General features: G+C 37.1%; 3 pseudogenes; 2 read left to right on the top strand and 1 right to left on the bottom strand.

Moving 5' to 3' along the window:
- Nucleotides 1–28,390: 28,390 nt before the first annotated feature.
- Nucleotides 28,391–29,182, bottom strand: LOC141417220 (melanoma inhibitory activity protein 2-like; annotated as a pseudogene).
- Nucleotides 29,183–34,596: 5,414 nt separating this feature from the next.
- Nucleotides 34,597–35,627, top strand: LOC109679214 (solute carrier family 35 member E1-like; annotated as a pseudogene).
- A 30,526-nt stretch (nt 35,628–66,153) lies between these two features.
- Nucleotides 66,154–122,451, top strand: LOC109675402 (olfactory receptor 14C36-like; annotated as a pseudogene).
- Nucleotides 122,452–144,179: the final 21,728 nt, after the last annotated feature.

Genomic DNA, 144,179 nt, shown 5'->3' with positions numbered 1-144,179 from the left:
GCAATATGTAAATCCCATTCTCTAACCAACTTACTGTGAATGTTCAATGTCTTCAAATCAGAGTATCCCACTGATATCAGTAGATAGGTCATCTAGACAAATAATCAACACAGCAACTTCATAGTATTCTCCACACATTTGACATTATATATATGGTTGATATCTACAGTGTTTCACCCAACAAACTAAGCAATACACATTATGTTCTGTAACTCATGGAACATTTTCCAAAACAGATCATATTTTAAGAAACAAAGCAAATCTCAACAAATCCAAGAAAGGCAAAATAACCCACTGCATCATATCAGATAACTTCAGAATAAAATTAGACCACAACAACAAAAGAAACCCCAGAAAATATTCCAGCACATGGAGACTGAACAACACACTGCTGAAAACCCAGGAGGTGACCACTGTGATAAAGGAAGTTCCCAGAATCCAATGAAAATTAATATAAAACCTACCAGAATCTGTGGAACCCAATAAATGCTGTGCTAAGAGGAAGGTTTATAGCTATAACTGCCTGCATTAATAAAAACAGAGACATCTCTAATAAACAATCTAATAATACACCTTAAGGTCCTAGATAAATAAGAACAAATCAATCCCAAAATAAGCAGATGGAGAGAAATAATAAAAATCAGGGATTAGATAAATGAGATAAAAAACAAACTATACAAAGAATCAATGAAATGAAAAGTTGGTTCTTTGAAAAGATTAAAAAGATTAACAAACCCGTAGCCAACATGACAAAACATAAGAGGAGAAGATCCAAATTAATAAAATCAGAGATGAAAAAGGGGAACTAACCACAAATACCAACAAAATCAAGAGAATGACGAGAAAGTACTTGGAACACTTATGTTCAAGTGAACTGGAAAATCTAGATGAATGGATAAATTCCTAGATACAAATTACCAATCAAAAATGAAATAAGAACATATTAAAAAACTAAATAGTCCTATTAATTAAAATTATACTGAGGTAATAAAAAGTCTTTCAACCTTAAGAGCCTAGTACTTGATGGATTCACAGCTGAATTTAACCAAATTTTTAAAGAAGAGCTACATCAACACTTCTCATTCTTTTCAAGGAAATAGAAAGGGAAGGAACACTACCAAATTCATTCTATGAAGCCTGTATTATTCTCATTCCAAAACCAAAATTAAACATAACAAGAAAAGAGAAATATAGATCAATATGTTTAATGAATATAGATGAAAAGATTCTCAAGAAAACACTGGCAAAAAGAATTCAACAACACATCAAAAGATCATACACCATGACCAAGTTGGTTTCATTCCAAGGCTGCAAGGATGGCTCAACATACATAAATCCATAAACGTAATACATCATATAAAAGAAGCAAGGACAAAAACCGTATGAGCTTCTCAATAGATGCAGGAAAATCCTTTGACAAAATCCAACAAACTTTCATAATGAAAACACTGAAGAAATTAGGAATAGAAGGAATGTGCCTTAAAAAATAAAGGCTATATATATGTCAAGCCTAGAGGCAACATCATACCAAATGGAGAACAACTGAAACCATTCCCCATTAAGTCAGGAATAAGACAGGGCTGTCCATTTTATCCACTTCTATTGAATAAAGTTTTGGAATTCCTACCCAGAGCAATAGGACAAGAGCAAGAAATAAAAGAGATTCAGGTAAGGAAGAAAGAAGTCAAATTATCCCTACTTACAGGTTATTTGATCCTATACCTAAAGACCCCCAAAAATTCTGCCAAAAAACTACAAGAACTAAATCCCATTTACCATAGCCTCAAAAACAATAAATTACCTTCAAATAAATTTAACAGAAGAAACAAAGAACTTTTTAATGAAAACTATTCACCACTGAAGAGAGAAATTGAAGACATAAGAAGAGGGAAAGATCTTCCATGCTCATGGATTAGTAGAATCAACTCTGTAAAAATGACCATATTACCAAAAGCAATCTACATGTTCAACACAATTCCTTTCGAAATTCCAATGATATTCTGTACAGAAATAAGGAAAACAATCATGAAATGCAAATGGAAACACAAAAAACCTCAAATAGCCAAAGCAGTTCTGAGCAAATTCCAATGCAAAAATTCCAAACACAATATACCACTTCAAATTTTGCTTAATTTTATGGAAAGATGTAATATCCATTCTAAAACCAAGTTAGTGAGAAGGTTGAATGTCTAGCACGAAGATCTCCTCTGGACTTTTGTCTGTATTTCACAAAATTACTCCCCATTATTGACTCTTTTTAAATGGGATAAATATTCATTTTAGCTCACAATGCTGAATTATGCTGAGTTTCATAATAACATGTAACCCCCCCTTCTACTTCTAAAGTAGATAGAAGTTTTTCTGTGTGTGTGTGTGTGTGTGTGTGTCAATGCAAAATGTTCAATGCTAGAGGCATCACAATACCTGACTTCATACTATACTACAAAGCCATAACAATAAAAACAGAATGGTATTGGCACAAAAACAGACAGGAAGACCAATGGATCAATAGTAATGCAGACATAAACTCATACATCTATAGCCAAATGATCTTTGACAAAGGAGCCCAAAAAACATGATGGAGGAAAGGTAGCCTTTTGAACAAATGCTGGCGGAAAATTGATATCCACATGTAGAAAACTGAAACTAGATCCTTGTCTTTCACCTGTATCAAAATCAACTCAAAGTGGATCAAATCCTTTAATATAAGCCCTGAAACCAAAAACAACTACAAGAAGCAGTAGGAAATACACTGGAACAGATCTAGATATAAGGAATGACTTCCTAAAAAGAACTCAAATGGCTCAGCATCTAACAGAAACAGTGAACAAATGGGACTACATCAAACTAAAGAATTTTTGCACAGCAATGGAAACAGTCACCAGATTCAAGAGAGAGTCCAATGAATAGGAGAAAATCTTTGCCAGCTACTCATCTGAAAAGGGACTAATATCCAGTTCTATAGGGAACCCAAAAACTCAGCACCCAAAGAATCAAAACCCCAATGAAGAAATGGGCACATGAATTAAACAGGGAATTCTCAAAAGAAGAGGTAAAAATGGCTAATAATACATGAAGAAGTGTTCAACTTCCCTCATTATAAAAGATATGCAAATCAAATCAACACGAATATTTTTCTCACTCCCATCAAAATGGACATAATCAAGGGTGATAACGACAACAAATTGTCATGAGGATGTGGTAAAACAGGAACCCTTTTACACTGCTGGTGGGAACACACATTAGTTCCCACTATGGACAGCAGTCTGGAGATTCCACAAAAAAATAACGTTTTTTTTGTATAACGTTCATTTGATCCAGTGATAAGACTCCTGGCATCTACCTAACAGAATTTTAGACACAATACAATAGAGACACCTGTGCTTTGGTGGTCATTGCAGCACTATTCACAGTAGCTAACCTTTGGAAACAACCTGATGCCCTACAACTGATGAATGGTTTACGGAATTGTGATACATATATGCAAGGCTGTATTATTCAGAGACAAGGAATGGTGACAATGGGTTTGAAGGTAAATGGATGCAATTGGAGGACATCATGCAAAGTAAAGTTAGCCAAGAACAGAAACACAAAATATGTATGTTTTCCCTCATAAAGGAAAGATAGATCCAAAGATAAAACTCATATACAAAAACAAGCATGATCATATAAAAACTCAAATGTAGAACAAGTTTGTAATAGTGGAATAACTCTATGGAACTAGGAGAAAGAGGGAAAGGAAAAGAGAATGACAGAACATCAGTAATATTGCATGTCATAAGATATAAATGTAGAGGACATAAGGATATGTATTGAAAACTGTTGACAAAGGGGGGAAGGAGGTGAAAGGGAAAAGGAGAGTATTCAAAGGGACTGAACAGACCAAAGTAAAACACACCTACCAAGGGCATACATTGAGACATCTCTTTGAATGTCAACTTGAATATTAATAATGAAAATCAGGACTGAAAAATAGCTACGGGGGGGTAATTGTGGGAGGGTGGAGAATGAAGGAAGTAAATTAAGGTGACAGTATGTGGTTGATGGATTTCAAATATCTATATGAAGCAAAACTATATAACCTCTTGCAATTGCTTTCAGTAGGTGGAAAGGGAGCTGAGAAAGAGAGAAAATGAGGACAATGCAAATAATGTACATTATAAGTCTAATTAGTATTGTTGCTAAGAATTTCCCCTGCATAATGAGTCTCCAAGGCACATTGTCTGTAAGGAAATCTTGTGCCACAGTCAAATGGTTCAGTCAGAGCATCCCAGGTTGGAAAATAGCAAAAATACCCAGATGTTTGCTTTTCTACAGAATCTTTCCACAAAATCCCAAAGAATAAAGTCAATTTAGAAAAATCAAAAAGCTCCCACAGAGAGATCTCCAGTAAGAACAGCTATTTAATTACAAATAACAACATGCAACTAAGCTTCTAAATGAGCAAATCTGGTATTTAAAAGTGTAGTCTCTGGCATTCCAGGTCTCTGAACTACAGTGTTGATTTAAGAATCTGTCAATAGAAACACCATCAGTCATATTTAGGGGACGTTTTGACTAGGACAATTTGCAAAGAAGTAAAATGAACAGAGGTCAGTGACCCTACCCTCACAAACTTTTTGTGACAACTCAAATTTCAGCTGACCTTCCAGAAGGCCACTGCAACACCATAACCTAGAGGTGCAACTTGACCTTTCTTAAGCTATTCCCATAACAACCAGGACAAGAAGGACTAACATGGAGAAATACACTTCTTTCCAACAAGAATTGCATGATTTTTTTATATGTGTGGTGGTTTTGTTTGTTTCTTTGTTCTATTTGTTTTTTATTTTGTTTTCTTTGTTTGATTCTCTATTTTTTCCCTTCACCCAATTTCTTCTTATTTGGAAGTTTCTCTCCTTTGTTTCTTCATTTTTTAGAAAAAGCAATACTTCAAAAAATCAATTCAAGAATTCAAATAGTCCTTATTTGCATATACCTGAAAGCACATAAAACTCAACCAAGGACACTTAGACATCATAAACACATTCAGCAAAGTAGGAGGACACAAAAATCATAGCAGAAAATTCAGTAGCAATTTCATAGACAGATATTAAACAGTCTGAGAAACAAATCAGGAAAGCAATACCATTCACAATCACTTCTAAAAATTACAATAACAAGAAAAAATTTAATGATGATGTGACCAACCTGTACAATGAAAATTACTAATCACTAAATGAAGATGTCAGAAGGCTATTCCATGCTCATGGATGAGCAGAACCAATATTGTGAAATTGACTATATATCAAAAGCAATCAAGGCTTAATGCAATCCTTATCAAAATTCCAATGACATTCATTACCAAAATAGAAAAGTCAATCTTAAAGTACATGTGTAAACTCAAAAGACATTGAATAACCAAAGCAATCCTGAGTTATAAGAGCAATGCTGAAGGCATCACAATACCTGACTCCAAAGTATATTATAGAGCCATGATAATAAAAAAGTATGTTATTGGCACAAAAACAAACATAAAGACTTATGGAATAGAATAGATGACAATGACACATGCTCATGCAACTGCAACCATCTCATTTTGCACAAAGGAACTCAAGATCTGTACTTGGGGAACAATAGTCTCTTTAACAAATAATGCTGGTAAAACTGGATTTCCACCTGGTGAAGACTGAAGCTAGAACCCAGTCTCCCACATTGTACTAGTATTGATTCAGTGTATTTAAGATATCCAAGTATGATCTGAAATGGAAAGAATAGGGAATAGACTGGAAATTACAGGCATAGACCATAACTTACCAAATAGAACACCAATGGATCATCAATTAAGAAAAACAAATGACAAATGGAGCTACATGGAGCTAAAATTTTTCTACACAGAAAAAAATTGTCACCAGACTGTAGAGGTAGGCCAAAGAATGGGAGAAAAACATCGCCAACCAATGTTGGCATATATATATATAACCAGATCTCAGTCTGTCACCTTGCACTAGTATTAATTCAAAGTGGATTAAAGATCTTAATGTAAAATCTGAAATTGTGAAATAAATCCTGAAAAAATTAGGAAACACACTGGACCACATAGGCCTAGTAAATAACTTTAGGAATAGAACTCCAATATTGACAAATGGGATTACATGAAATTTATAAGCTTCTGTACAGCAAAGGAAACACTCACTTGATTGAAGACACAGCTTAGAGAATGGGAGAAAACCTTTGCTAGTTCTATAGCTGAAATATATAGGGAGATGAAAAAAAACAAAAACTAACATCTCACAGAATCAACAGCACAGGCAGTAGAATGGCAAGTGAACTGACAAGAAAATTCTCAAAAGAAGAAATACAAATGGCCAATAAATGTATAAAGAACTGTTCAACATCTTTTGCTATATACAGGAAATGCAAATGAAAAAAATTGAGGTTCTACCTCACCCCAGTCAAATTGGCTATCATGAATAACACAAACAACAACAAATTCTGGCAAAGATGTGTGAAAAAGGAACACTTCTACACTGTTGGTGGGAGTATAAGTTAGTGCAAACACTGCAGAAATTAGTATGGAGGTCCCACAGAAAGCTGAAACTAGAGTTGTCATATGATCCACTGATACCTCGTGAGCGTATCTCCAAAAGAATGTGCTCCAGAATATGTTAGAGTCACTTGCATACCCATGCTTATTGCAGAAATATTTATAATAACCAAGCTTTAAACATAGCTCAGATGCTGCACAAATTAATTGATTTTTAAAATGTGATATATATACACAATTGGGTTTTTTCAAGCTTGAAGAATAAAATTGTGTTGTTTGCTGGTATATAGATGGAACTGAGTACATCATTTTAAGTGAAGCAAATTATGCTCAAAAAGTCAAAGGTTACATGTTTTCTCTTATATGTGGAAGTTAGAGCTATAAGTTAAATGTAAATATAGATATATAGATGATCATTAATATATATAAGTGCATATAAAGAGAGAAAGAACAAATGGTACTAGTGAGTCTGTCTGAGGGCACTACAGGAAAGAGAAAGTAAATGTTAAGGAATAAAACATATTGATACAGCTAACCTATGATTTAATATAATGTACTGTACTTAAGATGTTGAATATTTGGGGAGCATGGAGATAGAGAAACAGTAACTAATGGGGGAGTCAATTTGATTAAAACATGATATTTACAAGCCAAAAATACACAGACAACCCCTAGATCATTAATATACAATTATAAAAATGAAGGGCAGAAGGGTAAAAATAGGACTTTTCCAGGAGTGGGTACCAAAAGGAGGGTGGTGTGCATAAAGAAAGGGTGAATTAGGGAGAATATGGTAGATATATTTTGTGTTAACATATGAAAATAGAGGAATAAAACCTGCTGAAACTATTCTGGGATAGGGAAGGGGTTAACAAGGAGAACTTGGATGGGGTAAATCTAAGATCTATTGTACGTACATATGAAAATTTTATAATGTATCTCCTGTACAACTAATATATATTAATAAAAGTTTAAAAACAAGTTCCAAATGAAAACCAAAATAAACCAAATACAAACCACAAAAGATAGTAGTTTTGGTAAAAAAGATCAAGCAGAAGATAAAGTATCAGAGATTACAGACAAGATTGATTTGTTCTTTCACACAAAAAATAACAAAGAAAAAATTAATATATGGGAATAAAACATTAAAAATTTCTGTGACATGATCAAATGGCCAAACTTAAGAATTCATGGGGTGAAAGAAGGAACTGAAATAGAAACTAAAGGAAGTGAAACTCAATCTCAATAGAGAACAAAGTACCCTCCAATCCAAAGACAAACTAAAGCAGTTCCTGTCCTTCAGGTTTGCAATCAATCAATCACAAATATGAGATTCTAAGAAATAATGAGTCTCAAAAAAAAAGGAATTGATATACCAACAAGAGAAAGCAAGGTTATCTCAGAAAACCAGAAAAACCTAAAGTTGAACAAATCCGAAACTAAAGCACAATAAATATGAGGCTCAATCTTAAATAAAAAGCAATAGTAGTACAGGGATCAATGAATATCTTTCAATAATAACCCTAAATGTAAATGGACTTAACTTGCCAATCAAAAGACAGATTGTCATATTGAATCAAAAATGTGCTGACTGTATAGTTAAGATAAAATAATCTTAAACTGGAAGAGGCCACTATGGGAAGGTGACTGGGAAGTAGTGAAGAGGTCTGGTAGATGTGAACCAATGCAGGGTGCAATAAACATATGTATGGAAGCAATGCTAAGAATGTCTCTATATAGCTATCTTTATCCCAAACTATCAAAAATGCTTTGTCTTTCTTATTATCTCTTATGCTTTTTCTTCAACAAAATTGGAAAAAAGGGCAGAACAGTTTCTGCCTGGTAATGAGAGGGTAGGGTGGGGTGGAAGGGGTACAGAGGGCAAGGAGGAGACATGGCCCAAACAATGTATACACATATGAATAAATGTATAAGAAAGAAAAAAATTAAGATCAAACAATCTGTTTTCTACAAGAAAGACACAAAATAAAAGTAAAAGTTTGTAAAAAAAGATATATCAGGCACATGAATAATGAAAGCTAGTAGGAGCTGCTAATCTCATATTGGACAAAGCAAATTTTATGCAAAAAATCCTACAAAAGAGATAATGAAGTTCACTACACATTTAAAAAGGAATAATCCAGAAGTAACAATTCTAAATATGTGTGTATTGAATATTGTTGCCAGAAGTTTTGTTTTAAAAAAAACACTTCTGAGCTTAAAGGAACAGATCAAACTAGATACTGAAGGAAGGAACTGCTAAAACCATCCTAAAGATGGTGACTGAGGCAGTGCAAAAAGTTGTCTTCTGCTCAGAACGCCTTGCACAAATGGCTACACAACTCCCAAGCTGTGCAGCTTAGGGACTTTACAATGGAACCATCATTGGCTGGCAGTTGTGGCAGTTGAGAGACCACCCAGGGCCTCATGGGGAGAGAGGATAGGAACAGGAGACGTTTTTCATCATTTCTAGGAAAAGGAAATCTCTGAGACACCACAGTAGATTACTGGTTTCAGGTCCCATCTCTCTGCTTCTCTGCCAAAAGGACTTTACTGTCACTTTTCAATAAAACACTTGCTCATTATCACTTTCATTCTGATCTTTAATTCTTTAAAGCAATAGATAACAAGAATGCACTTCAGTTGAACAAGACTACAGCTGTAGCCTTGTGCAAGATTGACATCAAAATGTCAGTATCAGTCATGCCAAAGTGGGGAAGAGGACCAGGGAAGTGACAGTGATCACCCAGTAATCCTGTGGACTCTCCTACCAGGGGATACCCCTGACCACGCATAGCATGGTCGAACTCCCTTGCTGACTCATATCACTCGCTTTCTCTTGATAAGGAGGATTTCCCCTCAGGAACCTGGGAACAATATCCCTATCTCTCTATAGCTAACAGGCAGGCAACCCAAGAAATTGAGGGCCAGCCAACAATTTGTTCCAGACTTCCATATACTATAGGGTGGGTTTGAAACCCCAGTGTACCAGGGTGTTCGCTTCTCATATCCTTTCTATCACTCTTCTCTTTCACTTCTGTTCTCCTTTCCTCTCTCTTTCCATGAGTCAGAATAAGTGGCTGTCCTCTCTGTCCAAGACAACAATGGGCTTCCTTTTTCTTTCTGGCCTGGGAAAAGTCCCTACACATTGCTATCCAAGGACTAGTCACTAGACTGTGCCCCTGTGAACTCCCCTACCCTTTTTGCAGTTCCCTGTTCAATTGGGCACATAAGGAGAAATATTATCTGACCTGGAATTGCCTTGTATGTCAGGCATTTAACTGAGCATGCCCCTATAGTCTGCCCTCAGAGAAAGTGGGGGATATAGCCTGATTGCCCAATGGAAATAACCCCAATACAGTTTTCTCACATTTTGTCTGGTACTTCAGATGACTCAAGGATCACTTGGAGTGACCCCCATTTTTTTAGACTATCTGAGAGGGAAACTCTACAGAGAGACCCACTGAGGATCCTCCATCTATCTGTACAGGATTTTTGGCTGTCCTGAAACCCTTTATAAATAGGATTATGTTTGAATTAGAGACCTTCCACACTTAGAAGAGAGCCATATGCCTGGGTCATAAGGCAAACAGACAAAAGAATGTTTCAAGTCACACTGGTAAAGGCAACTTCAATTCAGGCAGACCCAAATGTCTCCCCAGACCATAGTCACTGGTGAGCAGTGAAAGAATCAGATGGAGAGTGAGATGCTCTCTCCTAAATAGGGGGTTTTCATTACCCAGGGATGCCTGAATGAAGGAAATACCCTAAGTGACCAATTTCCTTGTCCCTCTTTTAGATGGGAGCTCAAGCTTCCTGAGTGACTGAAAGAGCCCTCTTGCCTGTGTGTTGAAACACTGGAAAGGTCTTGATCCAGAAAGTCTGTGAAAGAAAATCCTCATCTTCTATTGCACTCAGGTCTGGCCCCCATACTCTCTGGGGGATCAGGAAAAATGACCAGAAGGGGGAAACATTAATTATAATACCATCTTACAACTTGACTTATTTCGTAGAAAGGAGGGTTAATAGGAAGAAGTTCCATATGTCCAGCTTTTTTATCTTTTTTACCCAAGAGACCATCCAGAATGGCTGAAGGAATGTAAACAAGACTTTCAGACCTTGGCTGTTCTCTGCAAAGGACCCTCCTCTAACTTTCCTGGTCTTACTGAACAAGATCTGGGGGCTCCTCTGGACCCTCCCCCGCTTGCCAAGACCCACAAGACACTGACTCCTGAAAAGGGAATTTCTCCCTTAACATTTATGCTGAACTTGTTGGACTCAATAGATCACCTCTGCCCATTGCCCTTTTGTCTCCTTATCCAGGTGGAACTCATCCCAAGACACTAGAGCAGACTAAACCATGAACAAGGACGTTACCCTTTAAGTTCTTCCAGGTGGGGAATTTAGATGTGAGCAAGTCCATGTCCCCTTCAGATTAAGTGAGCTGAACTTAATTAAACAAGATTTAGGAAGGTTAATGATGATCCCAACCAATGTATCCAAAAATTCTAGGAGGTAAATCAAATTTTGATCTGTCCTGGAAGGATGTGATGCTGAGGTTGGGTGAGACCCTAACTTCATCAGAAAAATAACAGGAGTTAGATCAGGCCACAACTGTGGGAAATGACTATTACATATCTCACACTCCTTCCCTACCTCATGTTCCTACCAGATACTAGGCCATACCTAGGAGAGACCTTTATTGGGGCCCTGAGGACAGGGAAGACGATTGGCATCAAAGCCACTTCATTTAATCATCATAGAGGGCTTGAGAAGAGATAAGGTGAAGCCCATTAATTATTCCCAAGTCACTGCTGTACAGCAGGGAAACTCAGAACCTCTTGTGGCTTTCCTACAGCAATTTAAGAATGCCCTAGAAAGCATACTTATGTTATACCAGGGTCACAGGAGAAGGAGAGCATCCTAAAAGACAAAATTCTTTCATAGTAAGCCCCAGATGTTCATAGAAGGCTTCAAAAACTGGCAGCAAAGGGGAGCAAGGATTTGGACCAATTTCTATGGACAGCTATATTTTTGTTCTATAATAGGGATCTGGAAAAAGGGAGAAGGAAGTATAGGTAGCAGGAAGCACTGCACTACAGTGGCTTCCTGTGGACCATGTCAAAGCTTGTGGACTTGTTTCCAATGTGTACAAGAAGGGGTATTTCACAAAGTAGTGCCCCCAGAGACATAGGCAACCTCTGGGATCCTGCTGCATTTATAAGGGGAACAATTGGAAGGAACACTGTCCCTGGCTCTTGATGGGTTTGTGTACACAGTCATCCAAGCAGTGATGTATTTTGGGGTCTCCCATCCATGCTCCTGTGACCACACTACAAACTTAGGAACCCTAGGTCATCATTAAAAGTGAAAAGCAAAAATTCAGCTTCCTTTTAATCACAGGAGCATCATTTTTGGCTATCACTTTCTCTCCCTGACCCAGGTCACTAAATAAAGTTCCTGTATGAAGAACATTGGACTAGCCTCTAGAGCATTATTTTACCCAACCACTTGCCTGTTCCTGGGGGAGGTCTCCACTTCTGTCACTGTTTTTAATAGTCTGTGAGACTCCAACACCCCTGTTGGGACAAGACCTTCTCTTGCAGTTAAAAGTCCAACTTCTTTTACTCCAAGGAGAATATTTTTGCTTACCACTGACAGCATCATAGGTAGAACCTGCAGTATGGACTGATGGACACTCAATAGGGAGAGCTTGAATGGATACTCAGGTTTTGATCTACCTTAAAATGCCTTTCACTTCCCTCACCAAAAACAATATCCATGGAGACCAGAAACTAGGGAGGGACTAATTCTGTTTGTAATTATATTAGGAATGGGATGAGCCACTAATTCTCTTTTTGATTAGATTAGATTTCAAAAGGCAGCATTGACTTGTTCTTTTTATGTGCTAGCTATATTGTTAAGAGGATTTGTCTATTGGCTAAACTGATCTCCCTAACAGAGGATGATAGTACCAGCTATAACTCTGGGATAAAAATACTTTCTTATTTCTCCAGAGCATTTGCCTTCCCTCAGTCTCTGCTTAAAGATTATTGGATTTATTTTGAAAAACCAGTAGCTGCTCATTTACCATGTTCTGTCCAGCTTAACTTTTCTGATCAGCACTGGACCCATAAGGATAGGCCCCCCAGCCCTTGGTGTACCTGAGGAAGGCGAATTACTCCTATGCACTGGGTCCCCTAAAGGAGAGGTCATGGAATAAAGTCCTACAACTATCATTTGGATGGGATTTTTTCACCTGTCACACGATGATATTGTCTTATACCAATCAGTACTATGACACAGGTTTCTCTACTCCCCAGGCCTGAATAGATACAGGTCTCCTGCCTAAGGAGGACCCTGGCTATGACCAGTGCTATGTCAACTTTACTAGTTGTGATTCCCTCAAAAGACCTGTTCTGGGACCTTATATAATATCACCACTCTAATGAAGGTCCCTGCTGACTGGGACCCATTTAAAACTACTTGCCTCATAATCTATTTCACTTCTTCCTGAAATTATATGTCCACCCAGAGGGCATACATACCATGGTCAAAGTGGAAAAACAATGACACCAACCCCACAAATGTTTCCTGCCCACAAGAGCCTTATTTTATTTCTTGTTTTATTACTTTTACTCATATGTGCACACAATTTTTGGGTCATTTATTCCCCCTTCCCCCTCTCTTCTCTTTACCCTCATCCCCTCTCTCTCCCCCTCACCCCCTCACTACCGGGCAGAAACTATTTTCCCCTTATCGCTAATTTTGTTGAAGAGAGACTATAAGCAATAATAGGAAGGAACAAGAGTTTTTGCTAGTTGAGATAAGGATAGCTATACAGGGAGTTTACTTGTATTACTTTCCTGTACATATTTGTTAAATTCTAAGTTGATTCTTCTCTAACTAACCTTTTCTCTAGTTCCAGGTCCCCTTCTCTTATTGGCCTCTGTTGCTTTAAAGTTTCTGTATTAGTTCCTTTGCATTGAGGACATCAAATGCTATCTTGGATTTTTTTTTTTGGATTTCTTGCCTATCCTCATACCTCCCTTGTGTGCTCTAGCCTCATCAGGCGATCAAAGTCCAATCCCATTGTTGTGTTTGTCCTTGATCTAAAGTCCGCATATGAGGTAGAACATATGATTTTTGTCTTCTGGGCCTGGCTAACCACGCTCAGGATTATGTTCTCCAGTTCCATCCATTTATCTGCAAATGATAAGATTTCATTCTTCTTCATGGCCGAGTAGTATTCCATTGTGTATAAATACCACATTTTCTTGATCCATTCATCAATAGTGGGGCATCTTTGCAGTTTATGTAACTTGGCTATTGTGAATAGTGCTGCAATAAACATGGGTGTGCATGTGCCTTTGGAGTAACTTGTTTCTCATTCATTTGGGTATATGCCCAGTGGTGGCATTGCTCGATCAAATGGCAGACCTATGTTTAGATTTTTAAGAAGCATCAAAATTCTTTTTCCAGAATGATTTTGAGCACTAATAATGAACAAACTGAGAAAGAATATATGAAAACAATCCAAGCAACTCAGCAACTAAGAGATAACATAGACAAATGGGACTTCATAAAATTAAAAAGCTTCTGCTCAACAAAAGAAATGGTCTCTAAACTGAAGAGAACACCCACAGAGTGGGAGAAAATATTTGCCAGCTACACATCAGACAAAGAATTTATAACCAGAATATACAGTGAACTCAAAAAACTAAACTCTCCCAAATTAATTAACCAAGAAAGAAATGTGAAGTGAACTAAACAGAACTTTCTCAAAAGAAGAAATTCAAATGGCCAAAAAACACATAAAAATTGCTTACCATCTCTAGCCATTAACACAGGTCTGTTGAGGGAATCACAACTAGTAAAGTTGACATAGCACTGGCCATAGCCAGGGTCCTCCTCATGTAGGAGACCTGTATCTATTCAGGCCTGGGGAGTAGAGAAGCCTGTGTCATAGTAGTGATTGGTATAAGACAATATCATTGTGTGACCACAAAACCACCACTACAAAAATTCTTCAAGCGATCTGCACATGAAAAAATGCTCACCATCTCTACTCATTAAGGAAATGCAAATCAAAACCACACTAAGATTCCACCTTATCCCCGTTAGAATAGCCGTAATTAGAAACACCAACAACAACAAGTGTTGGGGAGGATGTGGGGAAAAAGGAACACTTTTACACTGCTGGTGGGAATGCAAACTAGTACAACCACTCTGGAAAAAAATTTGGAGGCTTCTTAAAAATCTAAATATAGATCTACCATATGATCCGTCAATACCACTCTGGGGATATATCCAAAAGACTGTGACACAGGTTACTCCAGAGGCACCTGCTCACCCATGTTTATTGCTGCACTATTCCCATTAGCCAAGTTATGGAAACAACCAAGATGCCCCACTACTGATAAATGGGTTAAGAAAATGTGGTATTTACACACAATGGAATTTTATGCAGCCATGGCTGTGTTGACTGCAACATTGGCTAGTCTTTAAAGTTTCAGAGAAAGGGATTTTTATTTCATTTCAAACTGATATTAAAATTTATTAAAGAATGAAAGCTAGAGATTGAAAAAAAAATTTTTTAAATAAGGATAGAGTGTTTCTGAGGGATGCAGTGTCTTACTGGTTCCTTGTTGGGGTTGCTTTAAATATCAGCCTACAAGTCAATCCTATGATGGGTCAGTCCTATTCCTTGGCATGATCTTCCTGTTTGAGAACTCTTGGTGGCAAGTTACCATTAGAACCTGCCAAGGCTTATGGGAGAAAGAATAAATTGAAAAGCTTATGATCTTAAGACACTGCAAGGACAGTGCTGTAGGTGGGTTCCAGGAGAACCTTGGTTACCATGGACTGGTTCCACTGCCTCTATGCTGGTCTGTGATGGGCAACTTCATTTTCTTCACAGGAACATTCCTGTGGCCTTTGCCAACAGGTGTCCTTGGGAGATATTGACAGGCTCAATATGGCTCCCATACCCATTAGGCATGTGGCAGCCTCTGTCTGGCCTCATGGATGGAATACAAATGAAGTTCATCTCAAAGTATGGAGGGTATTTCATGGATGAGGTGGGCAGGTAAAATTATATTCACCATTACTCATCTACTTTTACCTTTTATTTCTTTCAAATGTGAGCCTTTCTTGCATTACTTTCTTCTTGGTGTCCCCATCTACTAACTAACCCTCTGCCTGCTTAGTTTTCTTTACACTGGTTTCTAGGGACAAGTATCTTCTCTTGGTATGTTCATCCTCATTTTGCCCATAATCCACCCATTAAAGTGTCAAGTTGAATCTCTTTTCCTCAAACTTATAGCGGTAAATTGTCTTGAGTTCTATTAATTTTTTGCTGAAAGAATACACTGTATTTTTTTCTTTATTGTTGTGGTGTGGCATTTACAAAGGTTCTTACAATGTTGTAAATATATTATGCTTAAATTTGCCCTCTCCACAACTATCCTTTATCCCTCCATCCTTAATTTCTGGAATAGATTCAACAGGTATTGTTTTCATTTACATACATGTGTACACAATTTTCTTGAAGCTACCTTAGTCCATTTCTTATTGTTGTTTCAGCTGGTTTAAGATTTTTTATATTCATTCTTGTGTATAGAGTATATTAATGATATAGATTTTCTTAGTTTCTTTCTTTTATCCTACTTCTCCCCATAGTGTGACCAGTGTTTCATAATATTGCTGCATTTGTACTATGTCCATATTCCAAATATGAGAGCAAACATGAAGTTTTTGGGCTTCTAAACCTAACTTCATTTAAGGTGATGTTCAACAGTTTCATACATTTACCTGTGAATGACAAAATTTCATTATTTTTGAGTGCGTAAAATTCCATTGTATATATATACCACATTTTCTTAATCTATTCGTAAGCAGTGGGGCATCTTGGTCTTTTTCATAGCTTAGCTAATATGAATAGAACTCGAATAAACATTGGTGTGCATTTGGCTTTGTTGTAAGCTGACTCACATTCCTTCAGCTATATCCCTAGGATTGGTATTGCTGGATCACATTGCAGATGTATTTTTAGATTTTTAAGGAGCATACATAATGTTTTTCATAGTGATTGTACTAGCTTACATTCCCCCAAGCAGAATATGAGTGTTCCTTTTTCCATGCATCCTTGCCAACATTTGTTATTGTTTATGTTTTGTTGGTATCTATTGTAACAAGAATGAGTTGAAATCTTTTTTGTGTGTGTGTGTGTGTGTTTCCAGCCAAGCAATTTATTTTTTTTTCATTTTTCTTTTATTATTCATATGTGCATACAAGGCTTGGTTCATTTCTCCCCCACCCCCTCCCTTACCACCCACTCCACCCCCTCCTGCTCCCCCCCCAATACCCAGCAGAAACTATTTTGCCCTTATCTCTAATTTTGTTGTAGAGAGAGTATAAGCAATAATAGGAAGGAACAAGGGGTTTTGCTGGTTGAGATAAGGATAGCTATACAGGGCATTGACTCACATTGATTTCCTGTGCGTGGGTGTTACCTTCTAGGTTAATTCTTTTTGATCTAACCTTTTCTCTAGTTCCTGGTCCCCTTTTCCTATTGGCCTCAGTTGCTTTAAGGTATCTGCTTTAGTTTCTCTGCATTAAGGGCAACAAATGCTAGCTAGTTTTTTAGGTGTCTTACCTTCCTCACCCCTCCCTTGTGTGCTCTCGCTTTTATCATGTGCTCAAAGTCCAATCCCCTTGTTGTGTTGAGTTGAAATCTTAACTTGGTTTTCATTTGCATTTCCTTTATGGCCAGTGATGGTGAGCATTTTTGCATGTGCTTTTAGCCATTAAGACTTCTTCCTTTGAAAAGGCTCTATTCAATTTATTTGTCCATTTTTTCATTGAGACATTGGCATTTTTTGAGTTTAGTTTTTTGAGCTCTCTGTATATTGTAGTTATCAGTCCTTTGTTAGAAGTATAACTGACAAAGATTTTCTCCCATGATGTGGGTATCTTCTTCAATTTAGAAACCATTTGTTTTGTCATCCAGAAGCTTTTCAGTTTCATATAGTACTATTGTAGATTCTTTATCTTAGCTGATGAACCAATTGAGTTCTACTGAGGAGTGTTCTTTGTGCTCAGAATTGCCTTTGTCATTCACAGTCTTTTGTGCACTCAAATGACCTTTAGGGTAGATTATTCAATCTGTGTGATGAATATCATTGGAATTTTGAGGGGAATTGTATTGAACATGTAGATTGCTTTTAGAAGCATAGCCGTTTTGCTATGTTGATTTTACCAATTTATGAAAATGGGAAATCTTTCCATCTTCTATAGCTTTTTATATTTCTTTCTTCAATTGTATTTAGTATTCCTTGAAGAGATCATTTACATCCTTTTTTAAGCTTATTACTAGTTATTTTACTTTTTAAGGCTATTGTAAATGGAATTGTTTTCCTATATTCTTTCTCAATCTGTTCAATGTTGGTGTACAGAAAGGTTACTGATTTTTGTAAATTGATTTTGTATACTGCTACTTTTTTGAAGCTGCTTATGTTGTCTAGAATTTTTTGATGGAGTGTTTCAGGTCTTTTAGGTGTAACATCATGTTACCTGCTCATAGGGATAGTTTGTCTTCTTGCTTATATATTCTTTTTTTTTATTTCTTATTTCTGCCTTATTGTTCTGGCTAGGAATTGCAACTATATTGAGTAGGACTGGAGAGAGTAGGCACCCTTGTATCATTCCTGACTTTAGGGGAAATGGTTTTAGTTTTTTCCTATTAAGTATGATGTTGCCTGTAGTTTTGCCATATATATTTTTTTTTCAAAGAATGAACATTTTATATGATTTTTGGTATAAATTTATGCCCTTATTTTCAGTATTTCTCTGTTGCTTTTGTTTCAAGCTTGTTCTTTTTATTTTAGAAGTTCAAGATGTAACATTAGTTAGTATATTTGAGATCTTTCTGTGTTTTTAGTATATGTGTTTTTGTCTATAAAATTTCCTCTTAGGCCTGCCTTTTTTGTTTCCCATAGTTTCTGATAGGCTGTGTTTTCATATCCAATAAATTCTAGGGAATTTTTTATTTCATCTATGACCCAATGATCATTGAGCAATGTGTTGTTCAGCCTCCAATTATTTAAGTATTTGCTGCTGCTTCTTTCCTTGGGTTGTAGTTTCATTGAGTAGTAATCAGGCAGTATGCAGAGGGTAATTTCACAGTTCTTAAATTTGCTGAGATTTTCATTGTACCATAACTTATGATCTATTTTTTCACAAAGTTCCATGGGCTGCTGAGAAGTTTGCATTTTGTGCTGTTGCAGTATAAAATACTCTGTAGACATCTGTCAGATCCATTAGATCTATGGTGTCATTCATTCTAGATTTTCTTTGTTGCTTTTTCTCATCTGGATGAACAGTCAATAGTGATACAGTAGTATTAAATTCTCCCATTACCACTATGTAGGGGTTTATTTGTGATGTTAAATCCATTAATTTATATTAAATAAAGTTGGGTGCATGTAAGTTGATAATTCCTATTTTCTCTTGAGGTATTTCTTCTTTTGTTAGTATAAAGTGAACTTCTTTGTCTTTTCTGAGTAATTTAAATTGGAAGTCCACTTTATGTGATATACATTTTGCTGTTCCTGCCTGTTTTCAGTGGCCATTAGCTTGGTAAATCTTCTTCCATCCTTTTACTCTAACACAGTGTTTGTTTCCATCAATAAGGTCAGTTTGTTATAATCAACATCTTTTTGGGTTTTCCTTTTTAATCCAGGTTGCCAAACATTTTCTTTTGATTAGGGAGATTAGCCCATTAACATTCAGTATTAATACTGAGAAGTATGTGGTGAATCTTTCCATTTAATTATTTTTCTTTATTAAGGATTTCCAGGTAAGCAGCCAATACTATGCTACTCTCTGAGTATTTGTCTCTTCTTCTCTTGAGGTTTAATATTTCCTGTTCTTTATTGATTATGTTGGATTTGTATCCTGTGTATATGATTCCTTTCAGGATCTTCTCTAGTGCTTGTTTGTTCATCATTTTTCTGTTTTTCAGGAAAGACTTTTATTGCACCATTAATTATGAAAGATAGCTTTGCCAGATAGAGTATCCTATGATTGAAATTGTTTCCTTTCAGTGATCAAAATGCCTTGCTGCCTGCACTTTTTGCTTTTTAAAGATTTCTGTTGAGAAATCTGCTTTTATTTATTTGATGGGTGTGGCTTTATATGTTATTTGATTTTTCTCTCTATAGCTTTCAATATCCTTTCTTTGCTCTCTAGGCTAGTTGTTTTAGTGATAAAATTCCTTGGAGAGGTATATTTTGGTCACATCTCTTTGGTGTCCTAGAGACTTCCTGTACATGAATGGGCATCTTTTTCTGGATATTTGAAAACGTTTTTGCTTTTTGGTTGAATAGATTATGTGTACCTTTGGCTTGCACCTCTACTCCTTCTTCATTGCACATAATTCACAGGTTTGGTCTTTTATTGGAATTGCTGGGTCTTGTGTATTATTTTTGCAGCTTTTGAGTCTTCTGTCTAAGAATTCTTCTGTTTTTTTTCTTTAATATGTATTATTTCTTCAAGACCTGAAGTTCTGCCTTCTACTTCATCCAGTCTGCTAGAATGGTTTTCATATGTATTTTTAATTTGAATTAAGGAAATTTGTATTTTCATGATTTCTGTTTGACTCTTTTCCTAAAGTTTTCCATATTTTTGCTAAACTCGTCTTTCATACCTTGTGCTGTCTTCTTTATTTCATAAATCTCTTTCTTTGATCTCCTTAGTTTCACTTTGGATTTTGTGGAAGTCTTCTCTGTATAAGTTTCATTTCTGTCTTCACAAGTTTTTCATTTGTGTTGACTTGATATCTTTGAGTTGCTTTTGTATTTTCTCTTTAAGATTCTATTGAAGCTCCTCCATGAGTATTTCTATGAAGGAGGAGATGGGGTGAGGCAGAAGGGGTTTGTCATATGGGAGTTATAGGAAACTAGGAATAATGTGTGTGCAGGTGTTGTACAGTTGTTGGTGGTAAAGGACCTTGTGTCAGAGATTGAAGAGGAATAGGAAAGATGTGAGTGTTGTCTAAATGTGGCATAGTACACTAATCACTGAGTAGTGAGTGTGGAGGAAGTAGGGTCAGTAGAGTTGAGAAGGGAAAGATGAAGGCAGGTGGTGTGAATGGGAGAAAAGGGCAGAAAAAATAATTGAGGGAAAGTGGGACAGGAGAAGGTTAAGCAGGTTGATATTTGGACAGAGAGGAAGAGAGAGGTATGTTGCTATGGATTATGACACCAAAACAGAGAAAAAGTGCAGAGAGAAAGTTTAAAGATAAGAAAATAGTGGTAATAAAATTAAAATTACTACATACAAAGGGGAATAAAAAGGAAGATCAGTTCACTGAAAGCTCTGGACTTATTGCTTTGGCATCAAATCTAGGTACTGGTACTTTTCACTGGGGCTTTCTCAGTGTCCCTGTTCCTTCAACATTGGTATGCTAGGCTATATGGCACTGTATGTTGCCCCTCTTTGTTAGAAAGGTTGGGGGGAGTAGAATTAAAGTTTTTGAGCCCAGTGTTTTTGTGATGTGATGGGCTACTTACTGTTGATGGAATCTCTGAAGCGGTCTTGCCAAAAGGATGGTTTGTGAATATTTGCTGGTATCTTCTGCCTTTAGGGCAAGTTGCAATTGAGCTCTATGTCCACTCACTTTTCATATCACTACCTGATTGTCCATGGTGGTCAGACATGTTTGTGTTTGCCAGGCAATAGTTGAGTTGTTCCATAGGTACTTTGGCTCTGGAAGGACAGCTTGTCTGCCAACAAGGTAGGGGAACTCAACAGTGTGCCCTGCCCACAATCTCAAGTGATAAGCTCAGAGATTTGCCTTCTACTGCTCTTTGAAGTAGGCTCCTTACCCAGCCTGCACTCTCAGAAGTTGGTTCTGCATTCTGCCCCACCCATGCCAGGTAGAAGTGAAGTAACTTCTCCTTCCGTGGTGTTCAGTACTGTTCAGGGGGTTTGCAATTATTCTGTGAGCTATGCTAGACTATGTGGTTCCCTGGAGGGTGGGTGGTTTGTGGCACTCAACTGTTGGGGTTGAAGATTCACTCTAGTGAAGTTTGGTTCAGGTCAGTGGGTTGTATGTAGGCTGCATCTGCAATGATGCAGGTTCAGTACATCACAGAAAACAGTTCACTTTGATCTAAAGTCTGCTTTTTCCAAGAAAAAAAGACGTAAAATAAAAATGGTTAAACAGCTTGTGGTTTTCCCCAAGGCAGGTCAATAGCTGTAGCAGTCTCATTGCTTGCCAGCAGTTGTGATTATCCCATGCTGGGTCTTACCCCCACTCTTATGTGCAATTAAAAGCTGTTTTTAAAGTCAGTGGTTGAAATACATGTGCATCTTGTGTGTTAGTGGTACTTTAGTTAGCTAAAAAGAATCAGAAATACCCAAATGGACCAATCACAACTCTAAAGTGTTTCCTGAAATCATGGAGCTTAGCGTTTCTGCTTCTCTGTGACATCTGCTGTCTTGGATCTCCCTCTTCTATTCTCTTTCCTGAGTTATTTCTTGTTTCTACATCTCTCTCTTTTTCCTTTCTTGGAGACTTGATTATCCATTCTGTGTAAAACCATTCATTTCACACGGAATCCTTAACCCATATCACTCTGCTTTAGTAGATTCACAAAGACTTCTATGCACCTAATGTCCACTTCTTAATTTTAATCTCACTTTACCTTCCAGAAGTATTCAATGCCATTGAGCACTTTTTCAACTTTAAACCTTGCCTTCACATGAGACTTCATGATGCCAGACCTGTCTTTTTTCACCACTCTTTAGATGATCCTACTCAGTCTTTGCTAAAGTGTAGATTCCTTCTATTCTGCTTGAGCAGTATTCCTGCCTCTTTCTGCCCAAAGATTCTCCTTGGGTAAGTTTACCATGGTTGTGCATGCCAATTATATTCCTTTGATGCCCACATATATCTTCACCCAGCTCTTTTGAACTCCAGACTTGCATGTCTCTACTTGAATGATTCTTTCACACCACATATTCAGCATGTTCAAAAATGAACTAACTTCACCCAGAAATTTGGTTATTTCCCTATCTGAGTAAATGACAATTCCATATACTCAGTTTCTTTTGCCAGAGTTGACCTTGACATGTTCTTCTTTCTCACTATCCATGTTCACCATAAAGCATTTCTTTTGGTCATTCTCTTCTCTCTATGTCCATTGTCACCTGGTTATTCTACACTATCCTTCCTTCTTCCTCCCTCTACCTAGACAAACTCACCAGTCCCTTTCCATAATTACCATTTTCTAATTCCTTCTCCAACCAGAAGCTAGGGATCTTTTCACATAATCTCTATCTTATGATATCTAAATTTTTTCTTAATGCACTTAGAAGAAAATCCAAAATCAAATCCTGTCATATTAAGATATGATTTGATACAATCTCTCAAGCTGTCATTCCCAGACAATCTAGCAATCTTTCCATTCCTTTCACCTGCTAAGCTTGTTTGGTCTCAGGCTTCCCACAGACTTGTCCATAGCTTTTTTCTGGAACTTTTTTCTCTACACTCTTTGGGTGATAGATTCTGAGAGGCCTCCCTTGGTTTCGCCAGATTAAATTGACTTTGAGTGATACACTAGAGCAGCAGTTTTACCTTTATATGTAAAATACACTATACATTTTATTATATGTTATATATATGCTTGATTTTTTATTTTGTGGTACTGGATGGAACTCAGATCCTTGCACACACAAGGTATGCCCACAGATACGCTAGGTAAGCACAATAATTTATCTATACCCACAGCCTGTGATTTATTTATTATTCTATTTCCTTCTAAATGGTGTGCTACATCAGAACAGTAATTGTGTATTGTTCATCAATGTTTCCCCAGGAACATAGTGTGTGCTCAATGAAAAGTTAGTGACCAAGGGAATGAATAAATAAATATAACTACATTTTAACATCCCCAAAAGTTAGAGTTTCTCATTGCTTTTATAAAAGAATTTAATATCTTTATGTTGACCTTATTTGTCAAATGGTAATAACACAGGGAAGAGGATTATAGCCTCATAAATCTGTGTGATATAATGAAATTTATGTATTCTAAATGCATAATTTATGTGTTCTAACTATTGAATCTTATCAAATAAGAGACAGAATTATACTCAAAAGAACCCTGAATTAGTGAAAGAGCAATGTGCTTAATAATGTGAGTTTATTATATTTTGAAACAGGAGATGAACACACACATCTAGATATTTGGCACCATGTAGACAAAAATATCTGGATTATTGGCCAAACATTTCAATTCAACTAATGTGTTTTGGTGCTGTTTAAATTATATTTCTTAGGAATTAGGAACATGTATAAATAGAGAAAGATATTTTTACTTCATAATGATGATGGAGTAAGAAACTTAAAGTTACTCCTGCCACAATGACAGAAATTATGGACATATATTATCATTTAAAAAGTTCCATAACTGAGATCATGAGTTTTGAGAAATGATGATATTGATCATCCGAGCACTATGTACATTGATGACCTGGGAGTTTATTTTTGAATCTTGAGAAGTATAAATCAGGAATTTTGGAAGTATTTAACTAGAGTGGAAAAGGGAAAAGAAGAAATGTATTTACTGGCACAGGGAGAAAACAAGGAACATGTCTGAACTTTAGGGGAAAAGCTCTCTTAGAGAAAACGAAGTCCCAACTGTGATTTGTGGGCTTTAAGTCTAAAACATGCCTTTAATCTGTTCATAAAACATGAAAATATCTGCATGGATTAGGAAATTCTTTCAATAAACATGAGAATCAGTCCCAAAGTAGATATCCTTAAAATGCCTAAAATCCCATATCACCCCATAGTGACAAACCAACAGCACAGACTTATTATTTTCTAAGAAAATAAGCTCCATTACAGATGAACTTATGATTTAAAAAATTAAGAATATACAACGAAATAATTTACTATGACTATAAGTGGGCAGACACAACAACAGAAAGATTTTAGTCCCACGAATTTAACTGGAGAAGGAAAAATATGCTAAAACTCTAACATATACAGACACACACACACACACACACACACACACACACACATATATATATATATATATATATATATATATATATCCTGCAGAGAAGATCAAAATGCTATATATAAAGCAAACAAGATTTTTAAGAATTACTATGACATTCTACATATGATAAATATACTTAGTGGATGCAGAATTCAATGGCTGGATTATGCATGGTAGTACTACACTTGAAGAAAGAATTATTGACTGAAGGTTAGAGGATATTGCCTAGAATGTGACAGAGCAAACAGATGGAAAATATGAGTCTAATCTATTGAGAACATAACACAAAGGAAATCTACAATATTTTACAAATACAGTGAGATAGAAAAACAAAAGAGAAAAATGATTAGAAAACTATTTCAAAGATGGTAGAGGCTAACTCTGAAGTTATTAAAGCCATGAACCCTTTTTTTTTTATCTCTTGCATTATACAAATTTTTTTCTTTTTTTTTTCATATATTCCATTTATTTATTTGATTATGAAAAGTTTTAAACAGTGCATACTAAAAAAAAAGAAAGGAAAGAAGGAAGGGAGGGAGGCAATAAAAGAACATAATTGCAAAACATATAGCATATACAATATTGTTATCTTCTAATGGAATGTACTCATACAAATAATTTTAAGAGTACTAAATAAATGGAAGAATAAACAAATTAAAATGTCAACAGCAATTTTTTCTGAATCATAGCTGAGTTACTTTTCTTTTGCCATATTTCTTTTTTTTTATTCATATGTGCATACAAGGCTTGGTTCATTTCTCCCCCCTGCCACCACCCCCTCCCTTACCACCCACTCTGCACCCTCCCTCTCCCCCCACTCAATACCCAACAGAAACTATTTTGCCCTTATTTCTAATTTTGTTGTAGAGAGAGTGTAAGCAATAATAGGAAGGCACAAGGGTTTTTGCTGTTTGAGATAAGGATAGCTATACAAGGCATTGACTCACCTTCTAGGTTAATTCTTTTTGATCTAACCTGTTCTCTAGTACCTGTTCCCCTTTTCCTATTGGCCTCAGTTGCTTTAAGGTATCTGCTTTAGTTTCTCTGCGTTAAGGGCAACAAATGCTAGCTAGTTTTTTAGGTGTCTTACCTATCCTCACGCCTTCCTTGTGTGCTCTCGCTTTTATCATGTGCTCATAGTCCAATCCCCTTGTGTGTTTGCCCTTGATCTAATGTCCACATATGAGGGAGAACATACGATTTTTGGTCTTTTGGGCCAGGCTAACCTCACTCAGAATGATGTTCTCCAATTCCATCCATTTACCACCGAATGATAACATTTCGTTCTTTTTCATGGCTGCATAAAATTCCATTGTGTATAGATACCACATTTTCTTAATCCATTCGTCAGTGGTGGGGCATCTTGGCTGTTTCCATAACTTGGCTGTTGTGAAAAGTGCCGCAATAAACATGGGTGTGCAGGTGCCTCTGGAGTAACCTGTGTCACAGTCTTTGGGTATATTCCCAAGAGTGGTGTTGCTGGATCAAATGGTAGATCAATGTCCAGCTTTTTAAGTAGCTTCCAAATTTTTTTCCAGAGTGGTTGTACTAGTCTACATTCCCACCAACAGTGTAAGAGGGTTCCTTTTTCCCCGCATCCTCACCAACACCTGTTGGTGGTGTTGCTGATGATGGCTATTCTAACAGGGGTGAGGTGGAATCTTAGCGTGGTTTTAATTTGCATTTCCTTTATTGCTAGAGATGGTGAGCATTTTTTCATGTGTTTTCTGGACATTTGAATTTCTTCTTTTGAGAAAATTCTGTTTAGTTCACTTGCCCATTTCTTTATTGGTTCATTAGTTTTGGGAGAATTTAGTTTTTTAAGTTCCCTATACATTCTGGTTATCAGTCCTTTGTCTGATGTATAGTTGGCAAATATTTTCTCCCACTCTGTGGGTGTTCTCTTCAGTTTAGAGACCATTTCTTTGGATGAACAGAAGCTTTTCAGTTTTATGAGGTCCCATTTATCTATGCTATCTCTTAGTTGCTGTGCTGCTGGGGTTTCATTGAGAAAGTTCTTACCTATACCTACTAACTCCAGAGTATTTCCTACTCTTTCTTGTATCAACTTAAGAGTTTGGGGTCTGATATTAAGATCCTTGATCCATTTTGAGTTAATCTTGGTATAGGGTGATATACATGGATCTAGTTTCAGTTTTTTGCAGACTGCTAACCACTTTTCCCAGCAGTTTTTGTTGAAGAGGCTGCTATTTCTCCATCATATATTTTTAGCTCCTTTGTCAAAGATAAGTTGCTTATAGTTGTGTGGCTTCATATCTGGGTCCTCTATTCTGTTCCACTTGTCTTCATGTCTGTTTTTGTGCCAGTACCATGCTGTTTTTATTGTTATTGCTTTGTAATATAGTTTGAAGTCAGGTATTGTGATACCTCCTGCATTGTTCTTTTGACTGAGTATTGCCTTGGTTATTCATGGCCTCTTGTGTTTCCATATAAATTTAACAGTAGATTTTTCAATCTCCTTAATGAATGTCATTGGAATTTTGATGGGAATTGCATTAAATATGTAGATTACTTTTGGGAGTATCGACATTTTTACTATGTTGATTCTACCAATCCATGAGCATGGGAGATCTCTCCACTTTCTATAGTCTTCCTCAATCTCTTTCTTCAGAAGTGTATAGTTTTCCTTGTAGAGGTCTTTCACTTCTTTTGTTAGGTTTACACCTAGGTATTTGATTTTTTTTGAGGCTATTGTAAATGGAATTGTTTCCATACATTCTTTTTCCTTTTGCTCATTGTTAGTGTATAGAAATGCTAATGATTTTTCTATGTTGATTTTATATCCTGCTACCTTGCTGTAGCTATTGATGATGTCTAGAAGCTTCTGAGTAGAGTTTTTTGGATCTTTAAAGTATAGGATCATGTCATCTGCAAATAGGGATATTTTGACAGTTTCTTTACCTATTTCTATTCCTTTTATTCCTTCTTCTTGCCTAATTGCTCTGGCTAGGAATTCCAGTACTATGTTGAATAGGAGTGGAGATAGTGGCCATCCTTGTCTGGTTCCTGATTTTAGAGGGAATGGTTTCAGTTTTTCTCTGTTAAGTATAATGCTGGCTGTAGGCTTGTCATAGATAGCTTTTATAATGTTGAGGAACTTTCCTTCTATTCCTAGTTTTCTTAGAGCTTTTATCATGAAATGATTGGATCTTATCAAAGGCTTTTTCTGCATCTATTGAGATGATCAAGTGGTTTTTGTCTTTGCTTCTGTTAATGTGGATTATTATGTTTATTGATTTTCGTATGTTGAATCACCCCTGCATCCCTGGGATGAAGCCTACTTGGTTGTGGTGAATAATCTTTTTGATGTGTTGCTGAATTCGGTTTGCCATTATTTTGTTGAGGATAAGCCATGAACCATTAAATAGAAGAATCCCAAAGAATTTGAAGCTACATAGGTGTTGAGAAAACAAAACATAGATAACTCTTAGAGAAGTTTCCATATAATAACACACATGCACAGGAAATTAATGTGAGTTAGCTCCCTGTATAGCTATCATTATCTCAACTAGCAAAAACCCTTGTTCCTTCCTATTATTGCTTATGCTCTCTCTTCAACAAAATTAAAGATAATGGAAAAAATAGTTTCTGCTGGGTATTGAGGGGGTGGGGGGGGAGAGGGAGGGGGTAGGGTGGGTAGTAAGGGAAGAGGTGGGGGCAGGGGGAAGAAATGACACAAACATTGTATGCACATATGAATAATAAAAAAATAATAAAAATAAATAAAATAGAAACCTATCATGTTTATGTACTCTCCAAGAACAACATTTCAGACTTTCATCTTTAGGATGCCTTCAGTTGGAGATCTGATGTGGTTTCCTTTATCATTTAGAATTTGTCTTGCCTGAGTCAGGGAGTCTTCACCTGTTATTTTCTGTTTACTAAGCTCACTCACTTTTCTTTCCACACTTCAGCTTCTTGTAAAAGCTGTTTGAAGCTTTCCTGAAGCTGAGAATTTTCATTCAAGGTCTCTGTTGTTAAGTTCTTAATATGTGCTTCACTGACTTGAAATATTCTTAAGGTTGTTTCTGCTGTAGCTACTTTTGATTTGAGAAATTTTGATTCATCCTCTAGAGACTGTATCATTTTTGACATTTCCACATTCAATTCAACTAGTTTAGAATGTTTAGATTTCTCTTCTATTACCTCTATTCCTAGAACAAGTACTTCCTCTAGTTTAGACTTGTATATTTCTAGCTTTTCATTGGTTGTCTCCGTGGTCTGTGCATCTTGCATCCTTTAATGATGACACTAAGCCATCATGCTATTTTGGAACAAAGCTAGCTTTTTCAGGCAGCCAAAATTTTTCTTCAATCAGTGCAGAAAGCTTTAGAACAAGTGTTTTTTTTTTTCTCACATAAACTCAGCTTCTAACCAATTGAAAACTTCACAAAAAACAATAAAAGAGAAAAAAGTTCAAAAATAGTTACACATATCACTAGTTCTCATGGAAAATCATAGGGCTTTTGTCTTAGTTCTTTAGGGTCTGTTTTCATAACCCTGCAAAATTCACTTAGGACAAATCCCAAGTAGGGGTACAGACAGCTTTGGGCCCATCCATGAATTCAAGGATGCTATGGTTTTTCCCTAGGCCAGGCTGAGACTCAAAAGAAAACAAACACTAAAAGTTCTGCCTGGAACCATGACACCAGAATAGACCACTACAGAAATGGCTGGGCGTGATGGTTAATGTGCACTTCAGCACACCCACAGGGGAAGGAGGAGATTAACAAAGTATTGGCAAGACTTTGGCCAGGAAGTCTCATTGTCATATATAAAATGGATAGAGACTTCCCAGATGTCCTAAAGTTTATCTAGTTAGAGTCTAAATATAATACTATTTTTTCTTTTTTTTTTTAAGGGTGAGTTCCCATTTTTTATGACTGAATATGGTCATGGATTTCATTGTAGACAAGCCACAGTTTATTCACACCTAATACACTATTTCTTAATTTCCCTTGTATTACAATATAATTCTTCTGTTTCAGACAGAGGGGTTGCATTGGTACTTTCTGAAAATACTAAACATTATTTTCATTATTTTACCTATTATATTTCCTTTTTTTTTTCTTTTTTAATTAGGATATATTTGTTGTACAAGAGGGATTCATTATGCTAATTCCTGGTAGCCTTACATTGCTACATTGGTTACATAATTCCCACCATCTCCTCCCACAATGTCCTCCCTACCCCACTTAAAGAGGTTGCATTATTCTATTTCATGTCTGTGCATGAAACTCATCAAGCATATTCTCTAACCTTCTTCTCCCTCATTGATTCTCACCCTCTTACAAGTACCCTCCCACATACTTTATCTATTTTACAATCCTGTCTTCCATTTTTAATTCCAAAGCCAATTTCAAAGAGGTTTCCCAGTGTACCCAACTGTGAGTATACTTCACTTTGTTCAGGTCAATTCCCCCCTCTATGTAGCTTCTTTCCTTTTAAATTCATTGTGACTTCTTTTATGAACCAGAATTTGACTCTGGATTAATGATCATTATGAATGATCTCTGTGCACTATAAAAGAAATATCAATGCCACTATTCGGTGGACTGTTCTCTAAGTTGATTAAACAGTGTTGTCAAGTTCTCTAGATGATTACAATTTATATTAATTTTAACAATAACTGAAAAAGAAATATTACAATATCCTACCCTAATTGTGAATTTGTCTATATTTCCTTTCACTTCTACCAGTTTTGTGTGTGTGTCTTGAAGCTCTTCTAATGGGTTAATTTGCACTTAGTTTGATGCAGTCACATGACTAGTTAATCTCTTTATTGTTATAAAGTGTCCCTCTTTATAATTGGGCAGATTTTTTTCCCTGCAATTTACTTTATGTGATAATAATAAATCCATCCCATGTTACCTTTGCATGGAATATCTTTACTATCCTTTTACATTTACCCTATTGGTTTCTTTATATGTGAAACTGATTTCTTATACAGAGGCTGTAGTTGTCTCACCTGTTTTTCAATATGAAAATATCTGCTTTTGTTAAAAAAGGTTTATATCACACATAATTTTGTATTTAACTTTGTCATTGGATTTAAATATTACATTTTAGCATCTATTTTTGTCTTATCCATTTGTTCTAACATCTCTTTTTATTTGCCTTTTTGAGGAATGAATATTTTTTAATACATGCATTTTATCTCTATTATTGGTTTACTATGTATGCTCCTCTGCTTTTTTGTGGTTGATCTGTGGTTTACAGTGTACACCAGGAATTCATCATTATATATCTTCAAGTAATGATAAAAATGTCACATACATTTTAGGAATGCTCCAACTGTACATTTCCATTTCCCTTTCCAATTCTTTATGCTAAGATTGCCATATATTCGATAAACTACACAATAAATCATTGTTGTTTTCCTTTATTTGATCATCAATTAAATAAGTTTAAAACATGTAGGAAAAGTCTTCCATAGTTTTTCTCCTGCTTTGTTCCACTACATATCTAAATTGCCATCTGTTGTCATTTTCCTTCTGCCTGATGATGCTCCTTTAATACTTCTCATAGTGCAGATGTGCTGGCAAAGAATTCTTTCAGTTTTGTTTTTATCAAATGAAAATGATTCTGATGAAAAGTGGGAGGGATGAAAGTAAATTCTAAAAATCATTAGCCTTTCTATACACTAACAATGAACAAACTGAGAAATAATATATGAAAACAATTCCATTTACAATAGCCTCAAAAAAAATCAAATACCTAGGAGTAAACTTAACAGAGTATGTGAATGACTCTACATGGAAAACTATATAATCCTAAAGAAAGAGATTGAGGAAGACTATAGAAAGTGGAGAGATCTCCCATGCTCATGGATTGGTAGAATCAACATAATGAAAATGACTATACTCCCAAAAGCAATCTATATGTTTAATGCAATTACCATCAAAATCCCAATGACATTCATCACAGAGATTGAGAAATCTACCATTAAATTTATTTGGGAACACCAGAGACCATGAATAGCCAAGGCAATATTCAGTAAAAAGAACAGCACTGCAGGTATCACAATACCCGACTTCAAATTGTATTACAAATCAATAGCAATAAGAACAGCATGATACTGACAAAAAAACAGACATGAAGACCAGTGGAACAGAATAGAAGACCTGGATATGAACCCACACTACTATAACCAACTTATCTTTGACAAAAGCACTAAAAATATACTATGGAGAAAAGACAGCCTCTTCAACAAAAACTGCTAGGAAAACTGGTTAGCAGTGTACAAAAAACTGAAACTAGATCCATGTTTATCACCATATACCAGTATTAACCCAAAATGGATCAAGGATCTTAATATCAATCCCGAAACTCCAATGTCAGTACAGGAAAGAGTAGGAAAACTTTGGAACTAATAGGTATAGGCAAGGACTTTCTAAATGGCAAACCTTTGAGATAGCATAGACAAATGGGACTTCATAAAACTAAAAAGCTTCTGCTCAACAAAAGAAATGGTCTCTAAACTAAAGAGATCAACCCCAGAGAGGGAGAAAATATTTGGCAGCTACATATCAAAGGACTGATAACCACAAAATATATAAGGAACTCAAAAAACTAAACTCTCCTAAAATTAACGAACCAATAAGGAAATGGGCAAGTGAACTAAACAGAACTTTCTCAAAAGAAGGAATTCAAATGGCAAAAAAACACATGAAAGATGCTCACCATCTCTAGCCATTAAGGAAATGCAAATCAAAACCACACTAAGAGTCTACCTCACCCTGCTAGAATAGCCATCATTAGCAATACCACTAAAAACAGGTGTTGGCAAGGATGTGGGGAAAAGAGAACTCTTAAACACTGCTGGTGGGAATGCAAACTGGTACAACCACTCTGGAAAAAAATTTAAAGGCTTCTTAAAAATCTAAACAAAAATCTGCCATGTGATCCAGCAATATCACTCTTTGGGATTTACCCAAAGGAATGTGACACAGGTTACTCCAAAGGCACTTACACACCCAAGTTTATTGCAGCACTAGTCACAATAGTCAAGTTATGGAAACAGCCAAGATGCCCCACTACTGATGAATGGATCAAGAAAATGTATTTATACACAATGGAATACTACTCAGCCATGAAGAAGAATGAAATCTTATCATTTACAGGTAAATGGATGGAACTGGAGAACATCATCCTGGGGGAGGTTAACCAGGCACAGAAGACCAAAAATCATATTTTCTCCCTCATATTCGGACTTTAGATCAAGGGCAAACACAACAAGGGGATTGGACTTTGATCACATGAGGAGGTGAGAGCACACATGGGATGTATGAGGATAGGCAAGAAACCCCCACCAAAAAAATTTAAAAAAACAAGATAGCACTTGATATCCTCAATACAAAGGAATTAATGCTGAAAATTTAAAGTGACAAAGGCCAATAGGAGAAGTAGACCAGGAACTAGAGAAAAGGTTAGTTTGAGAAGAATTAATTTAGAATGTAACATATATGTACAGGAAAGCAATGTGTGTAAACTCCCTGTATACCTATCCTTATCTCAACTAGCATAAACCCTTGGTTCTTCCTATTATTGCTTATAGTCTATCTACAACAAAATTAGAGATAAGGGCAAAATGGTTTCTGCCTGGTATTGAGAAGATGGGGGAAAGGGAGGGAGCTGGGTGAATGGGGAGAAATGACCCAAACATTGTGTGCACATATGAATAAAAGAAAAAAATTTTAAACATTTTAAAAAAAGAAAAGTAAATTATAATAATTTACTAGTTGTTATAAATTTTGATATACACTGCCACTAGTTTAGATTAGATTCATAAATATTCGTTGCACACTGTTTACAAGAAATATACATAGATTATAATGATGTAGAAATATTCACAAAAGGCAACATATTAATTAAACTGCTAAAGCTATATTAGTAGCAAATAAAATGCACTGGAAAACACTCTAAAAATACAGTTTTGTTACATAATGATCAAAGGAAAAGCCAACAGAAGACATAAGAATTCTGAAGTTTTATTTTATTATTTTTATTTAAATATTGTATCATATTATTATTGCAATGGATGTACACTGTGACGTTTACAAAGTTCTTACTATATCATAAATTTACTACCTCCACTATTCTCTTTTTTCTCCCTACTCCCATTCTCCTATCCAAGTACTAACCAGGCCCAATCCTGCTTAGCTTCAGAGATCAGATGAGGTCGGGCACATTCAGGGTAGTATGGCTGTAGACCCCATTCCCATTCTTAGAATAGTTTTGGCAGATCTTATTTTTTCATTTTCCTATGAGTATATATTATTTTTACCATATTCATATTCCTACACATTTTTCTTATATGTCACCCTCCATTGGTAGAAATATCACAAGAAAATAAAAATCCACATTGGTAAATTATAAAATTAATTTCTAAATAATGGCCACTGAAATAATTAAAATAAAATCTAGAAATTTCAATTAATATAAATTGTGGGATAGTGTTCAATTTAAAAAAATAAATCTGTAACTGTGATTTATATATTGAAAGATAAAATATTATTATTAAGATACAACAGATTAAATTGAAAGTGTAAGAAAGGACGCAGTCCATATAGAAAGTAACAAAATGGAAAGCAAGGATAGAACTCAAAAGACTAATGAATTCAATATCTCATTCTTTGAAAAGATTAATAGAATAACAAAATCTCTAGAAAGCTTTAACTAGAAAAAGAAGAAACAATTAAAATAGGATGGACATTTTAGAAATCTTAAAGAAATCCTATCAATCAAAATATGATTGAGATTACGCAGATACTAGAAACATAAATTGAAACAATAATAGGAAACCTACTGCATCTATAGCCCATAAATATATTGAGCATCTCTTCTTATCATTGGGGGCTCAGTGGGGAGAGAAGGAGCAGGATGGGACACAGACATGGGGTCCACCCTTTGTGGGGTGACCCAAGCAGGGTGGGTGTTGGTGGTCTTTTGTTAGAGGGCACATGGGTAGCAGTCATGTGCCTGTTTTGGTATAGGCTGAGCAAAGGTGGCAATGTGGTCAACAAGGTGATCCTGCATGCCTTCTTGTTCCATGTGACCAAATCACTATGAAATATTCCAGTGCTATGTGCCAGGCTCCATCTGCTGCTGCAAGCCTGGTACGCCTGGTGTGTGCCCAACTCCTTGCAAAAATCACGAGGCCAGAAACACAACCATCAACTGGCCTGGTGCTGCCATGGCAATTCTACCCAGTCTACATTCTTCCACTGGCCTTCAACATATACCTGTGTCCCTGTGGGCACTGGTCAGCATCTGAAAGGTGCGCATGTCCTATGCCCACACATTCAAAGCCACAATGCCCATTTAGGTGGTCCTGCTGCCCTGCATCTCCATGAAAGACAAGCAAAACATCAAGGTGTAATTTCCTGCATTCCCATCATCAGCAGTGTCCTTTTGGTCACCATACCTGAGCTGACATTTGATATGTGGGGGCTCATCAACACCTTCATAGCCATGCTCTGTCTCTCACTGCAGAATGTATTTTCTAAGAAGGTGTTGAGTGACTCTCAGATGCACCACCTCCAACTGCTGAACATCTTGGGTTGTCACAGTCTTCTTCATAATCCCCAAGTGAGTTCTCTTCTACCTCTTGACTTTTGTGGTCAGCAGTGATTTGACCTATGTTGCCATGTGGCCCTAGATGCTCCTGCTTGTGATCATCAGTGGCTTCTGTAAATTGTCCAGAACGTCATTACTTTCAGCATCCTCAAACTCATAAGCCCCCTAAGCTACTCCATCCCAAATGCTACCAATGGAATCATGGTCATCATGGTGTCTCTGATTATACTGCATTACCTGGTCACCAGCACCAATGCCCTCAACATGAAGATGGCCATCCTGAGGGTCTTCCTGTACCACAAGACCAAAATGATGCAAACTAGCAAGCCTGGAGGCTCCTCCTTTCCACTTTCACAGCTGACCTGAGAAGCAAAGAACATCCCCAGAGCCTGCTACAAAAGCCCCAGAGTGGTGCCCTCTTCCCCTAGCACAGTGACAATCAGGATGGCTCCAGTAGTGACCTGACAGATCAAATTCAGAATAGCTTCCAGAGCCATTCAAACTAGTATACTTTGAACTGTTATGACATGTAGAGGCCATGGGTTCTGTACTGCTTTCCTAGTATCTGGCAGTATCAGTACATCTAGCCACTAGTGAATAACAAGGTAGCTGAGGACAGGCTGTGACTGACCAGCACAGGACCCTGGGAATCTCATTCCCCTAGGTCACCAGGACATAACAGCAGAACTGTGGATGGCCACAGACTCTGGTCAGATTGTGGGCAGAACAGACATCAATGTCCTTTTTCCTTCCTCCTAAAGTCTGTCAGCACAGGGTTAGACCCTGGGGGGCAATTAGTCAAGCTTTATGTTTGTGTTTGTCAGAGTTTATGGTCAGCTTTCTGGGAGACATTGAGGACCCTCTCTGAGGAAGTAGAGGACCCTCTCTGAGGAAGTAGAATCATTGTTGCCACAGACCTGGGAGATGACAAGAGGCATCATCTAGGGAAATCAAGGACATGATGACAGGGTGAGGATGAAACTAGCCATTTGAATTCCACTGCTCAGACTTCCACAGGTCTGACATGCTGTTATGTGGGTGAGAGGCATGAGAGACCTGTACCAAACATCCCTGGCAAAAAGGAAAGACTTATGACCACTGGCAACTCCAGGCAGCCATGGCCAAGTATGAAGTTCAGCAGTAAGCCTTTACCTACAGAGCCTGAGTCTGCAGCTTCTGCCCAAGTCAAGAGGGAAGGGAAATTACTGTCTCTGTCCTCTGCCCTGCTCCTTCCACTAGAGCAGGCAACATCCCTTCTTGGATGTGGGAACTCAGGAATCATGGTCAGTTTCGCCAGCTGTATTTCTGTCCTGCTTGTTTGCAGGTGATGAGGCGCTCCACAATCACTAGAAAAATGGTGTGGAAGGCTGTCTTGAGGGGAACGACTTCATTTGAAAAGGATCTTGCATTTTTCTAAGGAATATTTTGTAGCTATGCATGTTTTTATGCCTTGATATCCATGAATTGACACAGCATAAAACATTTTGTTTCTAAATGTTTAAAGAAATTGTTACTACTTGTGGTGGCTGTCTGCTATATTTTAACAATAAACAGGAAGCAATGAAGTATCAGCAAAGCTTGTCCTCAGTGACCAAAGTCACTGAAAATGGAGTGCACCGTGAGCACTAGTGCCCTGTGTAATTAACCAGGCCACAGTATTCCACATTCCTGACCGTGTTCTGTGTTGTGTTTATTTTGGGATTTGAACTTGTACTAGGTAATGGAGAAAGGGTGAGCCTCAAACTGAGATTTTGTTTGCCAAATCAGACTATTAGGTTAAGAAGAAGTTGGGGAGCCCAGAACAATGGCACATGCCTATAGTCCCACTTGATTGGGTGGCTGAGACAGATGGATTTCTTGAGCCCCAGAGTTCCAGTCCAGAATGGGCTACAAAGCAGGACCCTTTTCCTAAAAATAAAATGAGAAGTTTTTGTTTTGGGAAAATCACACCAGGAAAATTATAGGACTCAGTGTGCTGAGGGCTGGGTTGTGATTCATTATCCCTGGCACCATGAGGGGACTGTGCCCTCTTGGAGGGACCACTGGCTTTGACTTATAGGGACTTTGGTGGACCTTCTTTCTGTCCCCAGCCATTGATTGAACTGAGACTAAAGTGAATTATAGAAGAAACAGCCATTAGCCTCTCATCTCCTGGTGATCTTGACATTCTCCTATTCAGAGAGGAAGCAATGCAGCTTACATTGCACTCTTGGTGTGGATGGGCTCTTTGTGGATTTGATAATTGGAATTTTGTATTGTAGGAGGCTAGGTTTGGTCAGGTTATTTTCCTTTTTGCCTTAGAGCTGTCATATACCCAGCCTCAGGAGAACTTGTTTGTCTATCTCTTGTTTGCTGGCTTTATAAATATTTTCATCAAGGTTTTGAGACAATTGCTGTTTGCAGAGGACAAAGCAATCTGCCAGGCCTTCACCTAAGGACTCGTGTCTGCCAAGTGGCAAGAACAGACTGACCAGCACTATGATGATATTAACTTTGGTAGTCTATGTGAGAATGGTGAACCTCTCACCAGCTCCAAGTGGCACTGGGCCTCTTCTTGGGCTCCATGAAGTTTCTGCTGTTGCAGAATTCTGTATATTGATGTGCTTTCCTTTTCCAGTGTAAGACCTGCTGGTGAGAGGAAATGGCTGGCTTGGGGTTCTTATGGTTTATTAATTAAAAAGTGGGATATTTAATTCTGTATGTAGAAGAAAGAAAGAATGAATGAAAAAAAGAAAGAAAAAAGAAGGAAGGAAAGAAGGAAGAAAAGGAAGGATGTAAAAAAGAAAGAAAAGAAAGAAAGAATAAAATAAATAGATATAAAAATTAAGTATCTGCTTCCTTCCCATTCTTTTACATGTATAAAATTCATTGAATTCTACCAACACGTTAAGGGACACATAGTTTCTAGTTTATTTCAATTATTCCCATGGTAGAGGTGAGTAAAAGGAAAAGCCCACTTCAATTCATTTCATGAGATTACTAAAACCTTGATGCCAAAACTCAGAAAAGAATTAGATAAAGTCATTGACCAGTCTCACAAATTCTAATTCAAAATACTAAAGAAAATATTGGCAAAATATTTCAAGCAATACACATAGTAATTTATTGCCGAATTTTGACATTTTTTCCCAGTAAAAGCAGGAACTGCCACATTGATAGATTAAAGGAAAAAAACAGTGTAATCAATTCAGTAGCAAGTAAGTTTATGTTTCTCAAAATTTTTTTTCTTAGTACTGGAGTTTAAACTCAGGGCTTTAACATCTTAGGCAGGCATTGTACCACTTGTGCCATGTCTCCAGCCCTTATGCTTTAGTTTTCAATTAGGATCTCACATGTTTTCCAAGGAAAACATGCCCATTCCCATGTATTCGTGATGCCAAGCCACTATGCCCACCTTAATGAAATGACCTTTTTGCTGGTACTGTAGTTTGAATTAAAGGCCTTTTGCTAGCTACACCAACACTCTACTACTTGAGTACTTAAAACCTTCCACACTACCTCCAGCACTTCAAAACCCGTTTTTAGTGAAAATTATTAATAAACTACACATAAGAGAATTTTCTTGATCTAGTTATCTACCAAACACTTGTAATAAATCTTATACTTACTGGTAAATATTGACAGCATTCTTCTTTAAGTCACTATGAAGATAAAGATACTTACTTGTGCAACTTAAATTTAATATTAACCTTGATTTTCTGCATAAGACAAGAAAAAGAACTACAATGAGTGGAAAAGAAAATAATTTTGGCTTGTGGAGTGGCTCAAGAACTAGAGCACCTGCCCAGCAAGTGTGAGGCCCTGAGTTCAAACCCCAGTACTGCAAAAAGAAAATATAAGAATAATTTTAACTAGTCATATCGCAAGATAATGTTCATCTGTTTCTAATCTATCAGATAAGCTAATTAAACTTCAAATAAACTGAGTGGTGGATTCAGCAAGGTTGCTAGATATAAGACCAATATATAAAACATAACAGTTCATTTATAGATCAGCAATCAATTCTTATGAAATGGAATTATAAACAGCATTTTCTATAGCAACAAAATGACACAAGGGTAGAATATCACCAGAAATGTGATAGGACTTGTACAAGTCTTATAGTTTTTATAAATGATATAAAAAAAGACCTAAATAAAGAAATATGGCCATGATGGAATGGCTCAATTTTATAAATTTAACAGTTGTATTAGATTAATTTATAAAGGCAATGTAATTACTGACTGAGAATTGTACAAATTGATCTTAAAATTATTTTTGGGAATAAAGAATGTCCAAAATACTAAGGCAATAGATTGTGTCCAAAATACTAAGGCAATAGATTGTTGATATCAGGTTACAACCAGATATCAAGATTTATTAAAAAGTCCTGCAGACAAAAACCTAAGTGAGAGGTAGACACAGGCCAATGGGACAGATCACTGATTTAGAAAATGCCCATTCTGCAAGAGAACTAAACAACAGTTTCTCAAAAGATGAAATTCAAATGGCCAAAAACCACATGAAAAAATGCTCACCATCTCTAGCCATTAAGGAAATGCAAATTAAAACCACACTAAGATTCCACCCCACCACTGTTAGAATAGCCATCATTAAAAACACCACAAACAGCAGGTGTTGGTGAGCATGTGGGGAAAAAGGAACCCTATACACTGAGGTGGGAATGCAAACTAGAACAACCACTCTGGAAGAAAATTTGGAGGCTTCTTAAAAATCTAAGCATAGATCTGCTATATTATCCAGGAATACCCCTCTTGTGTATATACCCAAAGGAATGCAACACAGCTTACTCCAAAGACACCTGCACACCCATGTTTATTGTAGCACTATTCACAATAGCCAAGTTATGGAAACAGCCAAGATGCCCCACTACTGATGAATGGATCAAGAATATGTGGTATTTATACCCAATGGAATACTACTCAGCCACAAAGAAGAATGAAATCTCATCATTTGCAGGTGAATGGATGGAAGTGGAGAACATCGTCCTGAGCAAGGTTAGTCAGGCCCAGAAAACCAAAAATCATATGTTCTCCCTCATATGTGGACTTTAGGTCAAGGGCAAACACAACAAGGGGATTGGACTTTGATCACATGATGAGGTGAGAGCACACAGGGAGGTATGAGGATAGGCAAGATACCCCTACAAAAAAATCAAGATAGCATTTGATGTCCTCAATACAAAGGAAGTAATGCAGAAACTTTAAAGCAACTGAGGCCAATAAGAGAAAGGGACCAGGAACTAGAGAAAAGGTTAGTTTGAGAAGAATTAATTTAGAATATAACACATATGTACAGGAAAGCAAGGCGAATATACTCCCTGTATAGCCATCTTTATCTCAACTAGCAAAAACACTTGGTCCTTCCTATTATTTCTTATACTCTCTCTTCAACAAAATTAGAGATAAGGGCAAAGTAGTTTCTGCCTGGTAGTGAGGGGTTGTGGAGGAAAGGGAGGGGGTAGGAGGAAGGGGGAGAAATGACCCAAACATTGTATGCACATATGAATAAAAGAAAGAAAAAAAAGAAAATGCCCACTCTGAAAACTTGCCATTGGACAGAAGCCTCAATACACTAACAAGAAACACATGGGTGGTCACGACACAAGGCTAAGGATTGACTACCCATAACTTTAAAAAGGAGTTATGTATCTTCATTCACAGACAGTGAATTCTGGAAAAGTACAGATTTGCATGAAATGCTGCAAATCTTTTAGAAGAAAACTCAACAAAATATTTTTATAATGTAGGAAGGCAGTTCTTAAAAAATTACAGGGGTGAATATAATCAAAGTACAGTACATACATTACCTAAATGTATGATAATATTAGACTGATACAGTTTTATTAAGATGTACTAATAAAAACAAACAAAAAGAAACAAAATACCAATAACAAAGAGACATTTATGTGAATTTATGTGAATCCTGATTCACCAAGCTACCACACAGGAAGTAAAAAGATAATCTACAAAGAAATATAATATATCGGCAATTCCTATAAGTGAAAAAGGACTGACCCACAGTATAGACAGTAATTATGTTCATGAATAAAATTAAGAAAAACTACCCCATAGAAAAAAATGAGCAAAGATGTGAACAGACAATTCCCGAAGTATCGTCAGTAGCGCATAAGGAGATGTTCAGCCATACTAATAATCAAGTAACCAAGAATTAAAATAGCAATGAGTTACACAAATAGCTCCAGGAAAGCATAATTTGGAAGTCTTATAAGAACTGGCAAGTGTGTGGGGAAATGCATATCTCAGGACTTTGCTTAGTGAAGGTAGGTTAAAAGATATACACAGGGGCCTGGTTCTGTTGGCTCATGTCTGTAATTCTAGCTACTTAGGAGACAGAGGTCAGCAGGATAAAGTTTCAAAGCCAGCCCAGGAAATAATTAGAGAGACCTTCACAAAAATGGGCTGATGGAGAGGCTCAAGTTGAAGGCCCTGAATTCAAACCCCAGTACTGTTGTAAAATAAAATTAAAAAAAAGAAATAAAGTTACACATAAGGATAACTCAGCAATTCCCAGAAGACTGGTGAGTGAGGAGGTACATCACAGCCAGCCCTCTGTTTAACAGCTGACATTTTACCAGGAACAACACAACACAGCAGAGAGCTGAAATGATGTCAAAAGGGCCAACTCCACTTGTACACATTTCTTTGTTTCTTCCTTCAGTGCTCTCCTTGCCACTTAAACACTGGCACAGTATGCTTTTCCTATACACTATGTCTTATATATCATAGTATATATTTCATTAATCTTTTTTATTGTCTATCCCACTAGGGGTTCTTTTTTTGTTTTTTGATTCCAATGCCACCTCTTCAGTACCTAAAATACTGCTAAAGTAATGTAGGTGTTCTGCACCTTTTGTGGCAAAAGAGAGAAAATTTCAAAAACATAATATTGATATTGAAAACAAAAGGCAAAAGGATATGAATACCATTAATGTGACTGGTCTTCATGACTATCTTCAATTAATCAAATTAACCATATTTTATTGGAATTCATTAAAAATTCATGGGGATTTCATTTTTGTAATTCAATAGATACAAGCAATATACTTTGAGCAGATTCACCTCCTTTATTATATTCCCCCTTTTCAAACATTATTTGGTGGGTTTCATTATGCTAAGCTTCATACTTATGAATATATGCATATATATACATATATAAATACATATATTTATACATATGGATATTTATATATACTACATATAATATACTTTTATTTTCTTCACCATTTTCTTCCCCTCCTGCTGATTCTGGAAGTGTGTACCTCTTTTACACTCATGTCCCATTATCATCACAATCATCATTTTAGGTCTAGATTCTGCATATGAGAGAGAGAACATGCTGTATTTGGCTTTTTGAGCTTGGCTTATTTCACTCAACTTGATGTCCTTCAGTTCCACATTTATGCAAGTTTTAAAGCATATAATAGTACATACCTGATGGGTACCTAAAAGATATGTAGTAAAGTAACACATGTATGTTGATTTCAAAAGAGCAGCTATATCAGGGGAGAGAGAGGGAAATGTTTGGATTTAAAAATGGTGGATTTTTAAATGTTTTTTAAAGCTAGCATTTTATATTTTTAGACAGGCCAAGGGACCTCATGCAAATTTGACAAAATATTGGCATTAATGTTCTTCAGTTTTTGAAATATTTTACAATTTTTGAAAAATTATAGATGAGCAAGTAAACAGTAGATATGGCTGGTTATTTCCATATGTAAGTCTGCCTCTTTGGTTTCAATGGCGAGGCCACTTTGGGATTATGGAATTCTCCACCTTAATTCTCTACTTAAGGTTATCTCTCACTGCCCTAGGCAACTGTACACAGGTGTTTCTGGCTCTGTTTATATTGGGAAATCTAATTCTGTTGTGTTTTATTTGATTAGGGTCTCTATTTTCCTTTGGGAGTGGGATATCAACTACTAGAAATGAGCTTTTCCCCACAGTCAGCCACAATGTCCTGTCTACTCACCGTGGTAGGGAGAACAGACAGAAGCATCTCATTTATCAAATGATGAGTGTACACCAAGCAAAACAAACACCAAGGCTGTAGCAGACCTAAGCTTTTATTAACACAAATAACTTTATTGACTTAAGAGGGAGCAATTAGAAGGAACAACCTGGAGAGTAAAAGGATTACGTCATTTTGGCACATTTTTATTCTGTCAAGTCAGCAAATGAAACATCAGCGTGGCCACCTGATTCCAAGTTACTGGAACTGCATGGAGTGACAGGTTCCAGAAAAGAGGAAAACACTCACCTGTAGTTCCCAAGCAGAGCCTCTGCTAATAGGTATCAGAGGTGAACTGTCTAAATGGCATTATAACAACCCAAGATCCAGGGAATGTACTACTTTGAAAAGGAAAGAGGTGATGTGTCAGGTGTACCAATGGTACTATTTTTTATAAGAAGTATTCATGTGCTTTCCTTCCATGAGAAATAGAAGTTAGAAAGAATAAATAGGGTACTTTCTGAAAAATGTCCACCATCTTCATGACAACCCAGTGTTGGCCATTATTATTCTTGTGAATAAATAAGCCTGTGAAGCTCAGAAAATTTCAGTAAAACTGGTTGTGAGCTCATGGGAGGCAGGAAAGGTACCACACCCTCGATGTCACCACTTTTCAGATCCCATACCTCTTTCCAGTGTCTCTACTTCTACTTTCTCTTTTCCTCTTTAGGTTTTTCTGCCATCCTTCTTTTGTCCCCTACCCCATTCTCTCCCTGTTATGGTTTTGATCTTAAACGTCTCAAAAGGTTCACATATTGCCAGACTGTGCTGTATTGGAAGGCAGTAAAACCATTTGGAGATGAAGCCTAGTAGAAGGATGTTTGGTCATTGGGGTTGTGCCTTGGAAGGGAATATTGGAGAGCTAGTAGCCTTTTCTCCTTCTCTTTGCTTCCTGGCTGCCATGAAGTGAGCAGCCTTACTTCACTATGTGCTCCCTGCTGAGATGTGCTGCCTTATTACAGGTCCAGAAGCAATGGAGCTAAGCTACCACGGACTGAAACCTCTGAAACTGTGAGAAAAATAAATATTTCCTCCTTTAAGTTGGTTTTCTCTGGTATTTTGTCACAGCAACAGAAAGCTAACAAATGCTCTTCCTCTCTCTGTGTCTCCCTCTCTGTCTTACTTTATCCATTTTTCTTCCTCTCCCTTTCTACCTCTCCCTCTCTCATTCTTATACACAAACAACCACACAGGGGATTTTCTTTGACAACAAAGCATCTTTTTCTGATGTTCTGTCTGTGAAATTTCCCACATCCTGTGGATATCTCAGAAAGTCTGCTGAATATTTACTGAACTGAGGAGATAATCTGCAAACTGCTGTTTCAATGAATGTCTTTTCCCAAGGTTTCTATTGATTCTTTTTCAGGTCTATCTTAGTTCTTCACCTCCTAGTTTTGTTTCACAACATTTCATGACTACTTATAGTAAACCCTTCCTTGGCATAACCACTTCAATTCATTCTATTATAGCTTCTGCTAGATGCCCTGACAGGCTATTTCTGCTTCCTGTTTCCTTTAGCACTTGATTTTAAGGATAGGGAATTTGTTCTAATCACTGAATTGCTCTCTTATTTTGCCTTTCCTGTCTTGTGGTTGCTTCCCCTACCCCATATATTTCTAACTTAGGTCTCCTGTTCCTTGGTAATGGTTTGAACTCCACTCCCACAGCCTGCAGCCCCACAAACTGTCAGCATCAACACTTGCCATTGTGTGTTTGTCCAGTTTCTTGTCTTTGGCCATGTTATTTTGGTTCAAATTATGGCCCTGTCTTTTTTATGTAAACACACACACACACACACACACACACACTTAACTGCAAGTTTTGGAAAGTGAAGGAGCAAAAAAAGGTAAATTCACAACAGCATTTTAACTCAATAACAGAAGCTGCTGTTAATATAATTTTTAATTCTGTGAATAGGAGTTAATGTCTTATTTAACTATTTTTCCTGCCTCTCTTATTATTATTATTTTTCACCTGAAAGTAGAACACAGAACATTCTCTACTCTCTGTGGAAATTATTAATGTCTGGGGGTGTTGGCATGATGGCTTGGATTATCCTATACCAAGAGGACTAAAATTGGAAGAAGGGAAGGAGGGGATATGTGCTGTGTTCCATGCTTTAACTTTAGCATTTACAAGAATTATATAAATGTGTCCAGAATCCTAAAAGCAGGAAGGGAGTAGTGAAACCCATGTGTTCATAGGAAGTTCCAGATCTGTTTGCTTTTCATGTGATCTGGGAAGAGTATACCTCTGGGGAGAGGTAATTGGTGAGAAGGGATGTGGTCTAAGGATCAGAGAAAAGATTGCAAAGGTCACTGAACACCTGACAGTACAGCACTCTTTATCACTCCTCTAATGCTTCTCCCAGAAGCCTATGTATGATGACAGTGAGAAGGCTTGGGAGCCAGGATCAATTGGTAGTCTGCTCCTGGCCTCAGTACTGCATTGCTGGATCAGGGAGAAAGATCTTGGTGATGAACACCTAGGAGTCTGCATTCCCATTCAACTTCTTTTCAATTTTGGCAATAAAATGGAACAAAACATCTGAGCTGTCCTATCAAGGGTAGCACTAATTATGATGCAAAGAAAAAGAGCCAGGATTTAGTTAGCAGAAGAGCCCTCAACTTCCTGTCATGTGGCTTATGCAACTCATTCTCTCTAAAGCTCAGGTCAAATGTGTCCAGAAGCACGTGGCTCATGGGCAGGATTTGTGAAGACTAAAGGAAAGAAACACAGCAAGCACTTGGTGTAAGGAAAGTATTCAATAAAGTGTTACTCCTATTTGCATGATTTTATCACCTGGAATGTAAAGAACAATGGGCCTCAAGTAGTAGGCAAATCTGTAAGCCAACATTTTTGCACCTGGGCCAAGTTCCAAGAACCTATCCTCCCGTTTTCTCCACTCTGACTCCCACTGGGACACTCTTTCAAATTAATCTTGAAAGTCTCATTGCATGACTATGTCTTCTAAGGTCTTGGGGGTCTTGATTTCTGCTCCCAGTCTATCTGAAATGCCACTGTTTTCACAAAAATCAATTAAGGAATATATTTCTCCAGGGACTGAAATGCCTGGTTGGGAGGCAGTGGTGAGGAATCTGAGGACCTGAGAAAGCCAGCCTCTTTCTTCCTCCCACAATGCTATTGCCAAAATGACAACTCCCAATGAACCACTAGAAACAGCTTAGAGGAGTTTTGTAGAAAGTAGGAAATTGTTTTCTCTTCACAAATTACAGCATTCAGTGTGCCATTGTTTTTCATGTGAACCATGTTCGTTGAGGAAAATAGCTAAAGCATGGGCTTAGAGGATGTGTGCATATTTTTGCACAAATTTAATCCATACTTTTTGTATTCCAGTAATGCAAATACGGTTAATTTCAAAATACAATTAATCTTAATTGATTTATTGCACTTCCCACATTACCTAAATATTGTTTCTCATTCTTTCCTCCTTGAATCAAAATAGTCATGACCCTTCATCAAACATAATGGTTTAGAATCAATTTTTACTCAGTTTATTCAAATTTGCTAATGTTCTGTAACTTGTGCTGTGAGGGCCCAAGGCTTCTTTTCTAATGGCACCTAAGTTCTGCACTCAGCTGATGGGATTAAGCATGGAGCCTCCTCATAAAGGCTCATTTATCAGCTAAACCTTCTTCCAGATAAGCCAGATCCATGGCAATGCCAGGAGATAATAATACCTGTCTGAGCTTCCCCTGTTTTCCTCTTCACTCATAAATGCCCAAGGCCACTACTGTAGCCTACTTGTAACCTGAGACACTGCTCTGAACTTTCAGTGGTGTTTTTCCATCAAAGTTTAACTGTTTGTACCTTTTAGCTTGTGCACTTTGCTACCTGGCCACAGAAATGTTTAGTTGATATCCTTTATCTATTGCATGGCTCATGTAACTTTGCCAGGGTGATGTCTGTCTCAGCTTAGTGAAATGCATACGCATAGCTGATGCTGATTGGCTTGCCCCTGTCTCTCAGCTCCCATGAGTTCTACTCTGTACTGACAGCACCAACACCAAGACAACAAACACTGTACCTCTGCCTTAGGGCTTGCTCTCAGATGCCTTGGGGACACACAAAAGATACCATATGAGTGAAGTGAGAGCTGGAGGTAAAATGCTCTAGCCTCCTCACTCCTGAGGCATGTTTGACACCATCTTCTAGAAATTCCAACACAATGGTGACCAAGGTGTCCAAAGTGGTAATTGCTGTGAGCCCACCTTTAGTACCTTCTTGCATCAATTTAATGATGTAGCCATGGAACTTAGGCATCATCACTTCTGCCACATTCTATTTGTCATGATCAAGCTATGATACCCAGATCACATTTAAAAAGTAGAAAATTAATTTTATCTTTTGAAGGGAAGAATGTCATAGAACATATGAGCAGATTTGAAAATCATCCGACAATGGACCCCAAATGTTTTCATAGACCTCCTGTCTGAATGTGTGAATATAGAAGCCAGAGATGAGAAACCTGGTACAATGACATCTGTCTGTGATTCAGATGGATCCATGGACCCTGTACTCAATTGACCTTGTTGTTATTTTGAAACTAAATTACTGATCACTGAGTGAGTCATTGGAATACATTTATCTCTGGGACTCTAATCATGCTTCTCTAGCCACTAAAGATAGAGCCATTATGATGATGTAAAGCAGAAGCAATACTACTGAAATTAGTATACAGGTACAATGGTCCTCATTATATAACGATTTAATTATGCTACATGTTGCCACATTGACAGAACACTGAGATGTCCTCTTAAAACAACATCCTTTCTCTCAGGACATGGCATTGGGTCCCCAAGAGAGAGAATCAAAAGGTAGAAGTAGGCTGTTGCTCCTCCTGCCATCACTCTCCCAGAAAGTAATGTACTCAAGGAATTGCTCAAGGACTCTATTTCATCTTCTGGGGAAGGTTTCAGGGAATTTTTGGTTGTATGCAGGATAGGTGTATCATGTTAGGTGAAATTATTGTCTTTACTTTGAGATTAAGTAGGAATGAATTTCTAAGATGGGTACTCTTATGTATCAACTTGCCCAGGCCACTGGATGCCTGGTTATCTGATGTTTAATCTGTCTATGAGGGTGTTTCTAGAAGAGATTAGTATTTGAAGTGGTGGACACAAACCAGACAGCCCAAACCAAAGTGGGTGGGTAGGCATCATCCAGCCCATTGAGAGTTTGAATACAATAGAAAGGCAGGGGAGGGGATCATTCAGTCTCCTTCCCCAGATGATAAGACATGTATCTTCTCATGCCCTCAGATTCTTGGTTCTCAGACCTTCAGAACTGGGCAAGAATCTGCAGCACACAACTAATACTGTGGCTCTTAGAACTTTTAACTACACCAACAATTTTCCTGGGTCTCCAGCTTACACATAGCAGATGGCAGAACTTTTCAATTTCCATAATTGCATGAACTAATGCCTTACAATAAATATCTTTATTTATATATCCTATATTTATAAATCTATACAAACTATATGTATATCTATCTGCTATTTGTTCTGTTTCTCTAAAGACCCCTGACTAACAGTAGGCTATCCTGCAAACTCCCAAGACTCCTTGATTTAGGGCTTCCTCGAGGCCTATGTTCAATGAAGGCCCAAAATGCTAAGGGAATAGGATAACACCTGTAGAGAAGCTCTTACTCATGGATGAAGGGGAGTTGATCCAACTAATAATCTATATGCTCGTGAACAAACTGTGCATTGGTTTGGCTCCCTCCACTGACTTACCTCTCATTTCCTCATTGATGTTTCCTGGGATCTTGTCTCAAATAAATCTATCACAGTAAATCCTTGTTTTAGGGATGGTTTATGGGGAAGCCAACCCAGGTTGCAGCCTTTCCAGAACAGGAACAGTGCTGTAATCAAACTGGCTTTTGGAGAAAAAAGCATTTTCTGGATTAACTATAAAGGAAGGTAGTTTGCACCAATGTTCACCTGGGCCATTGCTATATCGTGGGTTATTCATATTAAGAGACACCATTGCTGCCACCCTCAGCAAAGGTGACAGACCTTGGATTGTTGTTTGAGTCAAAGATGGTCATGTCATGCACTGCTCATTACAGAAGCAGAGGTGCAAAACTGTCATATTAGAGTCCTCCAGACTGAATGAAGACAAACCCATGTAGTTAGATCTACTATTGTTTTAGCCAGCTTTGTGCTAGTATAACAAATACAGAAGAAAATTAACTTATAAAAATAAAAGGTTTATTTTGGCTCACAGTTTTAGAGGCTTTAGGTCATTATCAGTTGCCTCTGCTGCCATGGATGGAACAGCACATCATGGTGGGAGTGTATGGCAGGACATAGCAGCTCACTTCATGACCAGGAAGCAAAAGAAAAGAACAAGGGCATGACTGCAATCATATAAGGACCTCCTACTAGGCCCCACCCCTTAAAGTTTTCTTCATTTCCCAATAGCACCACCATGGGGATGAAGGCATTTGGGAGACATTACAGACATTCCAGATCCAAACTACAGCAGTTATTAAGGAAGATAAGTCAAGATCATGTATCCTGAATACAGAGATATGTTATAGCACCAATTATGCATCACGTTTGCACATCCCAGGTGGGAAATTATGTAATTCAGGTTATGCCTGAAGATAACACCTAAGTCTGTGTGTTCCATTACCTAAGATTTGTCAAGTATGTGTTGGTCTTGCAACTTAAATCCCTCAAATGGCACCATGTCTCGTCCCTGTCAATAATCACCTTTCTAGCCAAGGTGAAACTAATGACTCAACAGGAGTCCCAGGCAGCCTTTGGCTCCTGGAACAGCTGGATGTTACACAGCTGGCCCTCTTACTCCCTTGTCATATTACTACTGTGTTGGCTCTTGCATCGTGGCTTGGATGGGGGCAAGCTGTGCAGTGGGTAAGTCCACAAATGGCTGTTTCCAAGGGCCACTTCAGATGAAGAAGTCATGAGGTTTTGAAGGCACATTACTATCAACCGTTACTTTCCTGACACTCACACAGTAGTTCTCAACTCTGGCCTCCAGCATTTTTACTGAGGAGTTTAAAAAATATTTGTCTGGGTACCATAACCTGAAATTCTAATTCAAGTGTTCTGACTAGAGACACTGGCATTGTTGGCATGGTTTAAAAGCTATCAAAAGCAGCTTTGCTTTCAAAGGAAAGATTGTTGGAGATTATCATTTCTCAACTGCAAAGGGCACAGGTCACCAGGAAGATATAACACTTTGAGAGACAGACACCTATGTTCACCTACCAGCTTTAGACATCCAAAGCAAAAATAATGAATCACAAGGAAAAGTCAAAGGCACACACACAGTGGGAAATTTTAAAGTATTTCAATAACAAATTGGCAGCTCCAAACAATAATGAAAAATTAGTGACAATATAAGATTTGAACAACACCATGAATAGATATATTGAGAGATTGTTTTATCAACAATTAAAGAAAAACTTGGGTTATGGATGTAACTCTGGTATAACACAGGCCCTTGGTTGAATGCTGAACACACACAGAAACACACATGTACACACACACATATACACATACAGAGAAACATAGAGAGGGAGAGAGAGAGAATATATTGAATATTTTCAAAAAGACATTACATACCAGACGACCAACATACCTTGAGAAATATTGAAGCTCAAGTATCATCCAGTCTGTGTTTTCTGAGAACAGTGTAATAAAATGAGAAATCAAAAAGGGGGAGGGAATCTCCAAGATTTCCATATATTTATAAATTTAAAAATACCTCCAGCTAAATAGTTTTTTGGCAGCACTGGGGATTGAATTCATGGCTTAGTACATGCTAAGCAAAGACTCTACAACTTCAGTCATACCCCAATTCATTTACTTTTAGATTGTTTTTCAGATAGGGTCTACGACTTTTTGCATGGAGCTACCCTCAAACCATGATCATCCTTACTCTCCCCTAAGCTGCTAAATTACCATACCTGGCCACTTTTAATTCTTGACCTGGGAAGAAATAGTTTGCAGAAGGGATTCAAGGAGTTTGAGTAGAGACTGGGAGATTTGTGAGAAAGCAACTGGACAAGTCAAGGAGAGGGATAATGGTGAGCTGGGTTTAAATGACCATGAACAGAAGAAAGATAAGGATATACATTTGTGGTAGAGTGAAGAAGACAAATTGGTAGAAAGAAAATGCATCACACATCTCTCTTTCCTTCCTTAATGAATGAGATATAAAATGTTTTTAGTCCTGCCACCACTGCCAACTGTCTATGCCAGTTCTCGGTGACACTGAAGTCCTGCTGAGGGAGATATGGTTCTCTGGTGTGGTGGGCAGCAGTGCCTTGTATCTCTGGAGGGTAAACTTCATCTTCAGCCTCTGAGGCATTAAGCAGAGGTGGAGTTCTCCCTCCCTTGCTGCCAAATGTGATGCATTGCAGAGACCTACATTTCTCCTACAGTTCTGAGTACAGAAGAAACAAGTATGTGAAGCTAAGTGCCAAGATCCACATAATTCTCTAGTGCATCCTGGAAATCAATACAAAACTAGTCACCCAAAGATAATCTTTTCCCTTGCTGAAATAACGTTGTAGTTAAGGATTGTATCCAACAAATGACTCATACACATAATTCCACCCCCATGTAAATATTATGTGAGTTCTAGACTTGAGTGCAACTTCATCATTTTACAAGTAGATTAAGTGTTCCACAATGAATACCATACTTCTTTACTCACCACTATATTTTCAGGACTTGACACAAAGAATAAGATGTTCTGTGTTTTCCTAGATTCTGAATTTGACTATTTGGCATCCATTCATTCCAGCATCAGTGATAATAACTCTATTTTCATATTTTCTCTGTTCCTGCTGTTCTATGCCAAGAATATAGCCAGTACCAAACTGTGGACTTCTGCCCTGCCTTGAATTTCTTGTGGAAATACAAGAAAAATCTTTGACCTATACAATCCTCTTGACTCTGCTTCTGCCTCTTGACCATCCTGATACTTCCCCTGTGGCCCTGTATGGTGTGGTATGTCTCTCCTCCTGGGACAAGTAAGTAATATGCTCTTTCAATAGCATTGGCCTTTCTGTGTTACCACTTAGTTATATCCATAAATTAAAATCCCTTGCATATATTTCACAGATGAATATAATCAATAAGTACTGGACTGTATGAATGAACAAAAGATTACATGAATTATCAATTAGGAAACAATGTCCAGTGACCTTAAGTGGCTTTCCCAAATTCACCCAGGTAGGCAAAAATCACAACCTAAAACCCTAGTTTTTAAACTTTTATTTATTTTGCCTTCCTCTGGAGTTCAATGCACTTGTCACATTGGTGTTGAAGGAGTCATGGTATAATCTAAAGAGTCGATAGTTAACAGGAGTACATCTCTGCTAAATTATGAAGTTTACCTTTCAAAGTCATTCTTTGAGGCTATTGAAAGTATAAAATATATGTTTCATACTTACTGGATTTACTTGTTAGAATTGAACAGGTACAGGTGTTTATCTTGTAGAGTCTTCTTTTTTTGTTTGGTTTGTTGTTGGGAACTGAACCCAGTGCCTTGTGTGCAGAATGCATTTTACCACTGAGCTATATACCTATCCATTACATTACTTTTAAAAAGCTGTTTCAAGGTGAGTTGAATAGAGTTTCCTTTACTTGTAGTAAAATGCCCTGCAGAGGCCTCTATGACCACCTGGCAGTTAGTGTTCTCAAAGGTAACTCTTATATCTTCCAAGGTTTTAAAGTCGTTGATAAGGGACATCAGCTGGGAAGGCTTGGGAGCAGGGTCTTGTGAATCGTTTTCATTTATTTATCTTCTTTCTTCACCACTTGCCACCACTATGTGAAGCTTCAGGGGTGAGGCAAAGAAGAGGCACAAGTGGTGGGTGGTGGTGGCAGTGACTACAGACTAAAGACCTGGCTTCCACACCTTCATTACTATTGAATGAAGGAGGCCCTGAACCTAAACCTTGGAATGACTGGTGGCTTTTGGAAATGATCTCATATGATGTGATCTGAAGGCATTGGATCATGAAAGATGGAAATCAGGGCCTGCTGATATAAACCCATGCATTACTTAATGAGAGGGATGCTTTCTGAGAGATGTGTTATTAGGTGATTTTGTTGTGCAAACATGACAGAAGGTACTCACACAGATCTAGATGGTGTAGGTCAGTCACTTAATGTGGACTCTTGATGTAATCAAGAGTTGTAGTAAACACAAGATGTATGAGGCTGCTCATACATCTATTTATATTATTTTTATAAGCTGCAGGAGCATACTCTAACATAGTGATAAAATCCATGCTACAGTAAATATACAAGTGAGTACATAGTCATTTATTGAGATTATCAGGTATTATCCCAAGTACATAATTGTAGCTGCTCTTCTTTTATCACTATCAGTGCAGTATATTAGACTCCACCAGCATCACCACTAACATCTGAGTGAGGCATTATTCTAAGACATTCAGACAGCTACAGTGTCACAAGGCAATAGGAATTTTTCAGCTCCATTACAATGTTATGAGATCATTGTTGGCTAGGTAGTCCTTTGTTCACCCAAATAGCCTTATGTGGTGCATAACTGTACTGTGATGGTTCAGAAGAAGGTCTTGAGGCCAGCCAGACTTGTCTGTGAATTCTAACTATACAACCTTAAATATAACAATTAATCCTCAGTATGCTCATCTGAAAGTGGGACTAAAAACAGCCATTTTACCAGCCATTATTATAATTGGACAACACAGAGTCTATTAAGTACTCACAGAAAGGCAAACTATTATTGCACTTCATAGTTCAGGTCATTATAGTCCCAAGAGCCTCATAGAAGAGTCCTCGTGCACATGATCCTGGTACATTTTCAGTGCTCTCGAAATAACATCTAAATGCACAGGCATGGAGATGTCAAGTAGGAGTTGAGAGTCCCTCATCTCTGAGCTGGAAGTGTGACTAGGGGAGACACAACAGAGGCTGGCCTTATCTTTGTATCCTTATGTGCATCCTGGCACATTGGTTAGCTGGTCAACAGCTAGTATCACAGTGAATGGAATGTGCTTAGTTCCAGAATTTTGATAGTCAATAAACTAATCAGACCAATACAAAACAAATTTTACTCACCACCTACTGTACTTAGCACACTAGGCTTAAAAAACCTGTCTTTGTTCCTCCTCACAGACCAAGAAAGAAGTTAACTTTCCTGGTAACAAACAGGTCAGATCTGCTTTTGTCTAGGATTGAGGTTTTCCAAAGCATTATAGAAATACAGGCTAGTGACACTCACAGGAAAGCATCCTAAATGGTCTGCCTCAGGTGCAGCGGTGAGGGACAAAATTCTGACTCTGAGCTACCTAACAGCCTGAACAGTGATGGGAATCATAGCAAAAACCAGGCTGTTGACAAAAATAAATAATTAAATAAGTAGCAGAACTACCACTTCTCTGTTGCTGGAATCTTGGTATTCCTTTCTTGGACAACTATAAACTTACAATCAGCATATTTCATATCACTGTCAATGGAATCTATGCTGGACATTTGAGGCCTGAAGTGATATCCATGGCTAAATCTTGTGAGGGCAAGAAGCACAAAGACATCACTGAGGGCCTTTATTGCTGCTCCTGTTACTGTCACTTCCTCAGACCCAAACTAAGAATTAGAGCAAGTATTCATCAGGTATGACCACTGTTAAAGGTCTTGTTCTTAATTAGGCAGCTTCAGCTGCCCCTTGACATGAGATGGCTCAAAAGAGCCCTTAATAGGCAGGATCCAGTCACTGGGGAACATGCAATGCTGAACCAGAGAAAGGCCCAGTGAGGGAACAGGTATAAATATCAAAAGAACCCCCCCCCCAAAATGCCCCTGACATATTAGAATACAGAAAAGAAAGGAAAGCAATAACCATGGGCCAAAAGCAAAGCAAAGTTATGAAATTAAAGCATCCAAGACCCAACAGCTCCCTTCTGGAGGAAGCTGGGTATATTTGGCTCTGCTGATGCTTTAGGGTTAGGAGCAGGGCTCAAATGATTGAGCTCCTTCCTAGCAAGTGCTAGTTCCTGAGTTCAAACACCAGACTGTCAAAAACAAAGAAGAAATAAAAAACAGAATAGAGAAGAGAAGGGAAGTGAACTGAAGGGAAGGGAAGAGGGAAGGGAAAGAAAAGGAAGGGAAGGAAAGGAAAGTAAAAGAAAAAGATAACAGGAAAGGAAAGAAAACAGAAAAAGAAATGAAAAAGCACAAGAAAGAAAAAGGAAGGAAGGAAGGAAGAAACAAAAGAAGAAATGCAGTCCACCAGCCATGGGCTAGATGGTTACTTGAAGACCAGTTTTCCACAGCTGCTGGCAGAGTCCTAAAGATGTCTGAGATCAGACTTTGACATTGATTCAGTTTTGACTTTGAGTCATTTACATGTGCCCAGGGGACTGGGCTGGGTAAGCCTTATGACCTGGTTCAATCCATTCTCACCGACAATCCCCAGTGTGGTAGGAAACTGAGGCTCACAGAGGCAGGACCTTGTGGAAGACAACTTCCTTGACCATCACACCACAGCAAGTCCTGCTGCTTTGACATAACTGCTGCTTGTCTATCTTGACATTCAGAAGCATCAAATGTCTCCATTTTTTAGGTCACTGAGGACAAATAAGTCTGTTGAAAAGGAAATAAGACTTTGCAAGGCATAAACAGACTCTAAAACCAAACTCCAAGCTGGGCCTGGTATCTCACATCTTTAATCCCAGCTACAGATGAGGGAGAGATACAGAGACTGCAGTTGAAGACCAGGGAAAGCAAAAGGTTAGGAAGACATCATCTCAACAAACAAGTCAGTAGTGGTATTTCATCCCTGTAATTCCAGGTACACGGGAGGTGTAGGTAGTAGGCCTATAATGGAAAGCATGAGAAAGTGTCTGAAAAATAACTAAAGCAGAAAAAGGATGGGGGCAGGACTCAAGTGGGAGAGCATCTGCCAAGCCAAGTGCAAGACCCTGAGTTCAAACCCCATCACTCAAGCAAGCAAGCAGAAACACCTAGTACCAGATTATGAAGATGTCCTTCAATTACTGCACCTGAGAAAGTACATTTTCAATCAGCCTCTTCTGTCTTTCATTTGTTCATCACCTCTACTGGGACTTTGAAAATTATTGCCCCAAATATGCTACTTTGGACTTTGTGAAAAATATGCTCACCTGCCCAAACTCAAAGAATGAACTCAAAGATATGGGGAGTAGAATGAAAGCAAGACTTTCATGGTGATCTTGCAAGATAGGGTGTCTGGTGAGCAAACACACCCAAAGTGGTTACAACAACCACTATATTCTCTAGTGTGCAAGTCCCTCCCCTGTTTCCTCATTGGCTGAGGACTATGGGGTGTACGTTTTTCCCACAGGTCACCTAAATTTCCTCTTGGGTTACTATAAAATATGCCTCTTATGAGATTGATGAAGTTTTAGAAGCTGGCTTTAGTGGTATTTGCCTCCATTTGTGGGAAGAAGGTAGCCCTGCTGAATGGGTAAAAAATGCCTGTGTGTCAGAAAACCTGTATTGCAAAAATGCAATATGTAGAACTGACAAAAATTGCAAATTATATGCCTGTGGATATTAATGAATTGATATCCACAATACATAAAGACTTTCAATAATGCAACACCATAAAATGGACCAAGGAGATGGGTGGAGAGGTTCAAGTGGCAACACACCTACCTAGCAATCGTGAGGCTCTAAGTTCAAGCTCCAGTACTACCAAATAAATGGACAAAAGTCTTAAACAGACATTTTTCCAAAGAAGATGTACAACTAGTCAATAAGCACATGAAAAAACTGTTAACAGCACTAGTTATTAAGGAAATGCAAATCAAAATCACAGTGCAATAGGTTGCCTATTATTTTAAGAAAGAAACAACAACCAGAGAACAGAAAGTATTGTCAAAAATAGGGAAAAATTGGAGTTTCTGTGGATTGCTAGTGGGAATATGAAATGGTGCAACTACTGTGGAAAACAATTTGGTGGCTCCTAAAGCAGCTAAATGTAGAATTAACATCTGATCCATTCTTACATATGTACCCAAAAGAACTGAAAGCAGTGGCTTGAACAGATACTGCATAAGTTTCATTGAAGCATTATTCAACCCAAATGTCTTTCCACCGATGGCTGGGTAAAGAAAATATGATCTATAAATATAATTCAGCCTTAAAAGGAATTTTAAAGCTGCAACATTGGTGAATCCAATAAACATTATGTTAAGTGAAATATGACCTACAAAGATAAATATTGTGCAATTCTACTAATATGAGGTAACAAGAGTGGTCAAATTCATAAAGACAGAGAATAGAATTATGACACCAGGGAATGGAAGCAGACAAAAATGGGGAGTTATGAACCAAGCATCATGGCTCATACACGTAATTCCAGCTGCTTGGGAGGTAGAGATCAGAAGGATGGTGGTTCAAGGCATCTTGGGCATAAAAGTTAAAGAGTCCCCCAACTCAACCAACAAGGTATGCATGGTGGTACATGCCTGTGGGCTGAGCTATGTGGAAGGTCATAGGTAGGAAAATCGCCATCTGAGGCCAGCACCAGGGAAAAGAAATGTAAGAACATACCTGAAAAATAAATAAAGTTACTTTAGCAATTTTGGAGGAAGGGCATGGCTCAAGTGGTAGAGTGCCTGTCTACCAAGCACAGGGTTCTGAGTTTTGAAATCCCGTACCATCAAAAATTGGGAGTTATTGTTTGACAGATGCTGAGTTTCTGTTTGGGAAGATGAAACAGTTCTGGAGATGGAAGGTGGTTGTGGATGGTGATTGCAGAAATAGGTAAGCATGATTAATGCCAAGGAACTATACACTTAAAATTTTGTAAATGGTAAGTTTTATTGCAAAAAGGAATGAAGTTCTGACTGACACATGCTACTACATGGATGAACCAGGAAAACCAAGAAAACGAAACCAGGCACAAAAGGTCAAACACTGTAAGATTCTATTTATATGAAGTACCTAAAAGTGAGAAATATATAGAGGCAGAAGGAAGAATAGATAATGACAGGAACTGAGGATTGGGGAGAGGAGGGGTGGTTTAGTGGGCTTTTGCTGGAGATGATGACAAAGGTTTGTAAATGGATAGTAGAGACAGTGAACAATGTTGTGAATGTACTTACTACCACAGATGTATGCACTTGAAGTGGCTAAAATGGTAAGTTTATGGTAGGTATGCATATCTTACCACAATAAAAAATATTGTGTGCAAAAGTTAAATGCATCACACACCATGAAATAGTATGAAATGAGGAGTATTTATGTTCCATTCCTTCTCCCTATCTCCTCAGAAACCACCCTGAAGTGCTTCTAATTGTTATATTCTAATCGTGATTTATCTATGTGTATTTCTATGCCTTCGTTTTCACACTGTAGGCAGTGTCTGGAACCTCATCACTTGAAGAACAAGAGTTTAAGTGCACTTTCACTTGCTCCCAACAACCTTATGTATCTCCTTCTGTGTGTGTGTGTGTGTGTGTGTGTGTGTGTGTGTGTGTGTGTGTGTCTGTTTGCATGTGTCTGTGTGCATGTGTGTGTTACTGGGGATTGACTCAAAGTCCCTGTGTACTTAGCACTGTGCTTCTATTATGAATCCATAACCAATCTCATGTTATCCCTTTCTCTACTGATTATTTTGAGACAAATCTTAGTTTTTATTGTAAAAAAATAAGAATTCTTGCAAGCAAAAACCCATAATGTCATTGTCATTAACAATAACCTTAACAATAATTCCTCAATAGCCAGGTGCTGCTTAAATTTTACAGTTTTCCTTTTTTTCTGTTTGTCCAAATCAAAATCTAAGTAAAGTCCATGTATTGTAAGTGATTGATATGTCTCCTTAGTCTCCCCACCTTCCCTCCTCTGGTGTTACTGGGCCAGGTGAATCCCTAGGAAAATGGAGACAGTATTCTGGAATGTTTAGTACTGTGTAAAGTGTTTGGGTCCTGAGGGTGCTTTTGAGTGAAGAAGACCTCTTCTCACAATCCCAAGAAAGATCATCTGTGGCCCCAGAGAAAAGGGAAAGGAAGACAGCCATTCAGAAAGGTGGAGAGCCATGTCTGATCTCCAGAGAGGTGAGAGGTACAGTCACCCTACCATCCCGGCCCATGGCCTGACCCTTAAGGTCTGCAGGCTCCTGATTCTGGTGGTGGAGCGAACATGACCTGCCTTCAGGGAAGGAACCCATGCCCATGTCTGTCAATAAATCTCAGTCTGACCGGTAGGGGACTCTGGACTCGACTTGTCAGAGAAAGTCCCTGGGTTCTCCTTCCTATCTTCCCTTTTCATTGGCAACCAAGCTTTAAAAAAATCTCCTACTTCCAAAGATGGGGAACACCATAGAAAATGGGCTCTTGGTGCTGACCAAGTCTGGAGTGGATGTTCTAGCAAGCTGGGAGGCTCTGACTTGGTGTTTTCCTGCTGTGGGCCCTGTGAAAGCTTCCACCTGCAATATGGAGACAATTATGACATCCACACTGGAAATCAGTTGTGACGATCAGAGTTGATATCCCCACAAAATTTAAAGCATAGCTGGTGTGTCCCCATCATTATTTGCTTTATTCCAGGTGGCCTGAGCTCTCAGGCAGAAAGCCTGACCAGGAAGTCAGCCCACCCATACTCTCCATGGCCCAAGCTTCTTTCTTCCCTCCTCCAAGTTGGGCAGCTGCTGCACTAAGGTGTCCCCCATTGTTTCCAATACTTCCTTTCAAGGAAAAATCCAATGCCAAGACTCAGCCATGAGAGGGTTTGGTATGCAGTACTGTGCAGCCTTGACATGCCAGTACACCAGTCTGGAGACCCTGGATGTCCAGCACTACCTGGACCCCACCCTTGCCAGATCACCCCTTGCCTAGAACTTCAAAGTTGTTTTATTTAATTCCTTTTTCTTTTGGATTCCAGTAATATTTATTGGGGCATGACAGAGGACAATAGCTGTAACTTGCAGCCTTGCTCTCCAGAGGAAGCAGGTGCATAATCTTCCTCTTGCCAATCTTGTCAGCTACAGCAGCTGGATGTTCTGTCTCTGTAGGCCTCTGGCTCTGCCCCTTCCACCTGCCTTTGGGGTTCCTAAATACTCCTCTGTCCATGACCTTCCCAACAACCCCAGTAGTCCTAGCTCTGAGCAGAGCTCTGTCTTTCCTCACCACACTGAGCAAAGTCATCTTAGCCTTGAGAGTCTGAATTAAAAGTGAAAATTATTTCCTTGTCAGCAGGATCTGTGGCTGAATTCATATGATTTCTGAGGGAGAATATGTTAGATCCATGGGAACCACATGGTGACAGGTGTGAGGAGCAATGAAGGTGAGCCCTCCACTTCTTCCTGTCCCTGCCACATGGCTCCTGGGTTGGGGATGGTCCTTGCATCTACTTAGGTGCTGCCAGACAGGGAACTAGCCTTTACCCAGGAAGAACAAGGCTTTGGAATCTTTCCGCTCCTGTGTAAGTAAGGCTCTTGTAGAAGCCCAGTGAATACATATTTTTTAACCACTTCTCTTTTTTTCTGGAAGTTTCACAATCATGTTCCAATGTAAACAACCTTGCCTGCCAGGGACTCCAGTGGCCCTTTAGGATTTTTGCTGAGCTATGATGGATGAGCTGAAGACAGAGTGGCAGACCCACATCAGTCATACCTCTCACTGGCTCCAAAACTGACCGTTAGCAACAGTCTGATGTGGATCATTTGTCTACAAGTATCAGAGAATTTTCAAACATCTGTGAAGCCAACTGTTTCAAAAGGTGGCATAGTTCTGGTTTGTGGTAAAAAAAAAAATAAAGACACACATTGAGTGTGTTCCAAAGTCCAGGCACTGGCACTGCATTCTGGGGCACAAGGCAGGGCTGCCTTTCTTGCTTGGCCTGCTTTATCACCTCAGCAGCCTGGGTCTCAGTCCACAGTACACCAGGTCAGTCTTGAGTGGATGCTGGATTCCCAGTTTTGTCCCTGGAGGGGATGGTGAGAATCTGAGAGGGTAAAAAGAGCACAGGGAGAGAGGGAGAGATAGAGACTGGCAGATACAAAGACACTTAGGAGGGAGAGAGAGATCTAGTGTGAACCCTCACTGCCCAAGGCAACACAATGGCTTAAAGGAAAGTAGAATCCTCTGCACCCTAGAGCCAACTTTGTGCTGCTTAATGGTGTCAGGCTCTGACCCGGGGCCAGGAGGACAGGAACCTCCTTGTTCCCTTCCAGAGCAGCCAACAAAAGTTGAAGCAAAGAAAAGAAGGCTTTGTCCATGTAACCCACCAAAAACTGCAGGCCTCACCTCTAGAATTAGGGCCACCTCCTGGATCTCCCACTCAGGTGTGACCAAGTGAGCAGGAAAATTTTGGAGGCCAGTAGAGTCAGCCAAGCGCTCAGCCAGCATGCAGACCACAGGCTTCAGAAGATGCCCTTTCTTTCCTGCCTGGTCCCAGGCCATGTGTTTGGGGCCACAGGAGCCTGTGGGTCAACAGGTAACCTTAGAAAATCAAGACTTGCCCCATGTCCTCTCAGTCATGTCTGAGAAATTAGAGTGTGTGTCACAGAGCTCTGTCAGTGATAAAGTTCCTTTTCATCTCAGAACTATCTCTACAGGAGAAAATTCCAGATTTAGGGGTGTCATCCTAGGCCTGATTTCCAAGGATGGCATGAAAGCAGAATATTGGAGACACATTGCCCCTGGGTGTGATTACCCTGATCACCACAATAGAGTAACTAGCTTTGCTGTCTATCTGCTCCCTTCCCACTACCCTGGTCCACCTGAACCCCAGCAATGTGCAAAGAAAGGACCTAAAGCTCCTCACACACACACATACTCACACTTTCACTACAGACATTGGTTACTATGGATGTCATGGTACCCACATCATAAAACATTAAGAAAATAAAAGAGCATCCCTTGGTTATCCTACCCGAGAGCACCCCTGCAATATATTCACTGTAAACACCGTTGTAGTTTTCCTTTCTAAGCAATTCCCTCACTTAACATTACGTCCAAAGAATTTTAGGTGTCATTATTTGGCTTTCACAGTTATTTAAAATAGTTTGGTAGGACTGTTGATAATAGCTCCAACTTTTCTTTTGGACAGTCAGGTGATATCTGGGGTTTTGCTGCTCCAAATAGTATTGAATTGTGGATTTTACCACATTGAACTTGTCTTGTGAGTCACAAGATTCATAGTGACTTATATGAGTCCATCCCCAGACCAGAGTTGCCAACTTCCATCCCAGAGATATCCATCAGGAGGTAAAGTAGGCCAGTGAGTGTGGGTGAGGCAGTGTGAACTCACCCTTCTGGGTAAACCCATCACTTCCTGGTGAAGGCTGCCTCACTCTGTCATGTAGTCACAGAAACATTTTTTTGGCAAGACATGCTATTTGTTATACATATTTGTGGAAAAAGCACGATTCCATTTTCATTTGGTGCTTTTTTTGGTAAGTGTCAGGATCTCACTATGTTGCCCAGACTGAACTTCAGCTCCTGGGCTTAAGTGATCTTCATGCCTCAGCCTCTCGAGAAGTGGTGTGTGTATGTGCATAACACTGGGTCTGGTTATATGATCCATTCCACCTTTTATTTGTAAGACAGGGTATTGCCATGTAGACTAGGTTGGCCTAGAGCTTGCAGTCCTCTGGTCTCAGCCTCCCAAGTGCTGGGATTATAGGCATGTGCTACTATGTGTGGCAATCTCACTTTTACATGAAAAATCACACACAGACACACACATGACAAACTACAGACACATGCCTAACTGTTAAGTGTTATTACTTCTTAGTGAAATGATGGGTAAGTTTTATTTCCCTAGCTGTATTTTCCACTTTACCATAACTATCACATAGTAGTTGTATCTAGGCTAAACAGATGCTCTTCTTAGTACAATAAAAGACTTCACCTATATATTTTTTTCACCTCACCAAGCTCTTTCATAGATTTGCTTATATTTGGTCAACACAGTGCACAGGCAAAAAGCTCTATTTTATAGATGAGGAAGGGGTGGATTGGGAAGTTGTCTGCCTGCCCAAGGCCTCTCCTGTCACTGGAAGAGATGAGGCTATGCTGATGCCTGGCATAGACTATCATGGTGTCAAAGTTGTTCAGGTGGAGTGATCACCTTTCTTCAGGGTCTGCAGGTACCTGTTTCCAGCAGGCATGCCATAGCTGAATTTCACTTGAATGAAAGGGCAGTTTCTCAACCTCTGCAACATTGACAAATGTGTCATCACCTTCCCATCACTGTGACAAAATGCTTGAGATGAAGAACTCTTAAGGAGGAAAAGTTATTTTTTACTCACCATTTTAGCGGTTTCATTTGATGGCCAGATGACTCCATGGCTTTTGAGTATATGACAATGTGGCACATTATGATAAGAGTGTCTGGCAGAGGAAACTGCTTCCTTCATTGCAGCCAGAAACCAGGTTAGGGCCAGGATCCCAATATCTCCTTTAAGGATGACCTAACTTCCTCCCATTTGGCCCCACAGATTAAAGGTTCTACTACCTCCCAAAAGCACCACAGGCTACAGACCAAGCCTTCAACACATGGGATTACAAGGGACACTTCTCCAAAACACGTCAGAAGCAAACTAAAATACATATATTTCCTAGCGACTCCCTGGTTCTAAATGATTCCAGGTCATGTGTCCTTGATCTTGGACTCCAAAATGGATCATTCTACAATGTGAGGCAGATCCTGTGCATTGTTGGATAGTTAGTGCCATCTCTGGCATTTCACTACATGCCAGTAGCACACTCCCACTCTGACCCAGTTACATCAACCCCAAAATGTCTCTAGACAAAATGACCCACTTCTGGGAACCTGTCCCAGCTATGGCTCCTCCCCAGGAGCTCTGTTTGAAGTATTAAAAACAAAGCCAGTTTTGCTCTGTTTTCAAGGCAAGGCGTTTAACCCTGCCCTGTTGTTCGCATATCAGTTTGGGGAAGGCCAACTGACAAAGAACTTAAAAAGTGGGTGGGGGATAAAATGAGGAAATGGGTGAAAACTATGTGTGTCAGAAAGCACATATCACAAGGAGACCTTTCCCCACAAATGGATATGGAAACCACTAATGTCTCCTTCTAAACTTTGACCAAACCCAAGAGGGGCATGTGTTAAAATGACCCAACAGGAAATATACCTGATGTAAGGGAAAAATGTAAACCCCATGGTCCTCAGCCAACAAGGAAACAGGGGAAGGACGCTAGAGAACCCAGTGTTTGTTGTAACTGATTTGGGTGTTTGACCCCCAGGCTCCCTATCTTGCAAAACCACCGTGAAAATCTTGCTTTCACTGTACTCTACATGTCTCTGAGCTCATTCTTTGACTTTGGACACATGAGCATATTTTTCACAAAGTCCAAAAAAGTAGCATATTTTGTGCAATAACTTTCAGAGCCCCAGTAGGAAGAAAGGAAAGACTGGAGATCGTGGGTTGTAAATCCACTTTCTCAGGTGCAGTAATGGAGGATATTTTCATGATCTGGTATTCTGAGTTTTTCTTTCATATTTTTCAGTACTGACGTTTGAAATCAGGGCCTTGTGCTTGCTTGGCAGATGCTCTACCACTTGAGCCCTCCCCCTAGCCCTTTTTTGGTGTACTTACTTTTAGACAGTGTCTCATGATTTTGTTAGGGTCCTACCATCTTCATTTCCCTCCTGCGAAGCTGGGATTACAGGGATGAACCACCACTCATAGCCTGTTTGTTGAGGTGAGGTCTGGGTAACCTTTTGGACACCCTGGTCTTCAACTGCAATACTCTGGATCTCTGCCTCTTAATGTGCTGGGATTAAAGCTGTAAGCCATCATGCCTAGCTTAGGTTTTGTTTTGAAAAATCCTTTTATGTCTTTCAAAGTCTTTTTCCTTTTCAAGTGGAGGCAGGCTGCAAAATGGAGCCAGAGTCATATTTGTCCTCAGCTACTTGAAAAATGAAGAAATTTGATGATATTGAATGTCATTTAGGCAAGCAGCAGTTATGCCAAAGCAGCAGGAGTTGCTGCAGTGTGATGGTCAAGGAAGCTGTCTTCCACAACCTCCTCTCTCTATGAGTCTCAGTTTTCCACACCCTAGATGTTGTCAGTGAGGAAGGATTGAGCCAGGACATAAGGCTCACCCAGCCCAGGCCCCTGGGCACATGAAAATGGCTTATATCAAAGTCAAAATCTGATCTTAGACATCTGTAGGACCCTGCAAGCAACTGTGGAAAACAGGTCTTCAACTAACCATCTAGCCAGCAGCTGGTGGATTCCATTTCTTCTTCTTCCTTCCTTTCTTCCTTCCTTCCTTCCTTCCTTCCTTCCTTCCTTCCTTCCTTCCTTCCTTCCTTTCTCTCTTTCTTTCTTTCCTGTCCCTTTCCTTCTTTCCTCTCTTCCTTTCTCTTTTTTCTTTTCATTTCGCTTCCCTTCTCCCTTCCCTTGCCTACCCATCCCTTCCCACCCTTCCCTTCCCTTCCCTTCTTTTTTCATTTACTTGTTTTTGATGGTGTTGGTTTTGAAATCAGGACCTACACCTGCTAGGTAGGAGATCATCCTCTTGAGCCTCTCTTCCAGCCCTGAATTGCATTTCCTGACCCTAAGGCATGAGCAGGGCCAGTACACCGAGCATCGTCCTGTAGGGACCTGTTGGGTCTTGACTACTTTGCTTCTGTCATTTTCTTTTCCTACTAGTCCTTGGTGAATGCTTTCCTTTCTTTTCTGTTTTCTAATATCTCAAGCGTGTTCTTTTGACCTTTATACCTGTTCCCTCTTTGGGCCTTTCTCTTGATTCAGCAGGGTGCTTTCCCACATGACTGGCTCTGGTCTGTTTAGGGCTCTGTTGAATCATATCAGGTCAAAGGGTAGCTGAATCTTCGCAATTGAAAACAAGACCTCCAACAGTGGTAACACCTGGTTACTACTGCTTTAATTCTTGGCTTGGTTCTGAGGAAAATTATGGTAGCAGATATAAAGGCCCTCAGTGATGTCTTTATGTTTCTTGCCCTCAGAAGAATTAGCCATTGCTGCCACTATGGTTCTGAAATTTCCAGCATAGATTCCAATGGCATCGATATGAAGTGTAATTTTACAATTGTCCGAAGAAAGAATATCAAGTTTCCAGCAACAGAAAAGGTTGTGGTTTCTCTAAACAATGTGTTTATTTTCTTCTGTCAACAGCCTGTTTCTTGCAATGATTTCTCTCATTGCTTGGGCTGCTAGGTAGCTCAGAGTAAATACCATGCCTTGCTTCTCTGCAACTGAGGCAAACCATTTAGGATGTATCCATGTGAAGTCCATTCACCTTTATTTTCCCATTCATGTTTCTCTTTAGTCACTTAGTAGTTTTGGCTATTATTCTTGAGTGAAATATGCATGTCTGTGCTTCACAAAATCATTTCTGACCCTTAGCATCCTAGAAAGCTTGATATGGATGATTCAGAACAACATACTGTCAGATCTTCACTGTCCCAAGCACAGTGTGACAACACATCATGGCAAAGAAGTATCCCATAAATGTAGAGGCATGAAAAACTGTGTAAACAGAATCAACAATATATTTATCCAAAAAACAACTAAAGTAAAAATGGGCTCAAGTAGAAGTGCACATGTCTAACAAGCTCAAGGCCCTAAGTTCAAATCCCCAGTAAGTAGAGAGGCCAATTTAAATTTAAGTTAAAAACAGAGAAGGAAAGAGTATGACTAGGGGTCACCAGCCCATCCAGGACAACTATTCCTCTCTGTTTCATTCTCAGATTCTCTCCACAGAGAGACCCTTCACAGACTCTGCATGTCCTCAGCTTTTTTAGTCTGCCATTAACTCTCAGTGGTAACATCTTCACAGTTGCAGCCAAAGGAGAGAATCTGGGCTGATTCTCTGCCCCAAAACAAAATTCTGCAGAATGTTTCTCACTGATCAATCATGAGATTTTAATTGCCAAATCATGGTCAATAAATTATGAAGAGGCTTTGGGCAGGAAGTCCTTCATAAGAACATATCATATCTATTGGGACATACAGATGGAGTGGAAGGAGGTGTTCTTGCTTGTATGTGAGATGATCCCCAAAAGGCTCCTGTATTAAAAGGTCTGGTTGTCACCTGATGGGACTTTTGGAAATGATTGTATCCTGAGGTCTTTGACCTCATCTATGGATTAAACTCTTGGTGGATCATAATAAGATGACATTATTGTGTGGTTGCACCTATGTGAATAATGTAGGTTACTGAAAAGACATATCTTGTCCCTGGCCCCTTCCTGCCTCTTTCTGCTTCCTGGCTGCTAGAAAGTAAGCAACTCTGCTTCTCCACTCCCTTTCTCCCATAATGTTCTGTCTCCACACAGGTCCAGAAATTATGGAGTCAATCTACTATTTGCTGATGCCTCGGTAACAATGAACCAAAATAAATCTTTGCTGCAGTCCAGCTGCAGCAGGGGGCTCCAGCTCTGGCCTTGGGTGCTTGAGCATTGAATAATGACCTGAACTCAGGGTTATGCCAGCAGCAATGGCGTAGTTGGTTTTCTCAAGAGGGTATTTAAGCAGTGCAGAAAAGCAGGAATGAGTATATGGCAGTCCCCAAGTTTCCCTTGACCTCTGTACTAGTATTGGCTATCACGTTGCTATGGCTACAAGCCCAAGTGTAGAACATCATGTTCTTGGGACTGGTCTTCCTGGTCCCATGCAGAGAGAGAACAGGGGAGTTCAGCAACTGTCCTCTTTGACTGTTGCAATCTCTCTTAGGGCTGTTGCACAAAATCTACAGTGACTCTGCTCTTTTCCAAGAGGCTTTGGGGTTCCTGAGGGTTTCCCACATCCCCACCTTTTTTATTTCTTTTATTTTGTATGACAAATACATTTAGAAATGTTTCTTTTTTTTTGGTGGTCAATTTTTTTGAGTCATTAGTTTTTTTAGCCATATAATACTAAGTAGGCCCAAAAGCATAAGTCCAAAGTCTAAAATTAAATCAATGACTAGGATTAAGTTTGTCTAGCTGAAGTCTCTTCATGGGTCCCGTCAATGGCTGTGACTGGTTTGATTTATCGGAGAGGCAGCCATCTTGGTCGTCTTTCATGTTGTGGAAAGACATAAACATACCTTTCACCTGTAGTTAGTAAAGGGTCAGGTCCCTGCCATGTGTTTGTCTCTAAATTCTTCCTAAGACCACACATAGTTGGGCAGGTGTTTCATGCACAGAAGTGGCTTTCCACTTCTGTACATGAAAGTCAATAGGATGAAATGTAATTGAGTATGTGGAGACTTGAGGGTGAACTCCCCCTTTTTTATTTTAAAAAGTTGGATTTTCATCCTTTGATGTTGGTGTTCTACAATTGCTTGGCCTTGAGGATTGTAAGAAATTCCAATATTGTGAGTAATGTCCCATAATTTACAGAATTCTTAAAATTTTTTTCTTATATAGGCAGTACCACTCTCCATCTTTATGTACTTTGGAATTCCAAAGTTTGCAAAAGCACCAAGCAGGTGACCAAGGGCCTGTTTGGTAGTTTCCCCTGTGTGGGCTGAGGTAAAGAAGACACCAGAGTATGTGTCAACTGTCACATGAACATATTTTAAGGTGCCAAACTGGAGAATATGAGTAACATCAGTTTGCCAGATATGATTTGTTTTCAGACCACAAGGGTTGATGCCAGTATTAAGGCCCAAAGGTAGAAGAGTACTGCAGGTGAGGCAGGCCCTAATAACATGTTTGCATTGGTATTGAGTCAAGTTTCAGAATTACTTGTGTAACTTGTTAGCACTCTGGTGTAATAAAGAGTGGCTTTGTAAGGCCTGTTGAAAAATAGAAAAAGAATTTTGAGAGTTCTTACAGTAGTGAAAGACATCAGCTGATCTACTGCTTGATTTCTCTTGGCCATAGGGCCAGGCAGGCCTATATGTGAATGGATATGAGTAATAAAAAATGGAGAAGTACGAGCCTGAATGACCAATTGAGCCCATGTGAATAACTGAAAAATGGTAAAATTAGGATCTCCTTTTAGTCTCACTGTTTCAGTAGAGCTAATGGCTTTAACTACATACTGGGAGTCTGAAACTATATTGACTGGACCAGTGAGAGCTTGCAGAGCTGTAAGAACTGCTAAGATTTCAATATGTTGTGCAGTTGCTCCTGGAGTTGCAATGTTTATTTGTTCTGTACATGTCTCTGAAGGGGAGTAAATTATATAACCGGCTTTCCCATTATTGGTGCCATCAGTAAGTATATACTATGATTGTATCGGCTAAGGGTTTGGTGGCTGTGATGCAAGGTAGAATCCAGGCCCGAGAAGTTAAAAATTTTATGGTAGGGTTTTTGGGATAGTGATTGTCAAATTGTCCTGAGTAATTACTAATTACAATTTGCCATAAATAGTTTTGTTGATAAAGATAATCTATGTAAATATTGGTGAAGGGAGTGACTATGTGTGATGGATCATTGCTGGACAATTGTTTGCATCTTTGTCTTGCCTTCATTATTAGATATATTACCTCTTGTATATAGGGAGTAATAGTCCTAAGGGGTGTGTTAGGGTAAAGAGCATTTCTATCATTTTATTTGGCCATTGTGTAATAGCCCCTGTTGAAGTAGTTGGAGTAGCTGGAGGGGCTGACTGGGGTCTATCCTGTTAATGAAACTATGTTGGAGAGTGGTTTCAATAAGTTGTATAGCCTGTTGTGCTTCTGGAGTTAATTTTCTTAATGAGTTTAATTGTGAGTCACCTTTTAATAGTTCAAATACATGTTTTAAAGTGTTCAAGGGAATCTTAAGAAAAGGCCGAATCCAATTAATGTTTCCTAATAATGTCTGTAATTCATTTAATGTAATAACCTCTTTTATGTTTAATTTTAGGTTAGGAGGTTTGACTATATTATCAACTTTGGTGTGTCCCAAATATTTGAATGGTGGGCAGACCTGTGTTTTGACAGGAATTATACTTAAATCTTCTTTGGCTAGGCATCTTTCTAAGTCTCTGAGTGCCTGTTGTAAATGAATGGGAATATTTCCCATCTTTGGTGAGCTCTTTTTACATTTTCTCCTATCTGCTTCCAGCTATCAGGATCCAAAGTTCCATGCTCAGGAAACCAAGGATTGAATTGGATAACTGTCTCTATAAAATCTTAAATTTGTCCCTCAGTATAAGATATACCTTTACTTTTTAGCAAAGAGTGCAGTAGTTGTAAGAAGTGGCTATGTTCTGAACTCAGTGAGTTCCCCATTCTGTCCCCCACCTTGATTTGGGGCTCCACAGCAAGCCTGTCCCTCCTTGAATTATACTGCCAAGATGTTTAGAGCAGAGCCGACTCATGGCACCACTTGCCACAGTCCAGCTGCAGTGGAGGCACCAGCTCTGGCCTTGGGTGTTTGAGCAGTGAATAATGACATGAACTTGGAATTGTGCAAGGCAGCAATGGCATAGTTTGTTTTCTCAAGAGAATATTTAAGCAGTGCAGAAAAGCAGGGAGGAGTATGTGGCAGTCCCCAGGTTTCCCTTGATCTCCATACTAGGATTGGCTATCATGTTGCTATGGCTATGAGCCTAAGTGCAGATATCATGTTCTCAGGACTGGGTCTTCCTGGTCCTACACAGAGAGAGAACAAGGGAGTTCAGTAACTGTCCTCTTTGACTGTTGCAATCTTTCTTAGGGCTTTTGCACAAAAGCTACAGTGAGTCTGCTCTTTTCTAAGAGGCTTTGAGGTTCCTGGGGGTATCCCAGAAATCTTTCCTTCTTTATGTTGTTTATGTCAAATATTTTGTCATAGAGATCAGAAGCTGTCTAAGACAGATGATAATTTTCATCGGAGAGAGGGTCTGGTAAACCAAATGTCAGGTGTCTAGTGACAGGCTAGAAGTGAAGAAAAGTTTAGATACCTTGAGAGTTTCTTATTTCAAAATTTGTGTTGGTTTCTTCCTGGTGAACTGAAGGCCTCTTTTAAGAATTGAGAGTAGATGGGGATTCAGGTGATATAAGGGAAGTTTAGAACTCTTCCACAAGAAATGAGAAGACCAACAAAAGGAATGAGCAACATTGAGGCTATAATTTAATTCTCCCACGAGAATTATCATTATATTACCATCATATTATCAAAAGATAATATTAGTAATTAGAATGGAATCACACTAGACAAAGTTTAGATTTATTACAATGAACTCTATCAGTTTAACTGTTTTCTGAGTTAATAATTCTGTCACATGACTATTTGGATATTGTTAAATTCTGCACATACTGCAGATGGAATTAGGATAAAATAACTTCTAAATATTAGTGGAGCTTATTTAAGGTTTAAAGTTAGATATGCACTTAAAATGCAAACCTCAATGTCTTTGTAAGAGAGTTTCTAATTTCCAATTATTTGAATCATCACACCAAAAGCTACTCATGTGTCCTAAGTAGATAAGAAAGTTATTCATTAATACCAGCAATATTTGATCTCAATGCAGATAATTAAATAATACCTCTGTTACAAGATCCCAGCAGTGGGACCTTGCCTGTGTGAGTTGGTATCTGGCCTTGTGAGAAAGCTCCGAGGAACTAAGACAAAAGTCTCAGGATCAGACATCCATAAAAACAACAGTACTGAAGCTTCCCCAGATGGCTTCATGTCCTTCAGATGTAAATAAGAAGGTTATGCTGACCGTGTGCTTCTCTTTCTTCTCTGTTTCTATTTTCAAAAAGGCATAACAAAGAGCTAATTTTAACTGTGCTGCCTTCTACTAATGTAACCTTGACACATAATACTTGACATGCTTTTTCTGACCAAATGCTCTTGTCTGTAAAAAGCAGAAGTGATCTTCATTAAAGTGGCTATTGAGCAAGACTCAGTATTCCCCTCATCTTTTATGGCTCCAGTCAACCAGGTCCAGCTGATAAATAGCAACAATTCTGGAAATGTGATACATTAATAAGATGAGGGAATTTAATTGTGATAATCCCATAGATGTGTACAGTGTACTTTGAAAAGATAAATCCTTGAAATAATATTTCCATTCCCACTTTTCCTCCACGTTTCAAACAATTTTTGGTTGGTTTCATTATGCTGCCTTCATAAGCATATATGTAATGTACTTCCATCCTCTTCACCCAAGAACATCCTGCCTTTTCCTCTTTCCTCTGCTAACTGACTCACCTCATAGTCTTCCACATACATTCAGGTCTTCTTCTTATAATTACTATAATAATTATCACTTTAGATCTAGGTTCCACAAACAAGTGAGAACATGTGGTATTTGTTCTTTGGAGCTTGGATTACCTTGCTCACCATGATGATCTATATTTCTATCCATTATCCTGCAAATGACATAATGTCAGTTTTCTCTACTGCTGATTAGTACTCCACAGTATATGTACACACACCATGTTTCTTTCTCTGCTTATTCATTATTAGGCACCACGGATATTTCCTGTTTTGCTATTGTGATGGAAGATGCATTAAACATAGGTATGAAGGTATGTCTCTTGTATATTGATTTACATCCCTTTGGATATACGACGAAGAGTGGTATTAATAGGTTAAAAGGTAGGTCTACTTTTATTATTAAGAAAGACCCACAGACCAATTTCCATAGCTTCACTACTTCTTAATCACCTTCCCATAGTGTCCTCAGTCAGTTTAAGATTACCATATTGATCCCTATACAGTGACCACATCAACCACAGTGAACATTTTGGTTTCCTTCCCTTTCCATATCCCTCCAAGGCATGGTCTGCCTTAGTGTGTAAAACATGTGCAATAGTAATATTACTGCATTTGTTTAAGGTCTATAATCTGCATATGAGGGAGAACATGCAATTTTGGTAGTCCAAACCTGGCTAACTTCACTTAAGATGATGTTCTCCAGTTCCATCCATTTACCTGAAAATGACAAAATTTCATTTTTGTTGTGGCTTAATAAAATCCCACTGTGTATATGTGCCACATTTTCTTAATCCATTTGTCAGTAGTGGGGCATCTTAGATGCTTCCATTGGTTGTCTATTGTGAATAGTGCTGCAGTATACGTGGGTGTGCAGGTGCCTTTGTAGTAACCTGAGTCACATTCCTTTGGGTATATCCCTGGAGTGGTATTGCTTTATAGGTTTTTAAGAGGCCTCCACATTGTGTTCCATAATGACTGAACTAGTTTAATTCCTACCAGCAGGGTATGAGAGTTCCTTTTCTCCTGCATCCTGACCAACATTTGTTGTTGGTGGTGTTCTTGATATTTGCTATTCAAACAAGTCTTAAATGGAATTTCAGTGTGGTTATGATTTGCAATTTCTTCATGGCCAGAGATGGTGAGCATATTTTTCAGGTGTGTTTTAGTTATTTGAACTTCTTCCCACAAAAAATTTCCATTTAGTTCAGTTGCCTATTTCTTTTTTGAGTCATTGATTATTTTGGGGAATTTAGTTATTTGATCTTCCTATGTATTCTGGTTATCAGTCCTTTGTCTGATGTATTGCTAGCAAAGATTTTCTCCCATTATGTAAGTGCCCTCATCAATTAGAAACCATATCTTTTGTTGTGCAGAAGATTTTTAATTTCATGTAGTCCCATTTGTCAATTCTTTCTCTTAGTTGCTGAGCTGTTTGACTTCTACAGAGGAAGAGTTTGCCTATACCTATTGCTTCCAGTGTTTTCCATGCTCTTTCCTCTATTAGCTTCAAGGTTTCAGGTCTGATATCAAGGTCCTTAATACATTTTTAATGGATACTAGTACAATGTGATAGGCTTGGATCTAATTTCAGTTTCTGCAGGCAGAAATAGCCACTTTTCCCAGCACTGTTTGTTGAAGAGGCTATCTTTTCTCCATAGTATGTTTTTAGCACCTTTGTTAAAGATTACTTAATCATAGTTGCATGGATTCTTATTCAGGTCCTCTATTCTGTTCCACTGGTCTTCAGGTCTATTTTTGTGCAGTACTATGCTGTTTTTATAGCTACAGCCCTGTAGTATAGATTGCTGAAGCTGTTTACGGTGTCAAAGAGCTTTTGTGTGGAATTTTTTGGGACTTTAAGGCATAAGATTATGTCATCTGCAAACAGGAATAGTTTTACTACTTCTTTACTTACTAGTATTCTTTATTTCTTCTTCTTGCCTTATTGCTCTGACTAGGAATTCCAGGACTACACTGAATAGGAGTGGAGAGAGTGGGCACCCTTGAATTGTTCCTGACTTTAGAGGAAATGGTTTCAGTGTTTCCCCATTAAGTATGAGGTTAGCTATCTATTTGTCATATATAACCTATATAATGTTGATGTATGAGGAAGATCCAAGATGGGAACTAGAGTGCAAAAGCAAACAATGTGAGCTCCACAAAGGAAAAATCTTTGTGAGACACTGGAGCCACCCTTGGCAAAAAAAAAAGAAAAAACAAGAAAAATCAAAACTTTGACACCATGAGCCCCCAGGCCATACAAAGCTTCTCCATGCCACATTACACTGAGAAAACAGGAGGGCTCACTGCCAAACGCCAGCTCCAACCTGCAAGGGAGACATTCAGCAGACCAACAAGTGAGCCAATAAGCATCATGTGGTATTCTCACAGCCACCCCTGGGATAAATCAGCATAGTCCCCAGACAGACTAATACCTCCCAGCCAAAAAAAAACCCAAATTGAATAATATATACAAGGAACTGAAAAGGAACATGCAGCAGAAGGGGCAGAGTGCTGTAAGTGCACTGGAGAAGAGGGGAAGTTTAAAGTGCTGATATCTGCAGGAATTTTCAGTAAACAAAGCCTGGAAAGGCAGAAGGGCTGATAGCTGGTGGGTGATAAGCTGCTGCCTGAAATAGGGCAGATAGAGGTCCACAAAAGTCATCTCCTGAGACAGTGAGCAACACCAAAAGTCAAATGATGCTGCAAAATTGAAAAACAATCACCAAGCCATCAAAACATGTTGACAGCAGAGAGTTGGCTGACCAATCTCTGACCTTGCCCCAGAGAAAGGGGGCAAGGCAAAGAAACAAGCTGCCAATAAACCAACACAGCAAAAACCCAACTCCAAAGCAGGACAGCTGGTGGGCTGCAGAGCTGTTTTCCAGAACCTGAGGACAATATACAAACTCAAACTGGCAAACCTCACTGAGGGAGGAGTGATTAAGCAGTTGTCACTGAAAGGTAGGAACCAAAAACTAGTGAATCTCCCCAACAACCTCACAAATCTAAGATGGAACCTCTGTTTAAATATGAACAACAGGACTTGATGCTGAAGGAGTAACACCAGAACTACTAAGATTGAAATTCTATTGCTTCCGAACCTGGAATTTCTTTATGTGTTTGTTTGCTTGTTTTGTTTCCTGTTTATTTGTCTGTGTCTGTTTGTCCACCTCTCCCTGTTGATTTCTTTGATTGTCTATTTTTGTTTCGTTTTTTTTTTAAATTGTTTTCTTAGTTTTACTATTGTGAGTCAGCTAATACTAAATCACACACAGACCAGGGACAGAAATAGCATACATACACTGCTAAAACCCAACACACAGAAAACAAAATTAAACCAAGGGAAAAAAAACAGGTGACTGAAACCACAAATACCTATGAACAACTTAGTTACACAGTACCAAGTGGAGCAATGGGAAGATGAAAAAGGGATTGAAATCATTCTCCCCCCAAAATAACTTAATACACGTTTCAGAGGGAAATGAAGAAAATGGATACCCAGTTCCAGACTCCTACAAAGATAGACTACAGAACAAAGATAAACTACAACAAGGAACCCCAAGAAACCCACAAGAACACTGTGAAAGAAGAAATCCTGTAGTAGTCACTGAGAATTTAATGGATATGTTACTAGACACAGTCAACCAAAATGTAAAAGAGGCACTCAAGAAATTCCAAGACACCAAAAATAAAAAATATGAGAAAACACAGAAACAAATAAATGAACTCATTGGAACCCTAAATAAACACCAAAGTAAAACAAAGAACATGATAAATACAGAGATAAATGAAATAAAGATGAAAATTGACAATATTAAAGAGGAAGTGACCCATGATATGGGAAACCTCAGAAAATAGAGTGAAGCAGATACATGGAAGGCCACTCCAGCAGACTAGAACAAACAGAAGACATAATCTCAGAACTTGAAGATGAAATGGAAATTAAAGGAAAAACTGAAGAACTATTAGTTAAACAATATAAGACTTGTAAAAGGAAAATTCAGGAACTCACAAACTCCATCAAAAGACCAAACTTGAGAATCATGGGCATTGAAGGAGAAGTGCAAGCAAAAAGAATTCATAATATACTCAACAATATAATAACAGAAAATTCCCCAAACCTAGAGAAAGCCAGGCCCATTCGGATACAGGAAGCCTCCATGACAGCAAACAGACTTAACCAAAACAGAACTACCCCATGACATATTGTCATTAAAACAACAAGCACAGAGAATAGAGAAAGAATATTGAAGGCTGTAAGACAGAAAAAGCAAATAACATACAAAGATAAACTCATCAAAATCTCAGCAACTTTCTCAAGAGAACCCTTAAAAGCAAGAAGAGTGTGGAGTGAGTTATTCCAGGCACTGAATGAAAATAACTTCAACCTAAGGATACTCTACCCAGCAAAACTATCATTCAAAATAGTTGGAGCAATAAAAGTCTTCCATGGTAAGCAGAAACTAAAAATATATGACCACCAAGTCACCACTACAAAAGATTCTTCAAGGAATTCTGCACACAGAAAATGAAAGCAAACAAAACCATTAAAGGACAGGCAGTACCAAACCACAGGAGAAGAAAAGACAAGGAATCAGAGAGTAACATTGATTCAGCTGCACACAATCAAACCCTTAAACAACTAAAACAACTAAATGACAGGAGTCACCACATACCTATCAATATTAATACTGAATGTTAAGAGACTTAACTCCCCCATCAAAGACACTGTTTGGCAAACTGGATTAAAACGGAAGATCCAATAATATGTTGTTTACAGGAGACCCAACTCATCAAAAGAAAGAAGTACAGGCTTAGGGTGAAAGGCTGGAAGGAGATTTACCAAGGCAATGTCCCCCAAAAATAGGCAGGAATAGCAATACTTATCTCAGATAAAGTAGACTTCACACTTACATTCATCAGGTGAGATAAAGGACACTCCATAAAAATAAAAGGTGAAATACACCAAAAGAAAATAACAATTATCAACCTATATGCACCCAATGTCAATGCACCCAATTTCATCAAACATATTCTGAAGGACCTCAAAGAATATTTAGACTCCAACACAATAGTAGAAGGAGACTTTAATACCCCCCTATCACCAGTATATAGGTCATCCAAGCAAAAAAAAATAAAGAAATTTGAGAATGAAATCACACCACAGAGCATATGGATCTAGCTGATGTCTATATAATATTTCATCCAACTTCTGCACAATCTTCTTCTCAGCAGCCCATGGAAACTTCTCCAAAATTAATTGTATCATAAGGCACAAAGCAAGTCTTAGCAAATACAAGAAAATAGAAATAATCCCATGCATTCTATCTGATCACAAAGCTTTAAAACTAGAACTCAAAAACAAAAACACCAGTAGAAAACAAGCGAACAATTGGAAACTGAGCAATACTTTGTTCAAAGATAAATGGGTTATTGGTGAAATAAAAGACGAAATTAAAGGTTCCCAAAAGTTAATGAAAATGAAATCATGACCTACCAGAACCTATGGGACACAACAAAGGCAGTGCTAAGAGGAAAATTTACAGCCATGAGTTCATGTATTAAAAGGACAGAAAGATCTCAAATCAATGACCTAATGCTATATCTCCGACTCCTAGAAAAGCAAGAACAAGCAAATCCCAAAACAAACAGAAGGAGAGACATAATAAAAATAAGAGCCAAAACTAATGAAATAGAAACAAAACAAAAACATACAAAGAATCAATAAAATAAAACTGGTTCTTTGAAAAAATAAACAAGATTGACAGCCCCCTGGCTAACTTGATTAAAATGAGGTGTGAAAAAACCCATCTCAGTAAAATCAGAAATACAAATGGGAAGATAACAATAAACACCATAGAAATCCAGGAAATCAACAGAAATTACATGAAGTTCTTATATTTTAATAAATTAGAAAATCTTGAAGAAAGGGACAAATTTCTAGATACTTATATCCATCCAAAATTGAACCAAGATGATATTAATTACCTGAATAGATCTACAACACAAAGTGAAATTGAAGCAGCAATGAAGAATGTCCCAAAAAAGAAAAGTCCAAGACCTGATGGATTGTCTGCTTAATTCTATCAGACCTATAAAGCAGAACTAATACCAACCATCCTTAAACTGTTCCACAAAATAGAAAGGGAAGGAAAACTGCCTAACTCATTTTATGAAGCAAGTATTACACTTATACCCAAACCAGACAAAGACACGACCAAAATGAAGAATGATAGGCCAATCTCCTTAATGAACATTGATGCAAAAATCCTCAATAAAATAATAGAAAACCGAATTCAACAACACATCAAAAACATCATCCACCACAACCAAGTTGGCTTCATCCCAGGAATGCATGGGTGGTTTAACATGTAAATCTACAAAAGTAATACAGCATATTAATAGAAGAAAAGACAAAAATCACTGGATCATCTCAATACAAACAGAAAAGGCTTTCCATACAATCCAACACCACTTCATGATAAAAGCTCTGAAAAAACTAGGAGCAGAAGGAAGCTACATTAACATTGTAAAGGCTATATACAACAAACTTATAACCAACATCATACTTAATGGAGAAAAACTGAAATCATTTTCCCTAAAATCAAGAACAAGAGAAGGGTGTCCACTATCCCCACTCTTATTCAACATAGTCCTAGACTTCCTAGCCAGAGGAATTAGGGAAGAACAAGAAATAAAAGTAATTCAAACTGGTAAAAGAAACTACACATATCCCTATTTTCAGATGACATGATCTTATATCTTAAAGACCCAAAAAAGTCTACTCAAGGACTCCTAGACACCATAAACAGATACAGCAACGTGGCAGGTTGCAAAATTAAGTTACAAAAATCATTTGCTTTTCTATACACCAATAATGAACAAACTGAGAAAGAACATATGGAAACAATGCCATTTAAAATAGCCTCAAAGAAAATCAAATACCTAAAAGTAAACTTAACAAAGGATGTGAATGACCTCTACAAGGAGAACTACAAACCCTTGAAGAAAGAGATTGAAGAAGACTATAGAAGGTGGAGAGATCATCTATGCTAATGGATTGGTAGAATCAACATAGTAAAAATGACTATACTACCAAAAGCAATGTCCATGCATAATGCAATTCCCATCAAAATCCCAATGACATCCATCACAGAGATTGAGAAATCTACCCTAAAGTTCATTTGAAAACACAAGAGACCATGAATATACAAGACAATACTCTGCAAAATTAGCAATGCTGGAGGTACCACAATACCCAACTTCAAACTATATTACAAAGCAATAGCAATAAAAACAGCATGATACTAGCACAAAAACAGACATGAAGACCAGTGGAACAGAATAGAAGACCCAGATATGAAACCATACACAGCTATTCCCATCTTATTTTTAACAAAGGCACCAGAAACATGGTGGAGAAAAGAGAGCCTCTTCAACAAATGTTGCTGAGAAAAGTGGTTATCCATCTGCAAAAAAACTGAAATTTGATCCATGTTTATTACCCTATACTAGTATCAACTCAAAATGGATCAAGGACCTTAATATCAGACCCAAAACTCTGAAGTTAGTACAGGAAAGAGCAGGAAACACTCTGGAAGTAATAAGGATAGGCAAGGAATTCCTCGATAGAACCCTAGCAACTCAGCAACTAAGAGAAAGTATGTACAAATGGGAGTTCATAAAATTAAAAACTTTCTTCACAGCAAAAGAAATGGTCTCTAAACTGAAGAGACCACCCACATAGTGGGAGAAAATATTTATCAGCTATACATCAGACAAAGGACTGATAACCAGATGATACAAGGAACTTAAAAAATTAAGCTCTTCCAAAACCAATGAACCAATAAAGAAATGAGTAACTGAACTAAACAGAACTTTCTCAAAAGAAGAAATTCAGTTGGACAAAAAACACATGAAAAAATGCTCACCAACTTTAGCCATAACAGAAATGCAAATCAAAACCACACTGATTCCACCTAATCCCTGTTAGAATAGCTATCATCAAAAATACCAAAAACAATAGGAGTTGGCATAGATGTGGGGAAGAAAGGAACCCTCATACACTTCTGGTGGGATTGCAAGCTAGTACAACTACTCTGGAATAAAATATGGAGACGTCTTAAACATCTAAATGTAGATCTTCCATATGATCCAGTAATCCCACTACTGGGGTTATATCCAAAGAAATGCAACACAGGTTACTCCAGAGGCACCTGCACACCCATGTTTATTGCAGCGCTATTTACAATAGCCAAGTATGGAAACAGCCAAGATGCCCCACTACTGACAATTGGATTAAGAAAATGTGGTATTTATACACAATGGAATTTTACTCATCCATGAAAAATAATAAAATCTTATCATTCTCAAGTAAATGGATGGAACTGGAGAACAGCATTCTGAGTGAGGTTAGCTCGACTCAGAAGACAAAAAATCATATGTTCTCCTTCATATGTGGACTTTAGATATAGGGCAAATGCCGCAATGTTGTTGGACTTGGGTCACATGCTATGGGGAGAGCACATACGGGATTTATGGTGATAGGTAGGAAACCCAAAAGTTGAAAGTGTTTGATGTCTCCACTGCAGAGGAGCTAATACAGTAACCTTAAAGCCACAGAGGTCAATATGAGAAGGTGATCAGGAACTAATGAAAAGTTCAGGTAGAGATGAATCAATTTGGGTTGTAACACACTTGTGCATGGAAGCAATGCTATGAATCTTTCTGTATAGCTATCCTTATCTCAACGAGCAAAAATGCTTTGTCTTTCTTATTATTGCTTATGTCTTCTCTTCAACAAAATTGGAGAAAATGGCAAAACAGATTCTGCCTGGAAGCAAGGGAGTTTGGGGGAAGAAGGAGGGGTGGGGGACAGGAGGGAGAAATGGCCTAAACAATGTATGCACATATGAATAAATGAATAAAAAATGCAAATCAAAACCAGAAAAAAATAATGTTGAGGTACATCCATTGTATTTTTTGTTACCTCAGAGCTTTTATCATGAAATTATGTTGAATCATCTTGTAGGCTTTTGCTGTGTCTGTTGAGGTGACCAAGTAGTTTTTGTTATTGCTTCTGTTAATGTGCTGTATTACATTTAATGATTTGTATATGTTGAACTATCCCTGCATCCCTAAAATAAAGCAAATTTGGCCCTGGTGAATGATCTTTCTGATATGTTATTGGATTTGGTTTGCCATTTTTATTGAGACTTTTTACTTAAATGCTCATTAAGGAGATTGGCATGTAGTTCTCATTTTTGGATGTGCCCTTGTCTGGTTTTAGGATGAATATAATACTGGCTTCATAAAATTAGGCAGTGTTCCTTCCCTTTCTATTTAGTGGAAAAATTTAGGAGTGTTGGTGTTAGTTCTTTAAAAGTCTGATTGAATTCACTGGAGGTTCCTTCAGATCCTGGCTCTTCTTTTTTGGGAGAATCTTTATTGCTGCTTCAATTTCATTACTGTTGCAGATCTGTTTAAGTGGTTAATATCCTATTGGTTCAGTTTTAGATGGTCATAAGTATCTAGAAATTTGTTCATTTCTTCAAAATTTTCCAATTTATTTGAATATAGATTCTCAAAGTCATCCTTAATGATTCTCTGGATTTATTTGGTTTTTGTTTTCTTCCCTTTTTTGTTTCTGGTTTTATTAACTTGGGACTTTTCCCTCCTCATTTTAATAATATTTGCCAGGTGATTGTCAATCTTGCTCATTTTTTCAATGTACCAGCTTTTGTTTCATTGATTCTCTATTTCTTCAATTATGGGCTTTATTTTTTCTTATTTCTTTTCTTCTGCCTGTTTTGGGTTTAGCTTGTTCTTGTTTTCCTAGGAGTTTAAAATGTAGCATTAGGTGTTTATTTGAGATTATTTTGTTCCTTATATATGCACTAATGTCTATAAACTGTCCTCTTAGAACTGCCTTTGCTGCACCAATAAGTTCTGATAGGTTGTGTTTTCATTTTCATTAAATTCCAGAAACTTTTTCATTTTCTCTCCTATTTCTTCTTTGACCATTGAGCAATGTTTGCATGTTTTTGTTTGTGGTTTTTGTTGGTGAGTTGCAGTTGTATTGCACAGTGATCAGATAGTATGCAGTGGGTTATTTCAATTTTCTAATATATGTTGAGGTTTTCTTTATGCTCTATGATATGGTATACTTTGGATGAAGGTCCATGGGCTGGTGAGAAGAATATGTATTGTGCTGTTGCAGGGAGAAATATTCTGTAGACATCAGTTACTACATTTGATTTATGGTGTCATTTCGTTCTTGAATTTCTTTGTTATTTTTTTGTCTGGATGACTTATCTTTTGGAGATAGATTGCATAAAATCTCCCAATACCACTGTGTTGGAGTCTCTATGCACTTTTAAGTCCTTTAGTATATATTTGATGAACTTGGATGCACTGTCATTGGATGAATATGGGTTGATAATTGTTATTTCCTTTTGATTTATTGCCCCTTTTATTAGTATGAAGTGACCTTCTCTGTCTCATTTGACTAATTAAGTTTGAAGTCCACTTGGTATATTGCTACTCCCACCTGTATTGGGGGCCATTAGATTGTTAAATCTTCTTCCGGGCTTTTACCTTAAACCAGTGTTTATTTCTGTCAATAAGGTGGGTTTCTTGCAAACAAAAAATTTTTGGATCTTTCTTTATAATCTAGTTTTCAAAATGGTGTTTTCGATTTGGAAGTTTAGTCCATTGTCATTCAGTGTTAATATTGATAGGTATGTCATGATTCCTGCCATTTAGTTGTTTTGTTGTTTGAAGATTTGTGTGTGTGTAGCCAAATGAATGCTACTGTCTGATTACTTGTCTTTCCTTCTCCTTTGTTTTAATATTTCCCATCCTCTCATCATTTTGTTGGCTTTCATTTTCTGTGCATAGAATTCCTTGTAGAATCTTCTGTAGTGTTGGCTTGATGGTCATATATTGTTTTAGTTTTTGTTTATAGTGGAAGACATTTATTCCTTCATCAATTTTGAATGATAGTTTTGCTGTGTGGAGTATTGTAGAGCTGAAATTATTTTCTTTCAGAGTTCAAAATTTCTCACTCCATGTCCTTCTTGCTTTTAAGTTTTCTGTTGAAAAATCTGCTGTTATTTTGATGGATTTGCCTTTGTAAGTTATTAATTTTTTTCTTTTTCAGCCTTCAATATTCTTTCTCTTTTCTCTGTTCTTGTTGTTTTAATGTTTATGTTCCATGGATAGTTTCTATTTTGGTCAAGTCTGATCCATGTCCTGGAGGCTTCCTGTAAATGAATGGGCAATTTTTTTCTTGAGATTTGGGAAATTCGTCTTATTGTTTTGTTGAATATGTTATGCATTCCTTTGGCTTGCAATTTTTCTCCTTCTTCAAGGCTCATGATACTCAGGTTTGACACTTTGATGGAATCTCTGAGTTCTTGCATATTACTTTCACAGCTCTTGAGTTGTTTGACCAAGAATTCTTCTATTTCTTCTTTAATATCTGCTTTTCTTCAGGCTCTGAGATTATGTCTTCCACTTGCTCCAGTCTGTTGAAATAACCTAACACTGAGCTTCTATTTTTCTTTTTTGAGTAAAGGAAATTTTATTTCCAGGATTTCTGACTGATTCTTTTTTCTGAGGTTTTCCATCTTTTTTCAAATACTCTTGCATATCTTGTGTTGTCTTCTTTGTTTCATATATGTCTTTTTGTGCAGTCTCCTTTGTTTTATATTGGTGTTTGTTGAAGTCCTCTTTGATTTAATTTAGTTCTGGGTCTTCTCAAGATTTTTTTTATGTGGTGTCTTGTTATTTCTTGGCGCATCTGGTACTTTCTGGTTGAACATGTCTTGTGTCTTCTCCATGAGTATCTCAGTTATCTCTTCTATGATTTCCTCTTTGAGAGATTTTTTGCAGGTGCTACCATGCTCTTTAGTGACATTTTTCACTGTTTTGTTGGCCAGGATCTGGAAATTCATTTTCTTCATTTCCCATTGAATCATCTATTGAACTGTTTTTTCAATAGTGTAGTTTGCTTGCCTTCTTCTACTCCTGATTGTTCTAATTGATAATGTGCAACAATGTTCTTAATTGGATTCCTGGCTGTTTTAATTGCCTGTTTTCTTTCTCTTGATTTAAGTTTTGTGTTGTGATTGGCTTTAGTTGTTAGCTAGGGTGATGTGCTATTTTTGTCCTTGTCCAGGAGATGTAAATAAGCAGTAGCTAATTCACAGGTCAATGCCAGACCAGTGTTTATATATTATATAGAAATCCCTTGATGATAATATCTATATTGGGAGTTGGGGTAGAGGGTAATAGTTGTTTGGCTAGAGAAAGAAACTTGAGTAATTGGTAAAGGTGCTACTAATGAGGGGGAGCAGAAAAGGGATGGGTTGGGTGGAGGAAGAGGTAAGGCTCTGTGTTTTGTGTCCCTTTTATATGTTTGGGTGTATTTTTTCTGTTATAGTGGAGGGTCCTGGTGTCAGGTATTGCAGGGGGTGGAGGTGTGAATTGTTGGTATAATAAACTAGTCAATGGGTGGTAAATGTGTTAGAGGGAAGGGTAATATGCTTACAGGTTGGGGAAGGATAGAAGGAGGAGGCAAAGACATAGGAGAGTGTAGATGGGAACAGGGAGAAACAGTATTTAGGAGGTAGAACAATGGGTTGTAGCACAAGAAGAAGTAGTGAAAGGGGTATGAATAGGTATAAGAAGATAGGAATGTTAAAGTTAATAATACAACAAAAAAATCCTGGTCCAAAGACAAAATATTCAGTCTGCTTGGCAAAACTTCTGTACATCTTCCTTTGGTAACCAAGCCCAGTATTGGTGCTTGGTGTTCTGGGCTTTGTGGGGAAGCATGCTGCCCTCTTGTCTGACAACTAGGGAGGATATGGGTTATTTTCTTTTCTTTTCTGCTTTCCTTGGTCTAATGGGTCATCTGCTACAATTAGGAACTCTGAAGTGGTCTCACTAAATGACTGGCTCCCCCAATGAAGATGGAACTGAAGCTGCAAGTGGTTTCTTACTTTATTCTGGCACCTTTCTGTTTCACTGTTTTTCATTTGTCATGTCCCTCTTTTATGATTCTTGGCACTCTTCCATTCCTTTGCTGTTCTTAATTTACTTTCTTAGTTGTTATTCATAGTCTTCTCATTTACAGAATCAGAAGGAAAAGCTTCTAATCCTTCAATGTTTCCTGAAAAGTGAAAATATTCTTTCTTGCTATTTTCATGAATGTGGAATATGGAAATGGTGTTCTCAAAATTTTAAATTAGAATAGTTACCTGGAAATAATTTACGTTGTGCATCATATTGTTAAATTTTTTCATTTACCAAAAACTAATAGGTAAGAGGACTCAGGATATCAATAAATTCAAATTTTCTTTAAAATACTATATGTAAATTGGATAGTCAAACTCAAAGGATCCTATGTAAGTTACAGGGCCTATCCTTAACCTACAACACAACTATATTAGCTTCAGTACACACATGCCAAGGAATAACCACTTTTCTAGAAAAATAACAACTGGTCTGGAAATGAGGCTCTGAGTACAACATGTTAGAACAGTAAGGAAAAACTAAAAATGAGTGTAGAGACACATTAATCTATACAAGAATTTGTTATGAGCAAATGGAGAGTTGGAGATTCCATAGTTTGAAAATCAGAAATCTAAATTCCAAAGCTTTTTGACTATTATGTAGGCTTTTGCTCTTGGAACAACTTAAATTATAGCTTTTCAGTATAAGGTTTGGGAAAAATTTGAAATATATCCTGTTAGAAACTCTTCTTGTTCCAAGGATTTTTGAAAAGGGATGCCTGAATCATATGACTCACAATCATCATCACAGAAAATTAAGTGCATTTTCACACAAAAATCTATACACAAGTTTACAGCTTCTCTATTTGAAATGGGTCCTAACTATAAAGAACTCAGATGCCTTTCCTGACATTACTGGCTGCACAAACGTTGGTAAATCCATACCAGAACATACTGGTCAGCAATGGGAAGGGAACAAACAATACAACAACCTGGATGAATCTCCAGGAAAATATGCTGAATGACCAAAAACCAATTCCTAAAAGTCTAGAAAATTGTTTAATTCTCCTTGTACTGACTAAATTGTTGAAATGGAGCGCTGAAAGTGTTTGCCAGGGGCAAAGGAGGGATCATTCATTGGTGAAGCAGTTGGAATCATTGAAGTGTGAGAGGTGAAGAAGTGGTTCTTGTGGAGACAAAATTACCCTGCATTTTATGTCTGTGAATGCCAGAATCTTGGTTGCAACACTGCACGTTAGTGATGTTACTTTATACTTTATACTTAGTAAAGTATAAAGTGTATAGGGATCTCTCTGAATTAGTTCTTTTGCATCCGTGTGTGTGTGTGTGTGTGTGTGTGTGTGTGGTGCTGGGAATTACGCTCAGGATCTCAAACATGCTGAGCAGATGCTCTACTATGGAGACACATCACCAGATATATATATAATATATATATGAAAAAAATTAAATATAGATATATTACACTATGAAATATGTTTGCACAGGAGAAATTAGTCCCAGGGGAAATAAGACACCAAATTCCTACAGTAAGATGCCTCAATGCAAATGCAAAACATCTTAAGGACTAAAGCTTCTGTGATATCAAAAGAAAAATGAAACAAAGAGAAAACATTCATTATGTGACATGGAAAAGAAGTCCAACACAAATTCAGACAACATACCATTTAGTAAAATGAATACTGTAATAGAAAATGAGGCCCAGACATGGTGTTTCATGCCTCTAATTTCAGCTACTTAGGAGGTAATGATCAGGAGGGTTACAATTTGAGACCAGACCCAGCAAATAAATAGTAAGACCTCATCTCAACCAACATCTTGGAATTATTTCAGCTATGCAAGAAGTTTAAATAGTAGGAGGTTGGCAGTACAGGTTTGCCTGGGCAAAATCATAAGACCCTATCCCCAAAATAACCAAAGCAAGAAGGGGTGGAAGTATAGCCAAATGGGTAGAGCACCTACCTAACACACATTAGTACCACCAGAGTTCAACTCCCATTACCAACAAAAAGAAAAAGAACCAAAATGTGCAAAGGTTATAAAAAATTTACAAGTGACTAGAAGCAGCCAATATATGTTCAACATCACTACCTACAGAAAAGTTAAAGAAATTCAATATAATGTACACCCCGTATGGCTGTATCCCATTCAACCCATTTGTTTTCTTTCTTGAGCCATGTGTGGTTGTGTGTGTGTGTGTGTGTGTGTGTGTGTGTGTTTGTGTGTGTACATAATTTCTTTTATGAACTATTGACAATGATTTTTCTCCATCCATAAAAGACTCTTTATTCTCACATATATATGCACTTATCTTCTATGTACAAAGAAATGTTTCCAATCCAATACATTTATCATTACGGGAAAGCTAGCATTGACACAATACTATTGTATATTACAGTCATGTACTGGTGTCACCTGTCCCTATGTAATCCTTGACAAAAATATTTTATATCAGGTACCATGGGTTGTATCTGACTATCCAGTGGAAAACCCAACTTTAATCTGGAACAGCTTCCACTTTTTTCACTACTGAAGTTTTAACCCAGGGCCTTCCTACTTGTAAGGCAAGTGCAATACCACTCAATACTTGCCACTAGTCCACACCAACATCTGTGTAAGATGAATACTTACTTGTTATCATATGAGTATCTCACATTTCTAGCAGAAGTGATGCATATGTGCTAGAGTGCCTTCCCATTATGTAACATAAGGAAGGACCTGAATGTTTCTCCCATTACTAATATTCTGTAGTTATGGAAGAAACCAATATTAACTAGACTTTTCTTTTTTTAAATTTTTTTTCTTTTATTCATGCATACAATGTTTGGGTCATTTCTCCCCCCTTCCCCCACCTCCTCCCTTCCCCTGACATCCTCCCTCTCCCCTCACCCCCTCACTACCAAGCAGAAACTATTTTGCCCTTATTTCTAATTTTGTTGAAGACAGAGTATAAGCAATAATAGGAAGGACCAAGGGTTTTTGCTAGTTGAGATAAGGATAACTATACAGGGAGTTGACTCCCATTGCTTTCCTGTACATGTGTGTTACCTTCTAAATTAATTTTTCTCAAACTAACCTTTCTCTAGCTCGTTGTCCCCTTCTCCTGTTGGCCTCTGTCACTTTAAAGTATCTCCATTAGTTTCTCTGCCCTGCCTTCTCACAGGTGTGCCAGGGCTACTTTACAAAAATTGGTTTTTCCCTTACATGTTTTTGCCACCCTGGCTTTTGAAAACCTAAGCATTTGCAGTTTCTGGGGTGACTGTTCTCAAGGGGCCCCTCATATTTGAGCCCCACTTGGCTGGAAGGGCTAATTACAGAAGTGGCATTGGAAGAAACAGAATGACCCAGTGCCACCACTTCCTAGGGGTTTTGACCAACATGTTATGAGGTAGGGCAGGGTGCTACTAAAACCATGGCATTATAGGATTCCATCTTGGTGTGGTCTTGGAAATACTTGTCATCACTTCCACCCACACTCCCAGCACATGGTTTCTGACTCTCACCTGAACATACAGACCACAATTACAAACATGTGTAAATGTATGCTTTGAATTTGGTCTTGTTTGCAGCCTGCTGCCATTCTCCTTCCTTGCAGCAAGTTGACTCCAGTGTCCAAACAGTCAATGAAAATGAAAGGGCAATTTTCCTCTGATTTCACTTCAGTGGACTAAGCATGCATTCTGACCATGTTTCTGCTGAGCTGGGGATGGGAGTTGGGCAAATACAAACAAAACCTCTGGAAAGTCTGTAATCCAGTCTGTCATACCCTTGCTGAACTATGCACTTAGGCAAGTTAATCACTCATTAGTACTGTCTGCAAGCCAGTGATACCCACCCTATCTCATTCCCTTTCAAGGCTAAAGGAACAAAGATGAGAGTGACTGAGGCATCTCAATGTCAGCTTTTATAATATACTGTTCCAGACCTCAAAAGGTAGCTGAAAGTCTCTAATCATTGTCCCAAACCTTTAGTCACCTTGGAATGTAGGTATAGCAGAGCCTTTCCAACAGCTCACCCAATGATGAGATCACCCTTCCTAGGCAGAAGTAATTATCCCATGAGAAACACATTATCCCTGCAAGTGATACTGACTTGTCCAGGGCAACCTTGCAGTACCAGAACTGTAATAATGATCAAGGAGACCAAGGTTTCAGCAGGTCTGATTTATTATGCATACCTCTTTTCTCTAACCCCAATCCTCCCTAGGGGAAGAGAAAACTAATTAAATGTTCTGGTATCTATTGAAATAGAATATGGGATGCCATGGTGAAGGAAGTTCTGTAAGCTGCCACCTCTGTAGGACCTTCTCGCCTTTATACCTTCTTCACTTCTTTCAGTTGGAGAATTCTAATACCAGCAACCTATTAGGACTCCCACTGTGCAAGACCTATGTTTCTTGTTGCCAGTTGGCTAGTGTGCTTTGCCCTTCTGACAACCTTGAAAATGTCACATGGTTGTTTTCCCATTTCATAGGCAAGAAAACAGTCTCCTTCAACCTATGGACACTGGAGACCTTGGAAAACAGTGGTGGATGGACTCTGTCACCCCTGGTTTCCTCTTCTTTTCATCAACCTCTTCTCTTGGCTGTTGGAGCTGTATATGAGGGACATGGCTGAGAAGGGAACCTGGGAGTGAAATGTAGTCTTGGATCTCCCACCAACTAGTTAGGTACCCATCTCAGTGCTGCACATGCTGATGACAACTGGCCCAGATTTCTGAGTGACATGCAGCTTTGTCCTCAGAAACCTGAGGCAGGAATCCCTCTGCAACCCAGCAGTTTTACCTAATGTCAGTGAGTTCCATGGGCTGGTCTGGGTAAGGGGCTTGTATGCTGTCACCATGCAGGAATTTGGTTTTGTGTTGGCATGCTACAGCTTTGTAGCCTGGACATCAAAAATGTGGCTCCTGCACCCATTGTCTGCTTGTGCACTGGGTGTGTGACAGAGCTATGTTGAACTGGTGGGAGATAGGGTGTCAAAGCTGGGGCATAGGTGAAAATTTTATCCATATTCAGACAGGGTCCTCCTCATAGTAACCCCTATTTCAAGAACTGAATGGAAGAAAGTGCTCACTAGACAGACAGTAGGATAGGTAGCAGCATCCCTGTTACCTAGCACTATCTTCCATCTTGAGGAAGTAGCTATATGCCCACTGGCTGTTATTTGACTGAGTATCCAGAGAGGAGGATACTTCCTGAAATTTGGGGCACACTTGTCATCAGACCTGGTTCTGCAGCTCTGTATTCCAAGCTATGAGCTTGGTGTTGTTGGAGCTTTGTACTGGCTGTCATTGTCAATCACATTTTTTCCCTCATCTTCCCTTTTCCTCCCACTTATGCTTATTTCTCTGTGAGTGGATTAATAGCAAACATAACTGGAACAACAATCAGTCTACAAACTTTACTGTGTGAACAAAGAAGATCAAGTACTATGCTGCTCAAGGGAAAATAATTCTTCTGTGGAGATAGCATAAGAGTCCTGTGGCCTTACCAGGTGTTGCTTTAGGCAGAGACAAACAGTAACAAACACTAAGTAGGTGAATGTACTGCAGACTCAAGTGTGGGAGCTAGCACATGGACATTGTTTTAGCTAATGTCAGTTGGTTCTATGGGCTGGGAAACAGTACTATGCATGGCCATGGCCTTGTCAGTGCATAGTTCTGTTTCCCAGAACTATGGGGAAGGGGAAGGGGCTTTTATGCTGGTGGCCTACAAACAAAAGGTGAGAATCAGGTGGGAAAGAGCAGTGGGCAGCCAGGCAGGGAGGTTTCCATGGCTGTGGGACACAGGAGACTGGAGAGGAGGTTCTTAGAGATCACATCCTCTATGCTTCAAGAAAGTTGTTGTGAAGCCAGTGGATGCCTGGTCTGTCCCCTGTGAGAACACCTTCTCAAGATAAGGATGATGTGGGAGAAGGCAGCAAGGCATGGCCCTTTCCTAAAAGACACAGACTACACCACTAAAAATCTCATAGACCTCTCCATAAACTAGAACACAAAAATCAATTTATAAAAAAATCAATAGTCTTTCCATATACCGACAATGAACAGACAGTGAAAGAATACAGGAAAACAATGTCACTTAAAATAGCCTGATAAGAACAAAATGATTAGCAATAAAATTATGAAAGGACATGAAAGACACCTACAATGAAAACTATAAATCATTGAAGAATTACATCAAAGAACACTGAGGAAGATAGAAAGAACTTCCATGTTCATGGACAGGAGAATCTATATTGAGAAGATGGATATATTATCAATATCAATCTACATGTTCAATTAAATCACCAATCAAGATTCAAGTGACATTAAAGATGGAAAAATCAACCCTAAACTTCATTTGGAAGCACAAAAAACCACAAATACTAGGCACAAAGATCAATACTAGAGATATCACAATAACCAACTTCAAGTTGTTGTAATGAAAACAGCATGGCACTGGCAAAAACCAAAACCAGATATGAAAACCAATGGAAGTGAATAGAAGTCCCAGATATGATCACCCACCTTATTTTTGTTGAAGGCACCCACAGCATAAGATGAAGAAAAAGCAGCCACTTAAATAAATATTGCTGGGGAAACTGTATATCTGCATGCAGAAAACTAATCTAGAACCATGTCTTTCACGTTGTGCAAGTATCAACTCAAAGTAGATTTAGAACCTAAATACAAGATATGGAGTTTGAAGCTAGTGAGAGAAATAGCAAGAAATACAATGGAACTTATAGGTAGAGAAAATAAATTGTTAAATAGAAATAAAAAGTCTCAGCAAGTGAGAAAAAGAATTGTCAAATAGAATTACATGGAATTAAAATTTTCTGCACAACTAAATAAGTAGTCACCAGATTGAAGTGGGAGCCACAGAATGAGAGAAAATCTTTGAGAGCTATATATCTGATAAGAATTTAAAGATCAGAATGTATAGGGAGTTCAAAAAACTAAACTAAAAATATCACTGACCCAAGGAAGAAATGGGTAAATGAAGTGAAAAGAACTTTTTCAAAGAAAAAAGTTGTAATGTCTCAAAAACCCATGAAGAATTTCTCAGCATCCCTGGCTGTAAAGGAAATGCAAATCAAAATCTCATTAGATTCCACATTGGTCCTGTTACAATGGCTGTCATTAAGAAAACAAACAAATTTCTTTTTTTTATAGCATATAAACATTTTTATTGTTTTATTATTCATATGTGCATACAAGGCTTGGGTCATTTCTCTCCCCTGCCCCCACACCCTCCCTTATGACCCACTCCACCCCCTCCCTCTCCCTTCACCCCCTCAATACCCAGCAGAAACTATTTTGCCCTTATCTCTAATTTTGTTGAAGAGAGAGTATAAGCAATAATAGGAAGGATCAAGTGTTTTTGCTGGTTGAGATAAGGATAGCTATACAGGGAGTTGACTCACATTAATTTCCTGTACATGTGTGTTACCTTCTAGGTTAATTCTTTTTGATCTAACCTTTTCTCTAGTTCCTGGTCCCCTTTGCCTATTGGCCTCAGTTGCTTTTAAGGTATCTGCTTTAGTTTCTCTGCACTAAGGGCAACAAATGCTAACTAATTTTTTAGGTGTCTTACTTATCCTCACCCCTCCCTTGTGTGCTCTCGCTTTTATCATGTGCTCAAAGTCCAATCCCCTTGTGTTTGCCCTTGATCTAATGTCCACATATAAGGGAGAACATATGAGTTTTGGTCTTTTGGACCAGGCTAACCTCACTCAGAATGGTGTTCTCCAATTCCATCCATTTACCAGCAAATGATAACATTTCTTTCTTCTTCATGGCTGCATAAAATTCCCATGTGTAGAGGTAATACATTTTCTTAATCCATTCGCCAGTATTGGGGCATCTTGGCTGTTTCCATAACTTGGCTATTGTGAATAGTGCAGCAATAAACATGAGTGTGCAGGTGCCTCTGCAGTAACCTGTGTCACAGTATTTTGGGTATATCCCCAAAAGTGGTATTGCTGGATAAAATGGTAGATCTATGTTTAGATTTTTAAGTAGCCTCCAAATGTTTCTCCAGAGTGGTTATACTAGTTTACATTCCCACCAACAGTGTAAGAGGGTTCCTTTTTCCCCGCATCCTCGCCAACACCTGTTGGTGGTGGTGTTGCTGATGATGGCTATTCTAACAGGAGTGAGGTGGAATCTTAGTGTGGCTTTAATTTGCATTTCCTTTGTTGCTAGAAACGGTGAGCATTTTTTCATGTGTTTTTTTGCCATTTGAATTTCTTCTTTTGAGAAAGTTCTGTTTAGTTCACTTGCCCATTTCTTTATTAGTTCATTAGTTTTGGAAGAATTTAGTTTTTTAAGTTCCCTATATATTCTGGTTATCAGTCCTTTGTCTGATGTGTAGCTGGCAAACATTTTCTCCCAGTCTGTGGTTGTTCTCTTCAGTTTAGAGACCATTTCTTTTGATGAACAGAAGCTTTTTAGTTTTATGAGGTCCCATTTATCTATGCTTTCTCTTAGTTGCTGTGCTGCTGGGGTTTCATTGAGAAAGTTCTTACCTATACCTACTAACTCCAGAGTATTTCCTACTCTTTCCTGTATTCACTTTAGAGTTTGAGGTCTGATATTAAGATCTTTGATCCATTTTGCGTTAATGCTGGTATGGGGTGATATAAATGGATCTAGTTTCAGTTTTTTGCAGACTGCTAACCAGTTTTCTCCGCAGTTTTTGTTGAAGAGGCTGGTATTTCTCCATAGTATATTTTTAGCACCTTTGTCAGAGACAAGTTGGTTATAGTTGTGTGGCTTCATATCCGGGTCCTCTATTCTGTTCCACTGGTCTTCATGTCTCTTTTTGTGCCAGTACCATGCTGTTTTTATCGTTATTTCTTTGTAATACAGTTTGAAGTCAGGTATCATGATACCCCCAGCATTGTTCTTTTGACTGAGTATTGTCTTGGCTATTCGTGGCCTCTTGTGTTTCCATATAAATTTCATGGTAGATTTTTCAATCTCTTTAATGAATGTCATTGGAATTTTGATGGGAATTGTATTAAATATGTAGATTACTTTAGGGAGTACAGACATTTTTCCTATGTTGATTTTACCAATCCATGAGCATGGGAGATCTCTCCACTTTCTACAGTCTTCCTGAATCTCTTTCTTCAGAAGTTTATAGTTTTCCTTATAAGGGATATTCACATCTTTTGTTAGTTTTACACTTAGGTATTTGATTTTTTTTGAGGCTATTGTAAATGGAATTGTTTTCATACATTCTTTTTCCTTTTGCTCATTGTTAGTGTATAGAAATGCTAATGATTTTTCTATGTTGATTTTATATCCTGCTACCTTGCTGTAGCTATTGATGATGTCTAGAAGCTTCTGAGTAGAGTTTTTTTGGTCTTTAAGGTATAGGATCATGTCATCTGCAAATAAGGATATTTTGACAGTTTCTTTACCTATTTGTATTCTTTTTATTCCTTATTCTTGCCTAATTGCTCTGGCTAGGAATTCCAGTACTATGTTGAATAGGAGTGGAGATAGCGGGCATTCTTGTCTGGTTCCTGATTTTAGAGGGAATGGTTTCAGTTTTTCTCCATTAAGTATACTGCTGGCTGTAGGTTTGTCATATATAGCTTTTATAATGTTGAGGTACTTTCCTTCTATTCCTAGTTTTCTTAGAGCTTTTATCATGAAATGGTGTTGGATCTTATCAAAGGCTTTTTCTGCATCTGTTGAGATGATCAAGTGGTTTTTGTCTTTGCTTCTGTTAATGTGGTTAATTACGTTTATTGACTTTCATATGTTGAACTACCCCTGCATTCCTGGGATGAAGCCTACTTGGTCATGGTGAATAATCTTTTTGATGTGCTGTTGAATTCGGTTTGCCATTATTTTGTTGAGGATTTTTGCATTAATGTTCATTAAGGAGATTGGCCTATAGTTCTCCTTTTTGGAGGTGTCTTTGCCTGATTTTGGGATAAGTGTAATCCTGGCTTCATAAAATGTATTTGGCAGTTTTCCTTACCTTTCTATTTCTTGGAACAGTTTAAAGAGGGTTGGTGTCAGTTCTTCTTTAATGATCTGTTAGAATTCAGCAGAGAATCCATCAGGTCCTGAACTTTTCTTTTTGGGGAGACTCGATTGATGCTTCAAATTCATTTTGTGTTATAGATCTATTCAGGTGATTAATTTCCTCTTGGTTCAGTTCTGGATGATCATATGTATCTAGAAATCTGTCCATTTCTTTAAGATTTTCAAATTTATTTGAATATAGGTTCTTGAAGTAGTCTCTGATGATATCCTGGACTTCCTTGGTGTTTGCTGTTATCTCTCCTTTTGCATTCCTGATTCTACTAATTTGGATTTTTTTCTCTTCTCATTTTAGTCCAGTTTGCTAAGGGTCTGTCAATCTTGCTTAGTTTTTCAAAGAACCAACTTTTTGTTTCATTAATTTTTTAATGGTTTTTTTGTTTTCTCTTTCATTGATTTCAGCTCTTCTTTTTATTCTATATTCTCTCCTATTTGTTTTGGGGTTTGCTTGTTCTTGTTTTTCTAGGAGTTTGAGATGTATCATTAGGTCATTGATTTGGGATCTTTTAGTCTTTTTAATATATGCACTCATGGCTATAAACTTTCCTCTCAGGACTACTTTTGCTGTATCCTATAGGTTCTGGTAGGTTGTGTTTTCATTTTCATTGACTTCCAAGAAGTTTTTAATTTCCTCTTTTATTCATCAATGATCCATTTTTCATTAAGTAATGAGTCATTTAGTTTCCAGCTGTTTGCATGATTTTTGTCTTTACTGTTGTTGTTGAGTTCTACTTTTACTGGATTGTGATCAGATAGTATGTATGGTATAATTTCTATTTTCTTATATTTGCTGAAGCTTGCTTTGTGCCCTAGGATATTATCTATTTTGGAGAAAGTTCCATGGGCTGCTGAGAAGAATGCATATTTTGTAGAAGTAGGATTCAATGTTCTGTAGACATCAAGTAGGTCCATTTGATCTATTGTATATTTTAAATCTTGGATTTCTTTATTGATTTTTTGTTTGGATGACCTATCTATAGATGATAATAGGGTGTTAAAATTTCCCACAACCACTGTGTTGGAGTTAATATTTGCTTTTAGGTCTTTCAGGGTATGTTTGATGAAATTGAGTGCGTTGACATTGGGTGCATACAGGCTGATTGATGATTATTATTTCCTTTTGCTCTATTTCCCCTTTTATTAGTATGGAATGTCCTTCTTTATCTCATTTGATTAATGTAGGTTTGAAGTCTACTTTGTCAGAGATAAGTATTGCTACTCCTGTCTGTTTTCAGGGGCCATTGGCTTGGTAAATCTTCTTCCAACCTGTAATCCTAAGCCTATGTTCATTTCTGTCGGTGAGATGGGTCTCCTGTAAAAAAGAAATTGTTGGATCTTCCTTTTTAATCCATTTCATCCAGCAGTGCTTTTTGATGGGTGAATTAAGTCCGTTAACATTAAGTGTTAGTACTGATAGGTATGTGGTGATTCCTGTCATTTAGTTGTCTTAGTTGTTTGAAGGTTTGATTGTGTGTACCTAAGTTGAGGTTACTCTCTACTTTCTTGATTTTTCTTTTCCTGTGGTTTGGTGATGCCTGTCTTTTCATAGTTAAGTTGGGTTTCACTTTCTGTGTGCAGAATCCCTTGAAGAATCTTTTGTAGTTGTGGCTTTGTGGTCACATATTGTTTTAGTTTCTGCTTATCATGGAAAACTTTTATTGCTCCATCTATTTTGAATGACAATTTTGCTTGGTAGAGTATCCTGGGGTTGAAGTTATTTTCATTCAGTGGCCCGTAGATCTCACCCCATGCTCTTCTTGCTTTTAATGTTTCTGTTGAGAAGTCTGCTGTGATTTTGATGGGTTTACTTTGTATGTTATTTACTTTTTCTCTATTACAGCCTTCAATATTCTTTCCCAAGTTTCTGAATTTGTTGTTTTAATGATGATATTTCATGGGGTAGTTCTATTTTGATCTGGTCTGTTTGGTGTCCTGGAGGCCTCTTGCATCTGTATGGGAATATCTTTCTCTAGATTTGGGAAATTTCTGTAATTATTTTGTTGAATATATTATGCATTCCCATGCTTGCACCTCTTCTCCTTCTTTGATGCCCATGATTCTCAAGTTTGGTCTTTTGTTGGAGTTGGTGAGTTCTTGCATTTTCTTTTCACAGGTCTTGAGTTGTTTAATTAATAGTTCTTCGGTTTTACCTTTAATTACCATTTCTTCTTCAAGTTCTGAGATTTTGTCTTCTGTTTGTTCTATTCTGCTGGATTGGCCCTCCATTTTGTTTTGCCATTCTGTTTCGTTCTTTTTTCTGAGGTTTTCCATATCCTGGGTTGTTTCCTCTTTAATGTTGTCTATTTTTGTTCTGAGTTCATTTATCCATTTATTCATCGTGTTCTCTCTTTCACTTTGGTGTTTATACAGTGCTTCTATGGTTTCCTTTATTTTTTCTTTTGCTTTTTCAAATTCTCTATTTTTGTTGTCTTGGAATTTCTTGAGTGTCTCCTGTACATTTTGGTTGACCCTATCCAGTATCATCTCTATAAAATTCTCATTGAATACCTGTAGTATGTCTTCTTTTAAATTATTCTTATGGGCTTCATTGGGTGCTTTGTCATAGTTTATCTTCATTTTGTTGGAGTCTGGATCTGAGTATCTGTTTTCTTTATTTCCCTCTGGTGCTTGTAGTAATTTATTGCTGTGGGGAAACTGGTTTCCCTTTTTTTCAGTCTTCCCATCATTGCCCTTGGTGTTGTTATTGTCCCTGTACTTTGTGCAAGTAAGTTTTTTCTGGCTGTTATAATAGCAGTACTGATAGTTAGAATGGAAGGGTGAGAGGGGAAGGAAAGCAAAGAAGTTGAATCAATAGGGAAAAACAAATATTCAAGTAGAAAAGAAACAAAAAACAAAACAAGGAAACAAACAAAAAAGGTTTCAAAGATATAAACAGGGAGAGAGAGTGTACTATTCAACAGTAAGCTGAAAAGTTATTATAGAGACAGTGAGACGATTGAAAATAAAAAATAAAAAAAGATAAGAATAAAAATAAAAAGTAAGTAAATGAAAGAAAAATTATATGTACATATAAAATAAAATATAAAATATAAATTAAAAATACATAAACTTAAAAGAAAACCTCCAAGTTCAAATGCAATGAAGTTTCAGTCTTAATAATTTTGGTTTCATCCTTCATCCTCCAATTATGTAGATGCTGCGTAAGTTGTTTTGTATTTGTCTCATCAAATGGTTAAGATAAGAAAAAAAAAAACACACAAAGTGTCCCAAGTTCAAATGCAATACCATTTCAGTAAGTTTTTCAGTACACAGGTGTAGTTTGGTTGTTTTCTCCTCAAAGGTAGGGAGAGAGCAAAAAAAGAGTCTGGAGACAGTTCTGTGAATGTCCATCTGTGGCTGTGGCTTGCCTGCCCATTGCTGTCATCCTGCTGTAGCTGGAGGCATTATTTATGCAGATCTCTAGGGTGAGCTTAGCAATTACCTGGTCCAGCAGGGTTTGTTTACTCAGAGTTCTGTGCACGATGCCACTGCGACAAGCTTTCCCCTTTCTAAGCAGACTGGGTGAGGTGACACTGCAACCTCTTTCTCTGGCCTGCATGTTTATTTACAGTTCACGTGGAAAGTGGGTCTTCCCCCCTCTCCTGTGGAGTTTTCCTCCTTCTGCCACTCTCACAAGCTTTCCTGCTCCTGGTTGCTGGGCATTCACTCCCTCTCTGGCCAGGCCTGCCTTGTTTATTTACAGTTCTGGGTGGGATTCCCCTCCCCCATCTTCAGTGGTCAGGATTCCCCACCCTCTTTGCCACGTGTCTTTATTGTTCTTATTGCTATTACTCAGTTTCTCTTTTTTACCCGGGTGAGGGTCAGTCTGTCTGGGGGCCTATGCCAATCTGGCCCAGGATTGTTTGTGGGAGTACCATGTACCAATTAGCTGATCTTGTGGTCCACTTCTTCCCAAGCCATCTGGGTGTGGTAGACTGGCAGTGGCCCAAGGGCCCTCCTGGTTTCTCTATTCAACGTGAAGTGTGAAGTGAGATGCTCAGCACAAGCTGGAGTTTAGGAGGGGGGTCAAAGTTTTGCCTCTTCTTGGTGGCCTTGCCTGCAAGGTGTGTCTCCAGTGTCTCTCCAAGACAATAGCCAACTTATGGAAACAGCCAAGATGCCCCACCACTGATGAATGGATTGAGAAAATGTAGTATCTATACACAATGGAATTTTATGCAGCCATGAAGAAGAACAAAATGTAAATGGATGGAATTGGAGAACATCATTCTGAGTAACGTTAGCCTGGCCCAAAAGACCAAAAATCATATGTTCTCCTTCATATGTGGACATTAGATTGAGGGCAAACACAACAATGGGATTGGACTTTGAGCACATGATAAAAGTGAGAGCACACAAGGGAGTGGTGAGGATAGGTAAGACACCTAAAAACTTAGCTAGCATTTGTTGCCCTTAACACAGAGAAACTAAAGCAGATACCTTAAAAGCAACAGAGGCCAATAGGAAAAGGGGACCAGGAACTAGAGAAAAGGTTAGATCAAAGAGAATTAACCTAGAAGGTAACACACCCACACAGGAAATTAATGTGAGTCAACTCCTTGTATAGCTATCCTTATGTCAACCAGCAAAACCCCTCGTTCCTTCCTATTATTGCTTATACTCTCTCTACAACAAAATTAGAAATGAGGGCAAAATAGTTTCTGCTGTGTATTGAGGGGGTGGGGGGAGAGGGAGGGGGCAGAGTGGGTGGTAAGGGAGGGGGTGGTGGCAGGGTGGAGAAATGACCCAAGCCTTGTAAGCACATATGAATAATAAAATAATAAAAAAAAAGTAAAATAAAATAAAAAATGTTCTTAGTTTCAAAATTTTAAAAGGATTTCAGTTTTCTAGCTGCTTTATTGTTATATTTCAAAATGTATGGAAATAAAAAATTGTCCATCTTCAGCAGTTAGTTCATCTGAAGAAAAAAAAGGAGACACACTTTCTGATTCTTCCCTCTAGCCACCATCTGGAAATCTCAATATTTTTAATGATGAAAAACATGAAAACCAAACTGATATTGAGATTTCACTTCATTCTAGTCAGAATATAATGTACTCAATAATACAAAAAAGAGCAAATTATTGAGGATGAAGGGAAGAAGGAACCCTCATTCACTGTTGATGAGAATGTAAATTAGTACCACTACTATGGAAAACTCTGGATTTCCTCAAAAAATTAAAAATAGAGTTGCCATTCAATCAAGCAATTTGAATCCCAGTCATATATCATTCCTGTGGATATACATGAGGGAAGGTAAGCCAGGACACAATTGAGACTCTTGCACATTCATGGTTGTTGCAGCTCTATTCACCATCACCAAGCTTTGGAAACAAAGCCAGATTCTTGTTTCCAAATGATGAATGTAATTAGAAAATGTGATATATATACACAATTATGTTCTTTGCAAGTAAATACTTAGAACTGGAAATCATAATGATAAGCAAAGTAAACCAGATTAAAAAGGACAAAGATTACAAGTTTTCCTGCATATGTAGAAGTTAGATCTAGAAAAGTATGTATACATAAGTACATATTTGATCTGATCTTGTATGTCCATACTTATATATGCATATACATACATTCATACACACACATAAAATATCAGAAGACATAGAGACAGAGGGAGAAAGAGAAAGAACTCAAGGAAGGAAGGAAGGAAGAAAGAAAAGAAAGAAGGAAGGAAGAAAGTGGGCCTTACTGAGGGGACTATGAGGAGGCAGGAGAGAAAAAGAGAATGACAGTGAATAAAATTTAAATTCACTACATCTGTGTATGAAGACAATATAATGAAATGTAATGAAAGTTGTTGAGTAATAGGGGGACTGTGAAATACAGAAAAAGTAAGTACTAGTGGGGGTTAACCTTCTTAAATTAAGATATATACCTGTGTGAAATACCAAGGCAAACCTAGTTCAACAATCAATATACAATCGAATAAATGAAGGAAATGAATTAAAACATGTCTTGTCAAGCGGTGGGTGTCAGAAGAAGAGGTAAGGGTACATAGAGTGGGTGAAGGAAGGTGAATATAGTGGATTTACTTTGTATATGTGTATGAAAAAATGGCCACAAAACCTGTTGAAATCATTCTAAGGAGGAGAGAAAGAGGGAGCCAGGAGAGTTTGGAGGGGTGAATTTAATTATTTTATATTGTAAGCACAGATGTCATATAACACAATGAATCCACCTGGTAAAAACTAGTATTTTCAATTAACCAAAAATGTAACTGTAGCAATTTACACATTCAAACACATGCAAACACACACACATGCAGACACAGAAATATACATCTAGAAATATATTGAATCTAGATGACCATACACTCTGCTTCATTCTCACCTGCATAGGCCTGCACAAAGTTTTGGTGTCCTATGTACGCACATAATCATGCCATCATTTCAGATTTGTATTCAAATGCTGAGTGGTTTCACTCAAATACTGCAATTAGTTTTCTTTTTCTCACACCTTTAAAAGTTGCATCTCCTGTATATTCATGTTCAACACAGCACTGTTCACAACATGCAAGAGGTGGAAGCTATACAGATGTCCATTTATGGATGAATGGATAAACAAAATATGATATTTACACAAAATGGAAGAAAGGAGTTTGTGGCACATGATATAAAATGAATAAAGCTAAGAATATTATACAAAAAGAAGTAAGGTAGTCACAAAAATAAAATATGGTAACAAAATACTGACATGAGATATGTAACTTAGTCAAATATTTTAGAAATATATAATGGTGTTTATGACAGATTGGAAGAAAAGAGAGAAAGATGGAGTTTTGAAAGATGAAAAAGTTTTGGCAACCTGTTTCCTAATGAAGTAAGTAAACTTAACCTCACTCAACTTAAATAAATGACTATTTTTCCTATGACCATTTTAGTCTTTTCCTTTCAATTATCACCTGCTAATATAACTCAATTTATTTAACCACAGGTGTTAAAGCCCACTCTTGCTATGGCCCACATGTTCATCTGAAATAGACATTAAAGCTTATGACATTAGACTTTAAATTTCTGTCTTCATTCTCTGTTTATTTGTACATGATAAAATAATGCTTAGAATATATTAGGTGCTAAATAAATATTACATGAATTTTGCAATTTTCCTATACTCTTGTGTTTTGTATATTGACAGACAGAAGGCAAATTATTCCTTTGACCCAGAGCTCTTCATGTCATAGGATGATAAGGAAACTGACATTTGTGGATTTGTGTTCAGCTCAGTGTAATCTCCCAAGAGCCACATCTGATCCCTTCCTAATGATAGATAAATTTTATTGGTTAGTGGGAAAAAAATTTTAAGATAGGTTTGGAATGCTTACTATTGTAACTGCACATCATATTGTGATACTTCTGCATAGCCAGAACTTATAGAAGAAAAGTTGGAGAAACTAAGTAATTACTCAATTTACAACTAAGATTATTTTGTTGAATTTTTTCACAGAGCTTTTGTAGACCACAAAGTCGCAATAGCATTTAGGTGTTTCCCTTCCATGCCTTCAAAATGAAGTCTTCACACTCAACTACTGTGAGTGTAGAAAAGTCATTAATCTGAGAGATATTGCATAGAATTTATGTGAATTGGTGTTTCAAGATGCACAAATGGCACTAGTTCCCATAACTGTGCTTTAATTAAGAACAGTTCAATTATACCTTTGAGACAATGTTTTCCTGGCACTTTAGCCACCTGTAAATGTTTAGAGTTGTGTTACTAAAGCACTTGCTTGCAATCTTGTACAGATTGCTCAATACTAATATAAGCATGAACCTGGTGGCTATCATTAGATTGCAAGAGTTCACACTGAAATCCTTAAATGAAGAAGCTCTGACATTTTGTCAGTTCTTTGAGAAATTATCCAATCTGCATTCAATTACCATGTGTGACAGACACTATTTACAGTATAAACATAGTGAGCATGTTTACATTAGTATAATGATGATAATGATGATTACTTTCCTTGCTTCTCTTTGATGTCTTATTCTCATTACTTTGCACTCCACTCCTAGGTTATTTGGGACAACAGAATGGATTAAATTGTGAACAAAAATGTCTCTAAGTGCTTACACTTTTAGTTTAACATTTTAGTGAATAATCACAGAAACAAATTATTCATGAAACTGAGTGATTCTTTCAATATAAAGAAATATGTTAGTTTCTGGCCCTGATTGGAAAAAAGCAATGAATTGGAGGGCTAAATTGTAGAACCATCTCCATCATTTCAATGTTGAGGTTGGTTAAAGTATCCCCAAAAGGTAGTTTTCTTTATAGTAACTACAAATATTTAAAAAGCTGAAAATAATGATTGCTCATTGATTATAGACAAATCTCTAAACAGTAAAATCAAGTTGTACAATGAAAATTTAGCAATTAAGACAATTTAACAGAAAATTAAAAGAATATTGATATGATAGAAAGCATATAAAACAGAATACTGTACCTATTCTAAGAGAAATTTCAAATGTGACATATTGAGAGATTCCAGATGGTGACTAGAGGGAGGAAGCAGACAGCATGAGATCCATAACTCAAAAATCGTTCTGAGACTCTGGAGGTATACTGGCAGAAGGAAACCACCAAGAGTAAGCAAAACTCTGACACTCTGAACCCCCAGCCCACAAAATACTTCTCCACACCACATTACACTGAGAAACCAGGAGGGCTCCCACACTGCCAGACACTGGCTCCAAACCTGCTTAGGAGACACAAACAAACAAGTGAGCAAACAAGCAGCACATGGTACTCCTTCAGCCACCCCTGGGATAAACTAGCACAGCCCCTGGACAGACTGGCTCCCATCCACAAAAAAAATCTGAATTATACACAAGGAACTTAAAAGGACATGCAGCAGAAGGGGTGGGGTGCTTTGAGCACACCTGAGAAAGGGAGAGGAGCAAGAAGCTGCTCTCCACGTGAATTCTCAGTAATAAAAGCTGGCAAAAGTAGATGGCAGGCAAGCCTCTCCACAGGAGAAGGAGGGAGAAGAAGGAGGGAGAAGGAGCTGCTGTCCATGTGAACTTTCAGGAAACAGAGACCGAAAAAGTAGCCAACAAGAAAGCCCCTCCACTGGAGAGGGAGGAAGGACAACTCTCCAGGGGAACTTTCAGCAAACAAAGCCTTCAAAAGTAGACAGCTGGCAGTATGTGGCAATGAGCCACTGCCTGAAATAGGGTAGATAGTTGTTCACAAAGCTGTCTGCTGACCCAACCACCTGGTGAGAGAACAACAGAACTACTACTTAAATGCCAACACCAGGAATGGATGCTGAAGGAGTAACACCAGAACTACTAAGACTGAAACTTCATTGTTCTTGAACCTGGAATTTTTTTTTCTTTTTTCTTTTTCTCTCCAAGTACTTGTCTTGTTCACTCTTGGTTAGTACACCATCTCTCCCTGTTGATTTCTTTGGTTCCTATTTTTGTCTTCCTTTACTTTCTTTTTCTTCTTTCTCTTTCTTTCTTGGTCTCATTACTTTTACTAGTGTAATTAGCTAATACTAAATTACACAAAGTGTAACAGCACCAAGTGGAAGTATGGGAAAATGAAAAAGGGAAGGAACCCATTCTTGCTCACGAAAAAAATTAGTACAAGATTCAGAGGGAAGTGAATAAAATGGATACTGACTTCCAGACTGCAACAAAACAAAACAAAGATCCCAAGGAACCCAACAAAGCCCACAAGAACAACCTGAAAGAAGAAATCTTGCAAGATAACACTGAGTATTTCAGGGAGATGTTACTAGACAAGGTCAACCAAAATGTACAGGAGGAACTCAAGAAATTCCAAGACAATAAAAATAAAGAATATGAGAAGAAACAAAAAGAAATAAGTGAATTTATAGGAGCCCTAAATAAATACCAAAGTGAAACAGAGAACAGCATAGAGAGATAACTGAATTATGGACAAAAAATGACAATATTCAGAAGAAGTGACCCATAATATGGAAAACCTCAGGGGGAAAAAAAAACCAGAAACACAAAACACAATGGAAGGCCACTTCAGCAGACTAGAAAAAACATAAGACAGAATCTCAGAACTTGAAGATGAAATGGAAATTAAAGGAAAAACTGAAGAACTATTACTGAAACAACTCAAAACATGTAAAAGGAATATGCTAGAACTCACTGACTCCAGCAAAGACCAAAATTGAGAATCCCATGACATATTATAATTAAAACAACAAACACAGAGAATAGAGAAAGAATATTAAAGGCTGCAAGAAAAAAAACAACATACAAAGGTAAACCCATAAAAATCACAGCAGATTTCTCAACAGAAACATTAAAAGCAAGAAAATCATGGAGTGAGTTATTCAGGGAACTGAATGAAAATAACTTCAACTCTAGGATACTCTACCCAGCAAAACTATCATTCAAAATAAATGGAGCAATAAAAGTCTTCCATTATAAACAGAAACTAAAACAATATATGACCGGAAATCCACCAATACAAAAGATTCTTCAAAGATTCTTGCACACAGAAAATGAAAGCAAACAAAACCATGAAAGGTCAGGCAGTACAAATCCACAGGAGAAAAGGCAAGAAAGTAATGAGTAACATTGACTCAGCTGCACACAATCAAACCCTTAAACAACAAAGACAACTAAATGACAGGAATCCCCACATACCTATCACTACTAACACTCAATGTTAGTGGACTTAATTCCCCCACCAAAAGACACCGTTTGGCAAACTGGATTAAAAAGGAAGTTCCAACAATCTGTTGCTTACAGGAGACCCATCTCATCAACAAAAACAAGCACTGGCTTAGAGAAAAAGGCTGGAAGAAGATTTACCAAGCCAATAACCCCTAAAAACAGACAGAAGTCACAATACTTATCTTGGACAAAGTAGACTTCAAACCTACACTAATCAAATGAGATAAAGAATGTGATTCCATACAAATAATAGGGGAAATACACCAAAAGGAAATAACAGTGATCAACTTATATGCAACCAACATCAATGCACTCAACTTCATCAAACATACTCTGAAGGATGTAAAAACATACATAAACTCCAACACAGTGGTTGTGGGAGACTTTAATACCCCACTATCATCAATAGATAGGTCATCCAAACAAAAAATCAATAAAGAAATCCTAGATCTAAATCACACAACAGATCAAATGGACCTTGATAATGTTTACAAAATATTTCATCCAAGTTCTGCACAATATACATTCTTCTCAGCAGCCCATGGAACCATCTACAAAATTAATCATATTTTAGGGCACAAAGCAAGCCTCAGCAAATATGAGAAAATAGAAATAATCCCATGTATTCTATTTGATCTCAATGCATTTAAACTACAACTTAACAACAAAAACAATAGTAAAAAACATGGAAGCAGTTGGAAGCTGAACAACAGATTGCTCAATGATCAATGGGTCATATATGAAATAAAAGAGGAAATTAAAAGATTCCTGGAAGTTAATGAAAATGAAAACACAACCTACCAGAACCTATGGGACACAGCAAAGGCAGTCCTAAGAAGAAAGTTTATAACCATGAGTGCATATATTAAAAGGACAGAAAGATCTCAAATCAATGACCTAATGTTACATCTAAAACTCTTAGAAAAACAAGAACAAGCAAATCCTAAAACAGAAGTAGAGAAATAATAAAAATAAGAACTGAAATCATGAAATAGAAACAAAAAAACCATACAAAGAATCTATGAAACAAAAAGTTGGTACTTTGAAAAAATAAACAAGATTGACAGACCCTTGGAAAACCGACTAAAATGAGGACAGAAAAAACCCAAATCAGTAAAATCAGAAATGCAAAAGGGGAGATAACAACAAACACTATGGAAATGCAGGAAATTGACAAAGATTACTTTGATAACCTATATTCTAATAAAATTGAAAATCTTGAAGGAATGGACAGATTTCTAGATACTTATGATCATCCAGAATTGAACCAAGAGGATATTAATCACCTATAACACAAAATGAAATTGAAGCAGCAATAAAGAGTCTCCCAAAAAAAGAGAAGTCCAGGCCCTGATGGAATCTCTAAGGAATTCTCTCAGACATTTAAAGAAGAACTTAATACCAACTTTCCTCAAACTGTTCATGAAATAGAAAGTGAAGGAAAACTGCCTAACTCATTTTATGAAGCCAGTAAACCAGAAAAATGCACTCCCCAAAAAGACAACTATAGGCCAAGGTCCTTAATGAACATCTATGCAGAAATCATCAAAAGAAAATTGCAAACCAAATCCAACAACACAACAGAAAGATCATTCACCATGAGCAAGTCGGGTTCATCCCAGGGATGCAGGGATTGTTCAACATACGTAAATCTATGAATGTAATACAGCACATTAATAGAAGCAAAGACAAAATCTACTGATTGTCTCAATAGATGCAGAAAATTCCTTTGACAAGATCCAAGAACATTTCACAATAAAAGCTCTAAGAAAACTAGGAATAGAAGGAAAGTACCTCAACATTGTAAAGGGTATATATAACAAACCTACAGTCCACATTGTACTTAATGGTGAAAAAGTGAAACCATTTCCCCTAAAATCAGGAACGAGACAAGAGTACCCACTATCCCAAGTCCTATTCAACAGAGTACTGGAATTCCTACTCAGGAGCAATTAGGCAAGAAGAAGAAATAAAAAGAACACAAATAGGTACAGAAACTGTCAAAATATCCCTATTTGGAGACTATGTGATCCTATACCTTAAAGAACCAAAAAAAATCTACCCCCAAACTCCTAGAAACCATACACAGCTACAGCACATTGTCAAGATACAAAAATCAACTTACAAAAATCATTAGCTTTTCTATACACCAATAATAAGCAAACTGAGAAAGAATATATGGAAATAATTCCATTCACAGCAGTTTCAAAAAACTCAAATACATAGAAGTAAACTTAACAAAGGATGTAAATGACCTCTAGAAAGAGAACTACAAAGCTCTGAAGAAAGAGATCAAGAAAGAGTACAGCAGGTTGAGAGACTTAATATGCTCATGAATTGGTAGAATTAACATAGTAAAAATGGCTATACTACCAGAAGCAATCTATATGTTTAATGCAATTCCCATCAAAATTCCAATGACATTTATCACAGAGATTGAAAAACTTACCCTAAAATTCATTTGGAAACACAAGAGACCATGAATAGCCAAGGCAATACTCAGCAAAAAGAGCAATGCTGGAGGTTTCACAAACTATATTACAGAGCAATAGGAATAAAAACAGCGTGGTACAGACATGAAGACCAGTGGAACAGAACAGAGGAACCAGATATGAATCCACACATCTTTGCCCACCTTATTTTTGACAAAGGTGCTAAGAATACACAATGGAGAAAAGACAGCCTCTTCAACAAATGTTGTTGGGAAAAGTGGTTATCTGTCTGCAAGAAACTGAAAATAGATCCATGTTTATCCCCCTCTACTAGTGTCAAGTCAAAATGGATCAAGGACCTTATCAGACCCGAAAGTCTGAGGTTGTATAGGAAAGAGTAAGAAATACTCTTGAAGTAATAGGTTTAAGCATGGACATCTTCAATAGAACCCCAGTAGCTCAGCAACTAAGAGAAAAGATGGACAAATGGGATTTCATAAAACTATAAAGTTCTGCACAACAAAAGAAATGGTCTCTAAACTGAAGAGACCACCCACAGAGTGGGAGAAAATATTTGCCAGCTATACATCAGACAAAGGATTGATAACCAGAATATACAGGGAATTCAAAAATCTAAACTCTCCCAAAATCAATGAACCAATAAAGAAATGCGCAACAAAACTAAATGGAATGTTCTCAAAAGAAGAAATTCAAATGGCCAAAAACACATGAAAAGAATGCTCACCATCTCTAGCCATAAAGGAAATGCAAATCAAAACCACATAAATGTTCCACCTCACCCCTGTTAGAATAGCCATCATTAAAAACACCACTAACAACAGGTGTAGTGGGGATGTGGGGAAAAAGGAACCCTCGTACACTGCTGATGGGAATGTAAACTAGTGCAACACTCTGGAAAAACTTTTGGTGGCTTCTTAAAAATCTAAACCTAGATCTGCCATATGATCCAGCAATCCCACTCCTGGGGATATACCCAAAGGAATGCAATACAGGTTACACCAGAGGCACTTGCATGTCCATATTTATTGCAGTGCTATTCACAATAGCCAAGTTAGGAAAACATCCAAGATGCTCCACTACTGACAAATGGGTTAAGATAATGTGGTATTTATACACAATGGAGCTTCACTCAGCCATGAAGAAGAATGAAATCTTATCATTCACATGTAAATGGATGGAACTGGAGAACATCATCCTGAGCAAGGTTAGCCGGGTTCAGAAGACCAAAATTCGTATTCTCCCTCCTAACCAGACTTTAGATCTAGGGCAAATACAGCAATGTGGTCAAATTTGGGTCACATGATAAGGGGAGAGCACTTAGGAGAGGTATGGGGATAGGTAAGAAACCCAAAACATGATATATTTGATGTCCCCACTACAGAGGAACTAATACAGAAACCTTAAAGTGACAGAGGTCAATATGTGAAGGAGATCAAGAACTAGTGAAGAAGTGAGTTAGAGATGAATCAACTTGGGATATAACACATTGGTAAATGGAAGCAATGCTAGGAATCTCTCTGTATAGCTATCCTTATCTCAACTAGAAAAAATGCTTTGTCTTTCTTCTTACTGTTTATACTTTCTCTTCAACAAAATTAGAGATAAAGGTAAAACAGATTCTGGCTGGAAGAGAGGGGATTGGGGGGAGAGGGAGGGAGTGGGGGATGGGGGGAAAAATGGCCCAAACAAATTATGCACATATGAATAAATGATTTATAAAAAGCGCCATAAAAGAAAAAAAAAGTATGTCATAGTGTGTCCATAGCATTATGATTTAAATACCACATTCAAAATGAGGATATTATGTCTTATTCACTTTTCAACCTCTTGCAACTTATCGTGAATTGAGAAATGTTAGAGACTTAATCATAGTTTCTTGAATGATGGAAACAAGTACATGAATATGTAAGTGGGTGAATCCAAGAGTAATTTATTTGAAACTTCCATATTTTAAAATTCTAGAATGTATAAAAATTTCCTTTCATTTTTTACACAAAGGCCTATGTGGCATATATTTATTTGCTATTAATGAAAATGCAGCCTACTTAGTGGCCATCAAAGAAGATTCACTTAGCGATATTTCTTTGCAGAAAAGTTCAAAATTATTACTAAATTTTAAGAAAAAGAAGTTCAGTTATTATGAAGAGGGGCAAATTTTATTAACTAGAACCCTATAGCTGCAATTGATAAATGGAAGAAGCAGAATTATCAAATAAAAAATGTAGCCATTTTGCTAATATGATGTGAGTATTATACTTCTTAATGGATAACACATGATATTACTTGATTAAGAAATTGAATGGTTTCCTTTAAATATCTACCATTTTAATTGGCAAATAGATTTAAAAGTATTCATATACAGTGAATGTGTAAAACATTTATTATCACACTGTTTGGTAAAGGAAAGTGAGGATAATTTATAGATGTAGTTTAGGCAAGATGTAAATCAGACATTTTGGTCTAAAATATTCTGATTCTGTAATATGTTATTTTGTGGTAGATTAAGTCAAGTTTATCAGAGTTTATTTCATAAACTAGAAAAACGAGAAAGAAAGTGATGACACAAGTGTTTAATAACTTCAACTTGAGGCTTTTGTAAAATAATGTATTAAAAAAATTGAGGTAATGTAGTTACTCAAATTTCTAAATGTACAGAAGAGAAACTGGTAGCACTTATGTTCAAAGGTTAAGGGATATGTTTAGACAAAAGTAACCATGTGACTGGCTTAAATAAATTATGAAGGAGCAGTTTGCCTAATAGAGAAAGACTATTTAATTCAGAAATATATTGATGTGTCTCACCTGTGCAGATACAAACTCTTGATATCTCTGTTTTGACTGGTCTTCAAGAATATTTTCTTCAAAAGAAAGCCATAATGCTTAAATCTGGCATATACATGCCAATTATTTACATGGAATACAATTAAAGTTCATTCAAAATAGAGTAATATATGTTAGTATATATGTAAATTACAACCCACCATTAATGAAATATGATTGAATTCTATATCCACTGTGTTTTCTACGCTAATAAAGAGTTGCATACACTGGCTGTGGTATGTCCACACTAATCATTCAGTGGGGATAAATTGTAGGAGCTCTTCTAGTTATAGGGACTTTTTAAGCACACAGAAATCTGTAAGTAGAACAACCTCAGGGGAAATAGTGTCTTAATGAAATACATTTTAGCTCTCTTAAAAACTTTTAATTAAGGTTTACGAGTTGATACAACAAAAGAGAATTCTTTTGATAATCCAAGTACATAGTTACTGTGTGCATATATAGTGAATATATATATATATGTATACATATACAAAAATACATACATGTATATAATACACATGCATACATACAAATCCTTTGGACAGTTATCTCACATTATTTGTACAATGGGAAAAAAATTTTCAAATAATGAAACTTTAGCCCCAAATCAGTGAACTCTGAATCTACATTAGTTTTTTGTGATCTTATTTTTCTTATAAAATAAGCTCACTATCTCAAAAATTTTCTGAAATCTTTTGTACTTTCAGTTTTATGAATCACAATTCAGTTTCTCTCTTAAACCAATGTGTGGAAATACTGAATACTAACCTAATTTATTACATCCATTCAATGGTACATAATAAGGTTCTTTTTTTAAAAAAGTAAGTCAAGGCTGGACATTGGTGATTCATGGCCATAATCTTAACTACTTAGGAGGCAGAGATCAAAAGGATCATAGTTCAAAGCCAGCCCAGGCAAATAGTTCAAGAAACTATGTTCTTAAGAAAATCCAACAAAAAAACAGAGCTGGTGGAGGGGTATTGTTCCTGCCTAGCAAGAGAGAGGTCATGACTTCAAACCCCTACCAACAATAAATAAATAAATACAAAGAAAGAAAGCAAAACAAAATGTTAATTTCTCTGGGCAATATTTAAAATGAGTTGAAATTTATATAGCAGTTTTCTAGCCTCATTATTCAGTTGACTAAGATTTGCTTTCTTCCATCCATTCTATACACCTTTTCTTATAAATCATAGAATCACCTAAACTATCAAAAATATTTGATCTTTTCTCAAATGTTTAACATTCCAGTGTCAACTTTTTCTAATATAGTATAAATGTGATGACATATAAGTATTTCTGTTTTATTTACTACTCATAAATGTTCTGAAATAGCTTTTCTACTTATATACTTGTTGAAATAATGAATCAGAATAAATTAATGAATGAGCCTATATTATTTAAGTTGATCAAAGCAAACAAACATTCTATTTTTATAGAAGAACATTTATATATGTATATAAATTTTTTTTGCAGTACTGGGTTTTGTATTCAGGGCCTATACCATGAACCACTCCACCAGCCCTATTTTGTGATGGTTATTTTCAAGAAATGTCTCATGAACTATTTGCCCATTCTGCCTTTGAACGATGATCCTCCTTGTCTCTGTCTCCTGAGTAGCTAGGATTATAGGCAATAGCCACAAGTACCAGACTGAAGAAAAGCACTTATCTTGGGTTAAGAGTGCCACCAACTTCAGGTACTTGATAAGTGGAAGTACCAAAATTCCTTTCTCCTGTTCTGCAGTGAAGGGCCTTAGGAAATTTCCACTGGAAAATTTGTATTGCTTAAAAATATTTTGATACATGCTCTATATGCCTAATACATAAAAATGATACATAGTAAAATTCTAATCATATATGTTTCATAAAAGAATAATGGGTGGGATAGGTTCTGTCTGGGGGGTTCAGTACCAGTGGGAGGGAGGAAGAAGTGAGGAACTGGTATAGAAGAGTGAATGTGGTGCAAATACTATGCACACATGTATGTAAATAGAAAAATGAAACTATTCCAGGAATAGGAGAAAGGGAATAAAGGAGAATGGAGGAGGGGATGAATTTAAGTATGATATATTTGATATACTGTAAGAACTTTTGCAAATGCCACAGTGTACCTTCAACCTGTGCAATGATAAAAAATGAGAAATATAAGGGGATTTGACTATAACTACCTTATTATCATAAAACTGTGAGACCATTCTTTTGTAAACAGATTGAGGTATTCAATTGGAAAGTGGTTCAAGTTTACCAAATGCAGCACATGTGTGAAATCCATGAGAAGCTTCTTGTTAGTATTAACAGTAGCTCTTAAACTTGTACAAGTACCCTCTCTGTAAACAGAGGATGCAATACAATATTTCAAGACAATTGAGTGATTCACAATGATATATGAATATTACATAGAAAATGTCTGAAAGCGGCACATGCTCTAAAAATATTGGTACATAGCAAACACAAGAGCAATGTTTTTGGCAATGCATACAAGATACATGTCAGATCATATCTCATGTCTTGAGAATTTTCCTAAGGGTGTTAAACAGCATTGTATCTACTCTCATGCAGTGTCCTGTAAGATCAAACCTGGTTCAACAAAGAAACAGAGACTTGTTTGTTGTTAAAATGCCATTCCAGGGACTACCAAACACCTTTGTCCTGGATTTGATCCCCAGAAGGAAAAAAAAAGCTCATTTCATACTATGTTAAAAACTAGGACTTGAAAATATAGTAAACAATACTATGCTTCTAATTATTGCACATTATTGTGATTTTGCCTCTACTAATAAAGCAAAAACAGTGAAAAAACCAAAAAATCCTTAGATTGGAAGCCAAGCTAAAGAGGTAGAGCACATGGTTTGCAAACATGTAGCCCTGAGTTTGAATCCCATACCTACCAAAACACAAAACAAAAGAAAAATACAGTAAAAAATATCCAGAGCATAGGATTAATTAGTTTGATTGTTTAGTATATCCAAATATTATCTTGGTAATAAGGGTGAATAGCTCCAAACTCTGAACCTGATGTTACATAAGAAATTGTAAGAATATTTTATTAGCATTGCAACTTATTCAGTACTGGAATATGTAGATCATATCAAATATTTGTAAATAATTTTACACGATCCTTGAAGACACAAATTAGCACAAGTTTCATCATTGAGCAATTTAAAAACAATAGCAACCAGGGCAGCAAATTTGATTAAGAAGAATTTGAATAAGAAAAGTATCATATAGACTAATGAAGAATTAAGATTAAAAGGGATAACTACATGAATATACATTAGACTTTGGAAGAGACTAAGAGCAATAGTTAAGAACTGTCCTTCAGTAGTCTGATTCTTCAAAGCCTCAGGCTTTCTATAACAAGTATGTGCTACATCACTCACACATACCCAATTCCACCATGGTAATGGAGTTTCTCCTCATGGCCTTTTCTGATGTATAGAATCTGCAGTTTTTACATGCTCTACTCTTCTTTTTTATTTACATGATTAATATAGTAGGAAACATTTTCATTGTTATTGTCACCACCCTACAAAAAAGCCCTCACACACCTATATACTTCTTTCTCAAAAATCTGCCCATCTTGGATGTGTGCTACTTTTTTGTAACAGTCTCAAATTCCTCCATTAATTCCTTGCCTGATGACAGCACCATTTCAAAGACTGGAAAGGCACCTCAAATCTTCCCAGTGGTTTTCTTCATAAACTTAGAGCTTCTGTTCACCATAATGACTTATGACCACTATGTTGGGACCATCCAGCCCCTCCATTAACCTGTGATCATAAACCCTCACATATGTGTCAAGATAATACCATTCTTTTTATCCAGTGGACTTCTCTATGCAGGTATGCACACAAGTTACACATTTGGGCTACAATTCTGCCATTCTAATATCATCCATCAGTTCTTCTGTGATATCCCATCACTGCTGAAGCTCTCATGAATAACATTATGATTGTTGTCTCTGGTCTGGGCATTGATGGCGGGTGTTTCTCTTTTATCATGAGATCTTATATCTACATTTTTTCTACCTCCATTCCCCACATTCTTGTGGTCTCAATCGTCCTCGGCTCAGGCTTTTACATGTTCCTGAGGCCATCTGCGATATCAGCAACCATCCAGGACATGGACCTTTCAATATTCTATTCCATTATCCCCCTTTTCAAATCTATTATCTGCAGTCTTAGAAATGAACAAATAAAATGTGCCATTAAGAACATCATGACAAGAATGGTCTGTTCCAAAAAGATATTCAATTTAAGGAGTCTTGTCCTAAGCTTCTTAGTAATATTCATCATTTGGCAATACACTGAGATAAATGATTTGGTTTATTACCAAAATTTATGTAAATTTAATAAATAAAAGCATTAAATCATGATATATACAAATCTTTCTGAGGTTTTAGATAATTTGAAAATTCATTGAACTAAAGAACTGCTGTTATGAATAAAAAGGATCCTATGATACAATTTTTCAACTTCAGTTCTCCCACAAAATATCCTATCTTATTGGGTAGTAGGAGCAGTTCAGTGGTAGAATGTCTACCTATCATGTACAGCCCAGACTCCATCACCAGCACATAAAAAAATTCAATCCTAAAATATTACGTTTGGATGTATGTTAACAAAATGACATTTGTATTCTTCAAAGTATTGATAAACCTGGAATATAAATGGTCTCAATTAATTTTAAAATTCATTGGTATAAAAAATAATTCTTGGTTTATCCTCAGTCCAACATTGTGTTAAAAAACAAATCAAGTGATTCGGCAATTTATTTACTTGCTTAAAACTTCTAAACATCATTGCTAGGTGAGTTAAAAGGAAAGTGTATTTTCTTTTCCTACTTATCACATTTGACTCCATAAGCTCATTAAGGATTTAAGGATTTTTAGAAGTTAAAAATAATGTTACCTTGTTTTGTGATAGTGTCCTATATCTGAATAATTATTTCAAGGGCTGAGATGTAGTTTGTTGTGCCGCATTTGCCTAGTACACATGAGACCATGGGTCTGGCCACCTAGTGCCACAAAAAATGAAATTTATTTTGATAATAGTATTAGCCATCATCCATTGGTTTATGCTAGATAGTAACTTCAAAGTTTTAGTAGCTGGATACAAGAAAGATTTTCTTAAAGTTTACAATATCTGCCTAATGCTGGTGAAGGATTGAAAGCTCTCTGCACTGTGTAAAATTGACAGGGGCATTACAAGATTAAGAAATCAGTCACACTGAAATATAAGCTTCAAATATTTACCAAAAATGTTAACTGGAAAAGATAAAAAGAGGAATCAACAATCAGTAACTAAGTTACTATTTAACTTTAGAGCCCAAATCTTAACTTTTATGAGGTCTTTCATAACTATGGATGTAAACCTTAATAACCCTCTGCATGCTTTCACAGAGTATTTTGACATCTGATATGAAAAATGTACCATAAATTCAAACATAAACAAACTATTTGAATTATTTTAAAGCAACACAAATATACATTTTGAAAATAATAATTAATAGTAGCTCATGTAAAATATATACTGAAAAAATGTTCTTATATATGTTGTAGTATCAAGAGAATCACAATAAAAATGATAAAGTACTAATGTGAAAAAATTCTGATGTAAATTTTAAAGCAAAGGGAGCCAAAACAGAGTTAGCATGAGAGAAAATATTTTGAGTATAAGAAGGTAATTTCCATTATCAGAGTTTGGCTACCTAGATCAATGGAACATAGTGAAGTACACAATAATTCTTTATGCTTCTGCTAGTTATTTCTGCTTACATTTCATTGGCAGAGTAGTCACATATCCTTACCTGCTTTTTCCACAAAAACACAAGAAAGGGAGAACAGTAATGCCATCTTCAGACTGAATGGACAAAATGTCTTATTCTGAATGGCTGTAGACTATGGAATTACTTTTAGCATTCTCATATGATTCATAAAATCTGTATTGATAATCTCAGGTTATAAAAACTGAAACATATTGTGGTTAGAACTGGACAGAGATATTTCAATGCACTACTTTATCAATACTGCAAGAGCTTCACAATTCTGATAATTCTCCCTATTTTTTAAACAGTTGAGTATCTGAGTTGAGAAACATGTAATTTTGTCAAGAGTCTCAGAAAAGAACCACATTTTAGATTTCTATTATTTGTTGCTTAGCAAATTTTCACATTTTAAAATATCTCGCTTTTATATTTTTTTATTCTCAATTTTCCTTATAAGATACATGGATTTCAACTCAGAAGTGTCAGTCACTCCATTGAAAGTAAGGATATGATAAGCTTTGGCATCTAGCTTCTTTTACAATATAATTTAGATAATATATATTAAAGTGAGGTTTTCAGTTTTAAACTTACTCTGGCTACTTCAGCTTCATTTCATAATCACTGTTATAATGATATTTGAAAACATACTGACCTTAGCAGTAAAATTTCCCCAAATCAGTAGCATTCCATTAGAAGCTAATAACCAATTCCAACATAAATATCCATACTTATGCTATCCCATTTTACCCCACAATAACTTCTGGTTAGAACAGTAAACTCTATTTTATGTGTAAAGAAAAGAAGAGAAATAGCAGCAATAAGCTGTGTAATTAAGAAGGTAGAAAAATGTGTTAGATAACCTCAACAACTCAAAATATGTTTCCCAGACAATGCAAGTCCATGGTAAATGCCATTAAAAAAGGTCATCAACTAAAAAACAATAAAAAAAAAGCAAGTGCTTTAGAAGAGAAGACAGAATATAAATACTCATTTTAAAAAACGTGTTGTAAACACCTTCCTACTGGTACATTATGAAACCTTAGAATGTTAAAACTGGTTAAAATGTATGAAAATATATGAAGTACATATATATGGATATACATGTGTGTGGATATCTATGTATATATAGCTCTAACTATCTATGTATCCAATAATCCTAAAATAATTTAGGCATTTCAACACTACTAAAAAGTGAAGGAAGTAAAGCAAAATGTTTCTGTAGGTATATGAAAGTTAATATCATATAGAAATTTGTATAATTTTAAATGCTAAATGTAGGAAATCATTTCCAAATAATGTCATTTGGTTAGAGAAAATGGTAACTGGAGTACAAAAAGTCATTTTGAGAAGCACTTGGCTTTTCCAAACTTTCAATAAAAACTTAAATAAAAAATTAATCAGAATACTTTCAAGTAAAATCTAACAAAATATTAGATAATAAACAGACCAAAAAAAGAAAGGAAAATTGTGTTTGAATTTTCTATCAAAGAAGTTTTCCAGAGGAAATATCGCATTTCCAGTCAGATAGTTCTATACAAAAATCACCCCTAAACTTATTGGTTCAAACAATTCTGTATGTTATCATCTATCATATTTTTATTAGTCAAGAATCTAGACATAACTCAACAAGGAAGTCCTTATTCAGAGTCCCTCGTGTGATCAGAAGATGGCTGACCAAGAAACAGCAAGGTCCTAAAGCTTCTGGTAGCTTCCTCTGTCTCTATCTTGCTCTCCATCCTATATTTTCTACATTTGCCTAATTGTCTCAAAGTATGAAAACCTCAGAGAAGTAGATTGTTTACAGGGTTATTGAAATATTCAAAAAAAAGTAATACCAAAAGAGAAATGTGAAAATAGACAATATATTATGGTCTGGCCCTAGACACTACAGAGCATTTGTACCATACTGTTGTTTGCTACATAAAACTACTCACATACAAATTTACAAGGACACAGATCATCTCTTGAGGGTTAGTGGTAAGTGGTTAGTAATGCTAAAAATGTGATACATACATCCACTGGTTTCTAGAAAACACAAACTATAACACACCACAAACTGAATATATTTGGTCTATGGGTAGGATGTATTTAAAGTCTGTTATGACCTACCCTTTCCCAAAGAAGCTCATGATATTGTGCAATCAGGCTAGGCAGAGTTCCAGGATCTTATCCTAAATAAGATATAGGGATAAATGAGGCATCTCAAGTACAGTTCCTTTTGACAACCCTGAATTTGACTATTTTTTTCTGAAGACAAGTGAATTAAAGGTTTACTTCCCTTCTGTATCAAACAACCATAGATGGTGTCTATGGATGCCCACATTCAGAAATGGTAGATTAAACAAAAAGGGAAGACAAGGGAAGGTGCTAGGTGTGGTAGTTCCTGTTTGTAATCACAGAACTTGGGAGGCTAAGGCAGGAGGATCAGGACTCCAAGGCCAGCTGAGGTACATAGTGAAATCTAGTATAGCCTGGTCTATGTAGCAAGATGATATCCAACAAAGGACAAATAAAAAAGGAATATATATAGCAGTCATTGGTTCTTGGTTCCTCCTGGTTATTGGTTCCTCCTTTAGGGCTCAGCTCAAGCTAAGAATACTTTTGACATCTCTTGGTTTTACTTTCTGTGCTCTTAGGTCTGTTATCACAGTATATCTTCCTTTTAAATAAAATGAAGGAACAAGTATTCACTCTACAGCACCTGAAGATTTGAAAAATCTTCACACTATAATAATTCTGCTCTGCACATTGACATCTGAGACTTCCCTCACTTCTGACACCACCTGGATGTTGGGAGTCCTCCAAAGCATGACAAGATTTAACAATGTGTCAGAGGACTTCATAGAATTCAGAAAATCCATTAACTCATGCTTACAGTTGTCTTTTCTTGTTTCTTTTTAATTATATCAAAAGAGAAGGGACTAAGAAAGAAAGAAGAAAAATTGAACAGATTAACCAAATCAGGCTATTATATATATATATATATATATATATATATATATATATATACACACACACACACATATATTTATATATATATAACATATAATTCATATGCAGAAGGAAACTCCCTGCGCAGCTATCTTAAATAAGGAAAAATGTCATTTTTATCTTTAACAAAATAGGAGAACAGGGATATGGAACAAGCCCTGTCTGGGGGGGGTTGATGCTATTTGGGTGGGAAGGAAGTGAGAAAGGGTATATGAGGGTGAATATGGTGAAGTACTGTGTACATATCTGTTGAAACTGTTCCAGGAATGGAGAGAGGGAGGATAAAGGAGAATGGTGGAGGGAGTGGATTCAAGTACTATATAGTTGATATATTGTAAGAACTCTTGTAAATGCCACAATATACCCCCCACCCAGCAAATAATAAAAAATTCAAAGGAAGAGCAAGATATGGCAGGACCAGGCGAGACAAGGTCTGCATTTATGACTGTTCTCCCATAGTAATATTTCAGACAGAAACTATTTCTCCCAGTCATGGTGCATGGAAACACAAACACAGAATATGTCAAACAGGATACCTCATTTCAGCTTTATTGTCTAAGGATTTTCTTGGAGGTTTAATATAAAGACCAACTAAGTGGCTGACTTAGTCTCCTTTCCCTCCCATGCTTCAGGTGGTGTGCTACTGTGTAAATCTCCCCAACATAAGTTTCACTTTTAGTGTAGACTGTCTCAAGTTACCCAAAGACCTCAGGTAAACAAAGGCAATTTTATTAGGCAGAACATCCCATGAGTTTAGTGTTCATTCTGCAGTAGCTCAGACAAAAGTGAAAATCTGTCATGTGAGCAAAATTAATCACTATGATCTAATATGAAAAGAAAACAATCTTAAAATACATTGGGCTTTCTAACAATTATATTGACATTTATTCTGCTGTAATAAAAATAGATATTTACATTTTCAAGGTAAATTTGAACTCTCCATAATTCTGCTGTGTGACACAGTCCTTAATGATTTTGTAAGATCCATTATGTGCCAGAGGGAATTAATATTATGGAAAGCTTTTTCTATGTTCTTTGTGGTTTATGAGAAATTACTTATATCATAGTATTAATAAGGTATATTATATCTCCTCTCTTGATTTGATATTTGTCCTGAGATACACTTAATATGATTATATTTCACAACTGGAGAGGTGAAGCTGGCAATCATAGTTTTATCTCTCAATCTAACAAGTCCAGGCTTCTTTAAATTTAATGTTATTCTTAGGTCATCTTCAATAAAAAAGAGAAAATTTGATAATATTCTGCCTAGAAAACTTATCATATCATCATGTTCACAACTGTGCTTTCTATATTCCACATCTGTTTCACTATGTAAAACATATTTCTTGAAGGTGGGAGTATAACTCAGTAGTAGAACACTTTTCTAGCACATGCAATACTATGGGGTTTAATTCCCAGCATCACAAAAATGTTTTTAAATAAATAAAATAGGTTTACTTGACTGCACCTTTAATAACATTTCCTTAACTTTTCTTTAAACCTTGATTGATATTTTCCTTAAGTCTCTGTAAGGTTTCTTTATACACTTACTGATGCCTTTTAGACCATTTCCATTACTATAACAAGGTATCTGAGACTGAATAATGAATACAGAAAAGAAATATATGTAGCTTACTGTCATGAACAGGTGATTGTTTTCCTCTATTCAGATGGAAATTCATAGATAAGCAAAGGGAAGCTTCCTCAGTGTCAGAAAATTCAGCCCTTGACTATCATGACACTGGCAAATAAGAACAAACTTATATTGGGTCCAGAGCCATAAATCTGAGGCTTGTAATTTTCAACTCTGAGGAATAGAGATTTGTGTTTCCCAGTTCTTGAGGCCAGAGACCTATAACTCTAAGTGTTCAGGTAAGGTTTAGCTCTGAGCCTTAGTTACCAGTGACTCAACACTCAGTGTCAAGTAGATTCCTTAGCTCCCAGAAGCAGCTAATATTGATGGCCCCAAGAGTTGCCTAGCACTACAAATCCAGAGTTTTATATATAGGGCCTTCAGTTAGAATTGGAGCAGTTGCTGTTATCTAGTGCTCTTGAACTTGATATCAAAGATCTTAACACCAAAATCCTTAACAGCTTTTAGGGAATGGGACCAGCAGTTGTCCGAACTTTTGAATTGAAAATTGAGCTCTCCACCATCTGTCCCCCAGGTCAGTAATTCCACTAACAATTGTACAAATTTGTGCATCATGCTTTTGTCCTTGTTCACTCTCCTCAACACTTCAGCTTTGGCTGCAACCATTGTCTCCATTGGTACTGCTCCTTCTGCTATCACCTCCTCTGTTGCCACCATTGATGTCCTCTGCTGCTGCCTCTGACACTACTGTTTCTTCATGCTGCAAGTCAATCATGAGATAAAGAACACAGGCTGGAGCTCACTAAGAAGAAAATATTTACTGGGGCCTAATATCACAACACCACAGAGTTCATACAGAAAAGGATCTACTGGCAAAAGTGAAAAGTGTGAAATGGTCTGGCTATATAACCAAATTGGAATATGGCATGGCTGTGATATGCACATGGAGTGATTGCAACATTCACCAATCACAAACCTTACATAAGGACCAATCATAATGCAGTTCTTCATATGAATGAAAGATTATAATCTGTTCCTGGCATGAGCATTCTGCTGGGCCACCAGGTGAAGTCTTTATTTGGCCTTAATGAAAATGGCTTCAGGGTCATCTAAAGTTCACTAAGGCTTATCTTGCTTAGTGTGCTTTCACAGGCTGATTTCAGCTGCTTGAAATAGTCATAACTAGAGCTATCTTCAATCATGATTATAATGGTCCTCTGCAGCTGCTATAATGCCTTGAGATTGAGTTCAAAGTGTCCAAAAGAACTGGCCTGCCATGAGAACAGTCTGGGTATGTACCTGTAAAAGGGCTACTTGGCCAGCAGTTCCTTACTCATGGCAACTGGGGTTGAGAAGCGTTTACCAACTGATATTAAAAGACCAAAATGGTTTGCTCCTAGTGATTTTTATCATTATCAGGGTAAACAAACAAACAACACTATAAGGTGCTGGCAATAAAGATTTAAGAAAAGCCCAACACAAAATTAACATTGACAGCAACAGTTAACAGTGTTTAGTGCCTATCCCAGCACCTTAGGGAGAATGGGGTCACTTTGATCTGTCACATGAGGACATGGTGCTAGCATTGGCTTAGTGCTGGCAAGGGCCTAATGGCAGATAGGATAATGGCAGGAACATGTGTGTGAAGGATAGATGATATGTAAGACAGAAATACTGGTATATTGCTGTTGCTCTTTTATAGACCTCTCATGAGAAATAAAAATATTTCCATGACCCTTTAATCCATTTTGATGGAATTTCCTTCAATAGTCTAACCACATCCCAGTGACCCCCACCTCTTGAAGGCCTTACCACTTCTTAACATTGCCAACCTGGAGTCAAAGCTTCTAACATATAAACTGTGTGGAGCCAAACCACATCCAACCACAGGAGGCCTCCAGTAATTCTCCTCAAGATCCTTCCAGTTTCCAAGAATGCATATTTTTTTGTTGTTACCTAATGGCATTACCCCACTTCTGGTATTAAATTCTGTTTGTGTTAATATTGTTATATAAGAATATAATTAATGCTATTATATAACTAGATTTGGTTCAGAAATACAAAACACATGCTTCTCATGGGGAAATTATAATTATATTAAGCCAAGTGATGTGGTAATTTTCTCTTGAGTCAAAAATTTAAATCAACAAGAAGGTTTCATTGTTACTTTTTGAGTATATTAGCATGTGATAATTTTACAGGGAACACATTGTTGTATTTACATAAGAGTTTAAAATATATTTTATTTGGAATTACCCACTCCATCTTTCTCCTTCTTTCCCTGCTCTCCCCTTCTTAGAGTAATTTCAACAGATTTCATTTTTCTATTTTCTTATGTGGATACAAAATACATCCACCATATTACCTCATACCTGCTTTTCTTTTGCCCATACCTTCCCAAGATGCCCTACCACCCAAAAGATTTATTTTTCATTTCTGCCCTTCATTTTTTTTAATTAAGTGTAAAAGCGGGTTTCACCTTGGTCCTTCGGTTCTGTATATATCATGTTTCCATCAAATTAACTCCCTCCCCTCTATTATTTACTTATTCTTTATCACTGTGCTCCCTTGATATTCAGCAGCTTCCTGCACAGTGAGTTATATTATATTCATATGTAGATGGGTTATTTCAATATTTTTCATTCTCTAGCATTTTCTCTCTCCCACATTCTGTAGTCCCCTCAGAAAAAGTCACTAATACAATTTTGTTCTCTCTGTGGCTATGTACACAATTATATCTCTTTCTCTATATACATGCATTTAACTTATAGATCTTGTTTCCACATTTGAGAGAAGACATGCAACCTTTGATTTTTTGAGCTTGGCTTACTTTGCTTAACATGAAGTTCTCCAATTCATTCATTTACCTGCAAACAACATTATTTAATTTTCTTTATGCAGAATAAAACTCCACTATGTGTATATACCACATTTTCATAATCCTTTCATCAGTTATGAGGAATCTGGATTGCATCCAAACTTGGCTAGTGTAAGTAGTGCTACAATAAAGATAGGTGTGCAAGTGGCTCTATAATAATCTGAAGTACATTCTATTGGATATTTGTGTAAGATAATATGGTAGTTCTCTGTTTAGTTTCTTGAGAGACCTCCCTATTGCTTTCTATAGTGGTTACACTAATTTACATTCCCATCCACAGTGAAGAAGTGTTCCTTTTTCCCCACATCTGTACCAGCACTTGTTATCATTTGTATTATTGATGAAAGTCATTTTGACTACTGTTAGGTACAATCTCAATGTAGTTTTGATTTGCATTTCATTTTTGGAAAAGGATGTTCTCTATTTCTTTATATTTTTATTGGGATCTTGTACTTCTTTTTTTTTTAATTTATTTGTATGTGCATACAATGTGTGGGTCATTTCTCCCCCCTTTTCCCTGCCCCTTTCCTTAACCCACACCTCCTACCTTATCCCCCCCCAACCCCTTGCTACCAGGCAGAAAATATTTTGCTCTTATCTCTAATTTTGTTGAAGAGCGAATATAAGCAGTAATAGGAAGGACCAAGGGTTTTTGCTAGTTGAGATAAGGATAGCTATACAGGGAGTTGACTCACATTGCTTTCCTGTACATGTGTGTTACCTTCTAAGTTAATTCTTCTCAAGTTAACCTTCTCTCTAGTTCCTGGCCCCCTTCTCCTGTTGGCCTCAGTCGCTTTAAAGTATCTGCATTAGTTTCTCTGCATTGAGGTCAACAAATGCTCTATATAGCTTTTTGGGTGTCTTACCTATCCTCATACCTCCCTTGTGTGCTCTCGCTTTATCATGTGATCAAAATCCAATCCCCTTATTATGTTTGACCTTGATCTAATGTCTGCATATGAGGGAGAACATACAATTTTTCATCTTTTGGGGCAGGCTAACCTCACTCAGAATAACAATCTCCAGTTCCATCCATTTACCTGTGAATGATAACATTTCATTCTTCTTCATGGCTGCATAAAACTCCATTCTGTATAAATACCACAATTTCTTAATCCATTTGTCGGTAATGGGGCTCCTTGGATGTTTCATAACTTGGCTATTGTGAATAGTGCTTTAAGAAACATGGGTGTGCAAGTGCCTCTGGTGTAACCTGTGTCACATTCTTTTGGGTATATCCCCAAGTGTGGTATCACTGGATCATATGGTAGATCTATGTTTAGATTTTTAAGAAGCCTCCACATTTTTTTTTTCAGAGCGGTTGTACTAGTTTACATTCTCACCAGCAGTGTAAGAGGGTTCCTTTTTCCCCACATCCTTGCCAACACCTGTTGTTCGTGGTGTTGTTAATGATGGTTATTCTAACAAGGATGAGGTGGAATCTTAGTGTGGTTTTAATTTGCATTTCCTTTATTGCTAGGGATGGTGAGCATTTTTTCATGTGTTTTTTCGCCATTTGAATTTCTGCTTTTGAGAAAATACTGTTTAGTTCAATTGCCCATTTCTTTATTGTTTCATTAATTTTGGGAAAATTTAGTTGTTTGAGTTCCCAATATATTCTGGTTATCAGTCATTTCTCTGATGTGTAGTTGGCAAAAATTTCTCCTACTCTGTGGGTGGTCTCTTCAGTTTAGAGACCATTGCTTTTGTTGAGCAGAAGCTTTTTAATTTTATGAAGTCGCATTTATCTATGCTATCTCTTAGTTTCTGAGCAGCTGAGGTTCCTTTTAGAAAGTTTTTTCCTATACCTATAAGTTCTAAAGTTTTTCCTATTCTTTCCTATATCAACTTTTGGGTTTGGGGTCTAATATTAAGGTCCTTGATCCATTTTGAGTTAATATTGTTATAGGGTGATAAACATGGATCTAGTTTCAGTTTTTTGCAAACTTTTAACCAATTTTCCCAGCAGTTTTTGTTGAAGAAGCTGTGTTTTCTCCATTGTATGTTTTTACCACCTTTGCCAAAAACAAGTTGGTCATAGTTGAGTGGCTTTATATCCAGGCCTCTATTCTGTTCCACTGGTCTGCATATCTGTTTTCGTGTGAGTACCATGCTGTTTTTATTGCTATTGCTTTGTAACATAGTTTGTAGTCAGGTATTGTGATACCTCCAGTGTTGTTCGTTTTACTGAGTATTGCCTTGGCTATTTGTGGCCTCTTGTGTTTCCATATAAATTTAACTGTAGATTTTTCAATCTCTTTAATGAATGTCATTGGAATTTTGATGGGAATTTCATTAAACATGTAGATTACTTTTGGGAGTATCAACATTTTTACTATGTTGATTCTACCAATCCATGAGCATGGGAGATCTCTCCACTTTCTATAGTCTTCCTCAATCTCTTTCTTCAGAAGTGTATAGTTTTCCTTGTAGAGGTCTTTCACTTCTTTTGTTAGGTTTACACCTAGGTATTTGATTTTTTTTGAGGCTATTGTAAATGGAATTGTTTTCATACATTCTTTTTCCTTTTGCTCATTGTTAGTGTATAGAAATGCTAATGATCTTTCTATGTTGATTTTATATCCTGCTACCTTGCTATAGCTATTGATGATGTCTAAAAGCTTCTGAGTAGAGTTTTTTGGGTCTTTAAGGTATAGGATCATGTCGTCTGCAAATAGGGATATTTTGACAGTTTCTTTACCTATTTGTATTCCTTTTATTCCTTCTTCTTACCTAATTGCTCTGGCTAGGAATTCCAGTACTATGTTGAATAGGAGTGGAGATAGCGGGCATTCTTTTCTGGTTCCTGATTTTAGAGGGAATGGTTTCAGTTTTTCTCCATTAAGTATACTGCTGGCTGTAGGTTTGTCATATATAGCTTTTATAATGTTGAGGTACTTTCCTTCTATTCCTAGTTTTCTTAGAGCTTTTATCATGAAATGATGTTGGATCTTATCAAAGGCTTTTTCTGCATCTATTGAGATGATCAAGTAGTTTTTGTCTTTGCTTCTGTTAATGTGGTTTATTACATTTATTGATTTTCATATGTTGAACCTCCCCTGCATCCCTGGGATGAAGCTTACTTGGTCGTGGTGAATGATCTTTTTGATGTGTTGTTGAATTCAGTTTGCCATTATTTTGTTGAGGATTTTTGCATCAATGTTCATTAAGGAGATTGGCCTATAGTTCTCCTTTTTGGAGGTGTCTTTGCCTGGTTTTGGGATAAGTGTAATACTGACTTCATAAAATGTGTTTGGCAGTTATCCTTCCCTTTCTATTTCATGGAACAGTTTAAGGAAGGTTGGTATCAATTCTTCTTTAAAGGTCTGATAGAATTCAGCAGAGAATCTGTCAGGTCCTGGACTTTTCTTTTTGAGGATACTCTTGATTGATGCTTCAATTTCATTTTGTGTTATAGATCTATTCAGGTGATTAATTTCCTCTTGGTTCAGTTTTGGATGATCCTATGTATCTAGAAATCTGTCCATTTCTTTAAAATTTTTAAATTTATTTGAATATAGGTTCTCAAAGTAGTCTCTGATGATTTCCTGGACTTCCATGGTGGTTGTTGTTATCTTCCCTTTTGCATTCCTGATTCTACTAATTTGGGTTTTTTCTCTCCTCATTTTAGTCAGGTTTGCCAGGGGTCTATCACTCTTGTTTATTTTTTCAAAGAACCAACTTTTTGTTTCATTAATTCTTTGTATGGTTTTTTTCGTTTCTATTTCATTGATTTGAGCTCTTATTTTTATTATTTCTCTCCTATTTGTTTTGGGATTTGCTTGTTCTTGTTTTTCTAGGAGTTTGAGATGTATCATTAGGTCATTGATTTGCGATCTTTCAATCTTTTTAATATATGCACTCATGGCTATAAACTTTCCCCTCAGGACTGCCTTAGCTGTGTCCCATAGGTTCCGGTAGGTTGTGTTCTCATTTTCATTGACTTCCAGGAACTTTTTCATTTCCTCTTTTATTTCATTGATGATCCATTGTTCATTAAGTAATGTGTCATTTAGTTTCCATCTGTTTGCATGGTTTTTGTCTTTACTTTTCTTGTTGAGTTCTACTTTTACTGCATTGTGATCAGATAGTATGCATGGCATAATTTCTATTTTCTTGTATTTGCTGAGACTTGCTTTGTGCCCTAGGATATGATCAATTCTGGAGAAGGTTTCATGGGCTGCTGAGAAGAATGTATATTGTGTAGAGGTTGGATGATATGTTCTGTAGACATCTACAGAGTATCTTGGGGTTGAAGTTATTTTCATTCAGTGCCCAGAAGATCTCACCCCACACTCTTCTTGCTTTTAATGTTTCTGTTGAGAAGTCTGCTGTGATTTTGATGGGTTTACTATTGTATGTTATTTATTTTTTCTCTCTTATAGCCTTCAATATTCTTTCCTTAGTTTCTGAATTTGTTGTTTTAATGATGATATGTCGTGGGGTAGTTCTATTTTGATCTGGTCTGTTTGGTGTCCTGGAGGCCTCTTGCATCTGTATGGGAGTATCTTTCTCTAGATTTGGGAAATTTTCCGTTATTATTTTGTTGAATAGATTATGCATTCCCTTCACTTGCACCTCTTCTCCTTCGATGCCCATGATTCTCAAGTTTGGTCTTTTGATGGAGTCAGTGAGTTCTTGCATTTTCTTTTCACAGGTCTTGAGTTGTTTAATTAATAATTCTTCAGTTTTTCCTTTAATTGCCATTTCATCTTCAAGTTCTGAGATTCTGTCTTCTGTTTGTTCTATTCTGCTGGATTGGCCTTCTGTTTTGTTTTGCAGTTCTGTTTCATTCTTTTTTCTGAGGTTTTCCATATCCTGGCTGTTTTCCTCTTTAATGTTGTCTATTTTTGTCCTGAGTTCATTTATCCATTTAATCATCATGTTCTCTCTTTCACTTTGGTGTTTATACAGTGCTCCTTGGTTTCCTTTATTTTTTCTTTTGCTTTTTCAAATTCTCTATTTTTGTTGTCTTGGAATTTCTTGAGTGTCTCCTGTACATTTTGGTTGACCCTATCCAGTATCATCTCTATAAAATTCTCATTGAGTATTTGTAGTATATCTTCTTTTAAATTATTCTTGTGGGCTTCATTGGGTTCTTTGGCGTAGTTTATCTTCATTTTGTTGGAGTCTGGATCTGAGTTTCTGTTTTCTTCTTTTCCCTCTGGTTCCTGTACTAATTTTTTGCTGTGGGGAAACTAGTTTCCCTGTTTTTTCTGTCTTTCTGTCATTGTCTTTGGTGTTGTTACTGTCCCTGTACTGTGTGCAATTAAGTATTTTCTAGCTTGTAATAATAACAATGGTAATATTTAGAATGAAAGGGTGAGCTGAGATGGAAAGTAAGAAGTTAAAGAAAAGGGGAAACAAATACACAGACAAGAGGGAGAAAGCAGTACAAGGTTTCAGACAAGAAAGTTTCAAAGGTATAAACAGGGAGCATTAGTGTACCAATTGACAGTAAGCTCAATAGACATTAGAGGGACAGAGATAGGATTGAAAATCAAAAATAAAAAAAAAATTAAGATAGGAATAAAAATAAAAAATAAATAAATGAAAGAAATATCTATATATTAAAAATGAATTAAATTAAAATGGAAAATAGAAAAATTAAAAAAACAAAAACAAAAAACCCTCCAAGTTCAAATGCAATGAAGTTTCCGTCTTAATAATTTGGGTGTCCATCTCAGTCTCCAATCCTGGAGATGGTGCCTCAGATGTTGTTCTGTAGTTGTCTCATCAAAGGGGACACATAAAGTAGAACAAAACTACACACACACACACACACAAAACCCCACCTAGTGTCCCAAGTTCAAATGCAATACAGTTTCAGTAAGTTTTTCGCTTGCAGGTGTAATTCAGTTGTTCTCTCATCAAAGGTAGGAAGAAAAAGAAAGAAAAGAGTCTGGAGACAGTTCTGAGAATGGTATCTGCAACTGTGGCTTGCCTGCCCACTGCTGTCAGCCTGCTGTTGCTGGAGGTGTTATTTTTGCAGATCTCTGGGGTGAGCTTAGCACTCACCTGGCCCCGCAGGTTGTGTTTGTTCAGAGTTCTCCTGTGCGGGAGCCTCTGCTACAGGCTTTCCCCTTTCCAAGCACTGGGAAAGGTGACACTGCACCCGTGTTGTCAGGCCTGCGTGTTTATTTACAGTTCATGTGGGAGGTGGATCTTCCCCTCTCTCCTGTGAAGTTTTCCTCCCACTGCCACTTTCACAAACTTTCCTGCTCCTGATTACTGGGCAATGCTGCTGCTCCTGTCAGCCGCCATGTTTGTTTACAGTTCATGTGGGAAGTGGGTCTTCCCTCCTCTCCTGTGAAGTTTTTCTCCCTCCACCACTCTCACAAGCTTCCCCGCTCCTGGTTTCTGGGCCCACGCCCCACCCCAGTCCCGGTAAGTATTCCCTTCCCCCAATCTTCAGCACTCAGGGCGCCCCACCCTCTTTCCAGCGTGTCTTCATTGCTCTTATTGCTTATTACTCAGTTTCTCTTTTTTCCCCAGGTGGAGATAAGTCTGTCCAGGGCGCTATGCTGCTCAGGCCCAGGCTTGTCTGTGGGAGTACCGTGGTACTGCAAAGCTCACCTGGTCCATATCATCCCAAGCAGTCTGGGCACCAGCGAGTGGTGGCCCAGGGGCCCTCCCTGTTTCTCCATTTAACATGAAGTGGAGATTCTCTGCGCTGGCTGGAGGTGTGGATGGGTCAAAGTTATGCCTTTTCTCAGTGATTATACCTGCAAACTGTGTCTCTGGCGTCTCTCCAAGATTTCACTATAGCAGGCTCGCTTTCTGCTTCCTCCCTCTAGCCACCATCTTGGAATCTGACAGTTTCTTTACCTATTTGTATTCCTTTTATTCCTTCTCCTTGCCTAATTGCTCTGGCTTGGAATTCCAGTATTATGTTGAACAGGAGTGGAGAGAGTGGGCATCCTTGTCTCATTCCTGGTTTTAGAGGGAATGGTTTCATTTTTCCACCATTAAGTATAATGCTGGCTGTAGGTTTGTCATATACAACTTTTATAATTTTGAGAAACTTTCTTTCTATTCCTAATTTTCTCACAGCTTTTATCATGCAATGTTGTTGGATCTTATCAAAGGCTTTTTCTGCATGTATTGAGATGATCAAGTGGTTTTTGTGTTTGCTTCTATTAGTGTGGTTTATTATGTCTATTGATTTTCATGTGTTGAACCACCCCTGCATTCCTGGGATGAACCCTACTTAGTCATGGTGAATGATCTTTCTGATATACTGTTGAATTCATATTGCCATTATTTTATTGAGGACTTTTGCATCAATGTTCATTAAAGAGATTGCCCTGTAATTCTCCTTTTTGGAGGTGTCTTTGCCTGGTTTGTGGATAAGTGTAATACTGGTTTTATAAAATGTGTTAAGCAGTTTTTCCTCCTTTTCTATTTCATGGAACAGTTTAGGGAGGGTCAGTATTAGACCTTCTTTAAAGGTCTCTTAGAAGTCAGCAGAGATTCCATGAGGTACTGAACTTTTCTTTTTAGGGAGACTCTTGTTTGCAGCTTCAATTTCATTTTGTGTTGTACATCTATTCAGGTGATTAATGTCCTCTTGGTTCAGCTTTGGATGATCAGAAGTATCTAGAAATCTGTCCATTTCTTTAAATTTTCAAATTTATTTGAACATAGGTCCTCAAAGTAGTCTCTGATGATTTCCTGGACTTCCATGGTGTTTATTGATATCTCCCCTTTTGCATTCCTGATTTTACTAATTTGGGTTTTTTTCTCCTCATTATAGTCAGGCTTGCCAGGAGTCTATCAATCTTGTTTGTTTTTTCAAAGAACCAACACTTTGTTTCGTTAATTCTCTCTCTATATATATTCTTTTGTTTCTATTTCATTGATTTCAGTTCTTATTTTTATTAGGTTCTTGTAGGTTGAGTTTTCATTCTCATTGACTTCCAGGAACTTTTTAATTTCCTCTTTTATTTCGTCAATGGCCCATTGTTGATTAAGCAATGAGTTATTTAGTTTCCAGGTGTTTGCATGGTTTTTGTCTTTATTTTTATAGTTGAGTTCTAGTTTTATTGCATTGTGATTGGATAGAATGAATTGTATAATTTCTATTTTCTTATTTTTGCTGAGGCTTGCTTTGTGTCTAGGATATGATCTATTTTGGAGAAGGTTCTGTAGGCTGCTGAGAAGAAGATACATTTTGTAGAAGTTGGATGAAATATTCTTTAGATATCTACTAGGTCCATTTGGTCTATGATATGTTTTAGATCTAGGATTTCTTTATTGATTTTTTGTTTGGATGACCTATCTATTCATGATAGTGAGGTGTTAAAGTCTCCCACGACTACTGTGTTGTCATTAACATATGCTTTTGGGTCCTTCAGGGTATGTTTGATGAAATTGGGTATGTTGACTTTGGGTGCATATAGGTTGATAATTGTTATTTTTTTGGTCTATTTCCATTTTCATTAGCATGGAATGTTCTTTATCACATTTGATCAATGTAGGTTTGAAGTCTTTGTCAGAGATAAGTATTGCTACTTCTGCCTGCTTCTGGGGCAATTGTCTCGGTAAATCTTCTTCCAACCTTTCTTCCTAAGCCTATGCCTATATCTATCAATGTGTCTCCTGTAAGCTACAAATTGTTGGGTCTTCCTTTTTAATCCAGTTCATCAAATGGTGCATTTTGATGGGGGAATTAAGTCCATTAACATTAAGTGTTAGTACTGATAGGTATGTGGTGATTCTTTTCAATTAGTTTTCTTAGTTGTTTGAAGGTTTGATTGTGTGTACCTAAATCAATTTTACTCTCTACTTTCTTGCTTTTTCTTTTCCTGTAGTTTGGTACTGCCTGCCCTTTCATGGTTATGTTGTGTTTCACTTTCTGTGTACAGAATCCCTTGAAGAATCTTTTGTAGTGGTGGCTTTGTGGTCATATATTGTTTATTTACTGCTTATTATGGAAGATTTTTATTTCTCCATCTATTTTGAATAATAGTTTTGCTGGGTAGAGTATCCTAGGGTAGAACTTATTTTCATTCAGTGCCCGGAAGACGTCACCCCAAGCTCTTCTTGCCTTTAATGTTTCTGTTGAGAAATCTCCTGTGATTTTGATGGGTTTACCTTTGTATATTATTTGTTTTTTCTTTCTTACAGCCTTGAATTTTCTTTCTTGAGTCTCTGCACTTGTTGTTTTGATGATAACATGCCATGGGGTGGTTCTGTTTTGTTCAGGTTTGGTGTTCTGGAGGCCTCTTGCACTTGTATGGGCATAGATTTCTCTAGATTTGGGAAATTTTCTGTAATTATTTTGTTGAATACATTACACATTCATTTTGCTTGCACCTTTTCTCCTTCAATGCCCATGATTCTTTGGTTTGGTCTTTTGATGGAGTCAGTGAGTTCTTGCATTTTCTTTTCACAGTTCTTGAGTTGTTTAACTAATAGTTCTTTGGTTTTTCCCTTAATTATTATTTCATCTTTGAGTTCTGAGATTCTGTCTTCTGCTTGTTCTATTCTGCTGGATTGGCCTTCCAGTTTGTTTTGCATTTCTGTTTTGTTCTTTTTTCTGAGGTTTTCCATATCCTGAGTTGCTTCCTCTTAATGTTGTCTATTTTCATCCTGAGTTCATTTATCTCTTTACTAATCATGTCCTTTGTTTCACTTTGGTGTTTATACGGTGCTTCTATGGTTTCCTTTATTTCTTCTTGTGCTCTCTCAAATCTCCATTTTGTTGTCTTGGAATTTCTTGAGTGTCTCCTGTACATTTTGGTTGTCCATATCCAGTATCATCTCTATAAAATTCTCATTGACTACTTGGAGGATTTCATCTTTCAGATTATTCTGTGGGCTTCATTGGGTCCTTTGGCATAGTTTATCTTCGTTTTGTTGGAGTCTGAATCTGATTATCTGTTTTCTTCATTTCCCTCTGGTTCCTGTACTAATTTTTTTGCTGTGGGGAAACTGGTTTCCCTGTTTTCTCTGTCTTCCCATCATTGCCGTTGGTATTGTTACTGTCCCTGTACTGTGTGAAATTAAGTATTTTCCATCTTGTAATTGTAACAATGGTGATATTTAGAGTGGAACAGTAAGAGGAGAGGGAAAGTAAAGAAGGTAAAGAAAAAGGGAAAAACAAAAACAAATGAGTAAAAAAAACCAAAACAAACAAAAAAACAATGTCAAAGATATAAACAGGGAAAGATAGTGTACTAATCAATAGTAAGCTAAACAGGCATTAGAGAGACAGATAGAGGATTAAAAAAAATCTGAAGGTCAAATGCAATAAAGTTTCAGTCTTAATAATTTTGGTGTTAGTCCCTCAGCCTCCTATCCTGGAGATGGTGTCTTAGAAGTAGTTCTTTTGTTGTCTCATCAAAGAGAAAAAAAAATGAAGAACAACAGTGTCCCAAGTTCAAATGCAATACAGTTTCAATGTTTTTCAGCATGCAGGTGTAGCTCAGTTGTTGTCTTATCAAAGGAAGAGAAAAAAAGAGTCTGGTGACAGCTTTGTGAATATCTATCTGAGGCAGCGGCTCACCTGCCTGCTACTCTCAGCCAGCTGTTGCTGCAGGTTTTATTGATTGCAGACCTCAGGAGTGAGCTTAGCACTCACCTAGCCCCTTATGCTTTATTTACTTAGAGCTCTCCTGGGCGTGACCACCACTGTGACAAGCTTTCCCCTTTCCAAGTACACTAGGGGGAGGTGACGCTATACTCATTTTTCCAGCTGGTGTTTATTTACAGTTCATGTGGGAAGTAACCCTTCCCCCTTCTCCTGTGGAGTTTTCCTCACACTGCCACTTTTACAAGGTTTCCTGCTCGTAAAGCCACTCCTGCCTTCTCTAGCCAGCTTGTTTATTTACAGTTCCATGAGGGATTGCTTCTCCCCCCCTTCAGCTCTCAGGGCATCCTACCCTCTTTTCTATGTGTCTTTTTTGGTTGTTGTTTTTGTTTATTCACTTTGTTTTTTTTCTCTTTTTTCCCTGGGTGGGAGTCAGTCTGTCCAGGGAACTATGCTGATCTTGCCCACGGTTGTTTGTGTGAATACCAAGTGCCACTTAGCTCACCTGATGGTTTGCTTCTCTTGAGTTTGTAGGAGCTGGCTGCTGGCTGCATGGGAACCCTCCTTGTTTCTCCATTTAACATGGAGTGGGGATGCTATGCATGGGCTGCGGGTGTGGAAGAATTGGAGTTTTGCCTCTTCTTGGTGGTTTTTCCTATAGTGTTTCTCCATTGTCTCTCCAAGATTTTACTTTAGGAAGCATGATTTCTGCTTCTTCCCTTTAGCTGCCATCTTTGAATCTCTGTACTTCTTCTTTTGAGAATTGTCTGTTCAGTTCACCTGTCCATTTATTCAGCAGGTTGTTAATTCTTTGAGAGATTAGATTTTTGGGCTCCCTGTATATTCTGGTTATTAATTCCACATCAGATATGTAGTTGGAAAATATCTTTCCCATTCCATACACAGTATCTTCAGTGTAGTGACTGTTTCCATTGCTGTGCAGAAACTGTTTAGTTTTATGCAGTCCCATTTGTCAATACTTTCTCTTAATTGCTGAGCTATTGGAGTTCTAGTCATAAAGTTATTACCTATTCTTTTGTGTTTCAATGTGTTCCCTATTTTTTCCTGGATTAATTTCACTGTTTCAGATCTTATATTAAGATTTTTAATCCATTTTAATTGATGCTATTACAAGGCAAAATAAGGGGATCTAGTTTCAGTATTCGGCAGGTGGTAATCCACTTTTCCCTGCACCACTTGTTGAAAAGGTTGTCTTTTCTCCAGTGCATATTTTGGGCACCTTTGTCGAAAATCAGATGGCTGAAGATGTGTGGGTTTGTATCAGTGATTTATATTGTATTCTATTGGTCCTCATGTTTGTTAGTGAGCCTGTACCATGGTGTTTTTATTATGTGTCACTATAGTATAGTTTGAAGTCACATATTGTCATACCTACAGCACTAATCTTTTGGCCAAAGATTGCATTAGATATTCAAGGTCTTTTTTGAAAAACCAGGCTTGTAGCTTCAGACATTTTTCAAAGTTAATTGTTGTGTCAAGGCTTTTTGCTTGTTAATAAGAGAACACTTCTTATATATTGAGTGTTGCACATGATGAATGACAGAAAGCTTTTTATAAAGTTTTAACTACCAATTGGATGAAAGAAGTGTGGAAAAAAACTAAAATCCATGTTAAGTCACATGTGCTAATATCATCCACACAATAGAGCAATAGAATTTTAGTGCAAAAGCCCCAGCTCCAGGAGTACAAAAATGCTCAGCTCAGCCATGCATACCAGTATACCAATTAAAGACAGCCATAGTGGTGAATGGCAGAGAATGAGTTATAACTAATATGGCTACATTTAGAAGCACAGATAAAGGTGTTCAGTGGCTCTATGCCCATCTTTAATGGGACTAACTAAAACTTTGAGATTTTATAGTAAAGGGAACCAAAGAGGGTATTGAGCTATGTACAGCTACCCACCAATAATCTTGGGCAAGCTTGTGGTCTCATTGATCAATATTTTAATTAAGGTTCATAAAAGGGTACTAGAGAACTTATTTCTTTGTCATCATTTTAGGGAGCAACCTGGTCCCTATGAGATGAGTACTCTTGCTGCAGGGTGCAGACTCAGCATAGTTAATTGCCCTCCTCCAAGGGTTATCCATTCAGCAAGATGTCCTGTTGCTTAAGTGTAGTTGTGCTCCTTTGTCACAAAGATGCTTATTGAATAGCCTTGGCATTCCTGGAATCCTAATTTCTGCAGGAGAAAATGATTCAAGAGGATAACTTACAGAGGTAAAAATATAGGTAGGAGGTGAAAATGGAATTAGATAGGTCAGTGATTAGTTCCTCATACAGGCTGAGTTTTTAGTTAAGTATAAATAAAAAAATAAACATTTCCAGGAGAATTTAGAACTGATTAAAATATAGGAAATTGATTCTGAGTTAGAATTTGTTTATTTGATATATTCATATAATTGATAAATACTGCACAAAGAAAATGATTAAAGTAATGTGGTAGAAAAGACTGTGAACACATATAAATTATTCAAAGGGTAGTGGAGGGATATTCAACATAGCAACTTAAGATATATCACTGTTGCTGGAATCCAAGGAATGACCATTAATTAAGGCTGGCCTTGAGTAAAAGAGAGGATTCCTTTCTTTCTCAACTTTGCATCAGTGTGGGAATCAGGAAAGCAAAGCTCATTTAAAGGGAGACAATGGGTCACATTGGGACAACAACTGGGATATCTCTAAGATTATTTACATTCAGCATGCAGAACTGTGTCTTCTTTCCATGGACATTGATCTGCTGAATTTCATCAATTAGAAGTTGAGGAAGTGCTTTCTTCAGTAGAAAAGTTTAGGAATGGGTGTATGGGACATTTTCAAATAAACTCCTTTTATTTTAGTAACATGCTAAATATAAAGATTTATGTTTTATACTTTATGTCAGTGTGTGTGTGTGGTCCTTGAGTATGCCAAAAGAAATTAATTTTTTAAATAGTAATGAAATTTGGAAAACAAGATTATAGCTGTGAACAAATATTAGGGAAAAGGAAATTAGGTGGGAAAATGAGAATATAAAAAAATCGCAATACTACATGGGAATAAAAGACAAAGCTTAGAACATATCTTTCCCGTATAACCCATAATGCCTTGGAATCTAAGTGATACCAGAGCCCTAGCCGTAAAGCATGGTTCTAGGTTCAAAATATTAACTGCATTAAGATAAAAAGATGTAACATATCTAAATGAAAAAATGAATTTAATTGTAGATTTGGTCAAAACTGGAGAGAGAATCTTAATTTCTTCCTTGCTCACAGCAGTGTTATAACTTATAGAAAAAGATAAAGTGAAAGCCAGGAAAGATGCCTATGTAGGTTTAACAAGTTGTCAGAACTGGGAGATAGTTTTTCTTCTGGGAGATAACTTTTTCCTGGTGTAAGGGCTCTTGGATGGAACATTTTCACTCTCAGCATAGAATATTTTATAGTAATCTTTATACTTAGGGCTCTTGTTACCTAGACAGAATAGATGAGAATGAAAAATATAACTCTTTGAGGGATAATAAGTAGATGTCTCCTACCCACAACAAGCTATATTCCTTTTATCCCTCACCTTTACAAGCACTGCAGTTAGAAAGGAGCAGTATACAGAAACACAGAAAAAATTGTAGTGCTATTAGTCTGAATATGGCAGCACACATCAGTAATCCCAGCACTTTTGAGGTGGAAGCAATGTAATGGGGGTATATTTAAAACTGCCATTTACTCTCCCTCACTATGTTGTGTCTTCTGCCCATCTCTAAACTGGATTTTCAGTTGCACAGCAAGCAGTATTGACCTGTTTGGTCAAAAGAAGCCCTTCCTCTGGTTCTGGTTTACAAGCTGAAGAAGAATAAGTTCTACTGCAAGATTCCTGCCATAGAGAAAGAGTGAAAACATTTTTCTGAATGAAAAATCTCAGCAAATGTGTGCCCTGCCTATTGTCTCTCTGTATTTCCTTGTTTTCTTTCCCATAAAAATACCCTCAAACTACTGAGACAGAAATTTCAGATGAAGAGTCTTCTGGGTATTCATCAAGTCTAAAATTGAAGAAAAGTTTTTCTTCTACTAACTATTGACTCTTGGATTTTCAGTGTGCAGCAAGCTGTATGATTCATAGATTCTGGTAATGGCAGGAGAATTAGCAGTTTGAGACAATTCTGACCCTTTCTTTAATAAATATTTAAACTAACAAAAAACACCAAGTGGTTTTAAGCAAGCCTGATTGTTTTTGCTATAGCCACTTGTAAAATTAGTTAAAATAATATATAATATTATATCATGAATGAAAATTCACAGATAACATTAAATATAACTAATATATTTAAATAAATAATTAATTCGTCAAATTAACTGTATAATTTTAATCATTTTTCCTGAGCCATGTGGAAAGTTTTGTTTTCTCAAGCCTGGATGAAAAATAACAAATATCAAGTCAACTTCTCTGAGATACACTGGGAAAGAGGGAAAATCAGTCCAAAGACAGAAAACAAAACATAAAGATAACAACAATTTAAATATAAATAACTAAAAGAAGGCAATGCCTTGAGTCTTAAAGAAGAGGCATGAAAAAAAGAAAAATGTGGATGTAAAATTAAAGATTTGAAACCTCTTGTAATTACTTTAAGTAGAGTAGAGAAGGGGTGGCAGCATGGGGAGGTAAAGGGGTGATCTAGTGAATGAATAATGTAAGGCTATTCAGAATTGTCACAAAAAATCCCCCCTGTAAAATGAATATATCCTTATAAAAATGAAAAATATGTTATTCATTAGTCAATGTAATTTTCTTACCACAACAAATGGAATAAAGTGAGCCAGACACTAGTGGCACATGCCACCTGGGTGGCTGAGATCAGGAGGATCAATGTTTGAAGCCAGCCTGAACAAATAGTTTCTCAGACCCCATCTCCAAAATAGCCAGAGCAGAGGTGAATGCAAGTGTTGTTCAAGTGGTTCAGTGCCTGCTTTGCAAATGTGAAGCCTGAGTTCAAACCCCAGTACTTTTAAAAAAATGGAAGACATTAACTTAAAATAAACTGTAATAGTCTCAGTTGAAAGTTGGTTTAGTTTCTTGCCTTCAGTAATGTGTATTTATTTAGAAATACTTCCATGGTATAAAGTATATTCTAGACAGTGTTCTTAATATTTTATAGGATAACATCATTTAACTTTTATAACATTCTAAAATATATTTAAATTGCCCCATTTTTTATAATAAGTCTTAGAAAACTTACTGACTAGGAACATATAGGTAAAACAATCTGTAACAGGTGTGTTATTTATGATAATACACTGTCTTATACCCGGGAAGTCTATAATTTGAATGCCAAAGAATACATAACATTTTACATATGGACTGAGGGAAAGAAACAATTGACAAGGTCCTGTTTCCATTACAACTCATCATTACTAATAGCTATATCACTTAATGGATTTCTGACAATTTATATCTCAATTTCTTGGCATATTACTAATTTTTTCTACACCTACTTATAAATGATTCCCTATATACTTTAGTAGAATTTTTATATGCAATATAGAGTAGACACAGAGAACTTCAAGAAAAGCATAAGAGAAGTCATTGATTTCCAAGAATTTATGAATCTTATGGCTCTATGATAATAATGAAAGGACAAGTCATTTTAGACATGATTTTTGCTTAAATTGGGTTTTATGCTTTTTTTTGAAAAACACCTGTGTTCTTATTATGAAGAGTACAATGTCTGTGAGGTTTTCACTTCACATTTTAAAATTATTTTAACCTAAATTTGGAAAAAACAATTTTCTTATTCAGAGATAATTTTGGAAGTGTGTAAGAGATAAAGCCTTGATGTTTCCATGATACAATTTTGTGCATTTCTTAGATTATGTATTCCCACTCTAAATATGTTCATGATGCCAAGCCACATTCAGACTTTCAAATCTGTCTTCATTCTGCTGGAAAACTTTTTTTTTTTTTCCTTTTTTTTTCCGGTGCTGGGGACCGAACTCAGGGCCTTACACTTGCCAGGCAAGCGCTCTTCCACTGAGCTAAATCTCCAACCCCCTTATGCTGGAAAACTTTAATCACAGCCCCACTCACACCTTCATCTTCACCCTCATCTTGGGCCCTTCACCATGGCCCTTATCTTGAACTCTGCTTAGTCCCTCCCCAACTACATAGACATTCAGCTTCACCCCCATGTACTTCCTACTCACCTATCTCTCCTACATGGTCTTCATGCCCACATGAACCACTGTGACCAAGATGGCCTTCAACTACTTGTCTGGCAGCAAGTCCATCTCTTTGTCAGGCTATGGAACACAAATATTCTACTATGTTTCCCTACTTGGAGCTGAATATATCCTATTGACTGTCATGGCCTATGATCATTATGTTCCCTTTTTTACCACATTTTAAGTTACCCAATTCTTATGAGCCAAGAAAATCTTTGTATTTACAGCTGCTACTTACTGGATTCTTTATGATATCATTGAAGCTGCATACACAATATCTTTCTTGCATTGTGTTGCTTTGGAAATACCCCACATTTTCTGTAATGTACTTGCACTGCTTATCTGCTCATATAGTGACACTCTGATATTTGAAGGGATGATATTTTTGTACTTTATAATTTTGCTTCTCTTAATAACAATTATCATTTCTTCCTATGCTCATTAATTTTGAATGTTATTCGCATGGGCTCTGGATAGGAATTTTTGCATCTGTTTGTCCTACTTTGTGGTGGTAGGAAATTAATATGGAGCATCTATGTTCATACACATGCTGTCCACCTCTGAATTTTCCAACTAGCCAAGACAAGATGATGTCAGTTTTCTACACCATCCTCATTCCTATACTAGTTCCTAGTCTATATCCTCTGCAACAGAAAAGTGGCCAGATATTTCATAAAGGTGTTAGCTAAGGAGAAATATGGAGAATAAATTACCTATCATTTCTATAAAGCATTTGCTGAGCACTTAAATTTATGAAATCAATCATTATAAATCAGCACAAAAATATTACCTATGGTTGTAGTAAACAATTATTGTTAACAATATGAGATTTGAAATTGAATAATACCATAGATGTTTATTTGGTAAAATATTTCCCCTTTTTAGTAATGGTAAAATTAGAGGTATAAGTTTAAATAATTGTGTGTTGAAAGAGAATTGGAGGACTACATGCTATATTGTTTGCAATTGTTTACAAGCACACTATTGTTTATAATAACACTTATAATAAACAGAAATATTTGTACTTCCTGATACTCTATTGTTTTCACTGTGACTTTTTAGGATATTATCTTTTGAATTTGACCCTCCAATAGCTTTCATCAATTCAATTTTATATTTTAGAGTGGTAAAATAAACATCCATGCTAAAATTAAAGAAAATCATACAAATGCTAACAGGACTACAATAAATCTTAATGAAGAAGAATCAGATGGGAAATAGAAATTCATTAGATTGATTGCTAGGTATATTGAAATTGCCTTATAATGGACACTCTATTCCTTCAGGGTATTATACATTTGCTTCCATTTACTTCCTTCTAAAATGTGCATCAGTCTTACACAGTGTAGACTGAGAAGTGAAAATAAATCCTCAAAGTCTACATTTTTAGATATTCTGATCTTTGCTTAGAGCATAGACTGCAATTGTTTGGAAATGTGATCAACTTTTAAGTAGAAAACATCTACGTTTTCCTATGTCCAAGATTTTTGAATAGATTACATATATGGTAACAGTACAGATACATTGCAATGTTCTTTATATGAAATTTAATGCAATTCTGGAAAGTTCTGTGTTTTGTGAGGAACACATTAGTAGGAATTTTAATTGTTGCAACATCCCATTGTTTTCATTTTCTTTTGTTGCATAATAATTGCCATAATCTTGGCATGTAAATAGCATCTGTCATGTCAGAGTTTATAAGGCAGAGAAGTATCAGCAGGGATTTACTGGGGAGTCTATAAGATTTGATTCCGTGTATTGACTCGTGTTTCAGTTTCATGTGAAGGTGAGGATCATTTTCTTATTGTATATATGTATTTGCATATAAAATATTCATATATATTAAATATATAAAATATATATATATATCTCCCTCCCTCTATTATTCTCCCTTATAACTCTTCTCCCCATTCCCAAAATAGTTGCAAAAAGTCACATAATTATGTACACATGTAAAGAATATTTCCATCATATTCACCCTCATACACCATTTCCTTGTGTCTTTTCCCCTCCCACTGGTACTAAACCCCAGCCAGGACCTGTCCTGCTTTCCTGTTATTCTTTTTATAAAAAGATGACATTTTTGTTTGTTTAAGAGGGCTATTCAAGGTAGTTCATTGTGACAATTCCATGTATATATGTATTATAACCCAAATTAGCTCATTCTTTCTATTTTTCTCCTTTTTTGCCTTTCTTCCCTTCTTATGGTGATTTCAACAGGTTTAACAATTTTACATGCATTCTTGTTTAGAAAGTACATCAACATTATTCACCTTCTTAACTTCCTTCTCTCTATGTGGCCTCCTCTTATCATCACCTCTTTTTCATAATATTGCTTTTATTTGAATTAGGTCTATATTCCACATATGAAAAAAAATATGCTGGCTTTCTGAATCTGGCTAACTTCATTTAAGGTGATGTCGTCCAATTCCTTTTATTTACCTGCAAATGACAAAATTTCATATTTCTTTATGCCTTAATAAAATAAAATTTTATATTTTAACTGAGTTCCACACATCTACAACACATTTTTCATTTCTATGTTCACATGTTCATTCATGCTGCCAAATGGATACTCATATAGCAGAATGACTGATTCTATCAGTGATTATTGCATATATGGTAAAATACACAATAAAATAACTGAATTTAAGCATTTATTCAAGATGTAAGCAATGAATGATGTATGTGGGTAAGTGTATGTGGGTATTTATACTGTAGTGATGATTTTCAAGAGAGATATTATGAACACATGATATATTTTATAGGCAGTTAGATTCTGCCATACTATATATTCAGATAGATGATAGATAGGTAGATAGATAGATAGACAAAGGGATTAGTAA

Source organism: Castor canadensis, chromosome 15 (assembly GCF_047511655.1).
Source record: "Castor canadensis chromosome 15, mCasCan1.hap1v2, whole genome shotgun sequence".
NCBI lineage: Eukaryota > Metazoa > Chordata > Mammalia > Rodentia > Castoridae > Castor > Castor canadensis.
Note: the sequence above shows the minus strand (reverse complement) of the source record. Positions and strands in the feature narration are given on the sequence as shown.